Raw genomic sequence first — 144,179 nt, 5'->3', positions numbered from 1 at the left:
AAAGCAGCATTTCAGGAAGCGTTATAACTTTAAACGACGTGTATATAAATATAATATATGTATATATTTGCTGCTAGCTTGGAGATTTCAATGCGGCATGGAGTCATGATCTTGCTGGCTTGGAAATGTGTAGCTAAATAAGTAGTGCACTTGTTGGCCCAACCTCTGTTGGTGCTTAGAACAGGTGCATGAGGTTAGGGAGGATATGGATAGATGCCAATAGCTCTCCTGCAATTTGATTTAATTCTTATGTTCAGACCGATAGGCCCTTTGCAGTTTTCTTATGTTTAAAGGAATAGGTCTTCTGTGGTTTTACATATGATGGATGCATATTTCTGTACATTTTATGAAGTGTTAGTAGGAAATATGTGGATGCTAGCATCCACATATTTCTGTCCTGAATCTCTGCATTAGTTCCTCAATCCTAACTCGTCCAACATCATTACCCCCTGCACTAATACAAATAATGGGTTTGTTCCCATTTCCCGTCATAATATCATTCATGTTTCCAACAATATCACCAATTCCAGCTCCCAGATAGCAAACCCTTAATCTGTTCCCCCTATCTCTGGCACAAAACGTTCTGTCTAAATACCTCACCTGGGAATCTCCCACAACCAAAATTAGCTTTGGTACCTCCTTAACTTTCTGGGCAGCCTGAGGGACCTGCGCTCCGCCGCTCCTCGCTGATTTCCGCTCCGAGTGAACTGCAGGCTCACCACAGCACTCGTCCTCCAACACGGCAAATGAATTTGTTGTCCTTAGGGAGTCTGTAGGCGGCCTTGTCAAGGTCTTCTTAAGGCCCCTGTCTTTCACGACTCTCCACGATGAGGTCCCGTCAACACTGGTCTCTTCCTGCGTTTCCTCCCGAAGTCTCAGCCGTCGTACCTCCTCCCGCAGGGAATCCATCTCTGCTCTCAGGGCTCCAACCAGACTCACCAAATCCTTCACTAATCCTTCCATTATTGCAATAATAATGTTACTACAATCGGAGCTCCAGCTAACACAACCTCTCACTGTGACTGCACCTGACACATCATTATTAAAGGTAAATTTACATTCTTTAATGCACAACTTAAGAAGATTGACAATAATATCAGCAGAAAGAGGTAAAACATGATTCATTAGTTCACGAGCAAGATAATCAAGAATATCATCAACCGGTACCTTTGTAAACAAGGAACAAACGTCAAAACCGATTAACTTTACATCAGGAGTGACAGGAACATTATTCAATTTGTTAATTAATTCAAGAGAATTGGTCAAATGAGAAGAGGAAATAGTTCCTAACAATGAGGACAAGATTTTGGTAAGCCATTTGGAAAGCTTGTAAGAAATGGCTCCCACAGAACTGATGATAGGCCTCGTGGGATTGTTAGGTTTATTCATCTTGACAAGACCATATAGATATGGTAATGAAGGTGATGAAGTAGTAAATTGATTAAGATCTTTATGTTTACTTAACAACTTCCTCAAGCTGCTAGTGAAGAACTTGATGATGTCCTCAAGCGGATTTTTCCTGAGTTTAGTGTATGTTGAAGAACGTGTTATGTTTACCATATTTCTCTGGGTTTGAGAATGTTGTCAAGGCCTTGACACTTTTTGATATACATGTATTGTTTAGTTATGAAAATACTGCTGGTAAGCTATTAGTTAGGAACAGTCCTCGTAGTGATAATTGTGTCATTTATAAAATACCTTGTAAAGACTGTAATAAGTTCTATGTTGGGCAAACATCTAAAGATTTGAAATGTAGAGTTTCGCAACATAAATACTCTGTAAGACATGACCAATTGTCTAATGCTTTGTTTGTTCATCTGTCAGAAGATGCTCACCAAATAGATTGGGAGATGACTTCTTCAATAACGAATTGTAAAAGCAACTATAACAGAAACATAATTGAATCTGCTTTGATGCAGATCACAAAAGAAAGTAATTTGAACATTAGCAGTGGTTTATATAACCTAGATACATTTTTAATAGATCAATTAAAGGGCGATTTGAGTAGGATCATTGGGACACATTTGTCTCACTAATTCATTGTAAATATTTACTATTTTATGCTATGATTAGCCATGTGTGGGTCTGTGTGTGGTTATGAATTGGAACTGCATCGGATGGGCCAATAGGCCCTCTGCAGTTTTTGTGGGGCTCATATTTGTGTCCACGTATTGTACCTCACCTCACTCCACCATTCTCCCTGCCTATTTATGTCCAGTACTCGACCTGTAGAACCACTCCTTCTGAAGATGTATTAATATACGAAAGTACTTAAGGAAATTCCTGTTTCAATTTTCCTCCATGGTCTGACACTATCACCCCTAAAAATATATATATATATATATATATATATATATATATATATATATATATATATATATATATATATATATATATATATATATATATATATATATATATATGCGAACAAGCCTGAATGGTCCCCAGGACAATATGCAACTGAAAACTCACACCCCAGAAGTGACTCGAACCCATACTCCCAGAAGCAACGCAACTGGTATGTACAAGACGCCTTAATCCACTTGACCATCACGACCGGACAAAATGAGGTGATAGCCGAGGCTATTTGAACCACCCCACCGCCGGCACTCGGATAGTAATCTTGGGCATAGCATTTTACCAAATCACCTCATTCTTTGGGGCACACGTGAGGAACACAAATGCGAACAAGCCTGAATGGTCCCCAGGACAATATGCAACTGAAAACTCACACCCCAGAAGTGACTCGAACCCATACTCCCAGAAGCAACGCAACTGGTATGTACAAGACGCCTTAATCCACTTGACCATCACGACCGGACAAAATGAGGTGATAAGGGAGTATGGGTTCGAGTCACTTCTGGGGTGTGAGTTTTCAGTTGCATATTGTCCTGGGGACCATTCAGGCTTGTTCGCATTTGTCTTCCTCACGTGTGCCCCAAAGAATGAGGTGATTTGGTAAAATGCTATGCCCAAGATTACTATCCGAGTGCCGGCGGTGGGGTGGTTCAAATAGCCTCGGCTATCACCTCATTTTGTCCGGTCGTGATGGTCAAGTGGATTAAGGCGTCTTGTACATACCAGTTGCGTTGCTTCTGGGAGTATGGGTTCGAGTCACTTCTGGGGTGTGAGTTTTCAGTTATATATATATATATATATATATATATATATATATATATATATATATATATATATATATATATATATATATATATATATATATATATATATATATATAAATAAGCAGCTAGGCCTGGTAGACAATAAACAATAGTTTCCTGGCTGTTAATAACTAGGTCTTCTTTTGTTCTCAAGTGTAAGATGACTGACTTATTATGGCGGAGACGATCAGGAAGACTTGATTGTTTAAAGCAAATGTTGGTTATATATTTTCTAGACATTTGAAAGGTTTTTTAGGTCGAAATCAGTAGGATATATTTACCAATAGATTTATTGTTTCGTTCATTCTCGTGTTTAGACTCCCTGAAAAATAGACATTTGATATCAATGAACAATCTTGGACATACTTTTCCAGTAGCACTGGGAAAATAGTCATGAATATTTCAGTAGCACTGGGAAAATAGTCGTGAATATTTCAGTAGCACTGGGAAAATAGTCGTGAATATTTCAGTAGCACTGGGAAAATAGTCGTGAATATTTCAGTAGCACTGGGAAAATAGTCGTGAATATTTCAGTAGCACTGGGAAAATAGTCCTGAATATTTCAGTAGCACTGGGAAAATAGTCCTGAATATTTCAGTAGCACTGGGAAAATAGTCCTGAATATTTCAGTAGCACTGGGAAAATAGTCCTGAATATTTCAGTAGCACTGGGAAAATAGTCGTGAATATTTCAGTAGCACTGGGAAAATAGTCGTGAATATTTCAGTAGCACTGGGAAAATAGTCGTGAATATTTCAGTAGCACTGGGAAAATAGTCGTGAATATTTCAGTAGCACTGGGAAAATAGTCGTGAATATTTCAGTAGCACTGGGAAAATAGTCGTGAATATTTCAGTAGCACTGGGAAAATAGTCCTGAATATTTCAGTAGCACTGGGAAAATAGTCCTGAATATTTCAGTAGCACTGGGAAAATAGTCCTGAATATTTCAGTAGCACTGTGAAAATAGTCCTGAATATTTCAGTAGCACTGGGAAAATAGTCGTGAATATTTCAGTAGCACTGGGAAAATAGTCCTGAATATTTCAGTAGCACTGGGAAAATAGTCGTGAATATTTCAGTAGCACTGGGAAAATAGTCGTGAATATTTCAGTAGCACTGGGAAAATAGTCCTGAATATTTCAGTAGCACTGGGAAAATAGTCGTGAATATTTCAGTAGCACTGGGAAAATAGTCGTGAATATTTCAGTAGCACTGGGAAAATAGTCCTGAATATTTCAGTAGCACTGGGAAAATAGTCGTGAATATTTCAGTAGCACTGGGAAAATAGTCGTGAATATTTCAGTAGCACTGGGAAAATAGTCGTGAATATTTCAGTAGCACTGGGAAAATAGTCGTGAATATTTCAGTAGCACTGGGAAAATAGTCCTGAATATTTCAGTAGCACTGGGAAAAAACTGGTCACTGGAAAAATTGTCATTCATCGAAAAATTAGGGAGGTGAGAAGCCGACCCGAGGATTTGGTTCCCAGCCCCGTTTACACTCCTACCCATCTCCTTTTCTACCCTCACATATCCTGTGTCCCACGCTCCGCTCTCATTTATCACCTCTCTCTCTCTCTCTCTCTCCCTCCACCCACATCCCTTACTATCTTGATAAACACAACTTGTTAAGCCGCCAAGAACCGCACCGCTGATCTCACTCCTCAATATGTTTACTGTTATCAGGTGAGGAGGGTCCTAACACGGGCATGTTGGTGTGTGTGTGTGTGTGTGGGGGCGCTGTGTTATGTTGGTGTGGACACCATGTTGGGTGTTGGCGTGTTGTGTGGGGGCCCTGTGTTATGTTGGTGTGAACACCATGTTGTGTGGGGGCGCTGTGTTATGTTGGTGTGGACACCATGTTGTGTGGGGGCGCTGTGTTATGTTGGTGTGGACACCATGTTGGGTGTTGGTGTGTGTGTTGTGTGGGGGCGCTGTGTTATGTTGGTGTGGACACCATGTTGGGTGTTGGTGTGTTGTGTGGGGGCGCTGTGTTATGTTGGTGTGAACACCATGTTGGGTGTTGGTGTGTTGTGTGGGGGCGCTGTGTTATGTTGGTGTGAACACCATGTTGGGTGTTGGTGTGTTGTGTGGGGGCGCTGTGTTATGTTGGTGTGAACACCATGTTGGGTGTTGGTGTGTGTGTCTTGTGTGGGGGCGCTGTGTTATGTTGGTGTGAACACTATGTTGGGTGTTGGTGTGTGTGTTGTGTGGGGGCGCTGCGTTATGTTGGTGTGAACACCATGTTGGGTGTTGGTGTGTTGTGTGGGGGCGCTGTGTTATGTTGGTGTGAACACCATGTTGGGTGTTGATGTGTGTGTTGTGTGGGGGCGCTGTGTTATGTTGGTGTGAACACCATGTTGGGTGTTGGTGTGTGTGTTGTGTGGGGGCGCTGTGTTATGTTGGTGTAAACACCATGTTGGGTGTTGGTGTGTTGTGTGGGGGCGCTGTGTTATGTTGGTGTGAACACCATGTTGGGTGTTGGTGTGTTGTGTGGGGGCGCTGTGTTATGTTGGTGTGAACACCATGTTGGGTGTTGGTGTGTTGTGTGGGGGCGCTGTGTTATGTTGGTGTGAACACCATGTTGGGTGTTGGTGTGTTGTGTGGGGGCGCTGTGTTATGTTGGTGTGAACACCATGTTGGGTGTTGGTGTGTTGTGTGGGGGCGCTGTGTTATGTTGGTGTGAACACTATGTTGGGTGTTGGTGTGTGTGTTGTGTGGGGGCGCTGTGTTATGTTGGTGTGAACACCATGTTGGGTGTTGGTGTGTTGTGTGGGGGCGCTGTGTTATGTTGGTGTGAACACCATGTTGGGTGTTGATGTGTGTGTTGTGTGGGGGCGCTGTGTTATGTTGGTGTGAACACCATGTTGGGTGTTGGTGTGTGTGTTGTGTGGGGGCGCTGTGTTATGTTGGTGTGAACACCATGTTGGGTGTTGGTGTGTTGTGTGGGGGCGCTGTGTTATGTTGGTGTGAACACCATGTTGGGTGTTGGTGTGTGTGTTGTGTGGGGGCGCTGTGTTATGTTGGTGTGAACACCATGTTGGGTGTTGGTGTGTTGTGTGGGGGCGCTGTGTTATGTTGGTGTGAACACCATGTTGGGTGTTGGTGTGTTGTGTGGGGGCGCTGTGTTATGTTGGTGTGAACACCATGTTGGGTGTTGGTGTGTGTGTGTTGTGTGGGGGCGCTGTGTTATGTTGGTGTGAACACCATGTTGGGTGTTGGTGTGTTGTGTGGGGGCGCTGTGTTATGTTAGTGTGAACACCATGTTGGGTGTTGGTGTGTGTGTTGTGTGGGGGCGCTGTGTTATGTTGGTGTGAACACCATGTTGGGTGTTGGTGTGTGTGTTGTGTGGGGGCGCTGTGTTATGTTGGTGTGAACACCATGTTGGGTGTTGGTGTGTGTGTGTTGTGTGGGGGCGCTGTGTTATGTTGGTGTGAACACCATGTTGGGTGTTGGTGTGTTGTGTGGGGGCGCTGTGTTATGTTGGTGTGGCCACTATGTTGGGTGTTGGTGAATGTTTCTTTCACTGTGATGCGTCTGTTCACCTAACAGTAAATAGATACCTGGGAGTTAGACAGTTGCTACGGGCTGCTCCTTGGGGATGTGTAACAAAAAGAAGGCCTGGTCGAGGACCGGGCCGCGGGGACGCTAAGCCCCGAAATCATCTCAAGATAACCTCATGGTAGATCATCTTGCTTTGTTACAAGTCTTGTTTATTACCTACAGTGACGTCATGGTTAGTGCACGGTACCTACAGTGACGTCATGGTTAGTGCACGGTACCTACAGTGACGTCATGGTTAGTGCCCGGTACCTACAGTGACGTCATGGTTAGTGCCCGGTACCTACAGTGACATCATGGTTAGTGCACGGTACCTACAGTGACGTCATGGTTAGTGCCCGGTACCTACAGTGACGTCATGGTTAGTGCCCGGTACCTACAGTGACGTCATGGTTAGTGCACGGTACCTACAGTGACGTCATGGTTAGTGCCCGGTACCTACAGTGACGTCATGGTTAGTGCACGGTACCTACAGTGACGTCATGGTTAGTGCCCGGTACCTACAGTGACGTCATGGTTAGTGCACGGTACCTACAGTGACGTCATGGTTAGTGCCCGGTACCTACAGTGACGTCATGGTTAGTGCACGGTACCTACAGTGACATCATGGTTAGTGCACGGTACCTACAGTGACGTCATGGTTAGTGCACGGTACCTACAGTGACGTCATGGTTAGTGCCCGGTACCTACAGTGACGTCATGGTTAGTGCACGGTACCTACAGTGACATCATGGTTAGTGGATGGTACCTACAGTGACGTCATGGTTAGTGCACGGTACCTACAGTGACGTCATGGTTAGTGGATGGTACCTACAGTGACGTCATGGTTAGTGCACGGTACCTACAGTGACATCATGGTTAGTGGATGGTACCTACAGTGACGTCATGGTTAGTGCACGGTACCTACAGTGACATCATGGTTAGTGCACGGTACCTACAGTGACATCATGGTTAGTGGATGGTACCTACAGTGACGTCATGGTTAGTGCACGGTACCTACAGTGACGTCATGGTTAGTGGATGGTACCTACAGTGACGTCATGGTTAGTGGATGGTACCTACAGTGACGTCATGGTTAGTGGATGGTACCTACAGTGACGTCATGGTTAGTGCCCGGTACCTACAGTGACGTCATGGTTAGTGCACGGTACTTACAGTGACGTCATGGTTAGTGGATGGTACCTACAGTGACGTCATGGTTAGTGGATGGTACCTACAGTGACGTCATGGTTAGTGCCCGGTACCTACAGTGACGTCATGGTTAGTGCACGGTACTTACAGTGACGTCATGGTTAGTGGATGGTACCTACAGTGACGTCATGGTTAGTGGATGGTACCTACAGTGACGTCATGGTTAGTGCACGGTACCTACAGTGACGTCATGGTTAGTGGATGGTACCTACAGTGACGTCACGGTTAGTGGATGGTACCTACAGTGACGTCATGGTTAGTGCACGGTACCTACAGTGACATCATGGTTAGTGGATGGTACCTACAGTGACGTCATGGTTAGTGCACGGTACCTACAGTGACATCATGGTTAGTGGATGGTACCTACAGTGACGTCATGGTTAGTGCACGGTACCTACAGTGACATCATGGTTAGTGCACGTTACCTACAGTGACGTCATGGTTAGTGCACGGTACCTACAGTGACGTCATGGTTAGTGGATGGTACCTACAGTGACGTCATGGTTAGTGCACGGTACCTACAGTGACATCATGGTTAGTGGATGGTACCTACAGTGACGTCATGGTTAGTGCACGGTACCTACAGTGACATCATGGTTAGTGGATGGTACCTACAGTGACGTCATGGTTAGTGCACGGTACCTACAGTGACATCATGGTTAGTGCACGGTACCTACAGTGACGTCATGGTTAGTGCACGGTACCTACAGTGACGTCATGGTTAGTGCCCGGTACCTACAGTGACGTCATGGTTAGTGCACGGTACCTACAGTGACATCATGGTTAGTGGATGGTACCTACAGTGACGTCATGGTTAGTGCACGGTACCTACAGTGACATCATGGTTAGTGCACGGTACCTACAGTGACGTCACGGTTAGTGCACGGTACCTACAGTGACGTCATGGTTAGTGGATGGTACCTACAGTGACGTCATGGTTAGTGCCCGGTACCTACAGTGACGTCATGGTTAGTGCACGGTACCTACAACGACGTCATGGTTAGTGGATGGTACCTACAGTGACGTCATGGTTAGTGGATGGTACCTACAGTGACGTCATGGTTAGTGGATGGTACCTACAGTGACGTCATAGTTAGTGCACGGTACCTACAGTGACGTCATGGTTAGTGGATGGTACCTACAGTGACGTCATGGTTAGTGCACGGTACCTACAGTGACGTCATGGTTAGTGGATGGTACCTACAGTGACGTCATGGTTAGTGGACGGTACCTACAGTGACGTCATGGTTAGTGCACGGTACCTACAGTGACGTCATGGTTAGTGGACGGTACCTACAGTGACGTCATGGTTAGTGCACGGTAACTACAGTGACGTCATGGTTAGTGCACGGTACCTACAGTGACGTCATGGTTAGTGGATGGTACCTACAGTGACGCCATGGAGGGTAGACAGCACCTGTAGTGACGTCATATAGAGTGGAGAACACCTGTAGTGACGTCATATAGGGTGGACAGCACCTGTAATGACGTCATGGAGGGTAGACAGCACCTGTAATGACGTCATGGAGGGTAGACAGCACCTGTAATGACGTCATGGAGGGTAGACAGCACCTGTAGTGTCGTCATAAAGGGTAGACAGCACCTGTAGTGACGTCACGTAGGGTGGACAACACCTGTAATGACGTCATGGAGGGTAGACAGCACCTGTAGTGACGTCATATAGGGTGGACAGCACCTGTACTGACGTCATATAGGGTGGACAGCATCTGTAGTGACGTCATATAGGGTGGACAGCACCTGTAGTGACGTCATATAGGGTGGACAACACCTGTAGTGACGTCATATAGGGTGGACAGCACCTGTAGTGACGTCATGCAGGGTAGACAGCACCTGTAGTGACGTCACGTAGGGTGGACAACAGTAGTAGGGATGGCAACGCACAGGTACCTTTTTTTTGGGGGGGAAAAAGGTACCTGTGAGAGCCATGGTTTTCAGGTCCAAAGGAGAAAAAGGTACCTGTGCGTTGCCATGGTTTTCAGGTCCAAAGGGGAAAAAGTTACCTTTGTGAGCCAGGGTTTTCAGGTAAATTTGGGGAGTCACAGATTTTAGAAGTAAGGATTTCTTATGATGTAAATAATGTCATACGAGTTTGTTAAAAAGTTCTTATGGGAGAATTTTTTTCAGAGTTCCTACCCATAATAAAACAGATATTTAGGCTGTATATGTTTAAGTTGGATTCTTACTTAGAAACTAGTATATCTGAATCATTTCACAGCCATCCCCCTCCCTCACCTTTCCCTCCCCCTGCGTCTCCCACTCGTACCTTACACCCCCCCTCCCTCCCCCCTTACCTCGCAATCTGTCGCCTCACCTGTGTTTACTTTAGACGTCAGCCAGACACGGCCTTCAGGTCACCTCGGTAATCGTATCTTATCTTCTCCATAATAATATCTGGACCGTCTCTCTCCTCCTATTTCCTTACAACTATTTCAGAGTTTCAAATAATCATAGAAGTTTATTTATATGTTTATGACCGAATTTGTAAAAGGACCATTTTCAGAGAATATTGTCTTAGATGTTTTGTTAAGGAAAACAGACAACTTATCCATAACATTTAGTTTTATATCCATTTACGGCTATTTCATCTGTAAAGACCAAATTGAACAGAGCCCAGTTTTAAGCTCATATTTCATCAGAGTCCAGTTTATACCAAAAATTCGCCAGAGTCTACTTTGAGAGCAATATTCGTCAGAGACAGTTTTAGCTCATATTTCATCAGAGTCCAATTTATACCTAAAAATGAACAGAGTCTACTTTGAGAGCAAAATTAGTCAGAGACAGTTTTAAGCTCATATTTCATCAGAGTCCAATTATCAACAGAAATTCGCCAGAGCCTACTTTGAGAGCAAAATTAGTCAGAGACAGTTTTTAGCTCATATTTCATCAGAGTCCAATTATCAACAGAAATTCGCCAGAGCCTACTTTGAGAGCAAAATTAGTCAGAGACAGTTTTAAGCTCATATTTCATCAGAGTCCAGTTTATGCTCAAATTCGCCAGAGTCTACTTTGAGATCAAAATTAGTCAGAGACAGTTTTAGCTCATATTTCATCAGAGACCATTTTATACCTAAAAATGAACAGAGTCCACTTTGTCAGCAAAATTAGTCAGAGACAGTATTTAGCTCATATTTCATCAGAGTCCAGTTTATGCTCAAATTCGCCAGAGTCTACTTTAATAGCAAAATTCATCAGAGTCCAGTTCTTGATCGAAATTCATCAGAGTCCAGTTTTCTAGCAATTTTCATCAGAGTCCAGTTTATGCTCAAATTCGCCAGAGTCTACTTTGAGAGCAAAATTCGTCAGAGTCAGTATTTAGCTCATATTTCATCAGAGTCCAATTTATACCTAAAAATGAACAGAGTCTACTTTGAGAGCAAAATTAGTCAGAGACAGTATTTAGCTCATATTTCATCAGAGTCCAATTTATACCTAAAAATGAACAGAGTCTACTTTGAGAGCAAAATTAGTCAGTGTCCTGTAATCTGTGAAAATGTGACAGAGTCCAGTTCCTGATCGAAATTCATCAGAGTCCAGTTTTCTAGCAAAATTCGCCAGAGTCTACTTTGTGCCAAAATATTCAGAGTCCAGTTCATGATCGAAATTAATCAGAGTCCAATTAAAGACCCAAATTTGACAGAGACCACATTTTCGCTACTAACAGTCCAATCCCCCTGAAATTTTAAACAGTCATATTTCAGACGTAGTAAATAAGATCAAGTCAGTTACAGAGCTCCAGCTCTTGTCCCCCTGTATTTGCATATTTTCTCTATATTCAGCTGTGTTCTTCACATTTTTTTCCATGTTTTCTGTGTTCATTCCATGTTCTATAAATGTTCACAGCAAGCTCAGTTCAAATTTTTTCTGCCATTTTCCCCGTATGTTCACTATGTTCTTTGTCATATTTTCATGTGCATCATATGTTCTCTGTATAACTTTGTATTCCCTATGTTCCTTATCATGTCTTCATATTCTCTATAAGTTCTTATTCCCTGCATGTTCACTCTATTCATCAACTTTTTCTTACGTGTTTTCTGTGTTCACCGTATGTTCACTGTGTTCATTCCCTTACTTAACCTCAATTTTTTTATGTTCTTTGTTTCTTCCATTCGCTAACTAGTTCTTTGTCAAATATTAGCATCAGCAATACAGTTCCCTCAACAATTTTAGTCACCAAGTTTTATTTTCAAAACTATATCAAAGTAATTCTCGTTGTCAACTTAATAGTTCTACCAGCCATGTTCTTAAACAAATCTACACTTTATTCAGTTCCAAATTTACAAAGACAAACCTTTCTTGTAACTTCTTAACTAAAAATCTTTCGCCAATCAACTGAAACATAGTCACTTTCCTCATTTCTCAACTAACTTATTATCCAATCAACCAAAAAATTGTCAAAGGAATCTTTCCAACACTGTTCATAACTAAACTTATTATCCAGTCAACTAAAAATAGTCAGAAATAACCTCGTTCAACACTGTTCTTAACTAAAACAACCTTTCTCTTAGCTAAAAATTGTCAAAGGAAACTTTTTTCAGCACTTTCTTAACAGGCACTATGTTTCATCAAGAAAAAATTGTCAAAGGAAACTTTCCAAAACTGTTCATAACTAGCTTTTATCCATCGTCAATCAACTAAAATAATAACTTTCATCATTTCTTAACTAAACTTATTCCCCAGTCATCAGAAATTAACCGTGTTCATCATGTTTCATTGTCATTTCTTATCTAAAATTATCCGCCAATCATCAGAAAAAGTCATGTTCATCATGTTTTGGCTTTTGCTCAACTAAAAGTATTCATCGGTCAACTAAAAATAGTTACTTCATCATGTTTCCTTGTCATTTCTTAACTGAAATATCACTTCTCTCATCTGAAAATAGTCAGGAATAACCTCATTCAACACCGTTCTTAACTAAAACAGCCTTTCGCTTAGCTAAAAATTGTCAAAGGATTCTTTTCAGCACTGTTCATAACTAACTTTATCCATCGTCAAGTAAGAAAATATAGTCAAAGATATCTATCATCGTCGTTCTTAACTGACATTTATACTTTGTGGAGCACTAAAATAGTCAAATGTAACTTTTTCAGCACTTTCGTAACTAAAATTATATGTCGCTAAGTAAGAAAAATAGTCAAAGGTGCTCTCCGTTACACCAAAGTTACTCTTCGAGAAATCAAAGACACTCTTCAATACATCAAGGACTTACTCAAAGACACCAAAGTTACACTCTAAGACATCCTTCGAGACGTCAAAGACTTCCTTAAGACTTCAATGGGACTCTTCCATTCATCAAAGACATTCTCTAAGCCCTCAAAGTTATTCCAAGACAACAAAAGTTTTTCTCAGAACAATCAAAAGTTATTCCAAGACAACAAAAGTCATTCTCAGAGCTATCAAAATTATTCTCGGAGTCATCAAAAGGTATTCTCTAACTCACTTTGGTCATTAAAGTTAATTTCTATGTTATAAAAGTTTGTCTCAGAGACATCTAAAGTTAATCTTAGAGTTATCAAATGTAATCTCTAACTCTCTTTTGTTCATCAAAGTTGATCTCAGAGTTAACAAAGGTAATCTCTAACTCACTCTCGTTCATCAAAGTTGTTTCAAAGACATCAAAGTTATTCAAAGAGCTAACAAAAGTTATTCTCAGAGTCACCTTCGTTCTTCAGAGAAACTTTCCAAAACATCTTTATTCATCAAAGTTATTCTCAGAGGCATAAAAGTCATTCTCAGAGCTATCAAACTTGTTCTCAAAGTCATCAAACTTATTCACAGAGTCATCAAAGTTAATCTAAGACATCATTTTTCATCAAAGATATTCTCTCTAAACCATCAATGTTCTTCTCTAAGACATAAAAGTTATTCTCAGAGTCACCTTCGTTCGTCAGAGAAACTTTCAAAACATCTTTGTTCATCAAACTTGTTTTCAAAGTCATCAAAAGTTAATCTAAGACATCATTTTTCATCAAAGATATTCTCTCTAAACCATCAATGTTCTTCTCTAAGACATCTAAAGTTATTCTCAGAGCTATCAAACTTGTTCTCAGAGTCATCAAATGGTATTCTCGAAGTCATCAAAGTTATTTTCAGAGACATCTAAAGTTAATTTCTATGTTATAAAGTTATTCTCAGAGACATCTAAAGTTAATCTTGGTCATCAAAGTTATTCTCAGAGACATCTAAAGTTAATCTTGGTCATCAAAGTTGTTCTCTAAACATCAATGTTGTTCTCCAAGACATCAAAGATGTTCTCAAAATCATAAAAGTTTTTCCCAGAGCTATCAAAGTTAATCTCAGAGTTATCCAAAGATATTCTCATGTCCACAAAAGTTATTCCAAGAGACGTCAAAGTTGTTTCAAAGACATCAAAGTTAATCTCAGAGTTATCCAAAGACATTCTCAGAGACATCTAAAGTTATTCTCTAAGACATCAAAGTTGTTCTAAGAGTTATCAAAAGTTATTCTCAGTCATGATATGTTATTCTCTAACTCACTTCCATTCATCAAAGACATTCTCTAAGTCCTGAAAGTTATTCTCTAAGACAACAAAGTCTTTCTCAGAGCTACCAAAGATGTTCTCTAAATCATAAAAGTTAATCTTAACTCACCTTCGTTCATTAGAGAAACTTTCCAATCCATATTCGTTGACCAGAGTTATTCTCAGAGTCATCAAAGCGATCTCTAATTCATCTTCGTTCTCCAAAGTTGTTCTCTAAGACACCTTCATTCATCAAAGAAACTCTCCTTCTTCCATCATGTTATTCTTTAAGACATCTTCAGTCATAAAATTTTCTCTCTACAAAATGTAACTAGTTCAGCTTTTCTTACCAAACCTGCATTTCTGTTAAAACATATTTTCTTAGTTGCTTTACCCTAAAACTGTTCTCTGAACTACACTGTTCAAACCTACGTAACCTATCCTCTCCACCCAATGTTACTTAGTTAACGTAACGTTCCTAAACCTAACTTTACCTATCCTAACATAACTTACCTTACCTTCCCTATCTTACCTAACTTTACCTATCCTAACATAACTTACCTTACCTTCCCTAACTTAACCTAACTTTACCTATCCTAACTTAACTTACCTAACTTATTCTGCTTAACATAACTTACCTTACCTTCCCTATCTTACCTAACTTTACCTATCCTATCCTAACCTAACTTGCTTTACCTAACTTAATCTTACATTCCCAAACTGATGTATCCTAACTTATCTAGTCCAACCAGACATGATCTAACTTAAGTATTCCTTCTTGTCTTTGTGTTTCGTCAATCATTGTCTCATATTCATTTACTCATTTCATTAGTTAATTTCTCAAATGGACGTTTTTGCATTTCAAGTGCTATTTGTTAGAGATTGGATATTTAAGCATTTCAAAGAATTTTTGTTATATATGGGCATTTACTCATTTCAAGGGATAATTTCTCAAATGGACGTTTTTGCATTTCAAGTGTTATTTGTTTAAGATTGGGTATTTAACCATTTCAAAGGATTTTTTGTTATATATGGGAACTTACTCGTTTCAAGGGCTAATTTCTCAAATGGTCATTTTGCAGATCAAGGGTTATTTGTTAAAGTTCATCAAGTTGCTCATAAGTTGTATTTCTTATGTTTGTTATCATTTATTCTTATTCCCCAACCCCTTAACCTAACCTCTTGTAATCTTAGTATATTTGGTAGGTTCTATCATATGTTCTTATTCCCCAACCCCTTAACCTAACCTCTTGTAATCTTAGTATATTTGGTAGGTTCTATCATATGTTCTTATTCCCCAACCCCTTAACCTAACCTCTTGTAATCTTAGTATATTTGGTAGGTTCTATCATATGTTCTTATTCCCCAACCCCTTAACCTAACCTCTTGTAATCTTAGTATATTTGGTAGGTTCTATCATATGTTCTTATTCCCCAACCCTTTAACCTAACCTTTCAGATGTAGTTTATTGTGTTTTTGACGTATTTGTTGAATATATTATCCTTTTCCTAACCTTTCAGATGTAGTTTTGTTTCTTCTTTTTGTATATTTTTACCCAAACCTTCTTTCCTTCTTTTACTTTGTTTCTCCTACTCCTTCTATCCCCCTTTCTCTTTATCTCCCTCCTTTTCTATCTCTCTCCCTTATTCTCTCTCTTCCTCCCCCTCTCTCTCCCTCATTTGCTCAAATGCTCTCTTGTTTCTCAAATTCAAGTCTTATTGCTCCCATTCTCACACCCTCACTCTCATTCACTTAGTTTTTCTTTTTCTCAATTCAAGTCTTAGTGCTCCCATGCCCACACTCTCTCTCATTCTCCCTTCTTTGGTCCCATTTTCTTCCGCCCCCTCTCTCTTACTCCTTGCTCTTCTTTCATGCTCTCACTCCCTTGAGCTCTTGTTTCTCAATTTCAAGTCTTAGTAGATCTGATTCTTTACTATTGTAATTTTTATTATTACTATGATAAAGAATGAACTTATATGTGAAAACAAAGTAAAAGAAGGAAAGAAGGTTTGGGTAAAATATACAAAAAGGAGAAACAAAACTACATCTGAAAGGTTAGGAAAAGGATAATATATTCAACAAATACGTCAAAAACACAATAAACTACATCTGAAAGGTTAGGTTAAAGGGTTGGGGAATAAGAACATATGATAGAACCTACCAAATATACTAAGATTACAAGAGGTTAGGTTAAGGGGTTGGGGAATAAGAACATATGATAGAACCTACCAAATATACTAAGATTACAAGAGGTTAGGTTAAGGGGTTGGGGAATAAGAACATATGATAGAACCTACCAAATATACTAAGATTACAAGAGGTTAGGTTAAGGGGTTGGGGAATAAGAACATATGATAGAACCTACCAAATATACTAAGATTACAAGAGGTTAGGTTAAGGGGTTGGGGAATAAGAATAAATGATAACAAACATAAGAAATACAACTTATGAGCAACTTGATGAACTTTAACAAATAACCCTTGATCTGCAAAATGACCATTTGAGAAATTAGCCCTTGAAACGAGTAAGTTCCCATATATAACAAAAAATCCTTTGAAATGGTTAAATACCCAATCTTAAACAAATAACACTTGAAATGCAAAAACGTCCATTTGAGAAATTATCCCTTGAAATGAGTAAATGCCCATATATAACAAAAATTCTTTGAAATGCTTAAATATCCAATCTCTAACAAATAGCACTTGAAATGCAAAAACGTCCATTTGAGAAATTAACTAATGAAATGAGTAAATGAATATGAGACAATGATTGACGAAACACAAAGACAAGAAGGAATACTTAAGTTAGATCATGTCTGGTTGGACTAGATAAGTTAGGATACATCAGTTTGGGAATGTAAGATTAAGTTAGGTAAAGCAAGTTAGGTTAGGATAGGATAGGTAAAGTTAGGTAAGATAGGGAAGGTAAGGTAAGTTATGTTAAGCAGAATAAGTTAGGTAAGTTAAGTTAGGATAGGTAAAGTTAGGTTAAGTTAGGGAAGGTAAGGTAAGTTATGTTAGGATAGGTAAAGTTAGGTAAGATAGGGAAGGTAAGGTAAGTTATGTTAGGATAGGTAAAGTTAGGTTTAGGAACGTTACGTTAACTAAGTAACATTGGGTGGAGAGGATAGGTTACGTAGGTTTGAACAGTGTAGTTCAGAGAACAGTTTTAGGGTAAAGCAACTAAGAAAATATGTTTTAACAGAAATGCAGGTTTGGTAAGAAAAGCTGAACTAGTTACATTTTGGAGAGAGAAAATTTTATGACTGAAGATGTCTTAAAGAATAACATGATGGAAGAAGGAGAGTTTCTTTGATGAATGAAGGTGTCTTAGAGAACAACTTTGGAGAACGAAGATGAATTAGAGATCGCTTTGATGACTCTGAGAATAACTCTGGTCAACGAATATGGATTGGAAAGTTTCTCTAATGAACGAAGGTGAGTTAAGATTAACTTTTATGATTTAGAGAACATCTTTGGTAGCTCTGAGAAAGACTTTGTTGTCTTAGAGAATAACTTTCAGGACTTAGAGAATGTCTTTGATGAATGGAAGTGAGTTAGAGAATAACATATCATGACTGAGAATAACTTTTGATAACTCTTAGAACAACTTTGATGTCTTAGAGAATAACTTTAGATGTCTCTGAGAATGTCTTTGGATAACTCTGAGATTAACTTTGATGTCTTTGAAACAACTTTGACGTCTCTTGGAATAACTTTTGTGGACATGAGAATATCTTTGGATAACTCTGAGATTAACTTTGATAGCTCTGGGAATAACTTTTATGATTTTGAGAACATCTTTGATGTCTTGGAGAACAACATTGATGTTTAGAGAACAACTTTGATGACCAAGATTAACTTTAGATGTCTCTGAGAATAACTTTGATGACCAAGATTAACTTTAGATGTCTCTGAGAATAACTTTATAACATAGAAATTAACTTTAGATGTCTCTGAAAATAACTTTGATGACTTCGAGAATACCATTTGATGACTCTGAGAACAAGTTTGATAGCTCTGAGAATAACTTTAGATGTCTTAGAGAAGAACATTGATGGTTTAGAGAGAATATCTTTGATGAAAAATGATGTCTTAGATTAACTTTTGATGACTTTGAAAACAAGTTTGATGAACAAAGATGTTTTGAAAGTTTCTCTGACGAACGAAGGTGACTCTGAGAATAACTTTTATGTCTTAGAGAAGAACATTGATGGTTTAGAGAGAATATCTTTGATGAAAAATGATGTCTTAGATTAACTTTGATGACTCTGTGAATAAGTTTGATGACTTTGAGAACAAGTTTGATAGCTCTGAGAATGACTTTTATGCCTCTGAGAATAACTTTGATGAATAAAGATGTTTTGGAAAGTTTCTCTGAAGAACGAAGGTGACTCTGAGAATAACTTTTGTTAGCTCTTTGAATAACTTTGATGTCTTTGAAACAACTTTGATGAACGAGAGTGAGTTAGAGATTACCTTTGTTAACTCTGAGATCAACTTTGATGAACAAAAGAGAGTTAGAGATTACATTTGATAACTCTAAGATTAACTTTAGATGTCTCTGAGACAAACTTTTATAACATAGAAATTAACTTTAATGACCAAAGTGAGTTAGAGAATACCTTTTGATGACTCCGAGAATAATTTTGATAGCTCTGAGAATGACTTTTGTTGTCTTGGAATAACTTTTGATTGTTCTGAGAAAAACTTTTGTTGTCTTGGAATAACTTTGAGGGCTTAGAGAATGTCTTTGATGAATGGAAGAGTCCCATTGAAGTCTTAAGGAAGTCTTTGACGTCTCGAAGGATGTCTTAGAGTGTAACTTTGGTGTCTTTGAGTAAGTCCTTGATGTATTGAAGAGTGTCTTTGATTTCTCGAAGAGTAACTTTGGTGTAACGGAGAGCACCTTTGACTATTTTTCTTACTTAGCGACATATAATTTTAGTTACGAAAGTGCTGAAAAAGTTACATTTGACTATTTTAGTGCTCCACAAAGTATAAATGTCAGTTAAGAACGACGATGATAGATATCTTTGACTATATTTTCTTACTTGACGATGGATAAAGTTAGTTATGAACAGTGCTGAAAAGAATCCTTTGACAATTTTTAGCTAAGCGAAAGGCTGTTTTAGTTAAGAACGGTGTTGAATGAGGTTATTCCTGACTATTTTCAGATGAGAGAAGTGATATTTCAGTTAAGAAATGACAAGGAAACATGATGAAGTAACTATTTTTAGTTGACCGATGAATACTTTTAGTTGAGCAAAAGCCAAAACATGATGAACATGACTTTTTCTGATGATTGGCGGATAATTTTAGATAAGAAATGACAATGAAACATGATGAACACGGTTAATTTCTGATGACTGGGGAATAAGTTTAGTTAAGAAATGATGAAAGTTATTATTTTAGTTGATTGACGATGGATAAAAGCTAGTTATGAACAGTTTTGGAAAGTTTCCTTTGACAATTTTTTCTTGATGAAACATAGTGCCTGTTAAGAAAGTGCTGAAAAAAGTTTCCTTTGACAATTTTTAGCTAAGAGAAAGGTTGTTTTAGTTAAGAACAGTGTTGAACGAGGTTATTTCTGACTATTTTTAGTTGACTGGATAATAAGTTTAGTTATGAACAGTGTTGGAAAGATTCCTTTGACAATTTTTTGGTTGATTGGATAATAAGTTAGTTGAGAAATGAGGAAAGTGACTATGTTTCAGTTGATTGGCGAAAGATTTTTAGTTAAGAAGTTACAAGAAAGGTTGTTTTAGTTAAGAACAGTGTTGAACGAGGCTATTTCTGACTATTTTTAGTTGACTGGATAATAAGTTTAGTTATGAACAGTGTTGGAAAGATTCCTTTGACAATTTTTTGGTTGATTGGATAATAAGTTAGTTGAGAAATGAGGAAAGTGACTATGTTTCAGTTGATTGGCGAAAGATTTTTAGTTAAGAAGTTACAAGAAAGGTTTGTCTTTGTAAATTTGGAACTGAATAAAGTGTAGATTTGTTTAAGAACATGGCTGGTAGAACTATTAAGTTGACAACGAGAATTACTTTGATATAGTTTTGAAAATAAAACTTGGTGACTAAAATTGTTGAGGGAACTGTATTGCTGATGCTAATATTTGACAAAGAACTAGTTAGCGAATGGAAGAAACAAAGAACATAAAAAAATTGAGGTTAAGTAAGGGAATGAACACAGTGAACATACGGTGAACACAGAAAACACGTAAGAAAAAGTTGATGAATAGAGTGAACATGCAGGGAATAAGAACTTATAGAGAATATGAAGACATGATAAGGAACATAGGGAATACAAAGTTATACAGAGAACATATGATGCACATGAAAATATGACAAAGAACATAGTGAACATACGGGGAAAATGGCAGAAAAAATTTGAACTGAGCTTGCTGTGAACATTTATAGAACATGGAATGAACACAGAAAACATGGAAAAAAATGTGAAGAACACAGCTGAATATAGAGAAAATATGCAAATACAGGGGGACAAGAGCTGGAGCTCTGTAACTGACTTGATCTTATTTACTACGTCTGAAATATGACTGTTTAAAATTTCAGGGGGATTGGACTGTTAGTAGCGAAAATGTGGTCTCTGTCAAATTTGGGTCTTTAATTGGACTCTGATTAATTTCGATCATGAACTGGACTCTGAATATTTTGGCACAAAGTAGACTCTGGCGAATTTTGCTAGAAAACTGGACTCTGATGAATTTCGATCAGGAACTGGACTCTGTCACATTTTCACAGATTACAGGACACTGACTAATTTTGCTCTCAAAGTAGACTCTGTTCATTTTTAGGTATAAATTGGACTCTGATGAAATATGAGCTAAATACTGTCTCTGACTAATTTTGCTCTCAAAGTAGACTCTGTTCATTTTTAGGTATAAATTGGACTCTGATGAAATATGAGCTAAATACTGACTCTGACGAATTTTGCTCTCAAAGTAGACTCTGGCGAATTTGAGCATAAACTGGACTCTGATGAAAATTGCTAGAAAACTGGACTCTGATGAATTTCGATCAAGAACTGGACTCTGATGAATTTTGCTATTAAAGTAGACTCTGGCGAATTTGAGCATAAACTGGACTCTGATGAAATATGAGCTAAATACTGTCTCTGACTAATTTTGCTGACAAAGTGGACTCTGTTCATTTTTAGGTATAAAATGGTCTCTGATGAAATATGAGCTAAAACTGTCTCTGACTAATTTTGATCTCAAAGTAGACTCTGGCGAATTTGAGCATAAACTGGACTCTGATGAAATATGAGCTAAATACTGTCTCTGACTAATTTTGCTGACAAAGTGGACTCTGTTCATTTTTAGGTATAAAATGGTCTCTGATGAAATATGAGCTAAAACTGTCTCTGACTAATTTTGATCTCAAAGTAGACTCTGGCGAATTTGAGCATAAACTGGACTCTGATGAAATATGAGCTTAAAACTGTCTCTGACTAATTTTGCTCTCAAAGTAGGCTCTGGCGAATTTCTGTTGATAATTGGACTCTGATGAAATATGAGCTAAAAACTGTCTCTGACTAATTTTGCTCTCAAAGTAGGCTCTGGCGAATTTCTGTTGATAATTGGACTCTGATGAAATATGAGCTTAAAACTGTCTCTGACTAATTTTGCTCTCAAAGTAGACTCTGTTCATTTTTAGGTATAAATTGGACTCTGATGAAATATGAGCTAAAACTGTCTCTGACGAATATTGCTCTCAAAGTAGACTCTGGCGAATTTTTGGTATAAACTGGACTCTGATGAAATATGAGCTTAAAACTGGGCTCTGTTCAATTTGGTCTTTACAGATGAAATAGCCGTAAATGGATATAAAACTAAATGTTATGGATAAGTGGTCTGTTTTCCTTAACAAAACATCTAAGACAATATTCTCTGAAAATGGTCCTTTTACAAATTCGGTCATAAACATATAAATAAACTTCTATGATTATTTGAAACTCTGAAAATAGTTGTAAGGAAATAGGAGGAGGAGAGAGAGAGAGAGGAGGGACGGTAGAGATATTATGGAGATAAGATATGATAAGAGCCGACTGGCTGGCTGGGCGCAAAGTAAATAAAGGTGACGCGACAGATTGCGAGGTAAGGGGGGAGGGAGGGGGGTGTGAGGTACGAAACCCTGAAAACCATGACTTACACAGGTGATTTTCTAAATTTATATGAATAACTAAGGCTTACATAGACGATTTTGTAAGTTGAAAACATGTAAAATATGTCCGTAGAGTTCTCCTGGAAGCCCTAAAGAGCTACATACGTTACTTGAATTTGTCCCATAAGGCCTTAACAAACTTCTAAGTCTCGGAAATTATTTTCTCATAAGAATTCCATACTTCTAAAATCTGTGACACAAAATTCACCTGAAAACCCTGGCTCACAAAGGTAACTTTTTCCCCTTTGGACCTGAAAACCATAGCAACGCACAGGTACCTTTTTCCCCTTTGGACCTGAAAACCATGGCTCTCACAGGTACCTTTTTCCCCCCCAAAAAAAAGGTACCTGTGCGTTGCCATCCCTACTACTGACAACACCTGTAATGACGTCATGCAGGGTAGACAGCACCTGTAGTGACGTCATGGAGGGTGGACAGCACCTGTAATGACGTCATGCAGGGTAGACAGCACCTGTAGTGTCGTCATGGAGGGTGGACAGCACCTGTAGTGACGTCATATAGGGTGGACAGCACCTGTAGTGACGTCATATAGGGTGGACAACACCTGTAGTGACGTCATATAGGGTGGACAGCACCTGTAGTGACGTCATGCAGGGTAGACAGCACCTGTAGTGACGTCACGTAGGGTGGACAACACCTGTAATGACGTCATGCAGGGTAGACAGCACCTGTAGTGACGTCATGGAGGGTGGACAGCACCTGTAATGACGTCATGCAGGGTAGACAGCACCTGTAGTGTCGTCATGGAGGGTGGACAGCACCTCACGTCATGGAGGGCACCTGTTGTAACGTGGTGTACCTGAGGGTGCACTTGACCTTGGGGTCGGGGTCAGCAGGGGTCACTTACTGTAAACAACACACACACGACGGCTGGTGCTCATTACCTCCTAATGAAGGTCATCGCCTTAACGGAGGTCAGAGGTCAGACTGGAATATTCATTACCTGAACTGCATGTTTATGATTAACTAGTTGTTGTGGTGCGTGTGTTGACCTCTTAAGACTTCACAGCCAGGAAGACTAGCTCTTGGACCCGCCTCTTCACAATTCAGTATTTGGTACAATTTTATTAACTTTGCTTTTGAAGATGTTGACTGTGATTTTATTACTTGGTAAGTTCTGTGTGTATCTCCTCCACACTTACACACCCAAGGAGGCAGTCATATGTACTGCGCTGGCTAGGCCTTTCACTAACTTCCATATCCTGAATATATATATATATATATATATATATATATATATATATATATATATATATATATATATATATATATATATATATATATATATATATATATATATTATATATAGCTCCTCTGCCTAATAAATATCATCACAAAATAGGACCTAAAGCAATATAATATACTAAGCTGGCAGGTCCTCATCAACAAAGGGAAATATTAATTGTATGGAGCCCCTAAACCCTTTGTTTATGAGTGATCAACTCTTTACACACGACTCACAACATTTCTCCAACAGTGCCCAACCACCTGGGCTGGACGGTAGAGCGACGGTCTCGCTTCAAACAGGTCGGCGTTCAATTCCCGACCATCCCAGTGGTTGCGCACCATTCCTCCCCTGTCGCGTCCTATAATCGTCTTGGCGCTTTCCCTGATAGTTCCCCCTCTGAAACAGTGCATCGCCGACGACCTCTTCCAACCCCAGCACTATAAACACTTCACCCACGCACTATAAATAAGTGTCAACAGAACCTAAGTGTCACTTAAGTCCTTCCCGTGTGAGTCAACATCATTCAATTAGCAGTAAATGTATTATTATTAAGTGTGAAGAGCACGGTCATTCCGTCCTCCTCCGCCTCGTCCTCTACTGTTAAACTAAGTGGTTGAGAGGTGCTCGTGTGGTGAGGCTCGCCTCCTTCTACCAAGCTCTCTTATATACTTTATTATTATTATTATTATTATTAACATCTTTAGTGCCAAATTAATTACAGTTTGGCTAATCTGCGTAATTCAGTTAAGAGTTATTAGAGTGAGGATAATGCTAATATTGACTGTCACACAGGACAGAGGGTCATGCACAAGACTGTAGGTCTAAACTGTAGGCTGAACCACACACACACACAATATATATATTATATATTATATACATATAATATATATATATATATATATATATATATATATATGTCGTACCTAATAGCCAGAACTCACTTCTCAGCCTACTATTCAAGGCCCGATTTGCCTAATAAGCCAAGTTTTCCTGAATTAATATATTTACTATAATTTTTTTCTTATGAAATGATAAAGCAACCCTTTTCTCTATGTATGAGGTCAATTTTTTTTTATTGGAGTTAAAATTAACGTAGATATATGACCGAACCTAACCAACCCTACCTAACCTAACCTAACCTATATTTATAGGTAAGGTTAGGTTAGGTAGCCAAAAAAAGCAAGGTTAGGTTAGGTTAGGTAGGTTAGGTAGACGAAAAAACATTAATTCATGAAAACTTGGCTTATTAGGCAAATCGGGCCTTGAATAGTAGGCTGAGAAGTGCGTTCTGGCTATTAGGTACGACATATATATATATATATATATATATATATATATATATATATATATGTCGAACCTAGTAGCCAGAACTCACTTTTTGGCCTACTATGCAAGGCCCGATTTGCCTAATAAGCCAAGTTTTCCTGAATTAATATATTTTCTCTAATTTTTTTCTTATGAAATGATAAAGCTACCCATTTCATTGTGTATGAGGTCAATTTTTTTTTATTGGAGTTAAAATTAACGTAGATATATGACCGAACCTAACCAACCCTACCTAACCTAACCTAACCTATCTTTATAGGTTAGGTTCGGTTAGGTAGCCGAAAAAGGTAGGTTAGGTTAGGTTAGGTAGGTTAGGTAGTCGAAAAACAATTAATTCATGAAAACTTGGCTTATTAGGCAAATCGGGCCTTGCATAGTAGGCTGAGAAGTGCGTTCTGGCTACTAGGTACGACATATATATATATATATATATATATATATATGTCGTACCTAGTAGCCAGAACTCACTTCTCAGCCTACTATGCAAGGCCCGATTTGCCTAATAAGCCAAGTTTTCCTTAATTAATAATTTTTTTCTATTTTTTTTTCTTATGAAATGATAAAGCTACCCATTTCATTATGTATGAGGTAATTTTTTTTATTGGAGTTAAAATTAACGTAGATATAAGTCCGAACCTAACCAACCCTACCTAACCTCACCTAACCTATCTTTATAGGTTAGGTTAGGGTAGGTAGCCAAAAAAGTTAGGTTAGGTTAGGTTAGGTAGGTTAGGTAGCCGAAAAACAATTAATTCATGAAAACTAGGCTTATTAGGCAAATCGGGCCTTGAATAGTAGGCTGAGAAGTGCGTTCTGGCTACTAGGTACGACATATATATATATATATATATATATATATATATATATATATATATATATACCTGGTTGATACCTGGTTGATGGGGTTCTGGGAGTTCTTCTACTCCCCAAGCCCGGCCCGAGGCCAGGCTTGACTTGTGAGAGTTTGGTCCACCAGGCTGTTGCTTGGAGCGGCCCGCAGGCCCCACATACCCACCACAGCCCGGTTGGTCCGGCACTCCTTGGAGGAATAAATCTAGTTTCCTCTTGAAAATGTCCACGGTTGTTAAGGCAATATTTCTTATGCTTGCTGGGAGGACGTTGAACAACCGCGGACCTCTGATGTTTATACAGTGTTCTCTGATTGTGCCTATGGCACCTCTGCTCTTCATTGGTTCTATTCTACATTTTCTTCCATGTCGTTCACTCCAGTACGTTGTTATTTTACTGTGTAGATTTGGTACTTGGCCCTCCAGTATCTTCCAGGTGTATATTATTTGATATCTCTCTCGTCTTCTTTCTAGTGAGTACATTTGGAGGGCTTTGAGACGATCCCAATAATTTAGGTGCTTTATTGCGTCTATGCGTGCCGTATATGTTCTCTGTATTCCCTCTATTTCAGCAATCTCTCCTGCTTTGAAGGGGGAAGTGAGTACTGAGCAGTACTCAAGACGGGACAACACAAGTGCCTTGAAGAGTACAACCATTGTGATGGGATCCCTGGATTTGAAAGTTCTCGTAATCCATCCTATCATTTTTCTGGCTGTCGCAATATTTGCTTGGTTATGCTCCTTAAACGTTAGGTCGTCAGACATTATTATTCCCAAATCCTTTACATGCTGTTTTCCTACTATGGGTACATTTGATTGTGTTTTGTACTCTGTATTATGTTTAAGGTCCTCATTTTTACCGTACCTGAGTACCTGGAATTTATCACTGTTAAACATCATGTTATTTTCTGATGCCCAGTCGAAAACTTTATTAATATCAGCTTGAAGTTTTTCAATGTCCTCAGCCGAGGTAATTTTCATACTGATTTTTGTGTCATCTGCAAAGGATGATACGAAGCTGTGACTTGTATTTTTGTCTATATCTGATATGAGAATAAGGAAAAGCAGTGGTGCAAGGACTGTACCCTGAGGTACAGAGCTTTTCACTGCACTTGGACTAGATTTTATATGGTTGACAGTTACTCGCTGAGTCCTGTTTGACAGAAAACTGAGTATCCAGCGTCCTACTTTACCGGTTATTCCCATTGACTTCATTTTGTGTGCTATCACGCCATGGTCACATTTATCGAAAGCCTTTGCGAAGTCCGTGTATATCACATCAGCATTCTGTTTCTCTTCTAATGCCTCAGTGACTTTGTCGTAGTGCTCAAGTAGCTGTGAGAGGCACGATCTTCCCGCTCGAAATCCATGTTGGCCTGGGTTATGAAGGTCATTGGTCTCCATGAAATTGGTGACCTGACTCCTAATCACTCTCTCAAATACTTTTATGATGTGCGATGTTAGTGCAACTGGTCTATAATTTTTTGCCAATGCTTTGCTCCCTCCCTTGTGTAGAGGGGCTATGTCTGCTACTTTAAGTGCATCTGGTATCTCCCCCGTGTCCAAGCTCTTCCTCCACACTATACTGAGTGCCTGTGCTACCGGCACTTTGCATTTCTTTATAAATATTGAATTCCATGAGTCTGGACCTGGGGCCGAGTGCATGGGCATGTTTTCAATTTCTTTTTCAAAATTTAGTGCGCTCGTGTTTATATCAGTTATATTTACAGGGGTTTGAATATCCCGCATAAAGAAATTGTCTGGATCTTCCACCTTCATGTTGTTTATTGGAGTGCTAAACATGTCCTCATACTGCTTTTTTAGGATTTCACTAATTTCTTTGTCATCCTCCGTGTATGAACCTTCACTTGTACGAATAGGTCCAATACTGGCAGTGGTTTTTGCTTTTGATTTCGCATATGAGAAGAAATATTTTGGATTTTTCTTTATTTCCTGAATTGCTTTCTGTTCTAACTGCCTTTCTTCAGTTTCATATGAGTGTTTCAATTTCCGCTCGATTTCTTCAATCTCCCTATTTAAATTCCCTATATATATATATATAGGGAATTTACAATCTCCCTATATATATATATATATATATATATAATATATATATATATATATATATATATATATATGTATGTATCGCGCCCACAGTGAGCCATATTACAAGTGCAGTGATATATCACGAAATTATACATGTGTTTGTGTCACCCCTCTCCCCCCTCCCCCACCCCATACCCTCAAGTGTGTATCGTCACCCAACCCACGAGTCGAGAGCTACCGGTCTGCTCCCTCTCTGCCTCACCCAACCGCGACCGTCACCTCACTGTGTCCACCCCTGGTTGGCCTGGTCGACGACCGGGCCGCGGGGACGCTAAGCCCCGGAAGCACCTCAAGGTAAGGTGACCCCCACGCTACGTCCGCCCAGCGTCCGCCCAGCGCCCGCCCAGCGCCCACCCAGCACCCGCCCAGCGTCTGCCCAGCGCCCGAGGATGTCGCAGGTCACGAATGACAGTCAGGCTTCTCTCAGCCAAGAGGAGCCATCAACCAGCATCAGGTACGGCACATGCCAAGTGTGTGACAAGGTGGGGCGTCTTAAAACCAACGGGGATGTGCGCAAACATGCCCACAACGGAACGGATTGTCCAGGTGTGTGGCGCCCTCCCAAAGACTATCAATCAGGGCCCCACACCAGCAGTCAGGGAAAACACCTCCAACAGCTTTATTTCGAGTGAGAACCTACTAGAAGCCATCAAAACGACATAGGTTGGAACATTGCAGCACAACCCCAAAGCTGCCCGCCCCCAAGCGGCAGCCAAACTATCCAGCCTCTTGAAAAAGGTTAATGACTCTCCCGGAACCATCCAAGCATGGCGCAACTTTCTCCTGTTTGGTAACACATGCCTAGCTGTCCCCTGCAAGGAGAGACAAATCACTAGCTTCCTCAGTCATTATGTCTATAAATAGTTTTCCTAGAGAGGACAACCAGGCACCCCTCCCCACCCGTGCCAAAAACACCCACGGTAGGAAAGGTATCAACAGCAGAACATGCTGAAGCCAAAACATCTTGGGTTTGGCATTCCCCAAGGGTGTGAGGCAGCGGCTCATGCAGCTAGAGCCTACGTTGCCAACATTATGGATGAAAGCGCCCTGATAAAACTGGACTTCAAAAATGCTTTCAATCTGGTTAGAAGGGATGCAGTACTCAGTGCAGTTCATCGCCTTTTTCCTTCCCTCTACCAGTTTGTAAACTCATGTTACAGCAAGAATCTCACTTTGTTTTTCGGGGAACATGAAATTGAATCACAAGAAGGTATCCAACAGGGTGACCCCCTTGCTCCTTTTTTTTCTGCCTAGTCATTAAGGAAGTAACCGATTACCTTCCCGTTTGGAGGGAATGCCATCGACGGGGTCCTTGGTAAGAAGATCATTGACCTGAAGAGGATGAACGAGAGAATTGAAGACATCGATGCTCATGATGCACTTTACCTCATCACCAGATGCTTGTCCCTCCCCAGGTTGACCTACTTTCTTAGATGTTCACCATCTTTCAATAATATTAAATTAGAAGAGTATGACAGCTTGTTGAAAACAATGCTAGAAAAAGCCCTCAACCTTTCTCTCAACGACTCACAGTGGAAACAGGCCTCCCTTCCTGTCAGACTCGGGGGCCTCGGCGTGCGCACAGCAACACAAATTTCGGTACCAGCGTAATTCAAGAGGAATTACGAATTCCACTGAAGAGGAATTCGTAATTCCTCTTCAGTGGCGTCTGACAACTTTGTGAAGGAAATCCTATCTGAGCACCTAGTTCAATGGGCAGGGATACATGATCCCAGCTTTACAGACTGCACCACCAAATGGGTCTCTCCCGCAGAACCAGCACCCCCAACCACTGCTTTCTGAAGCCCATAAGCAATCCAGCTGGGATCACCCCATTGCCGACCTAGAAGCTGCGACAACACCACACGATACTGTCTGACTTAGAGCTGTAGCAGCTCCCTATGCAGGGGACATCCTATTAGAAACCCCAATGTCAGCAACTGGCACTCGTGTCACACCACAGGCCCTCCGAATTGCTGTGGCTCTCTGTCTTGCTGCCCCAATCCATGTCGAATACAGGTGTATTTGCGGCGAGGCAGAGGCCGACAGGTACGGACAGCATGGCCTTCTCTGCCAAAGGACAGGAGGATGGCATGCAAGACACGGCGAGACCAATCCCATTGATTGGTCTTCCTCCAAAATAATCTTTCCTGCCTCTAACAGGCAGGAAAGACGCCGTCTTGTAGAATCGGCTCTTATTAACAATGTACCCAACATGAACTTGAGTCCTGGCTTTGTTGCTGTGGACTCTTCCCTTTCACAGTATATACTCAAATGCTCTAATCTTTCTAACAAACGTGACTTAACATAAGCTTTCCCCCTTCCATTTCTTTCTTTCTCTTTCCCTTTCTTTCTCTCTTCTCCCTTTTTCTGTTCATTGTCTTGTACGCTCCCTTGCAATCCTCTTCTTATTCCTATTACCATCTCCTTCGGTGGTTATAATAGGAGCTGCCTCGTATGGGCCAATAGGCCTGCTGCAGTTCTCATTACTACTATCCCCTACACCTGACTTTCCTCCTCAGCTCTCTCTTGCCTATTTAATTCCTGTCCCTACCTGTCCTCATCACAATCGACTTGAGAATGGTCCAGGACGGACCGAAACGTCGTCGTCTCTTCAATTTCTAGTGTGTGGTCTGGTCATAATATTGTAAATGTTCCTTGGGGTTTGGCCGCTGGATGGAATGAACATAGCCTGAGGACGGGCTGTAGATTGCATAGGTTTAGATTCAGGAAAGACCTGGGTAAATACTGGTTTAAGAACAGGGTTTCAGGTAATGAAGCATATTACCGAGTAACATAATAAACCTGGGATCGCTGGATTGTTTCAAGCGCAGGTTAGACATAGTGGGTGGGGGGGGGGGGGTGAGACACCCTTTCTTGGGAGGTAGGAGGCAGGTGCTCTCTCTTATTTGATATAGGAATGAGTTTGGTTGGCTATACACAGGAGCTGCCTCGTAGGGCCAGTAGCAGTTCTGCAGTTTCCTATTTACGGATTTTCAGCTTGTTCAGCAAGTCCGTGTAGAACACATCTCGAACTGTTGGTGTAAATTTCCCCCGCCTCAAATACTGAACTTGTGTATATTATTGTTGTGTTTCACAAGGTTTCCTGCCGGTGTTGTGTGTACTGTAGGTGAGGCCCGGTGCTCGTGCTTGGTCTTCTCAACCACTCCTAAATGTTCCCTTTTTGTTGTTGAATTTTATATATGTTGTTGATGTTGTCTGACTTTACATGTGCTTCTGTGGGGACTTTCACTCTGATGTTTACACCCAAGTCCTTGTGTGAGGTGTGTGGCTGTCTGCACCTTACTCTCCACCCTCTCCCTCCCTCCCTACACACTCTCATTACTTTGTCTTTGCTGACTTTGAACTCTTAATACCTATTTTACGCAAATAGCTTGTTTGTGTTATGTTAATGCTGATTTAATTTATATCTTGACCTTATGACCCCATCCTGTCTTGATCTCATGACCCATCCTGTCTTGACCTCATGACCCATCATGTCTTGACCTCATGACCCATCCTGTCTTGACCTCATGACCCATCCTGTCTTGACCTCATGACCCATCATGTCTTGATCTCATGACCCATCCTGTCTTGACCTCATGACCCATCATGTCTTGACCTCATGACCCATCCTGTCTTGACCTCATGACCCATCCTGTCTTGACCTCATGACCCATCATGTCTTGACCTCATGACCCATTCTGTCTTGACCTCATGACCCATCCTGTCTTGACCCCATGACCCATCCTGTCCTGACCTCATGACCCATCCTGTCTTGACCTCATGACCCATCCTGTCTTGACCTCATGACCCATCATGTCTTGACCTCATGACCCATCCTGTCTTGACCTCATGACCCATCCTGTCTTGACCTCATGACCCATCCTGTCTTGACCTCATGACCCATCCTGTCTTGACCCCATGACCTTATGACCCATCCTGTCTTGACCTTATGACCCATCCTGTCTTGACCTCATGACCCATCCTGTCTTGACCTCATGACCCATCCTGTTTTGACCTCATGACCCATCCTGTCTTGACCCCATGACCTTATGACCCATCCTGTCTTGACCTTATGACCCATCCTGTCTTGACCTTATGACCCATCCTGTCTTGACCTTATGACCCATCCTGTCTTGACCTTATGACCCATCCTGTCTTGACCTTATGACCCATCCTGTCTTGACCTTATGAACCATCCTATCTTGACCCCATGACCTTATGACCCATCCTGTCTTGACCTTATGACCCATCCTGTCTTGACCTTATGACACATCCTGTCTTGACCTTATGACCCATCCTGTCTTGACCTTATGACCCATCCTGTCTTGACCTTATGACCCATCCTGTCTTGACCTCATGACCCATCCTGTCTTGACCTCATGACCCCCATCCTGTCTTGACCTTATGATCCATCCTGTCTTGACCTTATGACCCATCCTGTCTTGACCTCATGACCCATCCTGTCTTGACTTCATGACCCCCATCCTGTCTTGACCTCATGACCCACCCTGTCTTGACCTCATGACCCATCCTGTCTTGACCTTATGACCCATCCTGTCTTGACCTCATGACCCATCCTGTCTTGACATTATGACCCACCCTGTCTTGACCTCATGACCCATCCTGTCTTGACATTATGACCCACCCTGTCTTGACCTCATGACCCATCCTGTCTTGACCTTATGACCCATCCTGTCTTGACCTTATGACCCATCCTGTCTTGACCTCATGATCCATCCTGTCTTGACCTCATGACCCATCCTGTCTTGACTTCATGACCCATCCTGTCATGACCTCATGACCCCTCCTGTCTTGACCCCATGACCCCTCCTGTCTTGACCCCATGACCCATCCTGTCTTGACCCCATGACCCATCCTGTCTTGACCCCATGACCTTATGATTGACAGCCATGCAGAAGAACATAACTCTTTGTTTAATATACAGGAACAAGAAGGTCAAATGACACCGCCTCTTGCTATGTTGAGTCACATAATTATTAAGGATGGTAACAGAGTCCATTTCATGTGGTCTCCATCTCATGTTGGCCTCTGAATGCTATCATCATACTATCATGCAAGAGGAGCCACACATCTATGGATCATCCAATAAAATCAGCAGACTTCTAGATGTTACTACTGCTCGACTTAGACTCGGTTACAAGTATCTCTGGGAATTCTCATTATCTGCCGATGTAGACCTGACCAAGTGTAAACTGTCAACAAAATTATTCGCACACCCTCCGTCACTATGTGATGGAGTGCGAAAAGATACGTGAATTCAGAGACAATTCTATAACCAATGTTCCAGCGATGTGTTAATATTTCATTCAAAATGAACTGCTACCAGAAATTTTAGCCAAATATCCCCAGTTTGCTAACTGTAGGTAGTAACAGTGTAACCTATCCACCGCTGCCCACTGGATGGGGGGCGGTGTGCAGGACAAACATATCAATTTTGACACTAGCTCTCCACATATGTCAGTTGCTTAATTTAGAACCTGTACTTGAGGTCGATCTCGAACCCATTGTTGATGTGACGACTTATACTGAATTTTGTAACTAGTTCATCAAGATTGTAACTTGCTTAGCTAAATGAATTGTGGGGTTCAGTCCCTGAGCCCATTATGTGCCTCTGTAACCCTTTCCACTACCGCCCACAAGATGGGTATGGGGTGCATAATAAATGAACTAAACTAACTATGGGTGAGACAAAGGGTGAGTCTCACCCTTTGTCTCTTCCCCTCCGGGGGGTGGGGGGGAAGGTGGCAATGTTTCCGAACCTGATCACCGGGGGTTCGAGCCCCTGGTACTTCCTCAGGGCGTTGGTGGGGATTGGGGGGGTCTGGAGGAGTGGACGGGGGGGGGGGGCGGCGGATTTGTGGCCTCAGTTTGTCATAAACAAGTTTATTACCTTTTTTGAGTTTGACATGTCTAAGGTGACAGGTGGGGGGGGGGGGGGAACTGGTCAGGGGTGAATGGTCAGTGGTGGGGGGGGGGGACCTGGGGTAACTATGTTGGAGGTCACACCATGGACCCCGGTGGCTGGGGTCAGGGGTCACACCATGGATCCCGGTGGCTGGGGTCACACCATGGATCCCGGTGGCTGGGGTCACACCATGGACCCCGGTGGCTGGGGTCACACCATGGACCCCGGTGGCTGGGGTCACACCATGGACCCCGGTGGCTGGGGTCACACCATGGACCCCGGTGGCTGGGGTCACACCATGGACCCCGGTGGCTGGGGTCACACCATGGACCCCGGTGGCTGGGGTCACACCATGTACCCCGGTGGCTGGGGTCACACCATGGACCCCGGTGGCTGGGATCAGGGGTTACACCATGGATCCGGTAGCTGGGATCAGGGGTTACACCATGGATCCGGTAGCTGGGATCAGGGGTTACACCATGGATCCGGTAGCTGGGATCAGGGGTTACACCATGGATCCGGTAGCTGGGATCAGGGGTTACACCATGGATCCGGTAGCTGGGATCAGGGGTTACACCATGGATCCGGTGGCTGGGATCACACCATGGATTCGGTAGCTGGAGTCAGGGGGTAACACCATGGACATCTTCAAGAGAAAACTAGATAGTTTTCTTCAAGAAGTGCCGGGCCAACCAGGCTGTGGTGGGTATGTGGGCCTGCGGGCCGCTCCAAGCAACAGCCTGGTGGACCAAACTCTCACAAGTCAAGCCTGGCCTCGGGCCGGGCTTGGGGAGTGGAAGAACTCTCAGAACCCCATCAAGCAGGTATGAAGCAGGGGTATCTACAAACACCCTGGCAGAAGTATTCAGCAACAAGCTAGCAGAACTTCTCAACAGACGGCCAGTACTGTCGTCTTGTAACTCCACTTGGACAATCCCGTGTACGTCGGTCCAAATCAATAACACGGCAACAAGTACAACAGAGAAAACACTGTCTTCTACCGACTGTGGCTGCTTGTCCTCGCTGGACCAAGTCAGGAGTTCCGGACTGCCCTGGGTGAATTGTTTTCTGGAGCTTACGAGACCCTCCTCATCCCTTCTGTAGACATGAAAGTCATTAGCCAGACAGTAAGTCCTCGAGGATAACATAGGATGACAGCCTTTGATATCACCATCTCCCTCACCAGAGGGCATTGTCGTCGACTCACCTCCTAAAAGATCTATGATCAGGAGCATTCCACAGATGGCGCTGACCTTGCCTCGCCTCCGCCAACAGATGGCATTGTCCTCCTCACATCTAAAAGAATCAGAGTTGGAGTGAATTTCCACAGATGGCGTTGCTATCGCCATACCTCACTCCACAGGTGGTGTTGATATCATCACAAGCCGTTATCCTTCCGGAGCTCAGTTGAAACTTGCTCCTAGACATTCATTTATTTCACGAGAATGTTCTTTGAAACAGATTAGTTATCATATAATTAACTATCATATAAGGAACCTGGTGAAACTGCAAGCAAGAGCTGTTATCCTGCCTCAGTTGACAACTACTCCTGTAGTCGACACATTTATTTCAAGAGTCTGTTATATGCATCATTAGCAATAAACTTTATTAATCTCTTAAGTACAATCATAACCATTATAATAACCAGTCATAACATTAAGTTAACATTAAGGTAACATTAAGTAACATTAAGGTAACATTAAGTAACATTAAGTAACATTAAGTAACATTAAGGTAACATTAAGTAACATTAAGGTAACATTAAGTAACATTAAGTAACATTAAGTAACATTAAGTAACATTAAGGTAACATTAAGGTAACATTAAGTAACATTAAGGTAACATTAAGTAACATTAAGTAACATTAAGGTAACATTAAGTAACATTAAGGTAACATTAAGTAACATTAAGTAACATTAAGTAACATTAAGGTAACATTAAGTAACATTAAGTAACATTAAGGTAACATTAAGTAACATTAAGGTAACATTAAGTAACATTAAGTAACATTAAGTAACATTAAGTAACATTAAGTAACATTAAGGTAACATTAAGTAACATTAAGGTAACATTAAGGTAACATTAAGTAACATTAAGTAACATTAAGTAACATTAAGGTAACATTAAGTAACATTAAGTAACATTAAGTAACATTAAGTAACATTAAGTAACATTAAGGTAACATTAAGTAACATTAAGGTAACATTAAGTAACATTAAGTAACATTAAGTAACATTAAGGTAACATTAAGTAACATTAAGGTAACATTAAGTAACATTAAGGTAACATTAAGATAACATTAAGGTAACATTAAGGTAACATTAAGTAACATTAAGGTAACATTAAGTAACATTAAGGTAACATTAAGTAACATTAAGGTAACATTAAGTAACATTAAGGTAACATTAAGATAACATTAAGGTAACATTAAGGAAACATTAAGGTAACATTAAGTAACATTAAGGTAACATTAAGATAACATTAAGGTAACATTAAGGTAACATTAAGTAACATTAAGGTAACATTAAGGTAACATTAAGTAACATTAAGGTAACATTAAGGTAACATTAAGGTAACATTAAGGTAACATTAAGTAACATTAAGGTAACATTAAGTAACATTAAGGTAACATTAAGGTAACATTAAGGTAACATTAAGGTAACATTAAGTAACATTAAGGTAACATTAAGTAACATTAAGGTAACATTAAGTAACATTAAGGTAACATTAAGGTAACATTAAGTAACATTAAGGTAACATTAAGGTAACATTAAGTAACATTAAGGTAACATTAAGATAACATTAAGTAACATTAAGTAACATTAAGGTAACATATAACCAGTCATAACATTAAGTTAACATTAAGTAACATTAATGTAACATTAAGTAACATTAAGGTAACATTAAGGTAACATATAACCAGTCATAACATTAAGTTAACATTAAGTAACATTAATGTAACATTAAGGTAACATTAAGTAACATTAAGGTAACATTAAGTAACATTAAGTAACATTAAGGTAACATTAAGTAACATTAAGGTAACATTAAGATAACATTAAGTAACATTAAGGAAACATTAAGTAACATTAAGTAACATTAAGGTAACATATAACCAGTCATAACATTAAGTTAACATTAAGTAACATTAATGTAACATTAAGTAACATTAAGGTAACATATAACCAGTCATAACATTAAGTTAACATTAAGTAACATTAATGTAACATTAAGTAACATTAAGGTAACATTAAGGTAACATATAACCAGTCATAACATTAAGTTAACATTAAGTTACTTAATGTTAACTTAATGTTACTTAAAGTTAACATTAAGTAACATTAAGTTAACATTAAGTAACATTAATGTAACATTAAGTAACATTAAGTAACATATAACCAGTCATAACATTAAGTAATAATCATAATTATCTCTGTCTCTCTCTCTCTCGTCATCATTAATTATTGTCAACAAGATAAGTAACTTGGCAGATTACAAGAACTTTGAAGCAAAAATACTCTCGTCAATGTAAGAATTTAATTGGGGTGTGTGATGGGTGTTGGAGACACTTGGCACCACCACCACCACCGGCTTGGGAGCTCACATTAACTCAACTGATTATGGCCGCGATTTGCAGGAGTTGGTGGTGGGATGAGAAGGAGGAGGAGGACGACGACAAGGAGAAGTGGAACAAGAATGGATAAAGGGGTAACATGAGGACAGGTGAAGAGCGTGGGTGCTGTGTGATTTGTCACACACACACACACACACACACATCTATCTGCCTAGCGAGCAAGGCAAAGACTCAACCCAAACTGCTGCATATAGCCACATCAGGAGGAAAACAACAGTGAAGGAACAGATAATGAAACTGAGGATTGGGGCAGAAAGATTCATTACAAACGACAAGGAAGTGTACAAGGACCTCTATAAGAAATTCCAGGAAGTCTTCACCTCAGAGCAAGGTGAAGTCCCAGAGATAAGGGAGGGAACACCAACCCAGACACCACTAGAGGAGATTGTGATTACCAGTGGGGAGGTGAGGAAGCATCTGCTAGATTTGGACGTGCCAAAGGCTACAGGCCTGGATGGAATCTCACCATGAATTCTAAAGGAAGGAGCAGAAGCTCTGTGCCTGCCACTCTCCATGGTGTACAACAAATCATTGTTAATAGGTGAACTGCCAAAAATTTGGAAGACTGCCAATGTAGTCCCAATATACAAGAAGGGTGATAGGCAGGAGGCACTGAACTACAGGCCAGTGTCCCTAACCTGCATTCCATGCAAGATGACAGAGAAGATTGTGCAAAAAAAGCTGGTGGAACATCTGGAGCAAAGAAACTTTGTAACACAACATCAACATGGGTTCAGGGATGGCAAGTCATGCCTCACAGGATTAATTGAGTTCTATGACCAGGCAACAAAAATCAGGTAAGAGAGAGAGGGCTGGGCAGACTGCATTTTTCTAGACTGCCAGAAAGCTTTTGACACAGTACCACATAAGAGACTAGTGCACAAACTAGAGATGCTGGCAGGAGTGAAAGGGAAGGTACTCCACTGGATAAGAGAGTACCTAAGCAACAGGACACAGCGAGTCACCGTGAGGGGTGAGGTCTCGGAGTGGCGGGGAGTCACCAGATGAGTCCCACAGGGATCAGTCCTTGGACCTATACTGTTTCTGATATACGTAAATGATCTCCCAGAAGGAATTGACTCGTTCCTCTCGATGTTTGTTGATGATGCAAAAATTATGAGGAGGATCAAGACAGAGGAGGATAGTATGAGGCTACAAGATGACCTAGACAAACTGAAGGAATGGTCCGACAAATGACTACTAAAGTTCAACCCAGGTAAATGTAAGGTAATGAAACTAGGAGGAGGAACTAGGAGGCCAGTCACTGGATACCGAATGGGAGATGAAATCCTTCACGAAACGGACAGAGAGAAAGATCTAGGAGTTGATATCATACCAAACCTGTCTCCTGAAGCTCACATCAAAAGAATAACAACAGCGGAATATGCAAGGCTGGCTAACATCAGAACGGCTTTCAGAAACCTGTGTAAGGAATCCTTCAGAACCTTGTATACCACATATGTAAGGCCAATCCTGGAGTATGCAGCCCGTATCTAGTCAAACACAAGACGAATTTGGGAAAAGTTCAGAGGTATGCCACTAGACTAGTCCCAGAACTAAGAGGCATGAGTTATGAGGACAGACTTGGTGAACTGCACCTCACGTTGCTGGAAGACAGAAGAGCTAGGGGAAACATGATCACCACATACAAAATTCTCAGGGGAATTGACAGGGTAGACAAATATGGATTATTTAACACGGGTGGTACACGCACAAGGGGACACAGGTGGAAGCTGAGTACCCAAATGAACCCAGAGACATTAGAAAGAACTTTTTCAGTGTCAGAGTAGCTAGTAAATGGAATGCACTAGGCAGAGATGTGGTGGAGGCTGACTCCATACACAGTTTCAAATGTAGATATGACAGAGCCCAGTAGGCTCAGGAATCTGTACATCAGTTGATTGACGGTCGAGAGGCGGGACCCATGAGCCAAAGCTTAACCCCCGCAACCACAACTAGGTGAGTATAACTAGGTGATTACACACACACACACTCACACACACACACCTGAGTGCCCAAATGAGCCACAGAGATATTAGAAAGAACTTTTTATGTGTCAGAGTGGTTGACAAATGGAATGCATTAAGAAGTGATGTTGTGGAGGCTGACTCCATACACAGTTTCAAGTGTAGATATGATAGAGCCCAATAGGCTCAGGAATCTGTACACCTGTTGATTGACGGTTGAGAGGCGGGACCAAAGAGCCAGAGCTTAACCCCCGCAAACACAAATAGGTGAGTACAACTAGGTGAGTACACACACACACACACACAGGGAGGGAGGGAGCCGGTGACCGAGCGGACAGCACGCTGGACACGTGATCCTGTGGTCCCGGGTTAGATCCCAGACGCCGGCGAGAAACGATGGGCAGAGTTTCTTTCACCCTATGGCCCTGTTACCTAGCAGTATAGGTAACAGGGCCATAGGGCCGTGACAGCTGACTAACTCCCAGGTACTTATAGGTACCTGGGAGTTAGTCAGCTGTCACGGGCTGCTTCCTGGGGTGTGTGTGTGTGGTGTGTGGAAAAAATAGGTAGTAGTAGTAGAAACAGTTGATTGACAGTTGGAGAGGCAGGCCGAAAGAGCAGTGCTCAACCCCCACAAGCACAACTAGGTGAATACACACACACACACACACACACACACACACACACACACACACACACACACACACACACATACGCACACACACACAGCAACTTGTTGATTGACGGTTGAGAGGTGGGACCAAAGAGCCAGAGCTCAACCCCCGCAAGCACAATTTGGTGAGTACAGACACACACACGCACACAAAAAAGAGGTATATGTTCAGAGGGACATGACCAGAGACGAGATAGTAAGGGCAGCAGATGCAAGGAAAAGGCACAAGGAGAGGGAAGGGAGCCAGGGAACCTCAGCCTCCAACCCAGCAATCCCAGAGGGGAGTTGGGAACCCCAATCCAGCAACTCAGGAACCCCAGGGGGGAATGCAACACCCCAGCCCATCACCCAATAGGGCCCCCCCCCCCTATCCCCCAGCACAAACCCTTCCTTGCCCCTGCACAATGCCCATCATAAAACTCAAATCCTCCCCCTCCCCTTACCCCAAGTATCCCCTGCTTTCCCAGCCCCTGGTCTTCTTCCTGCCCCAAGCAGACCCAGGCGAGACCTAAGCCCTCCATCCCCAACTCCACCTCTCCCCAAACCCCTGTCAACTTCACCGCAGGAGGGCGTGCCCTCTCCCCAAGCAATCCCTGCTCCCTCACCCCCAGGACTTCTTCCTGCCCTAAGCAGGCCTGAGCAAGACCTAAGCCCCATCCCACACTCCACCTCCCCCTGAACCCCTGGCAACTACCTCACAGAAGGATGAGCCTACCAAAGTAGCAATGACCATAGAACAACCTCCTACACTTGTGGGGAGTGAGGGTGAAATTGGATATAAGAAAGTGAGCTTCAAGGTAATGTACTCAAACATTGATGGGATTACCAATAAAGCAAGTGAACTGGCAGAAAGGGCACAAGAAGAAAGAAGCACACAAACCCTGATGTAATAGGACTCACGGAAACAAAATTGTCAGGAGTCATAACAGATGCTGTGTTTCCAAAGGACTACTATATAGTAAGGAAAGAGAGGGAAGGGAGAGGAGGTGGAGGAGTGGCCCTGCTGATAAGGAAGGACTGGAGTTTTGATGAGATGGAAATTCCAGACTGTGACGGGTTCAGAGATTACATAACAGGAACTATAACAATGGGTGGACCTAAGATAATAGTGGCAGTCATTTACAACCCTCCCCTAAATGACAGAAGACCTAGACAGGAGTTTGATAGGAACAACATGGCAACCATTAATAAAATAGAGAGAGCAGCTTCAGTTGCCTGCAGGAATGGCTCAAGACTCTTAATCATGGGCGATTTCAACCATGGAAAGATAGACTGGAAGAATGGGGGACCCACATGGTGGTGCAGATACGTGGCGAGCTAAACTCTTGGAAGTGGCAACAAGGAACCTTTTGAGCCAGCATGTCAAGGAACCCACAGTGAGAGGCAATGATGAACCAGCTAGACTCGACTTGATATTCACCCTGAATGAGTCAGAAATAAGGGAAGTCAAAGTTGAAGCCCCCATAAGAATGAGTGACCACAGTGTACTGACTTTTGAGTACTTGGTGGAGGTAGGGATAACCTATTCAAGGATGGGAGTGGAGGGGAAAAGACTGAATTACCGAAGAGGAAAATATGTCGAGATGAGGAACTTCCTCAGGGGAATACCATGGGAAACAGAACTTAGAGACAAGAATGTGCAGGTCATGATGGATTTTGTCACCCAAAAGTGCCAGGAAGCTACAGACAGGTTTATCCCCGTCCAAAAGGAGAAAAACGAAAAACAACAGAAAAACCCATGGTTCAACCAGGAATGTAAGGTAGCGAAACAACTGAGTAAAAGAACATGGAGAAACTACAGAAATTACAGAACACCGGAGAGCAGGGAGAGATACCAGAGGGCCAGAAATGAGTACATCAGAGTGAGGAGGGAAGCAGAGATACAGTTTGAAAATGACATAGAGAGTAAGGCCAAGACCCAACCAAAGCTGCTCCACAGCCATATCAGGAGGAAAACAGCAGTGAAGGAACAAGTGATGAAGCTGAGAAAAGGGAAGAACAGATACACAGAGAATGACAAGGAGGTATGTGAAGAACTCAACAAGAGATTCCAGGAGATCTTCACAATAGAACAAGGAGAAGCCCCTGCACTAAATGAGGAGGAGGCAAACCAAGCAACTTTGGAGGAATTTGACCTCACCAGTGATGAGGTCAAAAGGTGTCTGCTGGAGCTGGATGTGACAAAGGCTGTTGGGCCTGACAGAATCTCACCATGGATACTAAAGGAAGGTGCAGAAGCACTAAGTGTGCCACTCTCTATGGTATATAACAGGTCACTGGAATCAGGAGACTTACCAGAAAGTTGGAAGACAGCTAACGTAGTCCCAATACACAAGAAGGGTGACAGGTGTCGGGAAACCCGACACCATTTAATAATATTACATACAATAGTCAGATAATATTGCTGCTGTATTGTATACACAAGTTAACCCATAGAAAATGTAGCTTATAGTAGAATTTTCCGTCAATAGAAAAGGGGATATCATTGCCACATAGTACTATAAATTCACCAGCTATTCTGTTGGGAATTATTCTTAAATACAGTAGTCATTGGACTTATTACATCATAAAAACATCTCATTTGAATTAACTTAATTATCAGTATCATAATAAAGTAAATGTGACCCTTCTCACTTACTGACATCTGGACAATGAGAACCAGAAGCGTCAGTAGTGAAGGGAGTTCAGCCATTGTTAAGACCAGAGGCGCTGGGGAGCAAATTCAGCTCCTATAATTCTCTTGGATGAAGTGTTATGGAGATCAAATTAGTGCTCTACCATCATCAACATGCTGTCAACATAAACAAGGGAAGTGTCTTACCGAAACCCGTTTATCTACTCGTTTCTGGCCAGTTAATGTTAGGTAGATATAGGGTGACCGGTTAGCACGAGAAAGAGCCTCTAAATACAGGTAATTAAGCCTTGGTCCTTATCTTAAATATTATAAATGTTTCATATGATATAGTTGTCATATATTAGGACTCCGGCTTTACAGCCCTTTGACAGGAACAAGAAGAGGGAGCAAGAACATCTTGGTACATCAGTTACTTGGGTGTTGGAAGCTAGCCTCTCACGAGGATAATTTGGTGTCTACATCCCAGTTATACCTGGTGGACTAAGCCTGCTGTACAATAAGATAAGGCACCTCCTCAATTTATATACTAATATATGTAGTTTAATACTGTAGTTTGATTGGCTGCATATATATAAATTTAATATAAACCCCCCCTAATGTGTAAGGGTCGATTTGTGAGAAATATTGCAGAAATACAGTCCACTAACATCGTACCAATTGCTATCGAAATATTTAAATTAAGGTAAATATAACTTCTATATAAATTCATATAAATTAAATAAATATAAATCTCACAGGTCGGTTCCCACAACAGACAACAGGCACTGAACTATAGGCCAGTTTCCCTAACTTTCCCTAACAAGCAGAGTGAAGCAGAGCAGGCAACCCGAGGCCTGGCACATGGGTGCACTTGTTCTGGTCAACTGGGACACGTGATAACACTGAGGGCTGTCACAAGATTACCAGTCCTGGGTGATTACCAGTTCTGGGTGATTAGTGAGCACCTCCTTCGTCCCGTGTAGGATGCTGACACCTTATCTTACTGCCTTGAGTGTATCATCACCCAACATGGCCACAACATGGAAGCTGTTGGGGAAAATTCACTCGTGGCATTTATTTATTTAGAAATTTATATTATATGTTGTTGAATATGACCGAAAAGGTAAAATTAATAATTCTAACACGAATTTTCTCAATATTTCTTATGTTTTTCTTCACTGTCGGTGGTAATGGAAATATCAATTCTCCAAAATTCATTTTTATTAATGGTCTGATGCCTAGAAGCGTTTCGTAAGGGCCTCTTACATTTTCAAAAACTTGTTTTCACTTAACTCTACACTTATGATACAGTTGATACACTTTGTATGATTCATTGGACCTACATCTTGCTTTTTATTCATTTTGGGTAAGGTGACACAAAGGTTTAAGGTGAGGTGAGTACATGAGAATGGAAGTAACTGCAGAGGGCCTATTGGCCCATACGGTGCCTTGAAGTGGGTAGAATATAGTTGTGACTGTTGAATTGACTGTTGATTGCTGGTGTTGACTTTTTGATGTGTAGTGCCTCGCTGATGTCGAGCTGTCTGCTATCGCTGTATCTATCGATGATTTCTGTGTTGTTTGTTAAGACTTCTCTGGTGATGCTATGGTTGTGAGAAGAGATTATATGTTCCTTGATGGAGCCCTGTTGTTTATGCATTGTTAGTCACCTGGAAAGAGACGTTTTTGTCTTGCCTATATACTGAGTTCTTTGGGGCTTACAGTCCCCAAGTGGGCATTTGAAGGCATAGACGACATTGGTTTCCTTCAAAGCGTTCTGTTTGGTGTCTGGGAAGTTTTTCATGAGTTGATTGGCCGTTTTTTTGGTTTATAATAAATAATCAATTGTACTTTCTGATTTTTGTATGTAGGGATAACGTTCCTATCAACAATATCTTTCTTTACCCTTTCCTCCATTTTATGAGCAGTCAAAAAGAAATTCCTGTAAAATAGTCTAATAGGGGGTACAAGTGTTGTGTTGGTTGACTCTTCAGAGGTTGTATGGCGTTTCACCTTTCTTTTTATGATGTCTTCAACGAAACCATTGGAGAAGCCGTTGTTGACTAGGACCTGCCTTACCCTGCAGAATTCTTCATCGACTTCCTTCCATCCTGAGCTGTGGCTGAGAGCACGGTCGACGTAAGCATTGACAACACTCCTCTTGTACCTGTCTGGGCAGTCACTGTTGGCATTGAGGCACATTCCTATGTTTCCTTAGTGTAGAGTGAAGTGTGGAAGCCTCCGCTCCTTTCCGTGACTGTTACAGCCAGAAAGGGCAGCTTCCCATTGTTCTCCATCTCGTAAGTGAAACTCAACACAGAATTTTGCTCAAATGCCTCCTTCAGCTGCTGCAGACATCTGGCATCAGGTACCTGCGTATAAATGTCGTCAACATACCTGCAGTATATGGCGGGTTTCAAGTCCATGTCAACTAAGACCCTCTGCTCGATGGCGCCCATGTAGAAGTTCGCAAACAGGACACCTAGGGGAGAACCCATGGCGACCCCATCTACTTGCTTATACATGTGCCCATCCGGGCTCAAGAAGGGTGCCTCTTTAGTGCAGGCTTGGTGTAGTTTTCTCAGTATGTTTTCTGGCATGACAAGAGGAGTGCAAGCCGGGTCACGATACACTGTCTGCTATCATCCCGATTGTTTCATCCACAAGTACGTTGGTGAATAGTGACTCTACATCCAATGAGGCTCTAATCCCCGTGGCCCGTGCTTCGCGCAGTAAGTCGACAAATTCCTTGGGAGACATCAGGCTGAAAGCACAGGGTACGTAAGGAGTCAGCAACCCATTGAGTCACTTAGCCAGTCTGTATGTGGGTGTGGGTATCTGGCTGATGATTGGCCGAAGTGGGTTTCCAGGCTTGTGGGTCTTGACATTTCCATAGGCATATGCAGGTTTGTATTCCCCAACAACATTTGTCAGATGGAGTCCGGATTTCTTGGCGTTCACAGTTTCGATCAATCTGTTTATCTTCATTTTCAATTCGGCTGTAGTGTCCTTTGTTACCCTTTGGAATTTAGTTTGGTCAGAGAGTATGAGGTTCATTTTTGCTAGATATTCGTCTTTTTAAAGAATAACGTATACTGGAGACTCGTGACCTCTCCTGACGACTATCTCCTTGTTCTCAAAAAGGCTCTTAGCTGCCACTTTGAGTTCGGGGGACAGTATGGTGCTTCTGTAGTTACCTCGAATATTTCCTTCTTCTGCAATAAGTTCTGCTTGCAAGGTGTCTTTAGTGGTAACCTTTTTTTGCGTCTCGAGGTCGCATATATCGTCCAATAGAATCTCCAACTCCACTTACAAGGCCATCTCACTTGGTATTGACAAGGGTTATATTATATATAAATTGTCTATCACTCGAAATTATTTAAATTATTGCTTGATAGACATTTACTACAATGTTACTAGGTGTTAAGACTTGTTACGGACCCGAGTCCAGCGTCATAGCACGGAGCAGTGACGACAACGCCATCTGTGGGTCTGCTCCCGAAACCCCTTCCAAATGGACAGCGCCATCTAGTGAGGACGGGATATACCGGCCACAGGTGCTGGATTCCCGTTTTAATCAGCTCGTAACATAGCCGCTGCTGACCTCTGGTGAGGTGGCGCTTAGACAGTAACGCCATCTATGGAGTGGATAGGTGGACGTTTGTGTCTAAGCCTGTAAGTGAGATGCCCTAGAGCGTCCCTAGTACTGATGACGTGTCTGATTACAGAGTCGACCTGGGACTGCTGTATTGGACGGTGGGGCAGTCTACCCAAGGCAGCCGTAGTCTCTCCACGAGTTTGCTCTGAGGAAGCTGTGAGTCACCCCCAGACGGGCACTGTTGAGTGTGTTAGCCTGCCTGTGATGTGGCAGTACCAGGAATCGTCTTATCTGGGGGCTGGCTGATGGAAGAGACTAGCCACTGTGGTGCGGAGAGAGAAGAGTGATCTGCGGAATCACCCGAGGCTCCTGCCTAGGGCTCGCAACCCTAGTATCGGTCGTGGAGTGGCCTACACAGCGGAGCTGATTGGAACCTGCCAGCTACAGGCTGGATTTGTGGTTGAAGGCCTCCACGACGATACACCCAGTGGGACTGTGATTTGGCTGGACTGTGGCCGGGGTAGATTCGCAGAGAGAATCAGAGGATTCATCGTGGGCCACGAAGAAGAGAACCAGGGCTACTCATCTTGAGCACCGTGGAGCATCCTGTGTCTTCAGAGGAAGACTAATTTGTATATAATAAGTGTAGTTATAGCAACCCCGCGTGTGACTGTGATATATTTATGGTGGTGGTAGCAATATATATACAAAAGCAGTGCATTTGTATCCCTTCCCCTTTAATTTACTTGCGTTACGGAACGCACCCCTTGAAAGCCACTACTAACTTGGGGCCGGATACCCAAACTCTAATAACATCAGAGAAGAACCCGGTTGCGACCCAACAGGGCCGTAACAAGACTACTTATGTTAGTAAATACTGCTGAAGCCTTATCTGATAAGAAGGCTTCACTATTAATAGTGTGGAGTAAGTGGGTAACCAGCCAGTCACGAGGTCTCTTAGCCTTGAGTGATTCCACATTCACTTCTCAATTCACCTGCCGACGAGATTACACAGTAATACTTGTTGCACATAAATTATTTCGTTAACATGTATATTATAATATTCTGAAATAAAGAGTTGAAATATTGCTCCCCCTTAAGTTTGATGTTTATAGTACTGATAATTGAATTGTTTCACGGGAAAGTCTTTTCTAATGTTTACATTCCAAAGACTGATGTATTAAAAGAATTCCTCCTATTATTAGCTGGTGAATTTAATAGCAACGTGGCGATGATATCCCCGTTTTCTTCAAGAGGAAATTCCACTGGAGCCTAGTTTTCTACGAATAATTAAAACATTATTTCTACGGTTAATTTGTAAGTTCAAAACAGCAGCAATATTAACAACATATTGTATTGCAAGTTAGTAATGGTGTCGGTTTTTCCGACAGAAAAATAACATGGCCACAGCATGGGCACAACATGGAAGCAACATGGGTACAACCTGAAAGCAACACTGGTACGACAAGGAAGCAACATGGGAACAACAAGGAAGCAACATGGGCACAACATGGGTAAAACAAGGAAGCAGCATGGATACAACATGGAAGCAACATAGGCAAAACAGGGAAGCAACAAGGGTACAAGAAGGAAGCAACATGGAAGAAACATGGGTACAACAAGGAAGCAACATGGATACAGCATGGAAGCAACATGGGCACCACAAGGAATCAGCATGGAGACAATAAGGAAGCAACATGGATACAACATGGACGCAACATAGGCACAACAAAGAAGCAACATGGATACAACATGGAAGCAACATGGATACAACATGGAAGCAACATAGATACAACATGGAAGCAACATGGGCACAACAAGAAAGCAACATGGGCATAACAAGGAAGCAACATGGGTTCAAGAAGGAAGCAACATGGGCACAACAAGGAAGCAACATGGGCACAACAAGGAAGCAACATGGGCACAACAAGGAAGCAACATGGGCACAACAAGGAAGCAACATGGGCACAACAAGGAAGCAACATGGGCACAACAAGGAAGCAACATGGGCACAACAAGGAAGCAACATGGGCACAACAAGGAAGCAACATGGGCACAACAAGGAAGCAACATGGGCACAACAAGGAAGCAACATGGGGCACAACAAGGAAGCAACATGGGTTCAACTCATTAAGGAGAGACAAACAGAAGGGGACTTGATAACGATACAGACATGATTATAAGTGAAGTTGACAAAGTGAACAGTGTGCCCAGTGAGTTGTAAGTAAATGGAACGAATAAGAGGAAGTTGCTTAAGCTCAATAGGTATATTGAATTAGTTTATATATATATATATATATATATATATATATATATATATATATATATATATATATATATATATATATATATATATATATATATATATATATATATATAAACATAAAGGTGCACTCCCCACTCCCTGGAGTACATGTAGGTGCACTCCCCACTCCCTGGAGTACATGTAGGTGCACTCCCCACTCCCTGGAGTACATGTAGGTGAGTGTACACACACCCTGGAGTACATGTAGGTGAGTGTACACACACCCTGGAGTGCATATAGGTAAGTGTACACACACACCCTGGAGTACATGTAGGTGAGTGTACACACACCCTGGAGTACATGTAGGTGAGTGTACACACACACCCTGGAGTACATGTAGGTGAGTGTACACACACCCTGGAGTACATGTAGGTGAGTGTACACACACACCCTGGAGTGCATATAGGTAAGTGTACACACACACCCTGGAGTACATGTAGGTGAGTGTACACACACCCTGGAGTACATGTAGGTGAGTGTACACACACACCCTGGAGTGCATATAGGTAAGTGTACACACACACCCTGGAGTACATGTAGGTGAGTGTACACACACCCTGGAGTACATGTAGGTGAGTGTACACACACACCCTGGAGTACATGTAGGTGAGTGTACACACACCCTGGAGTACATGTAGGTGAGTGTACACACACACCCTGGAGTACATGTAGGTGAGTGTACACACACCCTGGAGTACATGTAGGTGAGTGTACACACACACCCTGGAGTGCATATAGGTAAGTGTACACACACACCCTGGAGTACATGTAGGTGAGTGTACACACACCCTGGAGTGCATATAGGTAAGTGTACACACACCCTGGAGTACATGTAGGTGAGTGTACACACACCCTGGAGTACATGTAGGTGAGTGTACACACACACCCTGGAGTACATGTAGGTGAGTGTACACACACACCCTGGAGTACATGTAGGTGAGTGTACACACACCCTGGAGTACATGTAGGTGAGTGCACACACACACACACACACACCCTGGAGTACATGTAGGTGAGTGCACACACACACACACACACCCTGGAGTACATGTAGGTGAGTGTACACACACACACACCCTGGAGTACATGTAGGTGAGTGCACACACACACACACACACCCTGGAGTACATGTAGGTGAGTGCACACACACACACACACACCCTGGAGTACATGTAGGTGAGTGTACACACACACACACCCTGGAGTACATGTAGGTGAGTGCACACACACACACACACACCCTGGAGTACATGTAGGTGAGTGTACACACACACACACCCCTGGAGTACATGTAGGTGAGTGTACACACACACACACACACCCTGGAGTACATGTAGGTGAGTGCACACACACACACACACACTCCCTGGAGTACATGTAGGTGAGTGCACACACACACACACACACCCTAGAGTACATGTAGGTGAGTGCACACACACACACACAATCTTCAAGAAAGGAGATAGGGAGGAGGCACTTAACTACAGACCTGTATCACTGACAAGCATCCCCTGTAAAATACTGGAAAGAATAATTAGGCTACGACTGGTTGCACACCTGGAGAACATTAGGTTTGTGAACAAACATCAACATGGGTTCTGGACAGGGAAATCGTGCCTAACAAACCTTCTGGAATTCTATGATAAAATAACGAGGATAAGACAGGACAGAGATGGTTGGGCAGACTGCATATTTCTGGACTGCCAAAAAGCCTTTGATACAGTACCGCACATGAGACTGCTGTTCAAGCTCGAGAGGCAGGCGGGGGTGGGGGGAAAGGTCCTAGAATGGATAAGGAACTACCTAACAGGAAGGAGCCAAAGAGTTACGGTAAGGGGCGAGAAGTCGGACTGGCGAACAGTAACAAGTGGAGTACCACAAGGATCGGTGCTGGGACCAATTCTATTTCTTGTATATGTCAACGACATGTTTACAGGCGTAGAGTCCTACATGTCGATGTTTGCGGATGATGCAAAGTTGATGAGAAGAGTTGTGACAGATGAGGATTGCAGGATCCTCCAAGAGGACCTGAACAGATTGCAGAGATGGTCAGAGAAATGGCTACTAGAATTCAACACGAGCAAATGTAAAGTTATGGAAATGGGACTAGGAGATAGGAGACCAAAGGGACAGTACACAATGAAGGGGAACAGCCTACCTGTAACGACGCGTGAAAGAGACCTGGGGGTGGACGTAACACCTAATCTATCTCCTGAGGCACATATTAATAGGATAACGACAGCAGCGTACTCTACACTGGCAAAAGTTAGAACATCATTCAGAAACCTAAGTAAGGAGGCATTTAGGGCGCTTTACACTGCCTACGTAAGGCCAGTCTTAGAGTATGCCGCCTCATCATGGAGTCCCCATCTGAAGAAGCTTATAATGAAACTGGAAAAGGTTCAGAGGTTTGCAACGAGACTCGTCCCAGAGCTACGAGGGATGGGGTATGAAGAGCGCCTGAGGGAACTGTGCCTTACGACACTAGAAAGAAGAAGGGAGAGGGGGGACATGATAGGAACGTATAAGATACTCAGAGGAATTGACAGAGTGGACATAGACGAAATGTTCACACGGAATAGTAACAGAACGAGAGGACATGGATGGAAGCTTGAAACTCAGATGAGTCACAGAGATGTAAGGAAGTTTTCTTTTAGCGTGAGAGTAGTGGGGAAATGGAATGCACTTCAGGAACAGGTTGTGGAAGCAAATACTATTCATAATTTTAAAACCAGGTATGATAGGGAAATGGGACAGGAGTCATTGCTGTAAACAACCGATGCTCGAAAGGCGGGATCCAAGAGTCAATGCTCGATCCTGCAAGCACATATAGGTGAGTACATATAGGTGAGTACACACCCTGGAGTACATGTAGGTGAGTGCACACACACACACACACACACCCTGGAGTACATGTAGGTGAGTGTACACACACACACACCCTGGAGTACATGTAGGTGAGTGCACACACACACACACACACCCTTGAAGTTTGAATCTGTACACCTGTTGATTGACGGTTGAGAGGCGGGACCAAAGAGCCAGAGCTCAACCCCCGCAAACACAACTAGGTGAGTACAACTAGGTGAGTACCCTGGAGAACATGTAGATGAGTGTACACACACACACACACCCTGGAGGGGTTCAACTCCCCGCCCGTCAACCTCCACCACGGCCAAGGTCAACCCGAGGTCAACTTTCCCTCTTGTTAGTGTTTCCAGTCTGTGGCTCTTTGTTCATGTCTTCCTTCCCACCCCCAGGGAGGCGGGGGTGTGGGGGAGCAGGAGGGTGGCACACAGAGAGAGAGAGAGAGAGAGAGAGAGAGAGAGAGAGAGAGAGAGAGAGAGAGAGAGAGAGAGAGAGAGAGAGAGAGAGAGAGAGAGAGAGAGAGAGAGAGAGAGAGAGAGAGAGAGACAGAGAGAGAGAGAGAGAGAGAGAGAGAGAGAGAGAGAGAGAGAGACAGACAGACAGACAGACAGACAGACAGACAGACAGACACAGACAGACAGACAGACAGACAGACAGACAGACAGAGACAGACAGACAGACAGACAGACAGACTGACTAAGAATGTACAGGTACATGACTGGTACGTGACAGGTACGTGATAAAAGGGAAACGGTGAGCAAGCTGAAAGTTAATAGAAAAGAGGGATCAGGTTGGACATGATAACAACATAGAAGATATCAAGAGCACTTGACGTGGTGGATAAAGAGCCAATTTTCAAAATATGAAATGACAACTTGGTGTCAGGAGTGGTAAGAGCACGACAACATTCCCTCTGGCTAATTATTCAAAAGTAGTTACGAGACGAGGCTCCATGAAACTGAAGGAATGGAAATCATTTCATTAATTGTCCAGGAGATAGAAAGACGGGGTCAGGGAGCTGTTGATCAACCTCCAGACACAACTAGGTGACCACACACACACGTCTGCGGCGTATGCAAGGCTGGCTAACATCATAACAGCCTTCAGGAACCTGTGTAAGGAAACATTCAGAACCTTGTACACCACATATGTAAGACCAATCCTGGAGTATGCGGCCCCAGCATGGAGCCCGTACCTTGTCAAGCACAAGACGAAGCTGGAAAAAGTTCAGAGATATGCCACTAGGCTAGTCCCATAGCTGAGAGGCATGAGTTACGAAGAAAGGCTGTGGGAAATGCACCTCACGACATTAGAAGACAGAAGAGTAAGGGGAGACATGATCACTACTTACAAAATTCTCAGAGGAATTGACTGGGTAGATAAAGATAAACTGTTTAACACGGGTGGTACGCGAACAAGGGGACACAGGTGGAAACTGAGTACCCAAATGAGCCACAGGGACGTTAGAAGGAACTTTTTCAGTATTAGAGTAGTTAACGGATGGAATGCATTAGGCAGTGATGTGGTGGAGGCTGACTCCATACACAGTTTCAAATGTAGATATGATAGAGCCCAGTAGGCTCAGGAATCTGTACATCAGTTGATTGACAGTTGAGTACCAAAGAGACCGAAGAGCCAGAGCTCAACCCCCACAAGCATAATTATGTGAGTACAATTAGGTGAGTACACACACAGGTTCGAGCGGGCATCGCTCGTGGGGTCGTAGTCCAAATGGCTCGGGATAGATTCCAGGGCCGTTACATATGTGCAGATTATCTTTCACCTGAGGCCTCTGTTCACCTAGGGGTAAATAAGCATCAAGGATTTAGACAGCTGCTACGGGCTCCATCCTTGGATGTATGCGTTTAGCAGTAGTTAAGATAAAACTAGGTCGGGAGCCAGTACATTAGACAGCAAACGGTTAGAAAGGCGGAGTCCAAGAGCTAAGAGCTTGATCCTGTAGAGAGAATTAGTAAAAACACCGCCGACAAGTGACCTTGAGACGAACGTCTTAAGAACCTCAACATTTTGCCACAAAGTGAGACATAAACTGGAACAAGCGATGACAGTGCGGCCACAGACAGGAACTGTGGACGACCGCAGGGTGAAGGTCAGAGCCGGACTTACGACATCCGGAGGCCGCGGAACAACACATTTTTGTTTCTTAATTTTGCCCCGAGGGGCAAGTTTATTGGGCAGCGTCAGTCATCCTGTGAGTGGACACACCGCCACTGTGACAGTATTGGGCAGCGCCACTCATCCTGTGAGTGGACACACCACCATAGTGACAGTATTGGGCCGTGCCACTCATCCTGTGAGTGGACACACCGCCATAGTGACAGTATTGGGCAGTGCCACTCATGCTGTGAGCGGACACACCGCCATAGTGACAGTATTGGGCAGCGCCACTCATCCTGTGAGTGGACACACCGCCATAGTGACAGTATTGGGCAGCGTCACTCATCCTGTGAGTGGACACACCGCCATAGTGACAGTATTGGGCAGCGCCACTCATCCTGTGAGTGGACACACCACCATAGTGACAGTATTGGGCAGCGTCACTCATCCTGTGAGTGGACACACCGCCATAGTGACAGTATTGGACAGCGCCACTCATCCTGTGAGAGGACACACCGCCATAGTGACAGTATTGGGCAGCGTCACTCATCCTGTGAGTGGACACACCGCCATAGTGACAGTATTGGACAGCGCCACTCATCCTGTGAGTGGACACACCGCCATAGTGACAGTATTGGGCAGCGCCACTCATCCTGTGAGTGGACACACCGCCATAGTGACAGTATTGGGCAGCGCCACTCATCCTGTGAGTGGACACACCGCCATAGCAGCATGTACAACACTCCCCAATAGGAACAAACCCCGCTGGGTTGTTCATCCTGTCACTTGTACCCAGACACAGCTGGGACTTGCTTAACTGTCTCAAGTGAACAGCTCCTCAAACTAGAAGATTAACATCTGTCAACCCTTAATATCTTACGTTATCTTCTGGGTGCAAAATGGGGGAATCTTTTAAAAACAGTATCAATGTTTAACAAATTGTATTTTATTAACTCAAACAATGTGGGGTTTATTATTCTACACATATTTCTAATGTCCCTCACGTGTTCACACTCACGTGGAAAGTGGTCAAGGCGTCACCACTATCTACGTGAATGTGTAGATAGTGTCCGTCACTCTCATCACAGATCCTGCAACACCGCTGATCAACTGTTGTTTCTATTCCGAATCTCCATGGATATTAGTATCCAAGACAGATTCTCGCTATTACTTATTCTTTCCCTCGTCCTCCTCTTCGTCCGTAATGATAGGGATTGCCAGCAGCAACAATGTTGTACCATCGTACAGATTCACTGGTTTGTGCTTCTATCCTCCTTTCCTCAGTTACCTTGTCACGGCGATGTTGCCTGACAATACCTCTAATTTATAGAGGAGTCTTAGGTATGAAGTATTCAATATGGTTTCCTTCAGCGCCTTCAGCAGCCAGCACATCTGCTCGTTCATTCCCACATATTCCAACATGGGAGGAGATCCACAGAACTTGATGACTCTTCCCTGGTTGGGGAGTACCCTCACAGCTCTCTTAATTTTAGCGACAATCGCAAGATTTTCTGCCCGATTTTTACTTACGCTTTGCAGTGCTTCTTTTGAATCAGTGCAGATCACTGCGCCACTAGTGTTTCGTTCAAGGAATCTTAACGCCATAAGAATGGAAGTTAGCTCTGCTTGCGTTAAATTAAAGAGGCATAGTTCTCAATACGCGCTTTTTCTTCATTTCTGCGTTGAAAAGTATTATCCTTAATTACAGCGTACGCTGCACCAGCCCTGCCATTGCCAGGATTAGATGACCCATCAGTGTAGAGTTGATCTAGTTCATTTCCGGCTTCTTTGTAAATTTCCTCGAGATACTTGTGCCTCATTTCTTGAGCTATCATGGATTTTTTCGTTGCCATTTCATTGATGATAATCCTGCATGAGTCATCCTCCCTGGAAGGTAACCTCTCTACAGGCAGGAGCTCACGGGCTTGCTCAAGCAGGTGAAGTTCGAGGAAGCAGACTGACCTGTGATGCAATTTTTTGCTTCACCTGTTTCCTCCTGTTAGCAGCACAGAATTTAGATTTTCTTGGCGATATTATTTAGGCATCTCTGGCTATCCTAATTGTAAACTTAGCTTTCAGTTCCTTAATTCTGCTTTTAACTCTGGGGAGAGAAGCTCCTCTCATAGATTAGACGTTTTGGCAGTTCTTGGAACTCCAAGAATGATTGTCCTGGCTTCATTTTGAATGCTTTCCGAGCCTTTTCATATCGCTTTGGGAGTAGGTGCACAAAACTGGTGCGGCATAGTCTATGACGGAGCGCACATTGGCTGTGTACATCAGTTTAATCACGGCAATAGAGGCTCCATGTCCATTCCAGGTCATATCTTTCAGTGCCCTGAGTCGACTTTTGCATGTTCCTATGAGTTGGTTGAGCTCCTCTTTCTTCCCCTTGTTAGAGCCGACAGTGACGCCAAGGTACCGATAGTGGTCAACTCATTCAAGTGTTACACCATTAATTTGCAGTTCGTCATTTTCTCCCCGCTTGTGATGAGAATATGCTTTAGTCTTGTTTGTGGAGAGTGTGAACCAGAGCTCAACACATTTCCTTCCAAGGAGTTCAGTGGACTGTTTAATTTTTCCCAAGGTGGGAGCTTGTATTAGAACATCATCTGCATATCCCACTTGTTGCGTCCCTTCCGGAAAATCAATATTTGCAGAGGGGTTCATAAGTACATTGGATCGTGTGGGGTTTAAGACTCCGCCTTGTGGGCTACCGAGTTCCATACTCATTGTTCTGGAGACTGCTCCATTGAAGCAGACCTTGACTTTCCTCCCTGTGAGGTAGTCTTCAATCCATTTCATGAGTCTCCCCTTGATACCCATGCATGCAAGCTCGTCCAGGATCGCAATCCCTTGTACTTTGTCGAAGGCTCCTTTGATGTCAACAAATACAGAGTACCTAGCTGTGTCATTAGCCAAGTAATTAACTATATAATTTGCTGTGGTCCCTCCTGTAGCAAATCCATTGACCCCTTTCCCTTAGCCTGCCTATTTTGTGCAACAGTCGGTTTAGAATGATCATTTCATGCATCTTGCAAGTACATGACATGAGACTGATAGGTCTGTAATTGCCAGGGTCATTGGGCTTCGGTATTGGAACGATTATTGCGTGTTTCCACTGTGTGGGCAACACACCACTTAGGAATGATTTGTTAAACAGGTGGATTAGTGGATTCCCAGACACTTCACACAGTGCATTGAGTATGTCGTAGGTGACGCCATCCTCACCAGGTGCAGTACTTTTACCCTTTTTCATAGCTCCCCCTTACTTCCTGAGCTGTGATTGGTTCTCCATACTCATCATCACTGGTCTGTGCTCCTGTTATCCTGATTCTCTTGTCATTATGACGCAGGAGCTGTTCATTGCTTATTTCTGCAGGGAGGGAGGAGGAGGATGCTGCATCACTCCACTTGTGAATTAGTTCCTCAGCCTTACCCTGGGGGTCTTTGTGAGCCGCAGGCCGGGTTCTGCCCCCCCTTAGCTATCTGAATTTTCGCCCACTCTTGTCTTGCAGACGTTTCTCTTCCAATTGAGCTAGTGAATTCAAGCCATTGTCTTCCCTGCTCTTTAATCTTCTCTTCCCTGGCTACTTGACACACAGTTTTAAACAGTTCTTGGTTACTTTCAGTGGGATGTCTCCGATACTCTCTACTCATGGCCCTTACATTTGCTTTGAGCACCGTTATGTAATCGTTCTCATACCATTTTATTTTCTTCTGAGGGTTATTTCGCTCAGTCGCACCGCGTAAAGCTCTAATACAGCTCTCAATTTGGTTAAGATCATCAACAAATTTATCCGTGTCTCCTGAAATTGGGTATTCCGTGAACCAGTCACTTATCCTGTTTATAAAGATCGGGCTCATATCTGGTCCGAGTGATAACCTTTTTCTTTTACTTGTCTCTGTGTCCTCACTAGCAAGGTGGGTGGCGAGCGACCTACACACTCACCTGTGTACCCGGGTGACACTTGGTACTTGTATACACACAGCCGTGTACCTCCAGAGTACTGTAGTGGTGTGAGGTAGTAGACCCGGGTTGTGTTGCAGGGATAATCACGGGAGCGGGTAGATAGTTACGTGAGGGGGTAGACAGTTACGTGAGCGAGTAGACAGTTACGTGAGCGAGTAGACAGTTACGTGAGCGAGTAGACAGTTACGTGAGCGAGTAGACAGTTACGGGAGCGAGTAGACAGTTATGGGAGCGAGTAGACAGTTACGTGAGCGAGTAGACAGTTATGGGAGCGAGTAAACAGTTACGTGAGCGGGTAGACAGTTACGGGAGCGGGTAGACAGTTATGTGAGCAAATAGACAGTTACGTGAGCGAGTAGACTAACACACTCACTATCACGCTGCGACAGAGACGTCCACTAGTCGTCCTGGTCACTGCGTCACTCTGCCGTGTGAGTGACCGGTACCTCGCCACCTCCCACAACACCAGACACAAGAAGGGAAACAGTGGGAGAGTGAACTGCCTTAATTCTCAACCTGTTACAGCGCCGGAACCCGCAGGTGGAGTGTTCGCTCATGTTACATCACGCAACACACTGAGTCACTTTAACCTGATGTATCACGGTAAGGTTAATGATGTATACCGTGATGTAACACAATAAGGTTAATGATGTATACCGTGATATATCACAATAAGGTTAATGATGTATACCGTGATGTATCACAATAAGGTTAATGATACATAACATGATGTATCCCGGTAAGGTTAATGATGTATAACATGATGTATCACGGTAAGGTTAATGGTGCTTAACATGATGTATCACGGTAAGGTTAATGGTGCTTAACATGATGTATCACGGTAAGGTTAATGGTGCTTAACATGATGTATCACGGTAAGGTTAATGGTGCTTAACATGATGTATCACGGTAAGGTTAATGGTGCTTAACATGATGTATCACGGTAAGGTTAATGGTGCTTAACATGATGTATCACGGTAAGGTTAATGGTGCTTAACATGATGTATCACGGTAAGGTTAATGGTGCTTAACATGATGTATCACGGTAAGGTTAATGATGTATAACATGATGTATCACGGTAAGGTTAATGATGTATAACATGATGTATCATGTTAAGGTTAATGATGTATAACATGATGTATCACGGTAAGGTTAATGGTGCTTAACATGATGTATCACGGTAAGGTTAATGATGTATAACATGATGTATCACGGTAAGGTTAATGATGTATAACATGATGTATCATGTTAAGGTTAATGGTGCTTAACATGATGTATCACGTAATGTGAGTTCTTTGTATAATAAAGAGAAGCGTCGAGGGTGGTGACTTGTACTTTGTACTCCTGGAGTACACAGCCAGAGTGCGTGGGGGGGGGGGGGACTGTGTGAAACCCTTGTTAGACTTGAGTGGAAGCCTCAGAAATCCTAGAGGATTCACTTGAATCCCAGGTTGCAATTTTTTTGACCATGTCGTTTGCTTGGGTATGCCAGAGCATAGGTTCGAGTCCTCCTTACTGCTCCTACTCATTTTCTCACTGATTTGGTCCGAGTTAGAGTTATTACAGGGGGGGAAGGATTGACTGGGCGCCAATCCTTAGCTATTCACCACTGTTTCCTCAGCAGTAATTGGGGACTTGGTTGTTAACCGATTGGCGAGTGATGTTCCAGGGAAAGTGGTGAGTAAGTCTCACACTGTGTTACGGGGAGGAACAGCTGTCAGCCTGCTAACAGGAGTCAGAAGTCCTGTTCTCGAGTGTGTGAGAAATAAGGGATGAATCTGGCCAACCGTGACGGAACTTAACTGCAGCACCAGGTGCGAGCGGTCCCAGGCAACTCCACAGCTACACACACCACCAACACCACACTCACCACCAACACCACACAACACCAACACCACACACACCACCAACACCACACACAACACCAACACCACACACACCACCAACACCACACACACCACCAACACCACACACACACACCACACCATTCTAACTTCAGAATTGCATTTAAATACATGGATGGCGATATACTAAAGAAATTGTTCATGACTTTTGTTAGGCCAAAGCTAGAATATGCAGCTGTTGTGTGGTGCCCATATCTTAAGAAGCACATCAACAAACTGGAAAAGGTGCAAAGACATGCTACTAAGTGGCTCCCAGAACTGAAGGGCAAGAGCTACGAGGAGAGGTTAGAAGCATTAAATATGCCAAAACTAGAAGACAGAAGAAAAAGAGGTGATATGATCACTACGTACAAAATAGTAACAGGAATTGATAAAATCGACAGGGAAGACTTCCTGAGACCTGGAACTTCAAGAACAAGAGGCCATAGATTTAAACTAGCTAAACACAGATGCCGAAGAAATATAAGAAAATTCACCTTCGCAAATAGAGTGGTAGACGGTTGGAACAAGTTAAGTGAGAAGGTGGTGGAGGCCAAGACCGTCAGTAGTTTCAAAGCGTTATATGACAAAGAGTGCTGGGAAGACGGGACACCACGAGCGTAGCTCTCATCCTGTAACTACACTTAGGTAATTACACTTAGGTAATTACACACCACCAACACCACACACACCACCAACACCACACACACCACCAACACCACACACACCACCAACACCACACACACCACCAACACCACACACACCACCAACACCACACACCAGCCAAGTCTGAAGGAGAGAAAGATCCAGGTGTCAGGATCAGCAGGAATTTTGTTCTGACTCCTGATGTTGTGCAACAGAACATCAGAGCACAAATGTATGGAAACAGGCCAATGGGACACCAGAGGTTTATTTCTAAATTGTTAACAAGACCTCTCTTGACATGTATAGGTGAAGGCTGTAGTAGTGCCAGGATTTATGAAGCATTTATACAACCACTGACGATACCTGTACATCTTTCCTAAACCATGCCTCATTTGTTTACATTTATTAAACAGTTAACAAGCTTTTAACGTCATAACCCAAGACTAGTGGTTCGGAGCTCATTTACAGTTTAATAAATGTAAACAAATACGCCATGATTGAGGAAAGATGTAGAGGTTTCGTGAGTAGTTGTGTTAATGCTTAATGAATCCTGCGTGTGGCACCAGCGGTCACGTGTCCCCCGCATGATACAGAAGGTGTTAATGACATCCTCTGTCACGGCAGGAGATGACTAAGGGAGCGTGAGCGTCCTCTGCGTGCGTGACGGCTGCTCCTCACTCTCCAAGGTCACCCTCACCCGCCCGCTCTCATAATACATCCCATTTTGACGTAAAAATCCCCAGCGTCAAAATATAATGAAGTATAAACCCCAGAGGTTCTCTCACTCTGGCCCTGACCTTGTAACGGGTACAGGGTAATGTCTCTCTCTTGTCCACTACTCTGCCCTTAATTGACTTACTCAAAGACCCTAGAGCTCTAGCTCCCAGCCCACGCCACGTGATCTTAGACGATTGACCGCCTGTAGATACTACAAAACACGAGACGTCGTACTAGGCTCCTAGCAATACTCAAGGACCTTCACCTGCTGCCACCACCAAGCCAAAAACGATCTTGAAGATTAATTAATTGGGGTTTCGGCCAATTAATTAACCATTAACCCTTGGGGTGGGTTATCCCCAATTAAGTGAAAAAGGGAGGTATGAATTTTACGTTAAGTGTGGAATTCCATAGAAAACAAGAGGGATATCTCTGATAATAAAGAGACTAGGCTTGCCAGCAATACTGATAATTACTCATTCAATAAAACCAGACTCGTGGAGACAAATAGCAAAGACAATCATATGTATAATTATTGGGAAACTAAAAAATACCAACATAAATACTAAAACAAAGTTTATTGAACAAAACTGGCAAAAATGTAAATAAAAAGAAGCACTTCCTATCTTTAACACTTCCTAACTGACCTAGTTCCTGAGAGGCAATAAATGACTTATCAACTATACCAAACTCTCCACTACTTTACCAAATATCCTAAGTTCAGTTGCTGCTGCTCTGGTCTCCAGAGGTGAGATGGTGACCTCTCAGCGACCTCTGCCAGTCCTCAGACTGAGGAGAGGTAATACCACTCAGCCAGGCTATTATATCACCAAGCAGGGTTGAAATTGAACAAACTAATCTCATATCCTGGTCATCCCAGATGGTTGAATTCTTATTGAGTCTGATGGTAATTCTGTTAAGCATCTTCTTGAGGTTATCTTGAGATGATTTCGGGGCTTTAGTGTCCCCGCGGCCCGGTCCTCGACCAGGCCTCCACCCCCAGGAAGCAGCCCGTGACAGCTGACTAACACCCAGGTACTTATTTACTGCTAGGTAACAGGGGCATTCAGGGTGAAAGAAACTTTGCCCATTTGTTTCTGCCTCGTGCGGGAATCGAACCCGAGCCACAGAATTACGAGTCCTGCGCGCTATCCACCAGGATACGAGGCCCCATCTTGGGGAAAGGCTATTTCCAATTACAACATTGACCAGTGACCTGAATTTATACTTCATGAATTAAATAATATGGGAGGCTATGGTTACGCCAACCGTGTGACCGTGACCTAGGGTAGGTCAAGAGGCTACGCTTCCGAAACTAGTCCCTTCCCTGCTGACGTCACTTTGCTTGTAGCAGACTACGAACGTTTACTCTACAATCATGGTAGCCTAGCATACATTCTTAAACCAGATTGGTTATTACTGTATTATTGAAATATCCATTACTTGTTGAATTAATACAAGAGAGACTGCCATTTGTATTCTAAACGTGTTAATCCCTTTAATCTCTGGGGAGGTGACCTTTCCAGGTTTCTCAGGTACAAAGTATCCTGTGACTCTCTCACTAAATCTTGTGTGAGACCTCGTGGTCTCATATAATGTCTCTGATCTGAGAATTTATGATTTCTAAGAAAATAAGCTTAATTTGTCACAACCTTGTGGCCCTCTCTCACTCTGGCCCTGACCTTGTGGCCCTCTCTCACTCTGGCCCTGACCTTGTGACCCTCTCTCACTCTGGCCCTGACCTTGTGACCCTCTCTCACTCTGGCCCTGACCTTGTGGCCCTCTCTCACTCTGGCCCTGACCTTGTGACCCTCTCTCACTCTGGCCCTGACCTTGTGACCCTCTCTCACTCTGGCCCTGACCTTGTGGCCCTCTCTCACTATGGACAAAAGCACACTCTTATCACAAGCGGGGAGAAAATGAAGAACTACAAATTAATGGTGTAACACTTGAATGGGTTGACCACTATCGGTACCTTGGCGTCACTGTCGGCTCTAACAAGGTGAAGAAAGAGGAGCTCAACCAACTCATAGGAACATGCAAAAGTCGACTCAGGGCGCTGAAAGCTATGACCTGGAATGGGCATGGAGCCTCTATTGCCGTGCTACGAAAAAGTTCAACATAATACCACAAGCAATGAGGCACAATTATCTCGAGGAAAAGTATAAATGAGCAGGAAATGAGTTAGAACAAATCTACACTGATGGGTCATCTAATCCTGTCAATTGCAGGGCTGGTGCAGCATACACCGTAATTAGGAATAATGCCTTTCAATGCAGAAATGAAGAAAAAGCCCGTATTGAGAACTACGCCTCTTCAAACGCAAGTAGAGCTAACTGTCATTGTTATGGCGTTAAGGTTTCTTGAACATAACACTTATGGTGCACTGATTCAAAAGCAGCACTGCAAAGCCCTACTAAAAATCTGGCAGAAAATCCTGCAATAGGTGGTGAAATTAAGAGAGCTGTGAGAGTACTAATCAACCAGGGAAGAGTCGTCAAGTTTCTGTGGATCCCCTCCCATGTTGGAATATGTGGGAATGAACGAGCAGATGTGCTGGCTGCTGAAGGCGCTGAAGGAGACCATATTGAATACTTCATTCCCAAGACTCTTCTACAAATTAGAGGTATTGTCAGGCAACATCGCCGTGACAAGGTAACTGAGGAAAGGAGGATAGAAGCACAAATCAGTGAATCTGTACGATGGTACAACATGGTTGCTGCTGGCAATCCCAATCATTATGGACGAAGAGGAGGAGGACGAGGGAGAGAATCAGTAATAGCGAGAATCCGTCTTGGATACAATTATCCATGGAGATATGGAATGGAAACAACAGTTGAGCAGCAGAGTTGCAGAATCTGTGGTGAGAGTGACGGACACCGCCTTGACCACTATCTACGAGAATGTGAACACCTGCGAGACATTAGAAATATGTGTAGAATAGTAAACCCCCACATTGTTTAAGTTAGAAGAAACACCTTGTCAAATATTTATACTGTTCTTAAAAGATTTTCCAAAGATTTTAAGGGTTGATAGATGTTAATCTTCTTGTTTCAGGAGCTGTTCACTTGAGACAGTTAAGCAAGTCCCAGCTGTGTCTGGGTACAAGTGACAGGATGAACAACCCAGCGGGTTTTCTTCCTATTGGGGAGTGTTGTACATGCTGCTATGGCGGTGTGTCCACTCACAGGATGAGTGGCGCTGCCCAATACTGCCACTATGGCGGTGTGTCCACTCACAGGATGAGTGGCGCTGCCCAATACTGTCACTATGGCGGTGTGTCCACTCACAGGATGAGTGGCGCTGCCCAATACTGTCACTATGGCGGTGTGTTCACTCACAGGATGAGTGGCGCTGCCCAATACTGTCACTATGGCGGTGTGTCCACTCACAGGATGAGTGGCGCTGCCCAATACTGTCACTATGGCGGTGTGTCCACTCACAGGATGAGTGGCGCTGCCCAATACTGTCACTATGGCGGTGTGTCCACTCACAGGATGAGTGGCGCTGCCCAATACTGTCACTATGGCGGTGTGTTCACTCACAGGATGAGTGGCGCTGCCCAATACTGTCACTATGGCGGTGTGTCCACTCACAGGATGAGTGGCGCTGCCCAATACTGTCACTATGGCGGTGTGTTCACTCACAGGATGAGTGGCGCTGCCCAATACTGTCACTATGGCGGTGTGTCCACTCACAGGATGAGTGGCGCTGCCCAATACTGTCACTGGCGGTGTGTCCACTCACAGGATGAGTGGCGCTGCCCAATACTGTCACTATGGTGGTGTGTCCACTCACAGGATGAGTGGCGCTGCCCAATACTGTCACTATGGCGGTGTGTCCACTCACAGGATGAGTGGCGCTGCCCAATACTGTCACTATGGCGGTGTGTCCACTCACAGGATGAGTGACGCTGCCCAATACTGTCACTATGGCGGTGTGTCCACTCACAGGATGAGTGGCGCTGCCCAATACTGTCACTATGGCGGTGTGTCCACTCACAGGATGAGTGGCGCTGCCCAATACTGTCACTATGGCGGTGTGTCCACTCACAGGATGAGTGGCGCTGCCCAATACTGTCACTATGGCGGTGTGTCCACTCACAGGATGAGTGGCGCTGCCCAATACTGTCACTATGGCGGTGTGTCCACTCACAGGATGAGTGGCGCTGCCCAATACTGTCACTATGGCGGTGTGTCCACTCACGGGATGAGTGGCGCTGCCCAATACTGTCACTATGGCGGTGTGTCCACTCACAGGATGAGTGGCGCTGCCCAATACACTCGCCCCTCGGGGCAAAATTATGAAACAATTATATTCATTGACGGGATGTTACTTCATGATATTCTTAGGGCCTTGGGTAAGTTGGGTTCGGGAAACTTAGTACATCATTTTTGTGACGCTGTGACACGTCCAGGTCACGGTGAGCCGTCATGTCACCCGTCCAGGTCACGGTGAGCCGTCACATGTCCAGGTCACGGTGAGCCGTCACATGTCCAGGTCACGGTGAGCCGTCACCCGTCCAGGTAGTGAGGTGTTGACCTCAGCCTGGGTACAGTGAGGTGTTGACCTTAGCCTGTTTACAGTGAGGTGTTGACCTTAGCCTGTTTACAGTGAGGTGTTGACCTCAGCCTGGGTACAGTGAGGTGTTGACCTGAGCCTCGGGGTACACAGGGACCTCCTCCTCCCACCATCATCCACACAAACATTGACCTCTCTCTCCTATCTTTTAATGTCTCTCACGGCCAAACCAGTATGTCAGTTTCTTTCTGTGATTTTTTTTCCACGCGTAAATACCACTGTTGTTTATCTCGGCTTTGCTGTTTTATTGTGCTTTTATGTGGTGCTTTTAAGGTTCAACAACAGCCACTCCAGCAACGTAATCTTAGACGACTTGATCCAGAAATGTTCATAACTGGATTTTTCCCTTTTTTGTGCCTCTTTGAGTCCTGCAGTGAACGGTCATCTGTACTCACATAGTTGCACTCAACCTAGTTGTGCTTGCGGGGGTTGAGCTCTGGCTCTTTGGTCCCGCCTCTCAACCGTCAATCAACAGGTGTACAGATTCCTGAGCCTATTGGGCTCTATCATATCTACACTTGAAACTGTGTATGGAGTCAGCCTCCACCACATCACTGCCTAATGCATTCCACCTGTTAACTACTCTGACACTGAAAAAATTCGTCTGACGTCCCTGTGGTTTATTTGGGTACTCAGTTTCCACCTGTGTCACCAGTGTTGAATAGTTTATCCTTGTCAATTCTCCTGAGGATGTTGTAGGTAGTGATCATGTCTCCCCTTACTCTTCTGTCTTCCAGTGTCGTCAGGTGCATTTCCCGCAGCCTTTCCTCGTAACTCATGCCTCTTAGTTCTGGGACTAGCCTAGTGGCATACCTTTGGACTTTTTCCAGCTTCGTCTTGTGCTTGACAAGGTACGGGCTCCATGCTGGGGCCGCATACTCCAGGATTGGTCTTACATATGTGGTGTACAAGATTCTGAATGATTCCTTACACAGGTTCCTGAACGCTGTTCTGATGTTAGCCAGCCTCGCATATGCCGCAGACGTTATTCTCTTTATGTGGGCTTCAGGAGTGAGATTTGGTGTGATATCAACTCCTAGATCTTTCTCTCTGTTCGTTTCATAAAGTACTTTATCTCCTATTCTGTATTCTGTGTCTGGCCTCCTGTTTCCACCGCCTAGTTTCATTATGGAATGGATCATTCATTCAGTCTGTCTAGGACATCTTGTAGCCTCCTACTATCATCCTCTGTTTCAATCCTCCTCATAATTTTTGCATCATCAACAAACATTTGAGAGAAACGGGTCTATACTCTGTGGGAGATCATTTACATATATCAGAAACAGTATAGGTCCAAGGACTGACCCCTGCGGGACTCCACTTGTGACGTTTCGCCAATCTGAGACCTCACCCCTCACACTGACTCGTTGTCTTCTGTTGCTTAGGTACTCCCTTATCCAACGGAGTACCTTCCCTTTCACTCCAGCCTGCACCTCCAACTTTTTCACTAGCCTCTCGTGTGGTACTGTATCAAAGGCTTTCCGGCAATGCAAAAATATGCAGTCTGCCCACCCCTCTCTTTCTTGCCTGATTTTTGTTGCCTGGTCATAGAATTCAATTAACCCTGTGAGGCAGGACTTGCCATCCCTGAACCCATGTTGATGCTGTGTTACAAAGTTCTTTCGCTCCAGATGTTCCACTAGCTTTCTTTGCACAATCTTCTCCATCAGCTTGCATGGAATGCAGGTTAGGGATACTGGCCTTGTAGTTCAGTGCCTCCTGTCTATCCCCTTTCTTCTATATCGGGACTACATTAGCTGCTTTCCAAATTTCTGGCAGTTCCCCTGTTGCCAGTGATTTGTTATACACTATGGAGAGTGGTAGACACAGTTCTGCTCCTTCCTTTAGTATCCAAGGGGGGGGGGGATTCCATCTGGGCCTATAGCCTTTGTCACGTCCAACTTTAGTAAACACTTCCTTACTTACCCGCTGGTAATCTCAAACTCTTCCAGTGGTTCCTGGTTAACTATTCCTGGTTCTCTATTTTGTTTGTGTGATTCTGGGTTTTCTAGTGTGTGTGCGTGTGTGTACTCACCTAATTGTGCTTGCGGGGGTTGAGCTCTGGCTCTTTGGTCCCGCCTCTCAACCGTCAATCAACTGGTGTACAGATTCCTGAGCCTATTGGGCTCTATCAAATCTACATTTGAAACTGTGTATGGAGTCAGCCTCCACCACATCACTTCCTAATGCATTCCATTTACTAACTACTCTGACACTGAAAAAGTTCTTTCTAACGTCTCTGTGGCTCATTTGGGTACTCAGCTTCCACCTGTGTCCCCTTGTTCGCGTCCCACCCGTGCTGAATAGTTCATCCTTGTTTACCCGGTCGATTCCCCTGAGGATTTTGTAGGTTGTGATCATGTCCCCCCTTACACTTCTGTCTTCCAGTGTCGTAATGTGCATTTCCCGCAGCCTTTCCTCATAACTCATGCCTCTTAGTTCTGGGACTAGTCTAGTAGCATACCTTTGGACTTTTTCCAGCTTCGTCTTGTGCTTGACAAGGTACGGGCTCCATGCTGGGGCCGCATACTCCAGGATTGGTCTTACATATGTGGTGTACAAGATTCTGAATGATTCCTTACACAGGTTCCTGAACGCCGTTCTGATGTTAGCCAGCCTCGCATATGCCGCAGACGTTATTCTCTTTATGTGGGCTTCAGGAGACAGGTTTGGTGTGATATCAACTCCTAGATCTTTCTCTCTGTCTGTTTCAATAAGTACTTCATCTCCTATTCTGTATCCTGTGCCTGGCCTCCTGTTTCCACTGCCTAGTTTCATTACTTTGCATTTACTCGGGTTGAACTTCAACAGCCATTTGTTGGACCATTCACTCAGTCTATCCAGGTCATCTTGTAGCCTCCTACTATCATCCTCTGTTTCAATCCTCCTCATAATTTTTGCATCGTCGGCAAACATTGAGAGGAACGAATCTATACCCTCTGGGAGATCATTTACATATACCAGAAACAGTATAGGTCCAAGGACTGACCCCTGCGGGACTCCACTTGTGACGTCTCGCCAATCTGAGACCTCACCCCTCACACAGACTCGTTGTCTCCTGTTGCTTAGGTACTCCTCTATCCACCGGAGTACCTTCCCTCTCACTCCAGCCTGCATCTCCAACTTTCGCACTAGCCTCTTGTGTGGCACTGTATCAAAGGCTTTCTGACAATCCAAAAATATGCAGTCTGCCCACCCTTCTCTTTCTTGCCTTATTTTTGTTGCCTGGTCGTAGAATTCAAGTAACCCTGTGAGGCAGGACCTGCCATCCCTGAACCCATGTTGATGCTGTGTTACAAAGTTCCTTCGCTCCAGATGCTCCACTAGTTTTTTTCGCACAATCTTCTCCATCAGCTTGCATGGTATGCAGGTTAGGGACACTGGCCTGTAGTTCAGTGCCTCCTGTCTATCCCCTTTCTTGTATATCGGGACTACGTTAGCTGCTTTCCAAATATCTGGCAGTTCCCCTGTTGCCAGTGATTTGTTATACACTATGGAGAGTGGTAGGCTCAGTTCTCTTGCTCCTTCCTTTAGAACCCAAGGGGAGATTCCATCTGGGCCTATAGCCTTCGTCACGTCCAACTCTAGTAAACACTTCCTTACTTCCCCACTGGTAATCTCAAACTCTTCCAGTGGTTCCTGGTTAGCTATTCCCTCACTTACCTCTGGAATTTCTCCTTGTTCCAAGGTGAAGACCTCCTGGAATTTCTTATTCAATTCCTCACACACTTCCTTGTCATTTGTAGTGAATCCTTCCGCCCCTATCCTTAATCTCATAACCTGTTCCTTTACTGTTGTTGTTTTCCTTTACTGTGTGTGAGTGTGTGTGTACTCACCTATATGTGCTTGCAGGATCGAGCATTGACTCTTGGATCCCGCCTTTCTAGCTATCGGTTGTTTACAGCAATGACTCCTGTCCCATTTCCCTATCATACCTAGTTTTAAAAGTATGAATAGTATTTGCTTCCACAACCTGTTCCCCAAGTGCATTCCATTTTTCTACTACTCTCACGCTAAAAGAAAACTTCCTAACATCTCTGTGACTCATCTGAGTTTCCAGTTTCCACCCATGTCCCCTCGTTCTGTTATTATTACGTGTGAACATTTCATCTATTTCCACTTTGTCAATTCCCCTGAGTATTTTATATGTCCCTATCATATCTCCTCTCTCCCTTCTTTTCTCTAGTGTCGTAAGGTTCAGTTCCTTCAGCCGCTCTTCATATCCCATCCCTCGTAGCTCTGGGACAAGCCTCGTCGCAAACCTCTGAACCTTCTCCAGTTTCTTTATGTGTTTCTTCAGGTGGGGGCTCCATGATGGCGCGGCATACTCTAAGACGGGTCTCACGTAGGCAGTGTAAAGCGCCCTAAAAGCTTCCTCATTTTGGTTTCTGAATGAAGTTCTAATTTTCGCAAGTGTAGAGTACGCTGCTGTCGTTATCCTATTTATATGTGCCTCAGGAGTTAGATTAGGTGTCACATCCACTCCCAGGTCTCTTTCTCGAATCGTTACAGGTAGGCTGTTCCCCTTCATTGTGTACTGTCCCTTTGGTCTCCTGTCACCTGATCCCATTTCCATAACTTTACATTTACTGGTGTTAAACTCCAGTAGCCATTTCCCTGACCATCTCTGCAGCCTGTTTAAGTCCTCTTGGAGGATCCTACAATCCTCGTCTGTCACAACTCTTCTCATTAATTTTGCGTCATCTGCAAACATTGACATGTATGATTCCACTCCTGTAAACATATCATTTACGTAAATTAGAAAGAGGATTGGTCCCAGCACCGATCCTTGAGGTACTCCACTTGTTACTGTTCGCCAGTCCGACTTTTCGCCCCTTACCATTACCCTCTGGCTCCTTCCTGTTAGGTAGTTCTTCACCCATACTAGGGCCTTTCCGCTTACTCCTGCCTGCCTCTCAAGTTTGTATAGCAGTCTCATGTGCGGTACCGTATCAAAGGCCTTTTGGCAGTCAAGAAATATGCAGTCTGCCCAGCCTTCTCTGTCCTGCCTTATCCTTGTTACTTTATCATAGAATTCTAAAAGGTTTGTTATTCATGATTTCCCTGTCCAGAACCCATGTTGGTGCTTGTTTACAAACCCAATGCTCTCCAGGTGTTCAACAAGTCTTAGCCTAATTATTCTTTCAAGTATTTTGCAGGGGATGCTTGTCAGTGATACGGGTCTGTAGTATCCACCAGGCTACGAGGCCCCCTTCCACCAGGCTACCCCTAGTGAGACCTAGTGTGTGAGTGTGTGTGTACTCACGTATTTGTACTCACCTATTTGTGCTTGCAAGATCGAGCATTGGCTCTTGGATCCCGCCTTTCCAGCCATCGGTTGTTTACAGCAATGACTCCTGTCCTATTTCCCTATCATACCTAATTTTAAAATTATGAATAGAGTTTGCTTCCACAATCTGTTCTTGTGTGTGTGTGAGTGTGTGCACTCAAAAGATATCGTAAAAATTTGAATTATGCTAGTGGGATTACCCCGTCGACCTGAGTGTGGCGGGGAGTGTCGGGACTTCGACGCCCGGGACGACGGTTGGCTGTTGTTTGTGAAGATTTTTTTTTCTTGCCAGAGAACAGGAGACAGACTAAGGGTTATTCAACACTGTGAACTCATTAACATTCCTTTTATGAATGAGTGTTGTGGTCAAAGAGCTTTGTCCCCTCCTATTGACCACTCATGCTAGGCGGTGTGGTTGAGACCAGCTTAAATATATTTAACTGTATTCATCACTTTAATTACATTTTTTACCGAGTCTATTGGGCTCTGATATATTTACATTTGAAACAGTAGGCAGTCTTCCTCCACCACTTCTCACTAAATATTAGATCATTACTTTATATTATAGTATATAAATATTAGATCATTATATCACAAGAAGCTCAGCTCTATTTAGAATGTTTGAGGTTCATCATCGCTACCCAGACACAACAACTCCCAGCACCGTGGGAGTTCACCCCTTAACAGCCGGCATACCTGTCACTTTAACAGAGTGACAGGTATCTCAGAGTACCTCCACCTGTCTCTGTCTTCCCGCCCAAAAAGATAATTAAGAAACAACTTCATGCTTCGACGTGAAGTAAAGTACAATGACTTAAGCCAAATTGATGTTGTGTTTTATAGAGCGATCTCGCTCTCTCTAACTGTTTACACTGATGGGTCACTCCACACCTCCACTGGTGGGTCACTCCACGCCTCCACTGGTGGGTCACTCCACACCTCCACTGGTGGGTCACTCCACGCCTCCACGGGTGGGTCACTCCACACCTCCACTGGTGGGTCACTCCACGCCTCCACTGGTGGGTCACTCCACGCCTCCACTGGTGGGTCACTCCACGCCTCCACTGGTGGGTCACTCCACGCCTCCACTGGTGGGTCACTCCACACCTCCACTGGTGGGTCACTCCACACCTCCACTGGTGGGTCACTCCACACCTCCACTGGTGGGTCACTCTACGCCTCCACTGGTGGGTCACTCCACACCTCCACTGGTGGGTCACTCCACACCTCCACTGGTGGGTCACTCCACGCCTCCACTGGTGGGTCACTCCACGCCTCCACTGGTGGGTCACTCCACGCCTCCACTGGTGGGTCACTCCACACCTCCACTGGTGGGTCACTCTACGCCTCCACTGGTGGGTCACTCCACGCCTCCACTGGTGGGTCACTCCACACCTCCACTGGTGGGTCACTCCACGCCTCCACTGGTGGGTCACTCCACACCTCCACTGGTGGGTCACTCCACGCCTCCACTGGTGGGTCACTCCACGCCTCCACTGGTGGGTCACTCCACGCCTCCACTGGTGGGTCACTCCACGCCTCCACTGGTGGGCCACTCCACACCTCCACTGGTGGGTCACTCCACGCCTCCACTGGTGGGTCACTCCACGCCTCCACTGGTGGGTCACTCCACGCCTCCACTGGTGGGTCACTCCACGCCTCCACTGGTGGGTCACTCCACACCTCCACTGGTGGGTCACTCCACGCCTCCACTGGTGGGTCACTCCACGCCTCCACTGGTGGGTCACTCCACGCCTCCACTGGTGGGTCACTCCACGCCTCCACTGGTGGGTCACTCCACGCCTCCACTGCCGGTTGGGCCAGTTTTGCAACTGTCAGAGCTGGCTTCTATCTTGAGTGGTAGCTCGTATAAATAACTGGGCCTCCACTCTTGAATACAGAATTGTTTGCCATACTCCTCATACTCAGGCGAGTATGTGTATCTCAAGGTAACACTTCAATTGTAAGTGGCTCTCCCTCATCCCTGATTGTACTCAACTCCTCAAGGCATAACTGGGATGTGCTTGTGTGTGGAGCTAGGCACAGATATAATAATGCAATCAATGATGGAGTCAGAGTGCGTCTCCTATATATCCTCTCCCATACTGTCCTCCGAGTGCTTGATAGAACCGATGAAGTAACTAAAGCATGTGTGTTTAAAGAGGGAGATGATTACCATCTTGGATTGTACTACCTAAGAACAGTAATACACCGAGAACTGCAGCAAAATTAAATAGACCTGAGACAAAGTGAAATTCACGCTGGTTATACCATCGATCATCATACTGTCATGCAGGAAGAGCCACATACCTCTTCGTTATTCAATAAGGTTTCAAACTGCTGGATGTTAGCACTGCTAGGCATAGGCTCGGTTACAAGCACCTCTGGCAGTCTGCACCATCTGCTGATGTAGATCTGACCAAATATAAACTCTGTCGGCAGAACTATTCACATACCTTACGTCACTATGTAATTGAAAAACAATTCTGAATTTAGAGATAATTCGATTACAAGTGTTCGGGAAATGTGTTAATGCAAACACTCAAAAGTCAAGGTCGTCGAATATTTGTCAACTGAGAGCCAAGTCATGTAGGAACACTAGGGAATAACATTGCAGAGGAAGCTGCAAAACTTGCAACTAAGAGGAGGAATGTAGTCTGCTACATACCACAGAGTCTATCACAGATTAGGATTAGAGATAGAGCTATGCAGAAGATGTACAGTGACCACAACACAGCAGCTGCAACATCAGGATCGGTGGGTTGGTACAAGAATTCAGCCAACTACAATAAACTTATTTTGATTAAATGAATCAATAGAAAAATAGAAGTGAACTTACATAGCATCAGACTTGGATTCCCATGTGCATGGGAATCTTTCAGGTCCATGAGTCTTACAGGAATAGGTTTACAGGTCTCAGAAATGAGAGGAAATATCAGCACAGTGGAGAAATGCCCGATGGGTCACTGGAACATTATCTAACACAGTGCAGAGTTACAACCAGGTAAGTTTACAACTGAGATTTAACAACGCTAAAGTTATTAAACACGCTGGACATGATCTCCTATAAGTAGTCTCCTTCAACTGTATTGTCCTCGCTCTTGTACAAGGCCAACATAAAGTCATAAATACTCATCCACCACACGAGTGACATAGTGGGCCAGCCAGAGGCTTAAGGCAAGAGTGTCCCAGCACAAAGCGCCATCAGCATCAAGTTAGTAACGATGCATTTATCAGAATTTAGATGAACTATAATCTATCCACAGGACAGTTTTGTAACGTTAGACTGTATAAGTTGTTTACAATACATTAGGCTAGATTTGGTTTGCAAAATATATGAATATATTTAGCCTGAGAGAGAGATGAGGCTTTGTTTGGTTTGGTTAAAAGACATAAGGAGAAGATAGGCGAAGATAGATAACCATTAGTCTGATTAGATTTAGAAGAAAACAATTATATTCAGTATAATTTGGTTTGGTTTGGATGTCTTCAACTATGATGCAGTTCAAGAGACATCGTTAACATGATTTCGGAGCCCTTGAAAACTAGATATCCTAGCATAAATAGGGTGAAGGAAAGATTATATCCGTAAGTTGCTATCTTTATTACATATATTAGTTGATCCAGGTACAGTTGTAAACATTAGTAACCCACCTAACCTAACTTGGTAAGCCCTAATGGTATGTATCAGTGGAACCAGGAGAGCCAGGCTTCTTGACCTCTCTCTCTTGAGGAGATCATTCATCACTGTCTCCTGGTTCACTGCCGGCCACCAGTGGGGTCCTAGTTGACTCCCTCGCCGCCAGAGGGCCCGTGGTTCAGACTTCTACCACTAGAGGGTACTATGGGAACCCCTAGTTGATTCTCGCCGACAGAAGGCCCGGGGTTAACACCGGAACTAGAACCCAAGTGTGGAATAGTCAACCGATCACTTAACAAATACAAAAACAATAATGCCCAGAAAAACACGTTGATGAGCGTTAGGAAAGGACTAGCGAAGACAGTCATTGTACAGAGTTATACCCATGCCCACAATGCCCCTTATTCCCCAAGAGAGACCTGTGAGACCTTCTCTTATCATGCATGCCCTGGGAGGAGAGTCCCATGTTCCCCTTCTCTTGCGTATCTCAGGGCGAACAACTGTTGGAGGTCTTTAGGGACTAGGGGATGTTGAATATGGCGCCCGAGCCAGCGGACGACGGGGAGAAGTTTTCACCGAGCTGAGCGTAGCGTTCCTTGCCGTCGCTGTCCCTGATCTTCTTGAAGAAGCTGTCGTTGATGCCATAGAGAGCAGCAGCGGCCTCACACGGCAGAGCTTCCGACTCCCAGGCGCAGGTCAGCGAGTCCTGTGTAATATGCGGCCTCATTATTGTCCTGGCTCTTGTACTCTACTGTCCTGGCTCTTGTACTCTACTGTCCTGGCTCTTGTATTCTACTGTCCTGGCTCTTGTATTCTACTATTCTGGCTCTTGTATTCTACTATTCTGGCTCTTGTACCCTACTGTCCTGGCTCTTGTACTCTACTGTCCTGGCTCTTGTACTCTACTGTTCTGGCTCTTGTATTCTACTGTTCTGGCTCTGGTAGTGTACTGTCCTGGCTCTTGTACTGTACTGTACTGGCTCTTGTACTCTACTGTCCTGGCTCTTGAACTCTACTGTCCTGGCTCTTGTACTCTACTGTCCTGGCTCTTGTACTCTACTGTCCTGGCTCTTGTACACTACTGTCCTGGCTCTTGTACTCTACTGTCCTGGCTCTTGTACTCTACTGTCCTGGCTCTTGTACACTACTGTCCTGGCTCTTGTACTCTACTGTCCTGGCTCTTGTACTCTACTGTCCTGGCTCTTGTACTCTACTGTCCTGGCTCTTTTATTCTACTGTCCTGGCTCTTGTATTCTACTGTCCTGGCTCTTTTATTCTACTGTCCTGGCTCTTGTATTCTACTGTCCTGGCTCTTGTATTCTACTGTTCTGGCTCTTGTACTCTACTGTCCTTGCTCTTGTACTCTACTGTCCTTGCTCTTGTACTATACTGTTCTGGCTCTTGTACTCTACTGTCCTGGCTCTTGTACTCTACTGTTCTGGCTCTTGTACTCTACTGTCCTTGCTCTTGTACTCTACTGTTCTGGCTCTTGTACTCTACCGTACTATACTCTACTCTTTTACACATATAATTCAATTATTAAATTCAATTATATGTGTATTTGCTACATGGTCTATTCAACTTGGCGTCTTTTTCTCATAATTACACTCGTGGGTGTACATGTCACCTGGGGTGTACATCACCTGGGTGTTCATCACCTGGGTGTACATCACCTGCGTGTACATCACCTGGGTGCACACATCACCTGGATGTACATGCCACCTGGGTGTACACATCACCTGGGTGTACACATCACCTGGGTGTACATCACCTGGGTGTACACATCACCTGGGTGTACACATCACCTGGGTGTACATCACCTGGGTGTACACATCACCTGGATGTACACATCACCTGGGTGTACATCACCTGCGTGTACACATCACCTGGGTGTACATCACCTGGGTGTACATCACCTGGGTGTACATCACCTGGGTGTACATCACCTGGGTGTACATCACCTGGGTGTACATCACCTGGGTGTACATCACCTGGGTGTACATCACCTGCGTGTACATCACCTGCGTGTTCATCACCTGGGTGTACATCACCTGCGTGTACATCACCTGGGTGTACATCACCTGGGTGTACACATCACCTGGGTGTACATATCATCTACTCACCTGACTAAAGATGGTATATTGAGGGCAGATAAAGCTGAAAGTGAAGGTAGTCTCTTTGGTGAAGTTGGCAGGGTAAAGCTGTTGTAGTGGCAGACACACGTGGAAGATCTGGCAGTCGTTGTCCTGGTCAGCGTAGTATCCGTACACCTGAGGGGAAGGTACTCTTAGTCTGGTAGACACCTCAGTTACCTCTGTATATGTCTGTTATTGTTGTGGCAGACACCTCAGTTACCTCTGTATATGTCTGTTATTGTTGTGGCAGACACCTCAGTTACTCTGTATATATGTCTGTTATTGTTGTGGCAGACACCTCAGTTACCTCTGTATATGTCTGTTATTGTTGTGGCAGACACCTCAGTTACCTCTGTATATGTCTCTTATTGTTGTGGCAGACTCCTCAGTTACCTCTGTATATGTCTGTTATTGTTGTGGCAGACACCTCAGTTACCTCTGTATATGTCTGTTATTGTTGTGGCAGACACCTCAGTTACCTCTGTATATGTCTGTTACTGTTGTGGCAGACACCTCAGTTACCTCTGTATATGTCTGTTATTGTTGAGGCAGACACCTCAGTTACCTCTGTATATGTCTGTTATTGTTGTGGCAGACACCTCAGTTACCTCTGTATATGTCTGTTATTGTTGTGGCAAACACCTCAGTTACCTCTGTATATGTCTGTTATTGTTGTGGCAGACACCTCAGTTACCTCTGTATATGTCTGTTATTGTTGTGGCAGACACCTCAGTTACCTCTGTATATGTCTGTTATTGTTGTGGCAGACACCTCAGTTACCTCTGTATATGTCTGTTATTGTTGTGGCAGACACCTCAGTTACCTCTGTATATGTCTGTTATTGTTGTGGCAGACACCTCAGTTACCTCTGTATATGTCTGTTATTGTTGTGGCAGACACCTCAGTTACCTCTACATATATTTGCTATTGTTGAGGCAGACACCTCAGTTACCTCTGTATATGTCTGTTATTGTTGTGGCAGACACCTCAGTTACCTCTGTATATGTCTGTTATTGTTGAGGCAGACACCTCAGTTACCTCTGTATATGTCTGTTATTGTTGAGGCAAACACCTCAGTTACCTCTGTATATGTCTGTTATTGTTGAGGCAAACACCTCAGTTACCTCTGTATATGTCTGTTATTGTTGAGGCAAACACCTCAGTTACCTCTGTATATGTCTGTTATTGTTGAGGCAGACACCTCAGTTACCTCTGTAAATAAGGCAGGGGTCGAAGATCCTGCAGGAACAAATAGGTGATTCACACACACACACACACACACACACACACACACACACACACACACACACACACACACACAAGGGATTACAAACAAGGTGAGTGAACTTAGGGAAAGAGCACAAGAAGTAAACCGAGATATAATTGGAATCACGGAAACAATACTCTCAGGAATCATAACAAATGATGTGTTCCCCTAGGATTACAATGTAATAAGGAAAGACAGGAAGTCAATATGAAATTCCAGGAAGTCTTCACATTAGAGTAAGGAGAAGTTCCAGAGATAAGAGATGGAATAATTAACCAGGCACCACTAGAATCAATTTGAGATTACCAGTGGAGATGTAAGGAAGCTTTTGCTAGAGTTGGATGTGACAAAGGCTATAGGCTCGGATGGAATATCACCATGGATACTAAAGGAAGGAGCAGAAGCACTGTGCCTGCCACTCTCCATGGTGTATAACAAATCACTGGTAACAGGTGAACTGGCAGAAATTTGAAAGGTGGCAAACGTAGTCTCGATATACAAGAAAGGGGATAGACAGGAGGCACTGAACTACAGACCAGTGTCCCAAACTTGCATACCATGCAAGGTAAAGGAGAAAATTGTACGAAAAAAGCTAGTCGAACATCTGGAGTGAAGAAACTTTGTGTCACAACATCAACATGATTTCAGAGAGGGCAAGTTATGCCTCACAGGATTAATTGAATTATACGACCAGGCAACAAGAATCAGTGAAGAAAAAGAGGGGCGGGCAGACTGCATATTTTTGAATTGCCAGAAAGCCTTTGACACAGTGCCACACCAGAGACTAGTGCGAAAGCTGGAGATGCAGGCAGGAGTGAAAGGGAAGGTACTCCATTGGAAATGGGAGTACCTAAGTAACAGAAGGCAGCGAGTCACTGTGCGAGGTGAGGTCTCAGACTGGCGAGACGTCACCAGTGGGTCCGGCAGGGTTCAGTTCTTGGACCCATACTGTTTCTTATATATATAAATGATATTTCAGATGGTATAGAAAGATCCTTTCATTCCTCTCATTGTTTGCTGATGATGCAAAAATTATGAAGAGGATTAAGATGGATGAAGACTGTATGAAACTACAAGATGACCAATACAGACTGCATGAATGATCCAACAAATGGCTACTAAAATTCAACCCAAGTAAATGTAAGGTAATGAAACTAGGCAGTGGAAACAGGAGGCCAGACACAGGATACAGTATGGGAGATGAAGTCCTTCATGAAACGGACAGAGAGAAGGATCTAGTTGATATCACACCAACCCTGTCTCCTCAAGCCCACATAAAAAGAATAACATCTGCGGCGTATGCGAGGCTGGCTAACATCAGAACTGCCTTCAGGAACCTGTGTAAGGAATCATTCAGAACCTTGTACACCACATATGTAAGACCAATCCTGGAGTATGCGGCCCCAGCATGGAGCCCGTACCTTGTCAAGCACAAGGCGAAGCTGGAAAAAGTTCAGAGATATGCCACTAGGCTAGTCCCAGAACTAAGAGGCATGAATTACGAAGAAAGGCTGCGAGAAATGCACCTCACGACATTAGAAGACAGAAGAGTAAGGGGAGACATGATCACTACCTACAAAATTTTCAGAGGAATTGACAGGGTAGATAAAGATAAACTGTTTAACACGGGTAGTACGCGAACAAGGGGACACAGGTGGAAACTGAGTACCCAAATGAGCCACAGGGACGCTAGAAAGAACTTTTTCAGTGTCAGAGTGGTTGACAAATGGAATGCATTAGGCAGTGATGTGGTGGAGGCTGACTCCATACACAGTTTCAATTGTAGATATGACAGAGCCCAGTAGGCTCAGGAATCTGTAAACCAGTTGAGAGGCGGGACCAAAGAGCCAGAGCTCAATCCCCCCAAACACAATTAGGTGAGTACACACACACACACACACACACACACACACACACACACACACACACACACACACACACACACACACACACACACACACACACACACACACACACACACACACACACACACACACACACACACATAGCCTTTGACACAGTACCGCATAAGAGGCTGATACATAAGCTGGAGAGACAGGCAGGTGTAGCTGGTAAGGTGCTCCAGTGGATAAAGGAGTACCTAAGCAATAGGAAGCAGAGAGTTACGGTGAGGGGTGAGACCTCCGATTAGCGTGAAGTCACCAGTGGAGTCCCACAGGGCTCTGTACTCGGTCCTATCTTGTTTCTGATATATGTAAATGATCTCCCGGAGGGTATCGATTCATTTCTCTCAATGTTTGCGGACGATGCTAAAATTATGAGAAGGATTAAAACAGAAGAGGACTGTTTGAGGCTTCAAGAAGACCTAGACAAGCTGAAGGAATGGTCGAACAAATGGTTGTTAGAGTTTAACCCAACCAAATGTAATGTAATGAAGATAGGTGTAGGGAGCAGGAGGCCAGATACAAGGTATCATCAAGGAGAGGAAATTCTTCAGGAGTCAGAGAAGGAAAAAGACTTGGGGGTTGATATCACGCCAGACCTGTCTCCTGCAGCACATATCAAGCGGATAACATCAGCGGCATATGCCAGGCTGGCCAACATACGAACGGCATTCAGAAACTTGTGTAAAGAATCATTCAGAACTTTGTATACCACATATGTCAGGCCAATCCTGGAGTATGCAGCCCCAGCATGGAGTCCATATCTAGTCAAGGATAAGACTAAACTGGAAAAGGTTCAAAGGTTTGCCACCAGACTAGTACCCGAGCTGAGAGGTATGAGCTACGAGGAGAGACTACGGGAATTAAACCTCACTTCGCTGGAAGACAGAAGAGTTAGGGGGGACATGATCACCACACTCAAGATTCTGAAGGGAATTGATAGCGTAGATAAAGACAGTCTATTTAACACAAGGGGAACACGCACAAGGGGACACAGGTGGAAACTGAGTGCCCAAATGAGCCACAGAGATATTAGAAAGAACTTTTTTAGTGTCAGAGTGGTTGACAAATGGAATGCATTAGGGGGTGATGTGGTGGAGGCTCACTCCATACACAGTTTCAAGTGTAGATATGATAGAGCCCAGTAGGCTCAGGAATCTGTACACCTGTTGATTGAGGGTTGAGAGGCAGGACCAAAGAGCCAGAGCTCAATCCCCGCAAGCACAACTAGGTGAGTACACACACACACACACACACACACACACACACACACACACACACACACACACACACACACACACACACACACACACACACACACACACACACACACCTACCCGTCCACTACAGCTGAAGGTGTCAACAATATTCGTCCTGATAAGGGTAGCATTATCTGGAAGACGAGACAGGAGGCTACCCACAGGCGCAGTCGTTCTCAGCAGCTGGGATCCTGCGGGCGCTGTTCTCAGCAGGTGGCCGATCTGGGCATCTTCCAGGAGGGCATTACCACCGGGGAACACCTGGGGTAGCGTCTGGGGTCGAAACCCAAGCTGGATGGGGTTGGCTTGGGCACCAGCGAACACTGTCACAGAAAACGTCAATACAAGTCAGTGGATAACTTTGACTTCTGAACACTTTTATATCCTCGGCCAGTTATACCCGACTGCCCTTCCCCTATTTCCCCTCGTTAAGCCCCAGGGACTCTGATATTCCCCTTCGTTAAGCCCCGGGGACTCTGATATTCCCCTCGTTAAGACCCAGGGACTCTGATATTCCCCTTCGTTAAGCCCCAGAGACTCTGATATTCCCCTCGTTAAGCCCCAGGGACTCTAATATTCCCCTTCGTTAAGCCCCGGGGACTCTGATATTCCCCTCGTTAAGCCCCGGGAACTCTGATATTCCCCTTCGTTAAGATCATGGTGCTTTGATAAATTGGGCCTCTGATAGTATATTGACAATACTCACCATAGAGGATGGTGACACTACTCACCATGGAGGATGGTGACAATACTCACCATGGAGGATGGTGACAATACTCACCATAGAGGATGGTGACAATACTCACCATAGAGGATGGTGACAATACTCACCATAGAGGATGGTGACAATACTCACCATAGAGGATGGTGACAATACTCACCATGGAGGATGGTGACAATACTCACCATGGAGGATGGTGACAATACTCACCATGGAGGATGGTGACAATATTCACCATAGAGGATGGTGACAATACTCACCATAGAGGATGGTGACAATAGTCACCATAGAGGATGGTGACAATACTCACCATGGAGGATGGTGACAATACTCACCATAGAGGATGGTGACAATACTCACCATAGAGGATGGTGACAATACTCACCATGGAGGATGGTGACAATACTCACCATGGAGGATGGTGACAATACTCACCATGGAGGATGGTGACAATATTCACCATAGAGGATGGTGACAATATTCACCATAGAGGATGGTGACAATACTCACCATAGAGGATGGTGACAATACTCACCATGGAGGATGGTGACAATACTCACCATAGAGGATGGTGACAATACTCACCATAGAGGATGGTGACAATACTCACCATAGAGGATGGTGACAATACTCACCATGGAGGATTGTGACAATACTCACCATAGAGGATGGTGACAATACTCACCATAGAGGATGGTGACAATACTCACCATAGAGGATGGTGACAATGCTCACCATAGAGGATGGTGACAATACTCACCATAGAGGATGGTGACAATACTCACCATAGAGGATGGTGACAATACTCACCATAGAGGATGGTGACAATACTCACCATAGAGGATGGTGACAATGCTCACCATAGAGGATGGTGACAATACTCACCATGGAGGATGGTGACAATACTCACCATGGAGGATTGTGACAATACTCACCATAGAGGATGGTGACAATACTCACCATAGAGAATGGTGACAATGCTCACCATGGAGGATGGTGACAATACTCACCATAGAGGATGGTGACAATACTCACCATAGAGGATGGTGACAATGCTCACCATAGAGGATGGTGACAATACTCACCAAGGAGGATGGTGACAATACTCACCATGGAGGATTGTGACAATACTCACCATAGAGGATGGTGACAATACTCACCATAGAGGATGGTGACAATGCTCACCATGGAGGATGGTGACAATACTCACCATAGAGGATGGTGACAATGCTCACCATAGAGGATGGTGACAATACTCACCAAGGAGGATGGTGACAATACTCACCATGGAGGATTGTGACAATACTCACCATGGAGGATTGTGACAATACTCACCATAGAGGATGGTGACAATACTCACCATGGAGGATGGTGACAATACTCACCATAGAGGATGGTGACAATGCTCACCATGGAGGATGGTGACAATGCTCACCAAGGAGGATGGTGACAATACTCACCATGGAGGATTGTGACAATACTCACCATGGAGGATGGTGACAATACTCACCATGGAGGATTGTGACAATACTCACCATAGAGGATGGTGACAATACTCACCATAGAGGATGGTGACAATGCTCACCATGGAGGATGGTGACAATGCTCACCATGGAGGATGGTGACAATACTCACCAAGGAGGATGGTGATAGCCAGCATCATGGTGAAGATCTGGTCACTAGGTTACCTCTCAACAAACCTGTAAACATGACAACGTTGAATAATTAAGTGTTTCAAGATAATTGTTGACTCATGTTATCATATTAATGTTGTAATATAACCTTCAGTTGACTTCAGTTATCATGCACACTATTAGTCACAGTACCGGGGTTGAGGAACCAATAAATCGACCTACACATGAAATGAAAATGACGACTTTTGGTTCTGTTCTGGACCCTTATGATGAGAACATTTTGGTCTGTTCTGGACCTTTATTATGAGATCATTTTGGTCTGTTCTGGACCCTTATCATAAGAACATTTTGGTCTGTTCTGGCCCTTTATTATGAGAACATTTTGGTCTGTTCTGGACCCTTATGATGAGAACATTTTGGTCTGTTCTGGACCTTTATTATGAGATCATTTTGGTCTGTTCTGGGCCCTTATGATGAGATCATTTTGGTCTGTTCTCGACCCTTATGATGAGAACATTTTGGTCTGTTCTGGACCTTTATTATGAGATCATTTTGGTCTGTTCTGGACCTTTATTATGAGATCATTTTGGTCTGTTCTCGACCCTTATGATGAGAACATTTTGGTCTGTTCTGGGCCCTTATGATGAGAACATTTTGGTCTGTTCTGGACCCTTATGATGAGAACATTTTGGTCTGTTCTGGGCCCTTATCATAAGAACATTTTGGTCTGTTCTGGACCCTTATCATAAGAACATTTTGGTCTGTTCTGGACCTTTATTATGAGATCATTTTGGTCTGTTCTGGACCCTTATGATGAGAACATTTTGGTCTGTTGTGGGCCCTTGTGATGAGAACATTTTGGTCTGTTCTGGGCCCTTGTGATGAGAACATTTTGTTCTGTTCTGGACCTTAATTATAAGAACATTTTGTTTGTCCTGGACCCTAATTATAAGAACATAAGAAATCAAACCTGAAACCACCCACCCTGTTTCCTAGTCAGTATTTATCCATTTCTTTCCTGAAGCTAAATTTCTTTATTTTATATCTATTCTTTCTTGTTCTATTGTGTGGTGATATATTTAATACCCGATTTTTATGAGAAAATCTTTGCAGCAGGACGGGGATGGGAGCAGCGTCCTGGGTGACCCCAGACGCGCACCGTGACCCCCTGCACCACGATATGTTAATAAGACCACTATGGGCTCACCCGTGCTACTTGGAACAACAACAACACGATATGTTAACTGTTACACAACCTGGTGTCCGCCAGGATCCACTTGCAGGCGCCGAGCTGGTATATCCAATGTACTATCCAATGTATTCTCACAAACCCAATGTACCTTCTTGTATATATATAAATAAATAAATAAATAAAATAAATAAATATGAGCCAATTTTCATATATAACACGCATACACTCTAGTGAAGGTAATGGAGTGGCCCAAATGCTTCCGTCAGATACACAGTTAAATCACAATACCGTGATATTCTATTTGTCTTATTTCAAATATTTGTTCATTGATTTTTTGGCATTACATTCCTACTAATCATGATCCCTTCTCCGGATCATTTTCCTTCTCAGACTTAACAATTTCATCACTATCCACTCAATTTCTAGTGACTGTCATCATTACCTGGCCTGAGAACTCTACATTTGTCGGCATTAAATGGCATCTGTCAATCTATCGACCATTTAAAATGCCCATTAAAAAGTCGTGAAGTAATTTTCTGTCTTCTTCTAAATCGAATTCCCGCTCAATTTTTGTATCGTCTGGAAGTTTGCAGATACCGCTGCTCGAGCCTAAATCTCAATCGTTTATGTTTATATATATATATATATATATATACGGTCAACAAGAGCGGTCCCATGACGGAGGTCTGGGACTGTCATGGGACCTCCACTTACTGTGCTCTCCCACTCTGACTTTACTCATTTATAAGTAGACTCCCTCACTCTTACTCTTGTCTGCAGTTAATCTGTGCTCCTCATAACACTGACCATTTTCCTCATCCTCGTAGCCCGCTTTTCCTTCCTCCCTTTCCCTTGGTGACGAGTTGAGAAGGCGGACTGGAATCTTTCCACCCCCCATGCTTCTCTTCCCTGATGCCTCTCTCCCTCGCCCCCTCCTTATATTCGTGGCCTTAGCTCCTTGGTGGAGCTCGGGCTGTGCTCGGATTGTGCTGGGACTGTGCTCGGGCTGAGCTGGGATTGTGCTGGGACTGTGCTCGGACTGTGCTCGGTCTGTGCACTTTAGGCGTGCTCCCTGGAAAAGACACTACGCCAGAACACACCTAAATCCTTCATTGTGTTTCAGGTGAATGTGGTGGCTCGTAGAGTTGGCAATCTTTCATTACTGTTGATGCTATTTTCCCTCATGTCTGGAAGGAAACCCGTAAGATTCCAGGTAAATGTGTGACAGACAAGTGCGCCTGTCAGTCATCCCTGTGGTTCCACTGTGACAGATCCGGTTTTGTTCGGAAATGTACTGAATTGCACTCCTCAGCCGTGAGCTCCGGTATTCATCTTCCTCCTACTCACCTTACTTGTAAGCCCCTTCTTCAATCTCGCTCCTTAGACTATCGCACTCACCTATAATGATCTTTTCACTTTTCCTGCAGTCCAGTCCGCCTTGTTTCTCTGCAATTCTAAGGTGGCGGGCTGAGACGGTATTCACTATGAGATACTCTGTCATTTCCCTCCGTGCACCTCGGGCAGTATTTCCTGCACAACAATAACCGTATTCGGGAGGCGACATTGGTCCCCGAAGAATGGCTCGTAGCGGATGTTCTTAACCCTTAGAAACCTCGATACTCAAGGGACTTTCCCTGAGGATTTTCGTCATAATTGCCCAGAGATGTTGTGTCTACAAACTCTTTGAACGTAGGGTTGATGAACATCGCACGTGGCCCCTGGAGCGTAATCGCTACTTTTCCCTCTCCAAAGTTGACTTTGGCAAGTGTGGCAACACGGCGTATATCTATACGGGGTTGTGTATTAGCTCTTGGGTCCCGCCTGTCAACCAAGAGTCACGTGGTGTAGGAAGTTCCTCACCCCCTGGGTTCTGGCATCTATGGGATCCGTGTTTATGGTCATGTTTCTCTACTGGAGAAGTTCCCGCCAATACAACAACGACAGAGTTGGGTTGATGGTTCTCTTCTGTGTTCCTTGTCCTCAGAGTTCTTGGTGTTCTGTGTCTAGATGTACTCACCTAACAGTGCTCGCCTCTCTCTGCTTGTTGGGGTTGAACTGCAGCTCTTGGGTCAGCGGGAAGTATGATGATGTTCCATGTGTAAGAACTCAATACCTCATATAAGGAAGAGTTCGTTAGCGAGCCTCAAGGTGTTGTTGACCACATGGGTCAACAACACCTCTAGCAAGTGTACTTGTAGGGTGTGGCTGTCTACCTTATGAGCGAGGGTGTACGTCTTGAAGGGTGTGGCGGTAGAGTTAACACCCTGAGTGTAGCAGAGACTGGAGGGTGAACTACTTACGGTAGAGTTAACACCCTGGGTGTAGCAGAGACTGGAGGGTAAACCCTGGGTGTAGCAGCAACAGCAGGTGAAGGAGCGACTTCTGGAGAGCTGATGGTTGACTGTGAGAAACCCAGAGCTTCCCAGGTTATATATACCAGAGCCGGGAGAGGTTCCAGTGTCTTGACCCATCACCACCAACCCTCCCCACCACCATCACCCCTCCCAACCACCATCACCCCTCCCCATAACCACCACCCCTCCCCACCACCATCACCCCTCCTCATCACTACCACCCCTCCTCATCACCATCACCCCTCCTCGTCACTACCACCCCTCCCCATCACCACCATCCCTCTCCATCACCACCCCCCCCCATCACCACCATCCCTCCCCATCACCACCACCCCCCCCCATCACCACCACCCCTCCCCACCACCACCAACCCTCCCCATCACCACCACCCCTCTTCCCATCACCAGCACCCCTCCCCATCACCACCACCACTCCCCATCACCACCACCCATCCCCATCACCACCACTCCTCCCCATCACCACCACCCATCCTCATCACCACCACCCCCTCTTCCCATCACCAGCACCCCCTCCCCATCACCACCACCCACCTCTCCATCACCACTACCCTTCCCCATCACCACCACCCTTTCCCATCACCACTCCCCTCTCCATCACCACCACCCTTCCCCATCACCACCACCCTTCCCAATCATCACCACCTCTCCCCATCACCACCACACCCCTCCCCATAAACACCACTACCCCTTCCCATCACCCCTCCCCATCCCACTACCCCTTCCCATCACCCCTCCCCATCCCACTACCCCTCCCCATGTTCATCACAACCACCCTTCCCCATCACCACAAGCCCTCCTTATCACCACCATCCCTCCCCATCACCACAATCCCTCCCCATCACCACAACCCGTCCCCATCACCACTACCCCTCCACATCACCACTACCCCTCCCCATCACCACCACCCCCTCCCCTTCACCTACCAACCCTCAAATATTATTTACCAGTCCTAATATTTACCATTGGTCATTAGTAAATGACCAATACAATTTTTCTAATTCAAACAAGGTGGTTTTTGTTATACTGCATATTTTAACTGTCTTAGCTAGCCACAGTCTCTCAAGTAGTGGTCAAGGCGCTGTCCCTCTCTGTCATCACCACAGCAGGACGGTCTGCTGTGGTGATGAGGATGGTCTGCTGTGTTGATGAGGATGGTCAGCTGTGTTGATGAGGATGGTCTGCTGTGTTGATGAGGATGGTCTGCTGTGTTGATGAGGACGGTTTGCTGTGTTGATGAGGATGGTCTGCTGTGTTGATGAGGATGGTCTGCTGTGTTGATGAGGACGGTTTGCTGTGTTGATGAGGATGGTCTGCTGTGTTGATGAGGATGGTCTGCTGTGTTGATGAGGACGGTCTGCTGTGTTGATGAGGATGGTCTGCTGTGTTGATGAGGACGGTTTGCTGTGTTGATGAGGATGGTCTGCTGTGTTGATGAGGATGGTCTGCTGTGGTGATGAGGACGGTTTGCTGTGTTGATGAGGATGGTCTGCTGTGTTGATGAGGACGGTCTGCTGTGTTGATGAGGATGGTCTGCTGTGTTGATGAGGATGGTCTGCTGTGTTGATGCGGACGGTTTGCTGTGTTGATGAGGATGGTCTGCTGTGTTGATGAGGATGGTCTGCTGTGTTGATGAGGACGGTTTGTTGTGTTGATGAGGACGGTCTGTTGTGTTGATGAGAACTGTCTAGTGTGTTGATGAGGACGGTCTGTTGTGTTGATGAGAGCTGTCTAGTGTGTTGATGAGGACTGTCTGCTGTGTTGATGAGAACTGTCTAGTGTGGTGATGAGGACGGTTTGCTGTGTTGATGAGGATGGTCTGCTGTGTTGATGAGGACGGTCTGTTGTGTTGATGAGGACGGTCTGTTGTGTTGATGAGAACTGTCTAGTGTGTTGATGAGAACTGTCTAGTGTGTTGATGAGAAGTGTCTGCTGTGTTGATGAGGATGGTCTGCTGTGTTGATGAGGACGGTCTGCTGTGTTGATGAGGATGGTCTGCTGTGTTGATGAGGACGGTTTGCTGTGTTGATGAGGATGGTCTGCTGTGTTGATGAGGATGGTCTGCTGTGGTGATGAGGACGGTTTGCTGTGTTGATGAGGATGGTCTGCTGTGTTGATGAGGACGGTCTGCTGTGTTGATGAGGATGGTCTGCTGTGTTGATGAGGATGGTCTGCTGTGTTGATGCGGACGGTTTGCTGTGTTGATGAGGATGGTCTGCTGTGTTGATGAGGATGGTCTGCTGTGTTGATGAGGACGGTTTGTTGTGTTGATGAGGACGGTCTGTTGTGTTGATGAGAACTGTCTAGTGTGTTGATGAGGACGGTCTGTTGTGTTGATGAGAGCTGTCTAGTGTGTTGATGAGGACTGTCTGCTGTGTTGATGAGAACTGTCTAGTGTGGTGATGAGGACGGTTTGCTGTGTTGATGAGGATGGTCTGCTGTGTTGATGAGGACGGTCTGTTGTGTTGATGAGGACGGTCTGTTGTGTTGATGAGAACTGTCTAGTGTGTTGATGAGAACTGTCTAGTGTGTTGATGAGAAGTGTCTGCTGTGTTGATGAGGATGGTCTGCTGTGTTGATGAGGACGGTCTGCTGTGTTGATGAGGATGGTCTGCTGTGTTGATGAGGATGGTCTGCTGTGTTGATGAGGACGGTCTGCTGTGTTGATGAGGATGGTCTGCTGTGTTGATGAGGATGGTCTGCTGTGGTGATGAGGACGGTTTGCTGTGTTGATGAGGATGGTCTGCTGTGTTGATGAGGATGGTCTGCTGTGGTGATGAGGACGGTCTGCTGTGTTGATGAGGATGGTCTGCTGTGGTGATGAGGACGGTTTGCTGTGTTGATGAAGATGGTCTGCTGTGTTGATGAGGATGGTCTGCTGTGGTGATGAGGACGGTCTGCTGTGTTGATGAGGATGGTCTGCTGTGGTGATGAGGACGGTTTGCTGTGTTGATGAGGATGGTCTGCTGTGTTGATGAGGATGGTCTGCTGTGGTGATGAGGACGGTTTGCTGTGTTGATGAGGATGGTCTGCTGTGTTGATGAGGATGGTCTGCTGTTGTGATGAGGACGGTTTGCTGTGTTGATGAGGATGGTCTGCTGTGTTGATGAGGATGGTTTGCTGTGTTGATGAGGATGGTCTGCTGTGTTGATGAGGATGGTCTGCTGTTGTGATGAGGACGGTTTGCTGTGTTGATGAGGATGGTCTGCTGTGTTGATGAGGATGGTCTGCTGTTGTGATGAGGACGGTTTGCTGTGTTGATGAGGATGGTGTGCTGTGTTGATGAGGATGGTCTGCTGTGGTGATGAGGACGGTTTGCTGTGTTGATGAGGATGGTCTGCTGTGTTGATGAGGATGGTTTGCTGTGTTGATGAGGATGGTCTGCTGTGTTGATGAGGATGGTCTGCTGTTGTGATGAGGACGGTTTGCTGTGTTGATGAGGATGGTCTGCTGTGTTGATGAGGATGGTCTGCTGTTGTGATGAGGACGGTTTGCTGTGTTGATGAGGATGGTCTGCTGTGTTGATGAGGATGGTCTGCTGTGGTGATGAGGACGGTTTGCTGTGTTGATGAGGATGGTCTGCTGTGTTGATGAGGACGGTCTGTTGTGTTGATGAGGATGGTCTGCTGTGTTGATGAGAACTGTCTAGTGTGTTGATGAGAACTGTCTAGTGTGTTGATGAGAACTGTCTAGTGTGTTGATGAGGACTGTCTGCTGTGTTGATGAGGACTGTCTGCTGTGTTGATGAGGACGGTCTGCTTTTTCAGCCCGGGACAACCTCGACCCAGGACAACCTCGGCCCAGGACAACCTCGGCCCAGGACAACCTCGGCCCAGGACAACCTCGGCCCAGGACAACCTCGGCCCAGGACAACCTCGGCCCAGGACAACCTCGGTGTGAAACAATGTTCTCCATGTTGCCTCACCCCCCCCCCCCCACACACCCACACCCAACCATCCAGGCCTGCCCGTCTGCTTGACCTTTCATGCACGGTCCAGGTGGTCCTAAACACGGGCCCCGCGCCCCCCTCCTGTCTGAGCCGTTCATTCCTCCTATATAAGCTTCTGTCCCGCCCTGACCGGTCCCTTCTCACATAACCAGTTCCCCTCCCCAGAGGTCGCTTCCCTTCCCACTGGCCCGGCCCCCCCCCCCCGCGCCCCCACAGGCCCGTGGATGGTTCCACTCCCTACTGGTCGCTTCTCCTTCCTCTTGGCTCCCATCTTCCCAGGGAGATGACCACAGGAGGATATTACCTCCCCTATGTTGTCTCATGGTGACCTGTAGGATATTACCCTGTCCCATGTTGTCTCATGGTGACCTGTAGGATATTACCCTCTCACATGTTGTTTCATGGTGACCTGTAGGATATTACCCTGTCCCATGTTGTCTCATGGTGACCTGTAGGATATTACCCTCTCACATGTTGTCTCATGGTGACCTGTAGGATATTACCCTCTCACATGTTGTCTCATGGTGACCTGTAGGATATTACCCTCTCACATGTTGTCTCATGGTGACCTGTAGGATATTACCCTCTCACATGTTGTCTCATGGTGACCTGTAGGATATTACCCTCTCACATGTTGTCTCATGGTGACCTGTAGGATATTACCCTCTCACATGTTGTCTCATGGTGACCTGTAGGATATTACCCTCTCACATGTTGTCTCATGGTGACCTGTAGGATATTACCCTCTCACATGTTGTCTCATGGTGACCTGTAGGATATTACCCTGTCCCATGTTGTCTCATGGTGACCTGTAGGATATTACCCTCTCACATGTTGTCTCATGGTGACCTGTAGGATATTACCCTGTCCCATGTTGTCTCATGGTGACCTGTAGGATATTACCCTCTCACATGTTGTCTCATGGTGACCTGTAGGATATTACCCTCTCACATGTTGTCTCATGGTGACCTGTAGGATATTACCCTCTCCCATGTTGTCTCATGGTGACCTGTAGGATATTACCCTCTCACATGTTGTCTCATGGTGACCTGTAGGATATTACCCTCTCACATGTTGTCTCATGGTGACCTGTAGGATATTACCCTCTCACATGTTGTCTCATGGTGACCTGTAGGATATTACCCTCTCACATGTTGTCTCATGGTGACCTGTAGGATATTACCCTGTCCCATGTTGTCTCATGGTGACCTGTAGGATATTACCCTCTCACATGTTGTCTCATGGTGACCTGTAGGATATTACCCTGTCCCATGTTGTCTCATGGTGACCTGTAGGATATTACCCTCTCACATGTTGTCTCATGGTGACCTGTAGGATATTACCCTCTCACATGTTGTCTCATGGTGACCTGTAGGATATTACCCTGTCCCATGTTGTCTCATGGTGACCTGTAGGATATTACCCTCTCACATGTTGTCTCATGGTGACCTGTAGGATATTACCCTCTCACATGTTGTCTCATGGTGACCTGTAGGATATTACCCTCTCACATGTTGTCTCATGGTGACCTGTAGGATATTACCCTGTCCCATGTTGTCTCATGGTGACCTGTAGGATATTACCCTCTCACATGTTGTCTCATGGTGACCTGTAGGATATTACCCTCTCACATGTTGTCTCATGGTGACCTGTAGGATATTACCCTCTCACATGTTGTCTCATGGTGACCTGTAGGATATTACCCTCTCACATGTTGTCTCATGGTGACCTGTAGGATATTACCCTCTCACATGTTGTCTCATGGTGACCTGTAGGATATTACCCTCTCACATGTTGTCTCATGGTGACCTGTAGGATATTACCCTCTCACATGTTGTCTCATGGTGACCTGTAGGATATTACCCTCTCACATGTTGTCTCATGGTGACCTGTAGGATATTACCCTCTCACATGTTGTCTCATGGTGACCTGTAGGATATTACCCTCTCACATGTTGTCTCATGGTGACCTGTAGGATATTACCCTCTCACATGTTGTCTCATGGTGACCTGTAGGATATTACCCTCTCACATGTTGTCTCATGGTGACCTGTAGGATATTACCCTCTCACATGTTGTCTCATGGTGCCCTGTAGGATATTACCCTCTCACATGTTGTCTCATGGTGACCTGTAGGATATTACCCTCTCACATGTTGTCTCATGGTGACCTGTAGGATATTACCCTCTCACATGTTGTCTCATGGTGACCTGTAGGATATTACCCTCTCACATGTTGTCTCATGGTGACCTGTAGGATATTACCCTCTCACATGTTGTCTCATGTGCCCTGTAGGATATTACCCTCTCACATGTTGTCTCATGGTGACCTGTAGGATATTACCCTCTCACATGTTGTCTCATGGTGACCTGTAGGATATTACCCTCTCACATGTTGTCTCATGGTGACCTGTAGGATATTACCCTCTCACATGTTGTCTCATGGGGACCTGTAGGATATTACCCTCTCACATGTTGTCTCATGGTGACCTGTAGGATATTACCCTCTCACATGTTGTCTCATGGTGACCTGTAGGATATTACCCTCTCACATGTTGTCTCATGGTGACCTGTAGGATATTACCCTCTCACATGTTGTCTCATGGTGCCCTGTAGGATATTACCCTCTCACATGTTGTCTCATGGTGACCTGTAGGATATTACCCTCTCACATGTTGTCTCATGGTGCCCTGTAGGATATTACCCTCTCACATGTTGTCTCATGGTGACCTGTAGGATATTACCCTCTCACATGTTGTCTCATGGTGACCTGTAGGATATTACCCTCTCACATGTTGTCTCATGGTGACCTGTAGGATATTACCCTCTCACATGTTGTCTCATGGTGACCTGTAGGATATTACCCTCTCACATGTTGTCTCATGGTGCCCTGTAGGATATTACCCTCTCACATGTTGTCTCATGGTGACCTGTAGGATATTACCCTCTCACATGTTGTCTCATGGTGACCTGTAGGATATTACCCTCTCACATGTTGTCTCATGGTGCCCTGTAGGATATTACCCTCTCACATGTTGTCTCATGGTGACCTGTAGGATATTACCCTCTCACATGTTGTCTCATGGTGACCTGTAGGATATTACCCTCTCACATGTTGTCTCATGGTGACCTGTAGGATATTACCCTCTCACATGTTGTCTCATGGTGACCTGTAGGATATTACCCTCTCACATGTTGTCTCATGGTGCCCTGTAGGATATTACCCTCTCACATGTTGTCTCATGGTGACCTGTAGGATATTACCCTCTCACATGTTGTCTCATGGTGACCTGTAGGATATTACCCTCTCACATGTTGTCTCATGGTGACCTGTAGGATATTACCCTCTCACATGTTGTCTCATGGTGACCTGTAGGATATTACCCTCTCACATGTTGTCTCATGGTGCCCTGTAGGATATTACCCTCTCACATGTTGTCTCATGGTGACCTGTAGGATATTACCCTCTCACATGTTGTCTCATGGTGCCCTGTAGGATATTACCCTCTCACATGTTGTCTCATGGTGACCTGTAGGATATTACCCTCTCACATGTTGTCTCATGGTGACCTGTAGGATATTACCCTCTCACATGTTGTCTCATGGTGACCTGTAGGATATTACCCTCTCACATGTTGTCTCATGGTGACCTGTAGGATATTACCCTCTCACATGTTGTCTCATGGTGCCCTGTAGGATATTACCCTCTCACATGTTGTCTCATGGTGACCTGTAGGATATTACCCTCTCACATGTTGTCTCATGGTGACCTGTAGGATATTACCCTCTCACATGTTGTCTCATGGTGCCCTGTAGGATATTACCCTCTCACATGTTGTCTCATGGTGACCTGTAGGATATTACCCTCTCACATGTTGTCTCATGGTGACCTGTAGGATATTACCCTCTCACATGTTGTCTCATGGTGACCTGTAGGATATTACCCTCTCACATGTTGTCTCATGGTGACCTGTAGGATATTACCCTCTCACATGTTGTCTCATGGTGACCTGTAGGATATTACCCTCTCACATGTTGTCTCATGGTGACCTGTAGGATATTACCCTCTCACATGTTGTCTCATGGTGCCCTGTAGGATATTACCCTCTCACATGTTGTCTCATGGTGACCTGTAGGATATTACCCTCTCACATGTTGTCTCATGGTGACCTGTAGGATATTACCCTCTCACATGTTGTCTCATGGTGACCTGTAGGATATTACCCTCTCACATGTTGTCTCATGGTGACCTGTAGGATATTACCCTCTCACATGTTGTCTCATGGTGACCTGTAGGATATTACCCTCTCACATGTTGTCTCATGGTGACCTGTAGGATATTACCCTCTCACATGTTGTCTCATGGTGACCTGTAGGATATTACCCTCTCACATGTTGTCTCATGGTGACCTGTAGGATATTACCCTCTCACATGTTGTCTCATGGTGACCTGTAGGATATTACCCTCTCACATGTTGTCTCATGGTGACCTGTAGGATATTACCCTCTCACATGTTGTCTCATGGTGACCTGTAGGATATTACCCTCTCACATGTTGTCTCATGGTGACCTGTAGGATATTACCCTCTCACATGTTGTCTCATGGTGCCCTGTAGGATATTACCCTCTCACATGTTGTCTCATGGTGCCCTGTAGGATATTACCCTCTCACATGTTGTCTCATGGTGCCCTGTAGGATATTACCCTCTCACATGTTGTCTCATGGTGACCTGTAGGATATTACCCTCTCACATGTTGTCTCATGGTGACCTGTAGGATATTACCCTCTCACATGTTGTCTCATGGTGACCTGTAGGATATTACCCTCTCACATGTTGTCTCATGGTGCCCTGTAGGATATTACCCTCTCACATGTTGTCTCATGGTGCCCTGTAGGATATTACCCTCTCACATGTTGTCTCATGGTGACCTGTAGGATATTACCCTCTCACATGTTGTCTCATGGTGCCCTGTAGGATATTACCCTCTCACATGTTGTCTCATGGTGACCTGTAGGATATTACCCTCTCACATGTTGTCTCATGGTGACCTGTAGGATATTACCCTCTCACATGTTGTCTCATGGTGACCTGTAGGATATTACCCTCTCACATGTTGTCTCATGGTGCCCTGTAGGATATTACCCTCTCACATGTTGTCTCATGGTGACCTGTAGGATATTACCCTCTCACATGTTGTCTCATGGTGCCCTGTAGGATATTACCCTCTCACATGTTGTCTCATGGTGCCCTGTAGGATATTACCCTCTCACATGTTGTCTCATGGTGCCCTGTAGGATATTACCCTCTCACATGTTGTCTCATGGTGACCTGTAGGATATTACCCTCTCCCATGTTGTCTCATGGTGCCCTGTAGGATATTACCCTCTCACATGTTGTCTCATGGTGACCTGTAGGATATTACCCTCTCACATGTTGTCTCATGGTGACCTGTAGGATATTACCCTCTCACATGTTGTCTCATGGTGACCTGTAGGATATTACCCTCTCACATGTTGTCTCATGGTGACCTGTAGGATATTACCCTCTCACATGTTGTCTCATGGTGACCTGTAGGATATTACCCTCTCACATGTTGTCTCATGGTGACCTGTAGGATATTACCCTCTCACATGTTGTCTCATGGTGACCTGTAGGATATTACCCTCTCACATGTTGTCTCATGGTGACCTGTAGGATATTACCCTCTCACATGTTGTCTCATGGTGACCTGTAGGATATTACCCTCTCACATGTTGTCTCATGGTGCCCTGTAGGATATTACCCTCTCACATGTTGTCTCATGGTGACCTGTAGGATATTACCCTCTCACATGTTGTCTCATGGTGACCTGTAGGATATTACCCTCTCACATGTTGTCTCATGGTGACCTGTAGGATATTACCCTCTCACATGTTGTCTCATGGTGACCTGTAGGATATTACCCTCTCACATGTTGTCTCATGGTGCCCTGTAGGATATTACCCTCTCACATGTTGTCTCATGGTGCCCTGTAGGATATTACCCTCTCACATGTTGTCTCATGGTGACCTGTAGGATATTACCCTCTCACATGATCTGTGAAGAATGTAGCTCATTATAATGTTTTATTATGGGTATGACCATTGTGTAGTGGTGATGGTGGATATATTACTGGTAGTGGGCGCTGCAAGAACACAAGGGAATCATTCTCCTGACAAATAATAATTTTAGCTTCAGGAAGGTTACATTTTGTACCAGTATAAGTGTAGAGGTCCAGCCTTGTATTGAGGAAGTCCTTGTATGGTATTACCAGCTTCTCCACCACATATTTATGACTCATTGTTGATAAAGTTCTCATTCCTGCATATTTATACAAGTTTGACTCTTGTGAGCTTCGATATGACGAGAAGATATGAGAGATGGAGCATTAATTATAATAATAATTATAATCTTATCAGATGACAATAATTACAATAATTGATATTATCATTATTAATAATAATATTATTCGTTATGATAATAATACTGAGTGTAGTTTGTGTACCTTCATAATGGTGGCACCTCTGATGGGTTGGTTCAGTACTTGGACGGGTGACCATGTACACAACGTCCCTCTTGGCTAGGAGGACCTTGACACCATAATTATACCGTTACGACCGGCGATTATCCTGGAGTGATTTGACCTTAACAAGGGTCAAACATGCTGCTTGATCCAGTCCTGTGACTGACCTTAACAAGGGTCAAACAACCTGCTTGATCCGGTCCTGTGACTGACCTTAACAAGGGTCAAACATCCTGCTTGATCCGGTCCTGTGACTGACCTTAACAAGGGTCAAACATCCTGCTTGATCCGGTCCTTTGACTGACCTTAACAAGGGTCAAATATGCCGCTTGATCCGGTCCTGTGACTGACCTTAACAAGGGTCAAGACCAAGACATCATTACTCAAGACGAAGCTATATACATGTATATATATATATATATATATATATATATATATATATATATATATATATATATATATATATATATATATATATATATATATATATATATACATATATATATATATATATATATATATATATATATATATATATATATATATATATATATATATATATATATTATTAAATATGACCGAAAAAGTAAGATTAATAATTCTAACACGAATTTTCTCAATCTTTCGTACATTTCTTTTCACTGTTGGAGGTAAATCAAAAATTAATTCTCCAAAATTCATTTTTATTTCTAGTCTGACGCGACACGAGCGCGTTTCGTAAAACTTATTACATTTTCAAAGACTTTAGTTTACAAATACACAACTGAATAGAACTTACGCATCTCCGATTTTATATCTACATTTGAGTGAGGTGGATGGGGTGAGGTGGCATTAATAGGGTACTAATTTCATCAACACAAGACAGAACAAGAGGTGGTATTAATAGGGTATTAATTTCATCAACACAAGACAGAACACGAAACAATGGGTATTGAATAGAAGTGTTTGTAGAAAGCCTATTGGTCCATATTTCTTGATGCTTCTATATTGGAGCGGAGTCTTGAGGTGGGTAGAATATAGTTGTGCATTAATTGGCTGTTGATTGCTGGTGTTGACTTCTTGATGTGTAGTGCCTCGCAAACGTCAAGCCGCCTGCTATCGCTGTATCTATCGATGATTTCTGTGTTGTTTACTAGGATTTCTCTGGCGATGGTTTGGTTGTGGGAAGAGATTATATGTTCCTTATTGGAGCCCTGTTGCTTATGCATCGTTAAACGCCTAGAAAGAGATGTTGTTGTCTTGCCTATATACTGGGTTTTTTGGAGTTTACAGTCCCCAAGAGGGCATTTGAAGGCATAGACGACGTTAGTCTCTTTTAAAGCGTTCTGTTTTGTGTCTGGAGAGTTTCTCATGAGTAGGCTGGCCGTTTTTCTGGTTTTATAGTAAATCGTCAGTTGTATCCTCTGATTTTTGTCTGTAGGGATAACGTTTCTATTAACAATATCTTTCAGGACTCTTTCCTCCGTTTTATGAGCTGTGGAAAAGAAGTTCCTGTGAAATAGTCTAATAGGGGGTATAGGTGTTGTGTTAGTTGTCTCTTCAGAGGTTGCATGGCGTTTCACTTTCCTTCTTATGATGTCTTCGACGAAACCATTGGAGAAGCCTTTATTGACTAGGACCTGCCTTACCCTACAGAGTTCTTCGTCGACTTGCTTCCATTCTGAGCTGTGGCTGAGAGCACGGTCGACATATGCGTTAACAACACTCCTCTTGTACCTGTCTGGGCAGTCGCTGTTGGCATTTAGGCACATTCCTATGTTCGTTTCCTTAGTGTAGACTGCAGTGTGGAAACCTCCGCTCTTTTCCATGACTATATATATATATATATATATATATATATATATATATATATATATATATATATATATATATATATATATTTATATATATATATATATATATATATATATATATATATATATATATATATATATATAAACACGTAATCACGTGTTTATTTTCGTGATATACACACACACACATATATATATATATATATATATATATATATATATATATATATATATATATATATATATATATATATATATATATAGATATATATATATGTATATATATATATATATATATATATATATATATATATATATATATATATATATATATATATATATATATATATATATTAGTATATTTTGGTAGCAGTCTTTCCTGTAGACATATATTATTAAATATGACCGAAAAAGTAAGATTAATAATTCTAACACGAATTTTCTCAATCTTTCGTACATTACGCTTCACTGTTGGAGGTAAATCAAAAATCAATTCTCCAAAATAAAATAAGTTTTACGAAACGCGCCTGTGTCGCGTCAGACTAGAAATAAAAATGAATTTTGGAGAATTGATTTTTGATTTACCTCCAACAGTGAAGCGTAATGTACGAAAGATTGAGAAAATTCGTGTTAGAATTATTAATCTTACTTTTTCGGTCATATTTAATAATATATATATATATATATATATATATATATATATATATATATATATATATATATATATATATATATATATATATATATATATATATATATATATATATATATATATATATATATATATATATATATATATTATTAAATATGACCGAAAAAGTAAGATTAATAATTATAACACGAATTTTCTCGATCTTTCGTACATTTCTTTTCACTGTTGGTGGTAATTCAAAAATCATTTCTCCAAAATTCATTTTTATTTCTAGTCTGACGCGACACTTGAGCGCGTTTCGTAAAACTTATTACATTTTCAAAGACTTTAGTTTACACATACACAACTGAATAGAACTTACACATCTCCGATTTGTTTATATCTACATTTGAGTGAGGTGGATGGGGTGAGGTGGTATTAATAGGGTATAAAATTCATCAACACAAGACAGAACACGAAACAATGGGTATTGAATGGAAGTGATTGTAGAAAGCCTATTGGTCCATATTTCTTGATGCTTCTATATTGGAGCGGAGTCTTGAGGTGGGTAGAATATAGTTGTGCATAAGTAATCATGATCAAACAAGATTAGACTGGTTACGGGAAGCTGTTTGACGCATTCTACCTGAACTGTTTGACAGCTCAGACTTTGTTTCTAATTATAATCTTGTAGTTTGTGTACTAACTATATGATTAAAATTTATAAATGAAATTTGTCATCAAATGATTTAATAATTATATGCAAAAGGTAGTCTCAGCATTAATGATTCTACCCCCCAAGGGATGTGCAGGGAAAATAATCTAAATATTATGTAGAAGTTTTACAGTCCACTTCTCTAATATTCTTAGATAAATTATTTATATTACTATTATATCAGATTATATGCTGGAGTGTTTTCCCCCACACTCATTGAAAATCTTTGCCAGAGGTACTCTGAGGGTTTGAGACACTTGGAGAGCCTAAGGCACTCTGAGGGCCTGATGCACTCTGAGGGCCTGAGGCACTCTTAGGGCCTGAGGCCGTGAGGCACTCTGAGGGCCTGAGGCACTTTTAGGGCCTGAGGCACTCTGAGGGCCTGAGGCACTTTTAGGGCCTGAGGCACTCTGAGGGCGTGAGGCACTCTGAGGGCCTGCTCTGCCTGGTTTAACTTCCAGGGTAATACATTGTCTGGTCCAACAGCTTTAGTGTCGTCTAGTGATGTTTGTTATTTCTTTACTTCCTCTGTTGTCACCTTAATATTTGTCTGTCTCTCATCTTGGGTCATCTCCTCTTCTAACATTGGGAGTTGCTCAGGCTCGGTTGTGAACACTCCATGGAAACTGGTGTTCAGTACCTCGCAGATTTCCTTGTCAGTTTCTATATATGCCATTTTTAGCTTTTCCTAGTCTTGTCATTTGGTCGTTCACTGTCATTTTCCTTTTTATATGACTATGTATTTTCTTGGCTGTTTCTTTGATTTAATAGCAATATCGTTATCATAATTTATTTTCGATGCTCTTTTTTATATTTATGTATTGGTTCCTTGCTCCTTTGGGCCTATTCCTCTTTTCATCTGTCCTTTGACCTCTGTACTTCCTTCACTCGCTCCTGCTATTCATTATTGCTCCTTGGCACTGTACATTAACCCATAAGTTACTATATTCTCTCATACATTTTCATTTATTGTTGGTATAACAGTCTTCAGCCTCCTGACATCTCCATTTGACTTGGTTTATCATTTCCTGCATTGTCTTTCCTCTAACTTCTTCCACCCAGTGTACAGTTATCAGATACTATCTTATCCTCGTGTGGTCCCCTTTTCTATTGTCAGGTCTTCTTTCGTGACCCCTTGTCTTGTGGTCATAGTTTTAAGTCCAGTCATATAATCAAACAATAGGACACAATGACCACTGACTCCTAGTAGTATTTTATGTTCCAATTTCTGAGGTTTTCCTCATTCTGAGAAAAGATCGGGTTTAATTGTTTTGATGTATCTTCAATTTTTCTTGTGTTATCCCTCACATGTCATGTTAAGAAATTTCTGTCTACACCTTCCATTAATTTTGTTCTCCACGTTTCTTCCTCACCACGGGGATTCCTTGATTCCCAAACACTCTCTCTTTGATTTAGATGCCTCATGACTAGTAGTTTTGCTCTTGTTATGTGAGCTGCTATTGCTGCTCTCTGAAGTTCATCTATACATGGCTTGTTGTTGTCATCATTATCCTGTCTGGGTCTTCTGCTCTTTGGTGGAGGAATGTAGATTACAAGGACCACTATCCTTTTCTCATATACTGTTAGAGTCCCAGTAATGGAGCCTGTGTATCTGTTTGCTCTTTAATCTTCCTGTTCCTCAAACTTCTACTTTTGCTTTCTAAGGGGTGTCGTCTCGCCTTAATGTCTCTGCATCCTTTCTTTCCTTATTACATGGAATCCCCCATGAAATTTGCATCCTAGATATTTTATTTTAGTTTCCACTATTGCAATTATATCAGGTACTTTTTCATTTAATTTTTATTTTATTTCCTCTGCTTTGTTTGTTACTACATCAGAATTTGTGTACAATACAGTGAGTATCTACTTGGATACTCTGTTACCAAAATTCACAGAGCTATTCAGTTTCAACTAATGTGTGCTGCACATGAGAGATGGATGCAGTCCTCCTTGTGATGAGTAATTGTGAGGTGGGAAATGTCCAGTAGTAAGAAGGTAGATGACAGTCAGAGGGGGGGGGGGTATGAGCACATTCGTCATCATAGGAATTCTATCACAAAACTATATGGAATATACTAACAACCTCATATCCTAGCATAAATAGGGTGAAGGAAAAATTATATCCATAAGTTGCTGTCTTTATTGCATATATTAATTGATCCAGGTACAGTTGTAAACATTAGTAACCCACCTAACCTAACTTGGTAAGCCCTAATGGTATGTGTCAGTGGAACCAGGAGAGCCAGGCTTCTTGACCTCTCTCTCTTGAGAAGATCATTCATCACTGTCTCCTGGTTCACTGCCGGCCACCAGTGGGGTCCTAGTTGACTCCCTCGCCGCCAGAGGGCCCGTGGTTCAGACTTCTACCACTGGAGAGTATACTCTAGGGCCCTAGTTGACTTACTCGCCGCCAGTGGGCCTGTGGTTCAGACTTCTACCACTAGAGGGTACTATGGGGACCCCTAGTTGATTCTCGCCGACAGAAGGCCCGGGGTTAACACCGGAACTAGAACCCAAGTGTGGAATAGTCAACCGATCACTTAACAAATACAAAGACAATAATGCCCAGAAAAGCTGCATCATCACACGTTGATGAGCGTTAGGAAAGGACTAGCGAAGACAGTCATTGTACAGAGTTATACCCATGCCCACAATGCCCCTTATTCCCCAAGAGAGACCTGTGAGACCTTCTCTTATCATGCATGCCCTGGGAGGAAAGTCCCATGTTCCCCTTCTCTTGCGTATCTCAGGGCGAACAACTGTTGGAGGTCTTTAGGGACTAGGGGATGTCGAATGTGGCGCCCGAGCCAGCGGACGGGGAGAAGTTTTCACCGAGCTGAGCGTAGCGTTCCTTGCCGTCGCTGTCCCTGATCTTCTTGAAGAAGCTGTCGTTGATGCCATAGAGAGTAGCAGCGGCCTCACACGGCAGAGCTTCCGACTCCCAGGCGCAGGTCAGCGAGTCCTGTGTAATATGCGGCCTCATTATTGTCCTGGCTCTTGTACTCTACTGTCCTGGCTCTTGTACTCTACTGTCCTGGCTCTTGTATTCTACTGTCCTGGCTCTTCTACTGTACTGTCCTGGCTCTTGTACTGTACTGTACTGGCTCTTGTACTCTACTGTCCTGGCTCTTGTATTCTACTGTCCTGGCTCTTGTATTCTACTATTCTGGCTCTTGTATTCTACTATTCTGGCTCTTGTACTCTACTGTCCTGGCTCTTGTATTCTACTATTCTGGCTCTTGTACTCTACTGTTCTGGCTCTTGTACTCTACTGTCCTGGCTCTTGTATTCTACTGTCCTGGCTCTTGTAGTGTACTGTCCTGGCTCTTGTATTCTACTGTCCTGGCTCTTGTAGTGTACTGTCCTGGCTCTTGTATTCTACTGTCCTGGCTCTTGTAGTGTACTGTCCCGGCTCTTGTACTCTACTATTTTGGCTCTTCTACTGTACTGTCCTGGCTCTTGTACTCTACTGTCCTAGCTCTTGTATTCTACTGTACTGGCTGTTGTATTCTACTGTCCTGGCTCTTGTACTCTTCTGTCCTGGCTCTTGTATTCTACTGTCCTGGCTCTTGTACTGTACTGTCCTGGCTCTTGTACTCTACTGTCCTGGCTCTTGTACTCAACTGTCCTGGCTCTTGTACTCTACTGTCCTGGCTCTTGTACTCTACTGTCCTGGCTCTTGTACTCTACTGTCCTGGCTCTTGTACTCAACTGTCCTGGCTCTTGTACTCTACTGTCCTGGCTCTTGTACTCTATTGTCCTGGCTCTTGTACTCTTCTGTCCTGGCTCTTGTATTCTACTGTCCTGGCTCTTGTACTCTACTGTCCTGGCTCTTGTACTCTACTGTCCTGGCTCTTGTATTCTACTGTGCTGGCTGTTGTACTCTACTGCCCTAGCTCTTGTATTCTACCGTACTATACTCTACTCTTTTACACATATAATTCGATTATTAAATTGAATTATATGTGTACTTGCTACATGGTCTATTCAGCTTGGCGTCTTTTTCTGATAATTACACTCGTGGGTGTACATGTCACCTGGGTGTACATATCACCTGGGTGTACATCACCTGGGTGTACACCCTGGTGATATGTACTGGGTGTACATATCACCTGGGTATACATATTACCTGGGTGTACATCACTTAGGTGTACATCACCTGGGTGTACACATCACCTGGGTGTACATATCACCTGGGTGTACATCACCTGGGTGTACATCACCTAGGTGTACATCACCTGGGTGTACACATCACCTGGGTGTACATCACCTAGGTGTCCATCACCTGGGTGTACATATCACCTGGGTGTACATCACCTGGGTGTACATCACCTAGGTGTACACATCACCTGGGTTTACATCACCTGGGTGTACATCACCTAGGTGTACACATCACCTGGGTTTACACCATCTAGGTGTACACATCACCTAGGTGTACATCACCTGGGTGTACATGTCACCTGGGTGTACATCATCTGAGTATACATCACCTGGGTGTACATCACCTGGGTGTACATCAAATGCGTGTACATCACCTGGGGTGTACATTACCTGGGTGTACATCACCTGGGTGTACATCACCTGGGGTGTACATCACCTGGGTGTTCATCACCTGGGGTGTACATCATCTGTGTGTACATCACCTGGGTGTACATCACCTGGGTGTACATGTCACCAGGGTGTACATGTCACCTGGGTGTACATCATCTGGGTGTACATCACCTGGGTGTACATCACCTGGGTGTACATCACCTGCGTGTTCATCACCTGGGTGTACATCACCTGGATGTACATATCACCTGGGTGTACATCACCTGGGTGTACATCACCTGGGTGTACATATCACCTGGGTGTACATCACCTGGCTGTACATCACCTGGTGTACATCACCTGGGTGTACATCACCTGCGTGTTCATCACCTGGGTGTACATCACCTGCGTGTACATCACCTGCGTGTACATCACCTGGGTGTACACATCACCTGGGTGTACATATCATCTACTCACCTGACTAAAGATGGTATATTGAGGGCAGATAAAGCTGAAAGTGAAGGTAGTCTCTTTGGTGAAGTTGGCAGGGTAAAGCTGTTGTAGTGGCAGACACACGTGGAAGATCTGGCAGTCGTTGTCCTGGTCAGCGTAGTATCCGTACACCTGAGGGGAAGGTACTCTTAGTCTGGCAGACACCTCAGTTACCTCTGTATATGTCTGTTATTGTTGTGGCAGACACCTCAGTTACCTCTGTATATGTCTGTTATTGTTGTGGCAGACACCTCAGTTACCTCTGTATATGTCTGTTATTGTTGTGGCAAACACCTCAGTTACCTCTGTATATGTCTGTTATTGTTGTGGCAGACACCTCAGTTACCTCTGTATATGTCTGTTATTGTTGTGACAGACACCTCAGTTACCTCTGTATATGTCTGTTATTGTTGTGGCAAACACCTCAGTTACCTCTGTATATGTCTGTTATTGTTGTGGCAGACACCTCAGTTACCTCTGTATATGTCTGTTATTGTTGTGGCAAACACCTCAGTTACCTCTACATATATTTGCTATTGTTAAGGCAGTACACTAACATAGATGGAATTACAAATAAAGCAAATGAGCTTGGAGAACGGGTACTAGAGGAAAACCCAGACATAATAGCCCTCACAGAAACAAAGCTCTCGAAAACGATAACAAACGCAGTGTTCCCACAGGACTATTATGTTATGAGGAAAGAGAGGGAAGGAAAAGGTGGGGGTGGTGTAGCTCTGCTGGTAAGAAAAGGCTGGGATTTTGAGGAGATGGATATTCAGGGCTGTGAAGGTTTCAGTGACTACATAGCAGGTACCGTAACAAATGGAGGGAAAAAAATTATAGTCGTAGTCATATATAATCCACCACCAAATGACAGAAGACCTAGACAGGAATATGATAGAAACAACATGGCCACCATTAACATAATAGAAAGAGCAGCTTCTGTTGCTAGCAGGAATGGATTTGGACTACTAATTATGGAAGACTTTAACCATGGGAAGATAGATTGGAAGAACAGAGACCCGCATGGAGGACCAGAAACATGGAGAGCTAAGCTGCTGGATGTGGCAACAAGAAACTTTCTAAGCCAGCACATCAAAGAACCAACAAGAATGAGAGGAGAAGATGAACCAGCAATGCTTGATTTGATATTTACCCTAAATGAATGGGATATAAGGGAAGTTAAGATGGAAGCGCCCTTGGGAATGAGTGATCACAGTGTATTGAACTTTGAGTACCTGGTGGAGCTAGGACTTATCTACCCCCAAAAAAGAACTAGGAATCAAAAGGCTGGCATACCGAAAGGGGAATTGTGAACAGATGAGAAGTTTCCTAAGTGAAATACCTTGGGACACAGACCTCAGAGACAAGTCTGTACAGGGTATGATGGACTATGTTACCCAAAAGTGTCAGGAGGCAGTAAACAGGTTCATCCTGGCCCAAAGGGAAAAATCCGAGAAGCAACAGAAGAATCTATGGTATAATAGGGCATGTATGGAAGCGAAGAAACTGAACAAAAGGGCGTGGAGGAACTTCCGGAATAACAGAACACCAGAAAGCAGAGAGAGATACCAGAGAACCAGGAATGAGTACGTCAGGGTGAGAAGAGAAGCAGAGAAAAGTTTTGAAAATGATATAGCATACATAGCCAAGACCGAACCAAAGCTACTCCACAGTCACATCAGAAGGAAAACAACAGTGAAAGAACAGGTATTGAGACTTCGAACAGGCGAGGACAGGTATACAGAGAATGACAGAGAGGTGTGTGAAGAACTCAACAAGAGGTTCCAGGAGGTCTTCACAATAGAACAAGGTGAGGTCACTGTGCTAGGAGAAAGGGAGGTAAACCAGGCGGCCTTGGAAGAGTTCGAAATTACGAGAGAGGAGGTCAAGAAACACCTGTTGGATCTGGATGTTAGAAAGGCTGTTGGTCCAGATGGGAGTCTTTGACACAGTGCCACACCAGAGACTAGTGCGAAAGCTGGAGATGCAGGCAGGAGTGAAAGGGAAGGTACTCCATTGGAAATGGGAGTACCTAAGTAACAGAAGGCAGCGAGTCACTGTGCGAGGTGAGGTCTCAGACTGGCGAGACGTCACCAGTGGGTCCGGCAGGGTTCAGTCCTTGGACCCATACTGTTTCTTATATATATAAATGATATTTCAGATGGTATAGAAAGATCCTTTCATTCCTCTCATTGTTTGCTGATGATGCAAAAATTATGAAGAGGATTAAGATGGATGAAGACTGTATGAAACTACAAGATGACCAATACAGACTGCATGAATGATCCAACAAATGGCTACTAAAATTCAACCCAAGTAAATGTAAGGTAATGAAACTAGGCAGTGGAAACAGGAGGCCAGACACAGGATACAGAATGGGAGATGAAGTCCTTCATGAAACGGACAGAGAGAAGGATCTAGAAGTTGATATCACACCAACCCTGTCTCCTCAAGCCCACATCAAAAATATAACATCTGCTGCGTACGTGAGGCTGGCTAACATCAAAACTGCCTTCAGGAACCTATGTAATGAATCATTCAGAACCTTGTATACCACATATGTAAGACCAATCCTGGACTATGCGGCCCCAGCATGGAGCCCGTACCTTGTCAAGCACAAGGCGAAGCTTGAAAAAGTCCAAAGGTATGCCACTAGGCTAGTCCCAGAACTAAGAGGCATGAGTTACGAAGAAAGGCTGCGAGAAATGCACCTCACGACACTAGAAGACAGAAGAGTTAGGGGAGACATAATCACTACCTACAAAATTCTCACAGGAATTAACAGGGTAGATAGAGATAAACTGTTTAACACTGGTGGTACGCGAACAAGGGGAAACAGGAGGATACTGAGTACCCAAATGAGCCACAGGGAGGTTAGAAAGAACTTTTTGAGTGTCAGAGTAGTTAACAGATGAGATGCATTAGGCACTGATGTGGTGGAGGCTGACTCTATACACAGTTTGAAATGTAGATATGATAGAGCTCAGTAGGCTCAGAAATCTGAAAACCAGTTGATAGACGGGACCAAGGAACCAGAGTTCAACTCCCGCAAGCACAATTAGGTGAGTTCACACACACACACACACACACACACACACACACACACACACCTACCCGTCCACTGCAGCTGAAGGTGTCGACAATATTTGTCCTGATAAGGGTAGCATTATCTGGAAGACGAGACTGGAGGCTACCCACAGGCGCAGTCGTTCTCAGCAGCTGGGATCCTGCGGGCGCTGTTCTCAGCAGGTGGCCGATCTGGGCATCTTCCAGGACGGCATTACCACTGGGGAACACCTGGGGTAGCGTCTGGGGTCGAAACCCAAGCTGGATGGGGTTGGCTTGGGCACCAGCGAACACTGTCACAGAAAACGTCAATACAAGTCAGTGGATAACTTTGACTTCTGAACACTTTTATATCCTCGGCCAGTTATACCCGACTGCCCTTCCCCTATTTCCCCTCGTTAATCCCCAGAGACTCTGATATTCCCCTTCGTTAAGCCCCAGGGACTCTGATATTCCCTTTCGTTAAAATCATGGCGCTTTGATAATTTGGGCCCCTAATATTATATTGACACTACTCACCGTGGAGGATGGTGAAAATGCTCACCATGGAGGATGGTGACAATACTCACCATGGAGGATGGTGACAATACTCACCATGGAGGATGGTGACAATACTCACCATGGAGGATGGTGACAATACTCACCATGGAGGATGGTGACAATACTCACCATAGAGGATGGTGACAATACTCACCATGGAGGATGGTGACATTACTCACCATAGAGGATGGTGACAATACTCACCATAGAGGATGGTGACAATACTCACCATGGAGGATGGTGACAATACTCACCATAGAGGATGGTGACAATACTCACCATAGAGGATGGTGACAATGCTCACCATAGAGGATGGTGACAATACTCACCATGGAGGATGGTGACAATACTCACCATGGAGGATGGTGACAATACTCACCATGGAGGATGGTGAAAAATACTCACCATAGAGGATGGTGACAATACTCACCATGGAGGATGGTGACAATACTCACCATGGAGGATGGTGACAATACTCACCATAGAGGATGGTGACAATACTCACCATAGAGGATGGTGACATACTCACCATGGAGGATGGTGACAATACTCACCATAGAGGATGGTGACAATACTCACCATAGAGGATGGTGACAATACTCACCATGGAGGATGGTGACAATACTCACCATAGAGGATGGTGACAATACTCACCATAGAGGATGGTGACAATACTCACCATAGAGGATGGTGACAATACTCACCATAGAGGATGGTGACAATGCTCACCATAGAGGATGGTGACAATACTCACCATGGAGGATGGTGACAATACTCACCATAGAGGATGGTGACAATACTCACCATAGAGGATGGTGACAATACTCACCATAGAGGATGGTGACAATGCTCACCATGGAGGATGGTGACAATACTCACCATGGAGGATTGTGACAATACTCACCATAGAGGATGGTGACAATACTCACCATAGAGGATGGTGACAATGCTCACCATGGAGGATGGTGACAATACTCACCATAGAGGATGGTGACAATACTCACCATAGAGGATGGTGACAATACTCACCATAGAGGATGGTGACAATGCTCACCATGGAGGATGGTGACAATACTCACCATAGAGGATGGTGACAATACTCACCATGGAGGATGGTGACAATACTCACCATGGAGGATTGTGACAATACTCACCATAGAGGATGGTGACAATACTCACCATAGAGGATGGTGACAATGCTCACCATAGAGGATGGTGACAATGCTCACCATGGAGGATGGTGACAATACTCACCAAGGAGGATGGTGATAGCCAGCATCATGGTGAAGATCTGGTCACTAGGTTACCTCTCAACAAACCTGTAAACATGACAACGTTGAATAATTAAGTGTTTCAAGATAATTGTTGACTCATGTTATCATATTAATGTTGTAATATAACCTTCAGTTGACTTCAGTTATCATGCACACTATTAGTCACAGTACCGGGGTTGAGGAACCAATAAATCGACCTACACATGAAATGAAAATGACGACTTTTGGTTCTGTTCTGGACCCTTATGATGAGAACATTTTGGTCTGTTCTGGACCTTTATTATGAGATCATTTTGGTCTGTTCTGGACCCTTATCATAAGAACATTTTGGTCTGTTCTGGCCCTTTATTATGAGAACATTTTGGTCTGTTCTGGACCCTTATCATAAGAACATTTTGGTCTGTTCTGGACCCTTATCATAAGAACATTTTGGTCTGTTCTGAACCTTTATTATGAGATCATTTTGGTCTGTTCTGGACCCTTATGATGAGAACATTTTGGTCTGTTCTGGACCCTTGTGATGAGAACATTTTGGTCTGTTCTGGCCCTTTATTATGAGAACATTTTGGTCTGTTCTGGACCCTTATCATAAGAACATTTTGGTCTGTTCTGGACCCTTATCATAAGAACATTTTGGTCTGTTCTGAACCTTTATTATGAGATCATTTTGGTCTGTTCTGGACCCTTATGATGAGAACATTTTGGTCTGTTCTGGACCCTTGTGATGAGAACATTTTGTTCTGTTCTGGACCTTAATTATAAGAACATTTTGTTTGTCCTGGACCCTAATTATAAGAACATAAGAAATCAAACCTGAAACCACCCACCCTGTTTCCTAGTCAGTATTTATCAATTTCTTTCCTGAAGCTAAATTCTCAAATTTATATCTATTCCTTCTTATTCTTGTGTGGTGATATATTTAATACCCGATTATTATGAGAAAATCTTTGCAGCAGGACGGGGATGGGAGCAGCGTCCTGGGTGACCCCAGACGCGCACCGTGACCCCCTGCACCACGATATGTTAATAAGACCCACTACGGGTTCTCCATAGCCCGTGCTACCTTGGAACTTTTTGTTCCAGGTAGCGAATCTTAAACAACAACAACAACACGATATGTTAATTGTTACACAACCTGGTGTCCGCCAGGATCCACTAGCAGGCGCCGAGCTGGAATATGAGCTAAGTTTTACATATAACACTCATAATGTTATATGTGTGGTAATGGTAATGGTTGTAGGTAATGGAGTGTCCCAAACGCTTCCGTCAGATACACAGATAAATCACAATACCGTGATATTCTATTTGCCATATTTCAAACATCTTTTCATTGATTTTTTGGCATTACATTCCTACTAATCATGATCCCTTCTGCGGATCATTTTCCTCTCAAGACTTCACATTTTCATCACTATCCAGCTGATTTCCAGTGACTGTCATCATAACCTGGCCACAGAACTCTACATTCGTCGGCATTAAACAGCATTTGTCAATCTTACGACTATTTAAATGCCCACTAAATAGTCCTGAAGTAATTTTCAGTCTTCTCCTAAATAGATTTCCCGCCCAATTTTTGTATCGTCTGGAAGTTTGCAGATACCGCTGCTCGAGCCTAAATCTCAATCGTTTATGTATATATATATATATATATATATATATATATGCGAACAAGCCTGAATGGTCCCCAGGACATATGCAACTGAAAACTCACACCCCAGAAGTGACTCGAACCCATACTCCCAGAAGCAACGCAACTGGTATGTACAAGACGCCTTAATCCACTTGACCATCACGACCGGACAAAATGAGGTGATAGCCGAGGCTATATGAACCACCCCACCGCCGGCACTCGGATAGTTATCTTGGGCATAGCATTTTACCAAATCACCTCATTCTTTGGGGCACACGTGAGGAACACAAATGCGAACAAGCCTGAATGGTCCCCAGGACATATGCAACTGAAAACTCACACCCCAGAAGTGACTCGAACCCATACTCCCAGAAGCAACGCAACTGGTATGTACAAGACGCCTTAATCCACTTGACCATCACGACCGGACAAAATGAGGTGATAGCCGAGGCTATATGAACCACCCCACCGCCGGCACTCGGATAGTTATCTTGGGCATAGCATTTTACCAAATCACCTCATTCTTTGGGGCACACGTGAGGAACACAAATGCGAACAAGCCTGAATGGTCCCCAGGACATATGCAACTGAAAACTCACACCCCAGAAGTGACTCGAACCCATACTCCCAGAAGCACGCAACTGGTATGTACAAGACGCCTTAATCCACTTGACCATCACGACCGGACAAAATGAGGTGATAGCCGAGGCTATATGAACCACCCCACCGCCGGCACTCGGATAGTTATCTTGGGCATAGCATTTTACCAAATCACCTCATTCTTTGGGGCACACGTGAGGAACACAAATGCGAACAAGCCTGAATGGTCCAATTTTTGTGTTCCTCACGTGTGCCCCAAAGAATGAGGTGATTTGGTAAAATGCTATGCCCAAGATAACTATCCGAGTGCCGGCGTGGGGTGGTTCATATAGCCTCGGCTATCACCTCATTTTGTCCGGTCGTGATGGTCAAGTGGATTAAGGCGTCTTGTACATACCAGTTGCGTTGCTTCTGGGAGTATGGGTTCGAGTCACTTCTGGGGTGTGAGTTTTCAGTTGCATATGTCCCTGGGGACCATTCAGGCTTGTTCGCATTTGTGTTCCTCACGTGTGCCCCAAAGAATGAGTTGATTTGGTAAAATGCTATGCCCAAGATAACTATCCGAGTGCCGGGCGGTGGGGTGGTTCATATAGCCTCTGGCTATCACCTCATTTTGTCCGGTCGTGATGGTCAAGTGGATTAAGGCGTCTTGTACATACCAGTTGCGTTGCTTCTGGGAGTATGGGTTCGAGGTCACTTTCTGGGGTGTGAGTTTTCAGTTGCATATGTCCTGGGGACCATTCAGGCTTGTTCGCATTTGTGTTCCTCACGTGTGCCCCAAAGAATGAGGTGATTTGGTAAAATGCTATGCCCAAGATAACTATCCGAGTGCCGGCGGTGGGGTGGTTCATATAGCCTCGGCTATCACCTCATTTTGTCCGGTCGTGATGGTCAAGTGGATTAAGGCGTCTTGTACATACCAGTTGCGTTGCTTCTGGGAGTATGGGTTCGAGTCACTTCTGGGGTGTGAGTTTTCAGTTATATATATATATATATATATAATATATATATATATATATATATATATAATATATATATATATATATATATATATATATATATATTATATATATATATATATATTATTAAATATGGACCGAAAAAGTAAGATTAATAATTCTAACACGAATTTTCTCAATCTTTCGTACATTACGCTTCACTGTTGGAGGTAAATCAAAAATCACTTCTCCAAAATTCATTTTTATTTCTAGTCTGACGCGACACGGGCGCGTTTCGTAAAACTTATTACATTTTCAAAGACTTCACAAATACACAACTGATTAGAACTTACGTCTCTCTGATATTATATCTACATTTGAGTGAGGTGGGAAGGGTGATGTGGCATTAACACAAGACAGAACAGGAGGGGATATTAATAGGGTATTAAAGTATCAACACAAGACAGAACAGAAACAATGGGTATTGAATAGAAGTGTTTGTAGAAAGCCTATTGGTCCATATTTCTTGATGCTTCTATATTGGAGCGGAGTCTTGAGGTGGGTAGAATATAGTTGTGCAATAATTGGCTGTTGATTGCTGGTGCTGACTTCTTGATGTGTAGTGCCTCGCAAACGTCAAGCCGCCTGCTATCGCTGTATCTATCGATGATTTCTGTGTTGTTTACTAGGATTTCTCTGGCGATGGTTTGGTATCTCTTCCCATAACCAATCTTCCCGTAAATTTGTTCCAGACATGTGCGCCTGTCAGTCATCCCTGTGGTTCCACTGTGACAGATCCGGTGTTGTTCGGAAATATACTGAGTTTGCACTCCTCAGCCGTGAGCTCCGGTATTCATCTTCCTCCTACTCACCTTACTTGTAAGCCCCTTCTTCAATCTCGCTCCTTAGACTACGCACTCACCTATAATGATCTCTTCACTTTTCCGGCAGTCCAGTCTGCCATGTTCCTGTGCAATTCTAATGTGGCGGGCTGAGACGGTATTCACTATGAGATGCTCTGTCATTTCCCTCCGTGCACCTCGGGCAGTATTTCCTGCACAACAATAACCGTATTCGGGAGACGACATTGGTCCCCGAAGAATGGCTCGTGACGGGTTTTCTTAACCCTTAGAAACCTCGATACTCAAGGGACTTTCCCTGAGGATTTTCGTCATAATTGCCCAGAGATGTTGTGTTTACAAACTCTTTGAACGTAGGGTTAATGAACACCTCACGAGGCCCCTGGAACGTAATCGCTCCTTCTCCCTATCACAAGTTGGCTTTGACAAGTGTGGCAGCACGGCGGATATCTTTGTGGACTCTACATTCGTCCTCCTAACTCAGGTCACATTTGCTAAAAGATAAGAGTCTTTAACTAACACTGAGAGAGGCAAGAGTCAGCAGCAACAAAGCCAGAACTCATATTGAACATGTGTTGTACGAGAGACGACTAAGCAAGAGGGCGTCCATGGAGAGCAGAGGCAACAAAGATCATTTGGAAGACTTCCAAGTAATAGGATGATTGAAGTTCCTAACATGACGGAACACGTTTTTGTGTAATTTGAATAATTCATCAGGAGTAGGAAAGTTTCAGTGAAAGTTCAGTAAAAGTAATTAAACAGAAGTAGCCCTGGAGCCAAGGCGAGAGAATGACTAGTGAAGAGGAGAATGTTAGAAGCAAGAAAATGAGATGGGTGGGTCCCGAAGGAAGGAGGTGGCAACACTTCTCTTGAGGGCTCATCATTGGGGCCCTGTATTGAACAGTGAACACTGGTATTGAACAGTGAACACTGTATTGAACAGTGAACACTGTATTGAACAGTAAACACTGTATTTGAACTGTGAACACTGTATTGAATTGTGAACACTGTATTGAACAGTGAACACTGTATTGAACAGTGAACACTGTATTGAACAGTGAACACTGTATTGAACAGTGAACACTGGTATTGAACAGTGAACACTGTATGAACAGTGAACACTGTATTGAACTGTGAACACTGTATTGAATTGTGAACACTGTATTGAACAGTGAACACTGTATTGAACAGTGAACACTGGTATTGAACAGTGAACACTGTATTGAACAGTGAACACTGTATTGAACAGTGAACATTGTATTGAACTGTGAACACTGTATTGAACAGTGAACACTGTATTGAACTGTGAACACTGTATTGAACTATGAACACTGTATTGAACAGTGAACACTGTATTGAACAGTGAGCACTGTATTGAACAGTGAACACTGTATTGAACAGTGAACACTGTATTGAACAGTGAACACTGTATTGAACAGTGAACACTGTATTGAACAGTGAACACTGTATTGAACAGTGAACACTATATTGAACAGGGAACATTGTATTGAACAAGTGAATACTATTGAACAAGTGAACACTGTATTGAACAACTGAACACTGTGTTAAACAAATGAACACTGTATTGAACAACTAAACACTGAATTAAACAAGTTAAAATCAACCATGTGAGCACAAAAGGAAAATACAACTGATGAACATTGAAAAGATGAACACAACATTGAACAAGTGAACATTAGATGCGAAGCACATGAACATTAGGCACTAAATCGGTGAAAACTATATATTGAACTGGTCATCATCGAGCATTAAATAGGTGAACAAAACAACCCATAAAACTGGTGGATCCACATGGCTTCCTACTCTCTGCGACCTTAATGCTGCGTTTGCTATTTGTGCCAGCAGGACCCAGCTCTTGGACCCCGCCTTGCCTCTCAAACCCTCGGTTCGCTAAGGTACTGACTCCTGACCTATTTTCTTCTACCTTATCTGCCGCATATTTCTCGCACACATTCCGAGGAAGCAGCTGCCTACCTCCGAGGTACCCATTAACTGCTTAGGAGAACAGGAAAATTAGGTGAAAGAATCTCCTGCCCGTTTGTTTCTGCCTCGAACTGGGGATAAAACACGGGCTTTGGGACTACGATCCAGGAGCGTAGTCCACTCGGCTGCGAAGACCTGTTATATATTAATACCTAAACGGGGTTGTGTATTAGCTCTTGGGTCCCGCCTGTCAACCAAGAGTCACGTGGTGTAGGAAGTTCCTCACCCCCTGGGTTCTGGCATCTATGGGATCCGTGTTTATGGTCATGTTTCTCTACTGAAGAAGTTCCCGCCAATACAACAACGACAGAGTTGGGTTGATGGTTCTCTTCTGTGTTCCTTGTCCTCAGAGTTCTTGGTGTTCTGTGTCTAGATGTACTCACCTAACAGTGCTCGCCTCTCTCTGCTTGTTGGGGTTGAACTGCAGCTCTTGGGTCAGCGGGAAGTATGATGATGTTCCATGTGTAAGAACTCAATACCTCATATAAGGAAGAGTTCGTTAGCGAGCCTCAAGGTGTGTTGACCACATGGGTCAACTACACCTCTAGCAAGTGTACTTGTAGGGTGTGGCTGTCTACCTTATGAGCGAGGGTGTACGTCTTGAAGGGTGTGGCGGTAGAGTTACACCCTGAGTGTAGCAGAGACTGGAGGGTGAACTACTTACGGTAGAGTTAACACCCTGAGTGTAGCAGAGACTGGAGGGTGAACTACTTACGGTAGAGTTAACACCCTGGGTGTAGCAGAGACTGGAGGGTAAACCCTGGGTGTAGCAGCAACAGCAGGTGAAGGAGCGACTTCTGGAGAGCTGATGGTTGACTGTGAGAGACCCAGAGCTTCCCAGGTTATATATACCAGGGGCGAGAGGGGCTCCAGTGTCTTGACCCATCACCACCACCCCTCCCCATCACCACCAACCCTCCTCATCACCACCACCCCTCCCCATCACCACAACCCCTCCCCATCACCACATCCCCTCCCCATTACCACCACCCTCCCCATCACCACTACCCCTCCCCATCACCATCACCACTCCCCATCACCACCACCCCTCCTCATCACCACCACCCCTCCCATCACCACATCCCCTCCCCATCACCACAACCCCTCCCCATCACCACCACCCTCCCCATCACCACCACCCTCCCCATTACCACCACTCCTCCCATCACCACCACCCCTCCCCATCACCACAACCCCTCCCCATCACCACATCCCCTCCCCATTACCACCACCCCTCCCCATCACCACTACCCTCCCCATCACCATCACCACTCCCCATCACCACATCCCCTCCCCATCATCCCTCCCCATTACCACCACTCCTCCCATCACCACAAGCCCTCCCCATCACCACCACCATCTCTCACGTGACCACCTCCCCTAACCATCACCACCACCCTCCCCATCACCACCATCCCTCCCCATCACCACCACCCCTCCTCATCACCACCACCCCTCCCCATCACCACCACACCACCCATCACCACAATCCCTCCCATCACCACCATCCCTCCCAATCACCACCACCCTCCTCATCACCACCACCCCTCCCCATCACCACCACCCCTCCCCATCACTACCACCCCTCCTCATCACCACCACCCCCCCCATCACCACAACCCCTTCCCATCACCACCACCCCTCCCCATCACCACAACCCGTCACCATCACCCTTGGAGGGTATTACCTCCTCCAGGTAGGGTCAGTATGACCCTTGGAGGGTATTACCTCCTCCAGGTAGGGTCAGTATGACCCTTGGAGGATATTACCTCTCCCATGTAGGGTCAAGATGACCCCTGGAGAATATTACGTAGCTCTCCCATGTTGTCTCATAGTGACCCTGTAGGATATTACCCTCTCACATGTTGTCTCATGGTGCCCTGTAGGATATTACCCTCTCACATGTTGTCTCATGGTGACCTGTAGGATATTACCCTCTCACATGTTGTCTCATGGTGACCTGTAGGATATTACCCTCTCCATGTTGTCTCATGGTGACCTGTAGGATATTACCCTCTCACATGTTGTCTCATGGTGACCTGTAGGATATTACCCTCTCCATGTTGTCTCATGGTGCCCTGTAGGATATTACCCTCTCACATGTTGTCTCATGGTGACCTGTAGGATATTACCCTCTCCCATGTTGTCTCATGGTGACCTGTAGGATATTACCCTCTCACATGTTGTCTCATGGTGACCTGTAGGATATTACCCTCTCACATGTTGTCTCATGGTGACCTGTAGGATATTACCCTCTCACATGTTGTCTCATGGTGACCTGTAGGATATTACCCTCTCACATGTTGTCTCATGGTGACCTGTAGGATATTACCCTCTCACATGTTGTCTCATGGTGACCTGTAGGATATTACCCTCTCACATGTTGTCTCATGGTGACCTGTAGGATATTACCCTCTCACATGTTGTCTCATGGTGACCTGTAGGATATTACCCTCTCACATGTTGTCTCATGGTGACCTGTAGGATATTACCCTCTCACATGTTGTCTCATGGTGACCTGTAGGATATTACCCTCTCACATGTTGTCTCATGGTGACCTGTAGGATATTACCCTCTCACATGTTGTCTCATGGTGACCTGTAGGATATTACCCTCTCACATGTTGTCTCATGGTGACCTGTAGGATATTACCCTCTCACATGTTGTCTCATGGTGACCTGTAGGATATTACCCTCTCACATGTTGTCTCATGGTGACCTGTAGGATATTACCCTCTCACATGTTGTCTCATGGTGACCTGTAGGATATTACCCTCTCACATGTTGTCTCATGGTGACCTGTAGGATATTACCCTCTCACATGTTGTCTCATGGTGACCTGTAGGATATTACCCTCCACATGTTGTCTCATGGTGACCTGTAGGATATTACCCTCTCACATGTTGTCTCATGGTGACCTGTAGGATATTACCCTCCACATGTTGTCTCATGGTGACCTGTAGGATATTACCCTCTCACATGTTGTCTCATGGTGACCTGTAGGATATTACCCTCTCACATGTTGTCTCATGGTGACCTGTAGGATATTACCCTCTCACATGTTGTCTCATGGTGACCTGTAGGATATTACCCTCTCACATGTTGTCTCATGGTGACCTGTAGGATATTACCCTCTCACATGTTGTCTCATGGTGACCTGTAGGATATTACCCTCTCACATGTTGTCTCATGGTGACCTGTAGGATATTACCCTCTCACATGTTGTCTCATGGTGACCTGTAGGATATTACCCTCTCACATGTTGTCTCATGGTGACCTGTAGGATATTACCCTCTCACATGTTGTCTCATGGTGACCTGTAGGATATTACCCTCTCACATGTTGTCTCATGGTGCCCTGTAGGATATTACCCTCTCACATGTTGTCTCATGGTGACCTGTAGGATATTACCCTCTCACATGTTGTCTCATGGTGACCTGTAGGATATTACCCTCTCACATGTTGTCTCATGGTGACCTGTAGGATATTACCCTCTCACATGTTGTCTCATGGTGACCTGTAGGATATTACCCTCTCACATGTTGTCTCATGGTGACCTGTAGGATATTACCCTCTCACATGTTGTCTCATGGTGACCTGTAGGATATTACCCTCTCACATGTTGTCTCATGGTGACCTGTAGGATATTACCCTCTCACATGTTGTCTCATGGTGACCTGTAGGATATTACCCTCTCACATGTTGTCTCATGGTGACCTGTAGGATATTACCCTCTCACATGTTGTCTCATGGTGACCTGTAGGATATTACCCTCTCACATGTTGTCTCATGGTGACCTGTAGGATATTACCCTCTCACATGTTGTCTCATGGTGCCCTGTAGGATATTACCCTCTCACATGTTGTCTCATGGTGCCCTGTAGGATATTACCCTCTCACATGTTGTCTCATGGTGACCTGTAGGATATTACCCTCTCACATGTTGTCTCATGGTGCCCTGTAGGATATTACCCTCTCACATGTTGTCTCATGGTGACCTGTAGGATATTACCCTCTCACATGTTGTCTCATGGTGACCTGTAGGATATTACCCTCTCACATGTTGTCTCATGGTGACCTGTAGGATATTACCCTCTCACATGTTGTCTCATGGTGCCCTGTAGGATATTACCCTCTCACATGTTGTCTCATGGTGCCCTGTAGGATATTACCCTCTCACATGTTGTCTCATGGTGACCTGTAGGATATTACCCTCTCACATGTTGTCTCATGGTGACCTGTAGGATATTACCCTCTCACATGTTGTCTCATGGTGACCTGTAGGATATTACCCTCTCACATGTTGTCTCATGGTGACCTGTAGGATATTACCCTCTCACATGTTGTCTCATGGTGACCTGTAGGATATTACCCTCTCACATGTTGTCTCATGGTGACCTGTAGGATATTACCCTCTCACATGTTGTCTCATGGTGCCCTGTAGGATATTACCCTCTCACATGTTGTCTCATGGTGCCCTGTAGGATATTACCCTCTCACATGTTGTCTCATGGTGCCCTGTAGGATATTACCCTCTCACATGTTGTCTCATGGTGACCTGTAGGATATTACCCTCTCACATGTTGTCTCATGGTGACCTGTAGGATATTACCCTCTCATGTTGTCTCATGGTGCCCTGTAGGATATTACCCTCTCACATGTTGTCTCATGGTGACCTGTAGGATATTACCCTCTCACATGTTGTCTCATGGTGACCTGTAGGATATTACCCTCTCACATGTTGTCTCATGGTGACCTGTAGGATATTACCCTCTCACATGTTGTCTCATGGTGACCTGTAGGATATTACCCTCTCACATGTTGTCTCATGGTGACCTGTAGGATATTACCCTCTCACATGTTGTCTCATGGTGACCTGTAGGATATTACCCTCCCATGTTGTCTCATGGTGACCTGTAGGATATTACCCTCTCACATGTTGTCTCATGGTGACCTGTAGGATATTACCCTCTCACATGTTGTCTCATGGTGACCTGTAGGATATTACCCTCCTCACATGTTGTCTCATGGTGCCCTGTAGGATATTACCCTCTCACATGTTGTCTCATGGGACCTGTAGGATATTACCCCTCTCACATGTTGTCTCATGGTGACCTGTAGGATATTACCCTCCTCACATGTTGTCTCATGGTGACCTGTAGGATATTACCCTCTCACATGTTGTCTCATGGTGACCTGTAGGATATTACCCTCTCACATGTTGTCTCATGGTGCCCTGTAGGATATTACCCTCTCACATGTTGTCTCATGGTGCCCTGTAGGATATTACCCTCTCACATGTTGTCTCATGGTGACCTGTAGGATATTACCCTCTCACATGATCTGTGAAGAATGTAGCTCATTATAATGTTTTATTATGGGTATGACCATTGTGTAGTGGTGATGGTGGATATATTACTGGTAGTGGGCGCTGCAAGAACACAAGGGAATCATTCTCCTGACAAATAATAATTTTAGCTTCAGGAAGGTTTACATTTTGTACCAGTATAAGTGTAGAGGTCCAGCCTTGTATTGAGGAAGTCCTTGTATGGTATTACCAGCTTCTCCACCACATATTTATGACTCATTGTTGATAAAGTTCTCATTCCTGCATATTTATACAAGTTTGACTCTTGTGAGCTTCGATATGACGAGAAGATATGAGAGATGGAGCATTAATTATAATAATAATTATAATCTTATCAGATGACAATAATTACAATAATTGATATTATCATTATTAATAATAATATTATTCGTTATGATAATAATACTGAGTGTAGTTTGTGTACCTTCATAATGGTGGCACCTCTGATGGTTGGTTCAGTACTTGGACGGGTGACCATGTACACAACGTCCCTCTTGGCTAGGAGGACCTTGACACCATAATTATACCGTTACGACGGCGATTATCCTGGAGTGATTTGACCTTAACAAGGGTCAAACATGCTGCTTGATCCAGTCCTGTGACTGACCTTAACAAGGGTCAAACAACCTGCTTGATCCGGTCCTGTGACTGACCTTAACAAGGGTCAAACATCCTGCTTGATCCGGTCCTGTGACTGACCTTAACAAGGGTCAAACATCCTGCTTGATCCGGTCCTTTGACTGTACCTTAACAAGGGTCAAATATGCCGCTTGATCCGGTCCTGTGACTGACCTTAACAAGGGTCAAGACCAAGACATCATTACTCAAGACGAAGCTATATACATGTATATATATATATATATATATATATATATATATATATATATATATTATATATATATAGATATATATATATATATACATATATATATATAATATATATAGATATATATATATATATATATATATATATATATATATATATATATATATATATATATATATATATATATTATTAAAATATGACCGAAAAAGTAAGATTAATAATTCTAACACGAATTTTTCTCAATCTTTCGTACATTTCTTTTCACTGTTGGAGGTAAATCAAAAATTAATTCTCCAAAATTCATTTTTATTTCTAGTCTGACGCGACACGAGCGCGTTTCGTAAAACTTATTACATTTTCAAAGACTTTAGTTTACAAATACACAACTGAATAGAACTTACGCATCTCCGATTTTATATCTACATTTGAGTGAGGTGGATGGGGTTAGGTGGCATTAATAGGGTACTAATTTCATCAACACAAGACAGAACAAGAGGTGGTATTAATAGGGTATTAATTTCATCAACACAAGACAGAACACGAAACAATGGGTATTGAATAGAAGTGTTTGTATGAAAGCCTATTGGTCCATATTTCTTGATGCTTCTATATTGGAGCGGAGTCTTGAGGTGGGTAGAATATAGTTGTGCATTAATTGGCTGTTGATTGCTGGTGTTGACTTCTTGATGTGTAGTGCCTCGCAAACGTCAAGCCGCCTGCTATCGCTGTATCTATCGATGATTTCTGTGTTGTTTACTAGGATTTCTCTGGCGATGGTTTGGTTGTGGGAAGAGATTATATGTTCCTTATTGGAGCCCTGTTGCTTATGCATCGTTAAACGCCTAGAAAGAGATGTTGTTGTCTTGCCTATATACTGGGTTTTTTGGAGTTTACAGTCCCCAAGAGGGCATTTGAAGGCATAGACGACGTTAGTCTCTTTAAAGCGTTCTGTTTTGTGTCTGGAGAGTTCTCATGAGTAGGCTGGCCGTTTTTCTGGTTTTATAGTAAATCGTCAGTTGTATCCTCTGATTTTTGTCTGTAGGATAACGTTTCTATTAACAATATCTTTCAGGACTCTTTCCTCCGTTTTAGTGAGCTGTGGAAAGAAGTTCCTGTGAAATAGTCTAATAGGGGGTATAGGTGTTGTGTTAGTTGTCTCTTCAGAGGTTGCATGGCGTTTCACTTTCCTTCTTATGATGTCTTCGACGAAACCATTGGAGAAGCCTTTATTGACTAGGACCTGCCTTACCCTACAGAGTTCTTCGTCGACTTGCTTCCATTCTGAGCTGTGGCTGAGAGCACGGTCGACATATGCGTAACAACACTCCTCTTGTACCTGTCTGGGCAGTCGCTGTTGGCATTTAGGCACATTCCTATGTTCGTTCCTTAGTGTAGACTGCAGTGTGGAAACCTCCGCTCTTTTCCATTGACTATATATAGATATATATATATATATATATAATATATATATATATATATATATATATATATATAGTATATATTTATATATAGTATATATATATATATATATATATATATATATATATATATATATATATATAAACACGTAATCACGTGTTTATTTTCGTGATATACACACACACACATATATATATATATATATATATATATATATATATATATATATATATATATATATATCTATATATATATATATATATATATAATAGATATAGATATATATATATGTATATATATATATATATATATATATATATATATATATATATATATATATATATATATATATCTATATATATATATATATATATATATTAGTATATTTTGGTAGCAGTCTTTCCTGTAGACATATATTATTAAATATGACCGAAAAAGTAAGATTAATAATTCTAACACGAATTTTCTCAATCTTTCGTACATTACGCTTCACTGTTGGAGGTAAATCAAAATCAATTCTCCAAAAATCAATTCTCCAAAATAAAATAAGTTTTACGAAACGCGCCTGTGTCGCGTCAGACTAGAAATAAAATGAATTTTGGAGAATTGATTTTTGATTTACCTCCAACAGTGAAGCGTAATGTACGAAAGATTGAGAAAATTCGTGTTAGAATTATTAATCTTACTTTTTTCGGTCATATTTAATAATATATATATATATATATACTATATATATATATATATATATATATATATATATATATATATATATATATATATATATATATATATATATATATATATATATATATATATATATATATATATATATTATTAAATATGACCGAAAAAGTAAGATTAATAATTATAACACGAATTTTCTCGATCTTTCGTACATTTCTTTTCACTGTTGGTGGTAATTCAAAAATCATTTCTCCAAAATTCATTTTTATTTCTAGTCTGAACGCGACACTTGAGCGCGTTTCGTAAAACTTATTACATTTTCAAAGACTTTAGTTTACACATACACAACTGAATAGAACTTACACATCTCCGATTTGTTTATATCTACATTTGAGTGAGGTGGATGGGGTGAGGTGGTATTAATAGGGTATAAAATTCATCAACACAGACAGAACACGAAACAATGGGTATTGAATGGAAGTGATTGTAGAAAGCCTATTGGTCCCATATTTCTTGATGCTTCTATATTGGAGCGGAGTCTTGAGGTGGGTAGAATATAGTTGTGCATAAGTAATCATGATCAAACAAGATTAGACTGGTTACGGGAAGCTGTTTGACGCATTCTACCTGAACTGTTTGACAGCTCAGACTTTGTTTCTAATTATAATCTTGTAGTTTGTGTACTAACTATATGATTAAATTTATAAATGAAATTTGTCATCAAATGATTTAATAATTATATGCAAAAGGTAGTCTCAGCATTAATGATTCTACCCCCCAAGGGATGTGCAGGGAAAATAATCTAAATATTATGTAGAAGTTTTACAGTCCACTTCTCTAATATTCTTAGATAAATTATTTATATTACTATTATATCAGATTATATGCTGGAGTGTTTTCCCCCACACTCATTGAAAATCTTTGCCAGAGGTACTCTGAGGGTTTGAGACACTTGGAGAGCCTAAGGCACCTCTGAGGGCCTGATGCACTCTGAGGGCCTGAGGGCACTCTTAGGGCCTGAGGCCGTGAGGCACTCTGAGGGCCTGAGGCACTTTTAGGGCCTGAGGCACTCTGAGGGCGTGAGGCACTCTGAGGGCCTGCTCTGCCTGGTTTAACTTCCAGGGTAATACATTGTCTGGTCCAACAGCTTTAGTGTCGTCTAGTGATGTTTGTTATTTCTTTACTTCCTCTGTTGTCACATTAATATTTGTCTGTCTCTCATCTTGGGTCATCTCCTCTTCTAACATTGGGAGTTGCTCAGGCTCGGTTGTGAACACTCCATGGAAACTGGTGTTCAGTACCTCGCAGATTTCCTTGTCAGTTTCTATATATGCCATTTTTAGCTTTTCCTTAGGTCTTGTCATTGGTCGTTCACTGTCATTTTCCTTTTTATATGACTATGTATTTTCTTGGCTGTTTCTTTGATTTAATAGCAATATCGTTATCATAATTTATTTCGATGCTCTTTTTATATTTTATGTATTGGTTCCTTGCTCCTTTGGGCCTATTCCTCTTTTCATCTGTCCTTTGACCTCTGTACTTCCTTCCACTCGCTCCTGCTATTCATTATTGCTCCTTGGCACTGTACATAACCCATAAGTTACTATATTCTCTCATACATTTTCATTTATTGTTGGTATAACAGTCTTCAGCCTCCTGACATCTCCATTTGACTTGGTTATCATTTCCTGCATTGTCTTTCCTCTAACTTCTTTCCACCCAGTGTACAGTTATCAGATACTATCTTATCCTCGTGTGGTCCCCTTTTCTATTGTCAGGTCTTCTTTCGTGACCCCTTGTCTTGTGGTCATAGTTTTAAGTCCAGTCATATAATCAAACAATAGGACACAATGACCACTGACTCCTAGTAGTATTTTATGTTCCAATTTCGAGGTTTTCCTCATTCTGAGAAAAGATCGGGTTTAATTGTTTTGATGTATCTTCAATTTTTCTTGTGTTATCCCTCACATGTCATGTTAAGAAATTTCTGTCTACACCTTCCATTAATTTTGTTCTCCACGTTTCTTCCTCACCACGGGGATTCCTTGATTCCCAAACCACTCTCTCTTTGATTTAGATGCCTCATGACTAGTAGTTTTGCTCTTGTTATGTGAGCTGCTATTGCTGCTCTCTGAAGTTCATCTATACATGGCTTGTTGTTGTCATCATTATCCTGTCTGGGTCTTCTGCTCTTTGGTGGAGGAATGTAGATTACAAGGACCACTATCCTTTTCTCATATACTGTTAGAGTCCCAGTAATGGAGCCTGTGTATCTGTTTGCTCTTTAATCCTTCCTGTTCCTCAAACTTCTACTTTTGCTTTCTAAGGGTGTCGTCTCGCCTTAATGTCTCTGCATCCTTTCTTTCCTTATTACAGGAATCCCCCCATGAAATTTGCATCCTAGATATTTTATTTTAGTTTCCACTATTGCAATTATATCAGGTACTTTTTCATTTAATTTTTATTTTATTTCCTCTGCTTGTTTGTTACTACATCAGCATTTGTGTACAATACAGTGAGTATCTACTTGGATACTCTGTTACCAAAATTCACAGAGCTATTCAGTTTCAACTAATGTGTGCTGCACATGAGAGATGGATGCAGTCCTCCTTGTGATGAGTAATTGTGAGGTGGGAAATGTCCAGTAGTAAGAAGGTAGATGACAGTCAGAGGGGGGGGGGGGGGTATGAGCACATTCGTCATCATAGGAATTCTATCACAAAACTATATGGAATATACTAACAACCTCATATCCTAGCATAAATAGGGTGAAGAAAAATTATATCCATAAGTTGCTGTCTTTATTGCATATATTAATTGATCCAGGTACAGTTGTAAACATTAGTAACCACCTAACCTAACTTGGTAAGCCCTAATGGTATGTGTCAGTGGAACCAGGAGAGCCAGGCTTCTTGACCTCTCTCTCTTGAGAAGATCATTCATCACTGTCTCCTGGTTCACTGCCGGCCACCAGTGGGGTCCTAGTTGACTCCCTCGCCGCCAGAGGCCCGTGGTTCAGACTTCTACCACTGGAGAGTATACTCTAGGGCCCTAGTTGACTTACCTCGCCGCCAGTGGGCCTGTGGTTCAGACTTTCTACCACTAGAGGGTACTATGGGGACCCCTAGTTGATTCTCGCCGACAGAAGGCCCGGGGTTAACACCGGAACTAGAACCCAAGTGTGGAATAGTCAACCGATCACTTAACAAATACAAAGACAATAATGCCCAGAAAAGCTGCATCATCACACGTTGATGAGCGTTAGGAAAGGACTAGCGAAGACAGTCATTGTACAGAGTATACCCATGCCCACAATGCCCCTTATTCCCCAAGAGAGACCTGTGAGACCTTCTCTTATCATGCATGCCCTGGGAGGAAAGTCCCATGTTCCCCTTCTCTTGCGTATCTCAGGGCGAACAACTGTGGAGGTCTTTAGGGACTAGGGGATGTCGAATGTGGCGCCCGAGCCAGCGGACGGGGAGAAGTTTTCACCGAGCTGAGCGTAAGCGTTCCTTGCCGTCGCTGTCCCTGATCTTCTTGAAGAAGCTGTCGTTGAGGCCATAGAGAGTAGCCAGCGGCCTCACACGGCAGAGCTTCCGACTCCCAGGCGCAGGTCAGCGAGTCCTGTGTAATATGCGGCATCATTATTGTCCTGGCTCTTGTACTCTACTGTCCTGGCTCTTGTACTCTACTGTCCTGGCTCTTGTATTCTACTGTCCTGGCTCTTCTACTGTACTGTCCTGGCTCTTGTACTGTACTGTACTGGCTCTTGTACTCTACTGTCCTGGCTCTTGTATTCTACTGTCTGGCTCTTGTATTCTACTATTCTGGCTCTTGTATTCTACTATTCTGGCTCTTGTACTCTACTGTCCTGGCTCTTGTAATTCTACTATTCTGGCTCTTGTACTCTACTGTTCTGGCTCTTGTACTCTACTGTCCTGGCTCTTGTATTCTACTGTCCTGGCTCTTGTAGTGTACTGTCCTGGCTCTTGTATTCTACTGTCCTGGCTCTTGTAGTGTACTGTCCTGGCTCTTGTATTCTACTGTCCTGGCTCTTGTAGTGTACTGTCCCGGCTCTTGTACTCTACTATTTTGGCTCTTCTACTGTACTGTCCTGGCTCTTGTACTCTACTGTCCTAGCTCTTGTATTCTACTGTACTGGCTGTTGTATTCTACTGTCCTGGCTCTTGTACTCTTCTGTCCTGGCTCTTGTATTCTACTGTCCTGGCTCTTGTACTGTACTGTCCCTGGCTCTTGTACTCTACTGTCCTGGCTCTTGTACTCAACTGTCCTGGCTCTTGTACTCTACTGTCCTGGCTCTTGTACTCTACTGTCCTGGCTCTTGTACTCTACTGTCCTGGCTCTTGTACTCAACTGTCCTGGCTCTTGTACTCTACTGTCCTGGCTCTTGTACTCTATTGTCCTGGCTCTTGTACTCTTCTGTCCTGGCTCTTGTATTCTACTGTCCTGGCTCTTGTACTCTACTGTCCTGGCTCTTGTACTCTACTGTCCTGGCTCTTGTATTCTACTGTGCTGGCTGTTGTACTCTACTGCCCTAGCTCTTGTATGTCTACCGTACTATACTCTACTCTTTTTACACAATAATTCGATTATTAAATTGAATTATATGTGTACTTGCTACATGGTCTATTCAGCTTGGCGTCTTTTTCTGATAATTACACTCGTGGGTGTACATGTCACCTGGGTGTACAATATCACCTGGGTGTACATCACCTGGGTGTACACCCTGGTGATATGTACTGGGTGTACATATCACCTGGGTATACATATTACCTGGGTGTACATCACTTAGGTGTACATCACCTGGGTGTACACATCACCTGGGTGTACATATCACCTGGGTGTACATCACCTGGGTGTACATCACCTAGGTGTACATCACCTGGGTGTACACATCACCTGGGTGTACATCACCTAGGTGTCCATCACCTGGGTGTACATATCACCTGGGTGTACATCACCTGGGTGTACATCACCTAGGTGTACACATCACCTGGGTTTACATCACCTGGGTGTACATCACCTAGGTGTACACATCACCTGGGTTTACACCATCTAGGTGTACACATCACCTAGGTGTACATCACCTGGGTGTACATGTCACCTGGGTGTACATCATCTGAGTATACATCACCTGGGTGTACATCACCTGGGTGTACATCAAATGCGTGTACATCACCTGGGGTGTACATTACCTGGGTGTACATCACCTGGGTGTACATCACCTGGGGTGTACATCACCTGGGTTTCATCACCTGGGGTGTACATCATCTGTGTGTACATCACCTGGGTGTACATCACCTGGGTGTACATGTCACCAGGGTGTACATGTCACCTGGGTGTACATCATCTGGGTGTACATCACCTGGGTGTACATCACCTGGGTGTACATCACCTGCGTGTTCATCACCTGGGTGTACATCACCTGGATGTACATATCACCTGGGTGTACATCACCTGGGTGTACATCACCTGGGTGTACATATCACCTGGGTGTACATCACCTGGCTGTACATCACCTGGTGTACATCACCTGGGTGTACATCACCTGCGTGTTCATCACCTGGGGTGTACATCACCTGCGTGTACATCACCTGCGTGTACATCACCTGGGTGTACACATCACCCTGGGTGTACATATCATCTACTCACCTGACTAAAGATGGTATATTGAGGGCAGATAAAGCTGAAAGTGAAGGTAGTCTCTTTGGTGAAGTTGGCAGGGTAAAGCTGTTGAAGTGGCAGACACACGTGGAAGATCTGGCAGTCGTTGTCCTGGTCAGCGTAGTATCCGTACACCTGAGGGGGAAGGTACTCTTAGTCTGGCAGACACCTCAGTTACCCTCTGTATATGTCTGTTATTGTTGTGGCAGACACCTCAGTTACCTCTGTATATGGTCTGTTATTGTGTGGCAGACACCTCAGTTACCTCTGTATATGTCTGTTATTGTTGTGGCAAACACCTTCAGTTACCTCTGTATATGTCTGTTATTGTTGTGGCAGACACCTCAGTTACCTCTGTATATGTCTGTTATTGTTGTGACAGACACCTCAGTTACCTCTGTATATGTCTGTTATTGTTGTGGCAAACACCTCAGTTACCTCTGTATATGTCTGTTATTGTTGTGGCAGACACCTCAGTTACCTCTGTATATGTCTGTTATTGTTGTGGCAAACACCCTCAGTTACCTCTACATATATTTGCTATTGTTAAGGCAGTACACTAACATAGATGGAATTACAAATAAAGCAAATGAGCTTGGAGAACGGGTACTAGAGGAAAACCCAGGACATAATAGCCCTCACAGAAACAAAGCTCTCGAAAACGATAACAAACGCAGTGTTTCCCACAGGACTATTATGTTATGAGGAAAGAGAGGGAAGGAAAAGGTGGGGGTGGTGTAGCTCTGCTGGTAAGAAAAGGCTGGGATTTTGAGGAGATGGATATTCAGGGCTGTGAAGGTTTCAGTGACTACATAGCAGGTACCGTAACAAATGGAGGGAAAAAAATTATAGTCGTAGTCATATATAATCCACCACCAAATGACAGAAGACCTAGACAGGAATATGATAGAAACAACATGGCCACCATTAACATAATAGAAAGAGCAGCTTCTGTTGCTAGCAGGAATGGATTTGGACTACTAATTATGGAAGACTTTAAACCATGGGAAGATAGATTGGAAGAACAGAGACCCGCATGGAGGACCAGAAACATGGAGAGCTAAGCTGCTGGATGTGGCAACAAGAAACTTTCTAAGCCAGCACATCAAAGAACCAACAAGAATGAGAGGAGAAGATGAACCAGCAATGCTTGATTTGATATTTACCCTAAATGAATGGGATATAAGGGAAGTTAAGATGGAAGCGCCCTTGGGAATGAGTGATCACAGTGTATTGAACTTTGAGTACCTGGTGGAGCTAGGACTTATCTACCCAAAAAAGAACTAGGAATCAAAAGGCTGGCATACCGAAAGGGGAATTGTGAACAGATGAGAAGTTTCCTAAGTGAAATACCTTGGGACACAGACCTCAGAGACAAGTCTGTACAGGGTATGATGGACTATGTTACCCAAAAGTGTCAGGAGGCAGTAAACAGGTTCATCCTGGCCCAAAGGGAAAAATCCGAGAAGCAACAGAAGAATCTATGGTATAATAGGGCATGTATGGAAGCGAAGAAACTGAACAAAAGGGCGTGGAGGAACTTCCGGAATAACAGAACACCAGAAAGCAGAGAGAGATACCAGAGAACCAGGAATGAGTACGTCAGGGTGAGAAGAGAAGCAGAGAAAAGTTTTGAAAATGATATAGCAAACATAGCCAAGACCGAACCAAAGCTACTCCACAGTCACATCAGAAGGAAAACAACAGTGAAAGAACAGGTATTGAGACTTCGAACAGGCGAGGACAGGTATACAGAGAATGACAGAGAGGTGTGTGAAGAACTCAACAAGAGGTTCCAGGAGGTCTTCACAATAGAACAAGGTGAGGTCACTGTGCTAGGAGAAAGGGAGGTAAACCAGGCGGCCTTGGAAGAGTTCGAAATTACGAGAGAGGAGGTCAAGAAACACCTGTTGGATCTGGATGTTAGAAAGGCTGTTGGTCCAGATGGGAGTCTTTGACACAGTGCCACACCAGAGACTAGTGCGAAAGCTGGAGATGCAGGCAGGAGTGAAAGGGAAGGTACTCCATTGGAAATGGGAGTACCTAAGTAACAGAAGGCAGCGAGTCACTGTGCGAGGTGAGGTCTCAGACTGGCGAGACGTCACCAGTGGGTCCGGCAGGGTTCAGTCCTTGGACCCATACTGTTTCTTATATATATAAATGATATTTCAGATGGTATAGAAAGATCCTTTCATTCCTCTCATTGTTTGCTGATGATGCAAAAATTATGAAGAGGATTAAGATGGATGAAGACTGTATGAAACTACAAGATGACCAATACAGACTGCATGAATGATCCAACAAATGGCTACTAAAATTCAACCCAAGTAAATGTAAGGTAATGAAACTAGGCAGTGGAAACAGGAGGCCAGACACAGGATACAGAATGGGAGATGAAGTCCTTCATGAAACGGACAGAGAGAAGGATCTAGAAGTTGATATCACACCAACCCTGTCTCCTCAAGCCCACATCAAAAATATAACATCTGCTGCGTACGTGAGGCTGGCTAACATCAAAACTGCCTTCAGGAACCTATGTAATGAATCATTCAGAACCTTGTATACCACATATGTAAGACCAATCCTGGACTATGCGGCCCCAGCATGGAGCCCGTACCTTGTCAAGCACAAGGCGAAGCTTGAAAAAGTCCAAAGGTATGCCACTAGGCTAGTCCCAGAACTAAGAGGCATGAGTTACGAAGAAAGGCTGCGAGAAATGCACCTCACGACACTAGAAGACAGAAGAGTTAGGGGAGACATAATCACTACCTACAAAATTCTCACAGGAATTAACAGGGTAGATAGAGATAAACTGTTTAACACTGGTGGTACGCGAACAAGGGGAAACAGGAGGATACTGAGTACCCAAATGAGCCACAGGGAGGTTAGAAAGAACTTTTTGAGTGTCAGAGTAGTTAACAGATGAGATGCATTAGGCACTGATGTGGTGGAGGCTGACTCTATACACAGTTTGAAATGTAGATATGATAGAGCTCAGTAGGCTCAGAAATCTGAAAACCAGTTGATAGACGGGACCAAGGAACCAGAGTTCAACTCCCGCAAGCACAATTAGGTGAGTTCACACACACACACACACACACACACACACACACACCTACCCGTCCACTGCAGCTGAAGGTGTCGACAATATTTGTCCTGATAAGGGTAGCATTATCTGGAAGACGAGACTGGAGGCTACCCACAGGCGCAGTCGTTCTCAGCAGCCGGGATCCTGCGGGCGCTGTTCTCAGCAGGTGGCCGATCTGGGCATCTTCCAGGACGGCATTACCACTGGGGAACACCTGGGGTAGCGTCTGGGGTCGAAACCCAAGCTGGATGGGGTTGGCTTGGGCACCAGCGAACACTGTCACAGAAAACGTCAATACAAGTCAGTGGATAACTTTGACTTCTGAACACTTTTATATCCTCGGCCAGTTATACCCGACTGCCCTTCCCCTATTTCCCCTCGTTAATCCCCAGAGACTCTGATATTCCCCTTCGTTAAGCCCCAGGGACTCTGATATTCCCTTTCGTTAAAATCATGGCGCTTTGATAATTTGGGCCCCTAATATTATATTGACACTACTCACCGTGGAGGATGGTGAAAATGCTCACCATGGAGGATGGTGACAATACTCACCATGGAGGATGGTGACAATACTCACCATGGAGGATGGTGACAATACTCACCATGGAGGATGGTGACAATACTCACCATGGAGGATGGTGACAATACTCACCATAGAGGATGGTGACAATACTCACCATGGAGGATGGTGACATTACTCACCATAGAGGATGGTGACAATACTCACCATAGAGGATGGTGACAATACTCACCATGGAGGATGGTGACAATACTCACCATAGAGGATGGTGACAATACTCACCATAGAGGATGGTGACAATGCTCACCATAGAGGATGGTGACAATACTCACCATGGAGGATGGTGACAATACTCACCATGGAGGATGGTGACAATACTCACCATGGAGGATGGTGAAAATACTCACCATAGAGGATGGTGACAATACTCACCATGGAGGATGGTGACAATACTCACCATGGAGGATGGTGACAATACTCACCATAGAGGATGGTGACAATACTCACCATAGAGGATGGTGACAATACTCACCATGGAGGATGGTGACAATACTCACCATAGAGGATGGTGACAATACTCACCATAGAGGATGGTGACAATACTCACCATGGAGGATGGTGACAATACTCACCATAGAGGATGGTGACAATACTCACCATAGAGGATGGTGACAATACTCACCATAGAGGATGGTGACAATACTCACCATAGAGGATGGTGACAATGCTCACCATAGAGGATGGTGACAATACTCACCATGGAGGATGGTGACAATACTCACCATAGAGGATGGTGACAATACTCACCATAGAGGATGGTGACAATACTCACCATAGAGGATGGTGACAATGCTCACCATGGAGGATGGTGACAATACTCACCATGGAGGATTGTGACAATACTCACCATAGAGGATGGTGACAATACTCACCATAGAGGATGGTGACAATGCTCACCATGGAGGATGGTGACAATACTCACCATAGAGGATGGTGACAATACTCACCATAGAGGATGGTGACAATACTCACCATAGAGGATGGTGACAATGCTCACCATGGAGGATGGTGACAATACTCACCATAGAGGATGGTGACAATACTCACCATGGAGGATGGTGACAATACTCACCATGGAGGATTGTGACAATACTCACCATAGAGGATGGTGACAATACTCACCATAGAGGATGGTGACAATGCTCACCATAGAGGATGGTGACAATGCTCACCATGGAGGATGGTGACAATACTCACCAAGGAGGATGGTGATAGCCAGCATCATGGTGAAGATCTGGTCACTAGGTTACCTCTCAACAAACCTGTAAACATGACAACGTTGAATAATTAAGTGTTTCAAGATAATTGTTGACTCATGTTATCATATTAATGTTTGTAATATAACCTTCAGTTGACTTCAGTTATCATGCACACTATTAGTCACAGTACCGGGGTTGAGGAACCAATAAATCGACTACACATGAAATGAAAATGACGACTTTTGGTTCATGTTCTGGACCCTTATGATGAGAACATTTTGGTCTGTTCTGGACCTTTATTATGAGATCATTTTGGTCTGTTCTGGACCCTTATCATAAGAACATTTTGGTCTGTTCTGGCCCTTTATTATGAGAACATTTTGGTCTGTTCTGGACCCTTATCATAAGAACATTTTGGTCTGTTCTGGACCCTTATCATAAGAACATTTTGGTCTGTTCTGAACCTTTATTATGAGATCATTTTGTCTGTTCTGGACCCTTATGATGAGAACATTTTTGGTCTGTTCTGGACCCTTGTGATGAGAACATTTTGGTCTGTTCTGGCCCTTTATTATGAGAACATTTTGGTCTGTTCTGGACCCTTATCATAAGAACATTTTGGTCTGTTCTGGACCCTTATCATAAGAACAATTTTGGTCTGTTCTGAACCTTTATTATGAGATCATTTTGGTCTGTTCTGGACCCTTATGATGAGAACATTTTGGTCTGTTCTGGACCCTTGTGATGAGAACATTTTGTTCTGTTCTGGACCTTAATTATAAGAACATTTGTTTGTCCTGGACCCTAATTATAAGAACATAAGAAATCAAACCTGAAACCACCCACCCTGTTTCCTAGTCAGTATTTATCAATTTCTTTCCTGAAGCTAAATTTTCTCAAATTTATATCTATTCCTTCTTATTCTTGTGTGGTGATATATTTAATACCCGATTATTATGAGAAAATCTTTGCAGCAGGACGGGGATGGGAGCAGCGTCCTGGGTGACCCCAGACGCGCACCGTGACCCCCTGCACCACGATATGTTAATAAGACCACTACGGGTTCTCCATAGCCCGTGCTACTTGGAACTTTTTGTTCCAGGTAGCGAATCTTAAACAACAACAACAACACGATATGTTAATTGTTACACAACCTGGTGTCCGCCAGGATCCACTAGCAGGCGCCGAGCTGAATATGAGCTAAGTTTTACATATAACACTCATAATGTTATATGTGTGGTAATGGTAATGGTTGTAGGTAATGGAGTGTCCCAAACGCTTCCGTCAGATACACAGATAAATCACAATACCGTGATATTCTATTTGCCATATTTCAAACATCTTTTCATTGATTTTTTTGGCATTACATTCCTACTAATCATGATCCCTTCTGCGATCATTTTTCCTCTCAGACTTCACATTTTCATCACTATCCAGCTGATTTCCAGTGACTGTCATCATAACCTGGCCACAGAACTCTACATTCGTCGGCATTAAACAGCATTGTCAATCTTACGACTATTTAAAATGCCCACTAAATAGTCCTGAAGTAATTTTCAGTCTTCTCCTAAATAGATTTCCCGCCCCCAATTTTTGTATCGTCTGGAAGTTTGCAGATACCGCTGCTCGAGCCTAAATCTCAATCGTTTATGTATATATATATATATATATATATATATATATATGCGAACAAGCCTGAATGGTCCCCAGGACATATGCAACTGAAAACTCACACCCCAGAAGTGACTCGAACCCATACTCCCAGAAGCAACGCAACTGGTATGTACAAGACGCCTTAATCCACTTGACCATCACGACCGGACAAAATGAGGTGATAGCCGAGGCTATATGAACCACCCCACCGCCGGCACTCGGATAGTTATCTTGGGCATAGCATTTTACCAAATCACCTCATTCTTTGGGGCACACGTGAGGAACACAAATGCGAACAAGCCTGAATGGTCCCCAGGACATATGCAACTGAAAACTCACACCCCAGAAGTGACTCGAACCCATACTCCCAGAAGCAACGCAACTGGTATGTACAAGACGCCTTAATCCACTTGACCATCACGACCGGACAAAATGAGGTGATAGCCGAGGCTATATGAACCACCCCACCGCCGGCACTCGGATAGTTATCTTGGCATAGCATTTTACCAAATCACCTCATTCTTTGGGGCACACGTGAGGAACACAAATGCGAACAAGCCTGAATGGTCCCCAGGACATATGCAACTGAAAACTCACACCCCAGAAGTGACTCGAACCCATACTCCCAGAAGCAACGCAACTGGTATGTACAAGACGCCTTAATCCACTTGACCATCACGACCGGACAAAATGAGGTGATAGCCGAGGCTATATGAACCACCCACCGCCGGCACTCGGATAGTTATCTTGGGCATAGCATTTTACCAAATCACCTCATTCTTTGGGGCACACGTGAGGAACACAAATGCGAACAAGCCTGAATGGTCCAATTTTTGTGTTCCTCACGTGTGCCCCAAAGAATGAGGTGATTTGGTAAAATGCTATGCCCAAGATAACTATCCGAGTGCCGGCGGTGGGGTGGTTCATATAGCCTCGGCTATCACCTCATTTTGTCCGGTCGTGATGGTCAAGTGGATTAAGGCGTCTTGTACATACCAGTTGCGTTGCTTCTGGGAGTATGGGTTCGAGTCACTTCTGGGGTGTGAGTTTTCAGTTGCATATGTCCTGGGGACCATTCAGGCTTGTTCGCATTTGTGTTCCTCACGTGTGCCCCAAAGAATGAGGTGATTTGGTAAAATGCTATGCCCAAGATAAACTATCCGAGTGCCGGCGGTGGGGTGGTTCATATAGCCTCGGCTATCACCTCATTTTGTCCGGTCGTGATGGTCAAGTGGATTAAGGCGTCTTGTACATACCAGTTGCGTTGCTTCTGGGAGTATGGGTTCGAGTCACTTCTGGGGTGTGAGTTTTCAGTTGCATATGTCCTGGGGACCATTCAGGCTTGTTCGCATTTGTGTTCCTCACGTGTGCCCCAAAGAATGAGGTGATTTGGTAAAATGCTATGCCCAAGATAACTATCCGAGTGCCGGCGGTGGGGTGGTTCATATAGCCTCGGCTATCACCTCATTTTGTCCGGTCGTGATGGTCAAGTGGATTAAGGCGTCTTGTACATACCAGTTGCGTTGCTTCTGGGAGTATGGGTTCGAGTCACTTCTGGGGTGTGAGTTTTCAGTTATATATATATATATATATATATATATATATATATATATATATATATATATATATATATATATATATATATATATATATATATATATATATATATATATTATTAAATATGACCGAAAAAGTAAGATTAATAATTCTAACACGAATTTTCTCAATCTTTCGTACATTACGCTTCACTGTTGGAGGTAAATCAAAAATCACTTCTCCAAAATTCATTTTTATTTCTAGTCTGACGCGACACGGGCGCGTTTCGTAAAACTTATTACATTTTCAAAGACTTCACAAATACACAACTGATTAGAACTTACGTCTCTCTGATATTATATCTACATTTGAGTGAGGTGGGAAGGGTGATGTGGCATTAACACAAGACAGAACAGGAGGGGATATTAATAGGGTATTAAAAGTATCAACACAAGACAGAACAGAAACAATGGGTATTGAATAGAAGTGTTTGTAGAAAGCCTATTGGTCCATATTTCTTGATGCTTCTATATTGGAGCGGAGTCTTGAGGTGGGTAGAATATAGTTGTGCAATAATTGGCTGTTGATTGCTGGTGCTGACTTCTTGATGTGTAGTGCCTCGCAAACGTCAAGCCGCCTGCTATCGCTGTATCTATCGATGATTTCTGTGTTGTTTACTAGGATTTCTCTGGCGATGGTTTGGTTATCTCTTCCCATAACCAATCTTCCCGTAAATTTGTTCCAGACATGTGCGCCTGTCAGTCATCCCTGTGGTTCCACTGTGACAGATCCGGTGTTGTTCGGAAATATACTGAGTTTGCACTCCTCAGCCGTGAGCTCCGGTATTCATCTTCCTCCTACTCACCTTACTTGTAAGCCCCTTCTTCAATCTCGCTCCTTAGACTACGCACTCACCTATAATGATCTCTTCACTTTTCCGGCAGTCCAGTCTGCCATGTTCCTGTGCAATTCTAATGTGGCGGCTGAGACGGTATTCACTATGAGATGCTCTGTCATTTCCCTCCGTGCACCTCGGGGCAGTATTTCCTGCACAACAATAACCGTATTCGGGAGACGACATTGGTCCCCGAAGAATGGCTCGTGACGGGTTTTCTTAACCCTTAGAAACCTCGATACTCAAGGGACTTTCCCTGAGGATTTTTCGTCATAATTGCCCAGAGATGTTGTGTTTACAAAACTCTTTGAACGTAGGGTTAATGAACACCTCACGAGGCCCCTGGAACGTAATCGCTCCTTCTCCCTATCACCAAGTTGGCTTTGACAAGTGTGGCAGCACGGCGGATATCTTTGTGGACTCTACATTCGTCCTTCCTAACTCAGGTCACATTTGCTAAAAGATAAGAGTCTTTAACTAACACTGAGAGAGGCAAGAGTCAGCAGCAACAAAGCCAGAACTCATATTGAACATGTTGTGTACGAGAGACGACTAAGCAAGAGGCGTCCATGGAGAGCAGAGGCAACAAAGATCATTTGGAAGACTTCCAAGTAATAGGATGATTGAAGTTCCTAACATGACGGAACACGTTTTTGTGTAATTTGAATAATTCATCAGGAGTAGGAAAGTTTCAGTGAAAGTTCAGTAAAAGTAATTAAACAGAAGTAGCCCTGGAGCCAAGGCGAGAGAATGACTAGTGAAGAGGAGAATGTTAGAAGCAAGAAAATGAGATGGGTGGGTCCCGAAGGAAGGAGGTGGCAACACTTCTCTTGAGGGCTCATCATTGGGGCCCTGTATTGAACAGTGAACACTGGTATTGAACAGTGAACACTGTATTGAACAGTGAACACTGTATTGAACAGTAAACACTGTATTGAACTGTGAACACTGTATTGAATTGTGAACACTGTATTGAACAGTGAACACTGTATTGAACAGTGAACACTGTATTGAACAGTGAACACTGTATTGAACAGTGAACACTGGTATTGAACAGTGAACACTGTATTGAACAGTGAACACTGTATTGAACTGTGAACACTGTATTGAATTGTGAACACTGTATTGAACAGTGAACACTGTATTGAACAGTGAACACTGGTATTGAACAGTGAACACTGTATTGAACAGTGAACACTGTATTGAACAGTGAACATTGTATTGAACTGTGAACACTGTATTGAACAGTGAACACTGTATTGAACTGTGAACACTGTATTGAACTATGAACACTGTATTGAACAGTGAAACACTGTATTGAACAGTGAGCACTGTATTGAACAGTGAACACTGTATTGAACAGTGAACACTGTATTGAACAGTGAACACTGTATTGAACAGTGAACACTGTATTGAACAGTGAACACTGTATTGAACAGTGAACACTATATTGAACAGGGAACATTGTATTGAACAAGTGAATACTATTGAACAAGTGAACACTGTATTGAACAACTGAACACTGTGTTAAACAAATGAACACTGTATTGAACAACTAAACACTGAATTAAACAAGTTAAAATCAACCATGTGAGCACAAAAAGGAAAATACAAACTGATGAACATTGAAAAGATGAACACAACATTGAACAAGTGAACATTAGATGCGAAGCACATGAACATTAGGCACTAAATCGGTGAAAACTATATATTGAACTGGTCATCATCGAGCATTAAATAGGTGAACAAAACAACCCATAAAACTGGTGGATCCACATGGCTTCCTACTCTCTGCGACCTTAATGCTGCGTTTGCTATTTGTGCCAGCAGGACCCAGCTCTTGGACCCCGCCTTTGCCTCTCAAACCCTCGGTTCGCTAAGGTACTGACTCCTGACCTATTTTTCTTCTACCTTATCTGCCGCATATTTCTCGCACACATTCCGAGGAAGCAGCTGCCTACCTCCGAGGTACCCATTAACTGCTTAGGAGAACAGGAAAATTAGGTGAAAGAATCTCCTGCCCGTTGTTTCTGCCTCGAACTGGGGATAAAACACGGGCTTTGGGACTACGATCCAGGAGCGTAGTCCACTCGGCTGCGAAGACCTGTTATATATTAATACCTAAACGGGGTTGTGTATTAGCTCTTGGGTCCCGCCTGTCAACCAAGAGTCACGTGGTGTAGGAAGTTCCTCACCCCCTGGGTTCTGGCATCTATGGGATCCGTGTTTATGGTCATGTTTCTCTACTGAAGAAGTTCCCGCCAATACAACAACGACAGAGTTGGGTTGATGGTTCTCTTCTGTGTTCCTTGTCCTCAGAGTTCTTGGTGTTCTGTGTCTAGATGTACTCACCTAACAGTGCTCGCCTCTCTCTGCTTGTTGGGGTTGAACTGCAGCTCTTGGGTCAGCGGGAAGTATGATGATGTTCCATGTGTAAGAACTCAATACCTCATATAAGGAAGAGTTCGTTAGCGAGCCTCAAGGTGTTGTTGACCACATGGGTCAACAACACCTCTAGCAAGTGTACTTGTAGGGTGTGGCTGTCTACCTTATGAGCGAGGGTGAACGTCTTGAAGGGTGTGGCGGTAGAGTTAACACCCTGAGTGTAGCAGAGACTGGAGGGTGAACTACTTACGGTAGAGTTAACACCCTGAGTGTAGCAGAGACTGGAGGGTGAACTACTTACGGTAGAGTTAACACCCTGGGTGTAGCAGAGACTGGAGGGTAAACCCTGGGTGTAGCAGCAACAGCAGGTGAAGGAGCGACTTCTGGAGAGCTGATGGTTGACTGTGAGAGACCCAGAGCTTCCCAGGTTATATATACCAGGGGCGAGAGGGGCTCCAGTGTCTTGACCCATCACCACCACCCCTCCCCATCACCACCAACCCTCCTCATCACCACCACCCCTCCCCATCACCACAACCCCTCCCCATCACCACATCCCCTCCCCATTACCACCACCCCTCCCCATCACCACTACCCCTCCCCATCACCATCACCACTCCCCATCACCACCACCCCTCCTCATCACCACCACCCCTCCCCATCACCACATCCCCTCCCCATCACCACAACCCCTCCCCATCACCACCACCCCTCCCCATCACCACCACCCCTCCCCATTACCACCACTCCTCCCATCACCACCACCCCTCCCCATCACCACAACCCCTCCCCATCACCACATCCCCTCCCCATTACCACCACCCCTCCCCATCACCACTACCCCTCCCCATCACCATCACCACTCCCCATCACCACATCCCCTCCCCATCATCCCTCCCCATTACCACCACTCCTCCCATCACCACAAGCCCTCCCCATCACCACCACCATCTCTCACGTGACACCTCCCCTAACCATCACCACCACCCCTCCCCATCACCACCATCCCTCCCCATCACCACCACCCCTCCTCATCACCACCACCCCTCCCCATCACCACCACACCACCCCATCACCACAATCCCTCCCCATCACCACCATCCCTCCCAATCACCACCACCCCTCCTCATCACCACCACCCCTCCCCATCACCACCACCCCTCCCCATCACTACCACCCCTCCTCATCACCACCACCCCTCCCCATCACCACAACCCCTTCCCATCACCACCACCCCTCCCCATCACCACAACCCGTCACCATCACCCTTGGAGGGTATTACCTCCTCCAGGTAGGGTCAGTATGACCCTTGGAGGGTATTACCTCCTCCAGGTAGGGTCAGTATGACCCTTGGAGGATATTACCTCTCCCATGTAGGGTCAAGATGACCCCTGGAGAATATTACGTAGCTCTCCCATGTTGTCTCATAGTGACCCTGTAGGATATTACCCTCTCACATGTTGTCTCATGGTGCCCTGTAGGATATTACCCTCTCACATGTTGTCTCATGGTGACCTGTAGGATATTACCCTCTCCCATGTTGTCTCATGGTGACCTGTAGGATATTACCCTCTCCCATGTTGTCTCATGGTGCCCTGTAGGATATTACCCTCTCACATGTTGTCTCATGGTGACCTGTAGGATATTACCTCTCCCATGTTGTCTCATGGTGCCCTGTAGGATATTACCCTCTCACATGTTGTCTCATGGTGACCTGTAGGATATTACCCTGTCCCATGTTGTCTCATGGTGACCTGTAGGATATTACCCTCTCACATGTTGTCTCATGGTGACCTGTAGGATATTACCCTCTCCACATGTTGTCTCATGGTGACCTGTAGGATATTACCCTCTCACATGTTGTCTCATGGTGACCTGTAGGATATTACCCTCTCACATGTTGTCTCATGGTGACCTGTAGGATATTACCCTCTCACATGTTGTCTCATGGTGCCCTGTAGGATATTACCCTCTCACATGTTGTCTCATGGTGACCTGTAGGATATTACCCTCTCACATGTTGTCTCATGGTGACCTGTAGGATATTACCCTCTCACATGTTGTCTCATGGTGACCTGTAGGATATTACCCTCTCACATGTTGTCTCATGGTGCCCTGTAGGATATTACCCTCTCACATGTTGTCTCATGGTGACCTGTAGGATATTACCCTCTCACATGTTGTCTCATGGTGACCTGTAGGATATTACCCTCTCACATGTTGTCTCATGGTGACCTGTAGGATATTA

At 43.8% G+C, this 144,179-nt stretch overlaps 3 protein-coding genes and 1 pseudogene across 4 annotated transcripts; 1 reads left to right on the top strand and 3 right to left on the bottom strand.

The window, feature by feature from the left end:
* Positions 1–71,710: 71,710 nt before the first annotated feature.
* Positions 71,711–72,790, top strand: LOC138349964 (streptococcal hemagglutinin-like). Its single transcript, XM_069299968.1, has one exon. The coding sequence runs from the start codon at positions 71,711–71,713 to the stop codon at positions 72,788–72,790; it is 1,080 nt and encodes a 359-aa protein (XP_069156069.1).
* Positions 72,791–74,506: 1,716 nt separating this feature from the next.
* Positions 74,507–87,072, bottom strand: LOC123756055 (uncharacterized). Its single transcript, XM_045739062.2, has 5 exons — positions 86,979–87,072; positions 83,488–83,552; positions 81,210–81,454; positions 76,690–76,836; positions 74,507–75,272 (listed from the first exon to the last, which is right to left on the bottom strand). Exons 2-5 carry the CDS (start codon positions 83,513–83,515, stop codon positions 75,087–75,089), a joined length of 606 nt encoding a protein of 201 aa, XP_045595018.2. The 5' UTR covers positions 83,516–83,552; positions 86,979–87,072; the 3' UTR covers positions 74,507–75,086.
* A 15,731-nt stretch (positions 87,073–102,803) lies between these two features.
* On the bottom strand, positions 102,804–117,424 carry LOC138349983 (uncharacterized). 2 transcript variants are annotated; one of them, XM_069299984.1, is made up of 5 exons: positions 117,331–117,424; positions 110,564–110,628; positions 108,818–109,062; positions 105,686–105,832; positions 102,804–103,640 (listed from the first exon to the last, which is right to left on the bottom strand). In XM_069299984.1, exons 2-5 carry the CDS (start codon positions 110,589–110,591, stop codon positions 103,458–103,460), a joined length of 603 nt encoding a protein of 200 aa, XP_069156085.1. In that variant the 5' UTR covers positions 110,592–110,628; positions 117,331–117,424; the 3' UTR covers positions 102,804–103,457. The 2 variants fall into 2 exon arrangements, with proteins under 2 accessions (XP_069156085.1, XP_069156086.1); XM_069299985.1 differs by lacking the exon at positions 117,331–117,424 and adding an exon at positions 117,280–117,295.
* A 10,607-nt stretch (positions 117,425–128,031) lies between these two features.
* On the bottom strand, positions 128,032–142,326 carry LOC138349982 (uncharacterized; annotated as a pseudogene).
* Positions 142,327–144,179: the final 1,853 nt, after the last annotated feature.

Source organism: Procambarus clarkii, chromosome 43 (genome assembly GCF_040958095.1).
Source record: "Procambarus clarkii isolate CNS0578487 chromosome 43, FALCON_Pclarkii_2.0, whole genome shotgun sequence".
Classification (NCBI taxonomy): Eukaryota; Metazoa; Arthropoda; class Malacostraca; order Decapoda; family Cambaridae; genus Procambarus; species Procambarus clarkii.
Note: the sequence above shows the minus strand (reverse complement) of the source record. Positions and strands in the feature narration are given on the sequence as shown.

Coding starts and splice junctions, on each gene's coding strand:
- LOC138349964 (XM_069299968.1), top strand. CDS start 71,711: ATGCTTCGACGTGAAGTAAAGTACAATGACTTAAGCCAAATTGATGTT.
- LOC123756055 (XM_045739062.2), bottom strand. CDS start 83,515: ATGATGCTGGCTATCACCATCCTCCTTG. Junction 76,837..81,209: donor CCTTCAGCTGTAGTGGACGG/GTAGGTGTGTGT, acceptor CCTTCCCCTCAG/GTGTACGGATACTACGCTGA. Junction 75,273..76,689: donor AATATACCATCTTTAGTCAG/GTGAGTAGATGA, acceptor CATATTACACAG/GACTCGCTGACCTGCGCCTG.
- LOC138349983 (XM_069299984.1), bottom strand. CDS start 110,591: ATGATGCTGGCTATCACCATCCTCCTTG. Junction 105,833..108,817: donor CCTTCAGCTGCAGTGGACGG/GTAGGTGTGTGT, acceptor CCTTCCCCTCAG/GTGTACGGATACTACGCTGA. Junction 103,641..105,685: donor AATATACCATCTTTAGTCAG/GTGAGTAGATGA, acceptor CATATTACACAG/GACTCGCTGACCTGCGCCTG.